Source organism: Gallinula chloropus (assembly GCF_964237585.1).
Source record: "Gallinula chloropus genome assembly, chromosome: 20".
NCBI classification, from domain to species: domain Eukaryota; kingdom Metazoa; phylum Chordata; class Aves; order Gruiformes; family Rallidae; genus Gallinula; species Gallinula chloropus.
Window position 1 is genome coordinate 7,646,908 of NC_140105.1, and position 135,409 is coordinate 7,782,316.

A 135,409-nucleotide genomic window follows, 5' to 3' on the forward strand; every position below is an offset into this window, starting at 1 on the left:
GGACTTGGAGCCCCCCGGCTGGCAGCACATGGGGTGAGTTCCCCTCCTGCCTTCCCAGCAGCGTTCCTCCTCTCTCTGCCAGCTGCAAAGCACCCAGCAGTGCAGGCAGGACTGCAGCCAGGGTCACTGGCAGGGGGAGATGTGATGGTCCCCAAGGTGCATCCTCCAGCCTGGGTACCACCTTGTGCCCTTGCAGCCCCCGGAGTTTATTTCCTGGGTCAGAGAGGAGGTGGTACCTCTCATAGAGTATTCAGAGGGGTCCCCTCTGCCTGACATCTTCCCCAACCCCAGGGGCTCGTGGGGGTTTTGCCACTAGGCTCATGTGGAATCCCTCCCTGGTCTCTGCTTGCTGGTTTGGAGGGGAAGGCTCTGGCTGTTGCTCTGGGCTCTGTCTCGGCTTGTAATTAAAAATGAAGTATCTGGGCTAAGTGCTCGAATTAAGAACACATTTTTGTTAGCTAACAATACAGAGAAAAGCCCTGGAGACCCTGATAGAGCAATTAGTGCTTCTCCACTTGCATCGGAGATGAGTCTTGTGAGAGAAAGGGAGCCTGTTCACTCCAGAGGAATTTTTTTGGTACAAAAAGTACAATTATTGGGTATAAAAGGAAGTGTTTAGAGACATGTAAAGTGGGAATGAGGTCTGAAGGCTCCTTTGCTGCAGGACGAGGTAGAAGGGGGAGGTGCCCCAGGTATGACACCTTCCCTGTCCCACCTGCTGGGCCCTGGAGGAAACTCCCATGAAACTCCATGGTTCCATTCTCCTCCTCCCTCTACCTAATGGCTTTAAGCTCAAAAAGGAGAGATTTAGGTTGGATATTAGGAAAAAGTTCTTCAATATGGGGGAGATGGATCACTGGCCCAGGTTGCCCAGAGATGTAGTGGAGGCTCCAACCCTGGAGACATTCAGGTCAGGCTTGATGGGGCTCTGAGTGACCTGCTCTAGATGGCCCTGTTCACTGCAGGATGGGACTGTATGACCTCTTGTCCCTTCCAACCTTACACATTCTATGATTCTACCTCTACAAGATGAAACCACCTTCATGGCCCAAGAGAAAGGCAGTGGTGTGCCAGGGTTTGGGCTGTGTCCTTCAGCAGCTTCACTCTTCCCCTACACCTCTCTCCCTCTAAGCATCCCTGGAGCTGGTGGGTGTGTTCAGAGCGAAGCCTTGGGTGGCTGTGACAGGTTCCTGTGCTTGGTCCTGACCCCAGACCATCGTCTCCCAGGAGGGACAATATGGATAGTGACCAGGTCGTTGACGGATGGTGACCAAGTCATTACCCAATTACATGGGGTCCGAGAAGGCTCCAGCTGTGCTCCCTGGGTACCTGCTGATGGACACCTACCCTTGGAGCTCCTGCACCAGTATCTGCTGATGGACACCAATGCTTAGAGCCTGAAGAAGGTGTGTATCAAGCAGAGACTGTGGAGAAAGCAGGCAGGACCTCCTGTTCTCCCTGCTGCCTGTGCTTTCCCTACAGAGCGGGTGACATGGGGCTGTTTGTCTTGGATGTGCTGGGACGGACTGGAGAACAGCACTGACCTCTGAAGCAACGCTCAGGGTTTTGGCTGCCCGGCCAGTGGCTCAGCTTGTGTGGAGCTTCTGAGTTCCAATTACTATGACAGTAAAAACAAAACAACCCTCTTCAACAGCCAGGCTGGCTGTCTGGTGCCACCTCTGCTGGGGAGTGTGTGTGTGGGGGGAGCATCTGTGTCACCAAAGGTTAAACACCAGCAAATCCTGTTCCTTGTCTGCACAGGGTGCTGGGCTGTGTGTGTGCCTGTTCTTTAATCAGTATTTAGTTTGTTGAATTACTTTTATTGGTCGTTAACTGTGTGATGGCCTCAGTGGAACATCTGGTCCGTGATTCACAAGGAATATTCTTCAGCTCTTGCTGAGTGCAATTATTTTTGGATACAAGTGGAGGCTTTGGAGCCATTAAGAAGATAAAATGCAGATTGTTTGCAGAGGGTTTTTTTTTTTATTTTAATGGCTTTCAAAGAGAGGAACTTTTCTGGTTTTTCTCTCTCCTCTATTGTCAGCAGACAGTGCAGTGGAAACCAAGCAGAAGGGCTGGGAAGAGACACAGATGTTCCCTTTGCTGCTGGCTGGGCTGGGCACCCAAACGCAGGGCAGAGGGTTTGAATCTCCCTCCCAAGCTGCTGTAATGTTTCCCAAACCTTGCAATACCTCATCCACCCACCAGTTTCCAGTGAAACCACCAAGGGTTGGTGTGGGACTCCCTGTATAACGATTCAGAAGCGTGTCAGCAGATGGGAAGAGGATTGTTTGCAAACCAGAGAAAATGATGGGCTTTGTGCTTTCTTCCATTGATGGGAAAATCACAGATGGATCCCAAACCTCCAGCTCCCAGCCCAGTACCAGCCCAGCCAGACCACACAAGAAAATAGCCAATCTCCATGTTTTTGGCATGGTAGCTCGGGTAGCAACTGGGACACCTTTATCCTCAGGAGTAGATCTCCTCACAAAAAAGAAGAAAAAAAGGAAAAAAAGTCATATTAATTTATCAGCAGACAACGAGTTATCTCAGGAGTTAAATGAGGTTGGTGCATTGTGCCCCTCCATGGGGCTGACTGACTCCTCTTTGCATGAACAGTACTTTAAATTATTTAGAGGACACTATCCAGTCTTGGCTGCTGCTTGCATCTCATCCCAGGGAAAAGCCCAGGCAGACAGGCAGGAAAATCATGGCTGGTTTTAAATGGGAAGATCAAGCAAAACTGTTAAACCAGGTAAGGATGGATGCTTCTGGTTTATCCTGGGGATGTATGGTTATGGGCAGGATGGTAGCGTTGGGAGGGGCCATCAGAAGTGCCAAGGGATCAGTTGTGGGATGAAGGAGGGACCTTGGCTCTGTGGATTTTCAGGTGAAAAATGACACTGCAGAGGGAGGTGGAGGAAGATGATGGGGGAAATGGTGGCTCCCCAACCCTTCCCTATGGGGATGGTCAAAAGCAAACTGCAGAGCAGTGATCTGCTGCATCACACTAGGACAGGGTGCTGTAGGTGTGTGTCTAAGTGCAGTGTCAGCTGGTGGGGAAGATCCTTCCTCTTCCCAGGCACCTTTGTGGCACTGTGTCCCTGCTCAGCTTTTTCCTGAGGGTTTTTTTTTTTCCTTTATTTTTTTAGTTGGTGTTTCTATTTGTTTTCCCCCCTCCTGACTGTATCCATCTCTGCCACTCACCAGGGTCATCTTAACCTTGGCTGGGTGGCTGGCTGCTGGAGAGCTGATGGGAACGGGCTGTTTGGCAATAACTCTTCTGGGGGAGCTCTCTTTGTGGGCATACAATGGTGATAAAAGCAACCATTTTTGGAACAGAGGGCCCATGTAGGGAGCTGGTCCACAAAAATGTATTAAATAGATTATTCTGCAATAAACACAGCATAAACTTCAAAAAATAACAAATCAGAACATCTGGAGGAGCTGGGAAGGATCTCAAGAGGACAACTGCTCTGTTCCTAAGGATGCAGGCATAGGTGTGTTTGCTGGATCTGGGTGATGGACACCCAGATTGATTGCCTGCTGGCTCCTCCAGCTTTCTGGCCATCAAAACAGCCTGAACTATTTGGTCCTTAACTGCTTGTCAGCTTTGCTTCCTGTCCTCTCCCTGTGTTGGAAGTCAGCAGTCATGTTGAGGTGTGTTTTGGGTTTGTTTTTTTTGTTTTGTTTAACCAGTAGGATGTAAAATAAGGAGAATCAGTGGATCTGGGGCACTATAAGGAAATGAACACCCTGCAAACAACCCGCTGAGCCCGCCTGTGCTCTCTGGCAGGAGCCCCTGTCTGTCTTCAGCACAGTTGTGTGTTCAGATCAAATTAAGATGCAATTAGTGGCACTGAGACTTCTTGTAGGTTCATATGTCTCTGTATGAAATGCCTCTAGCATTTTAAACATGGGTCCTTGAGCCAGAACAATGATCTTTGACTTAATCTGCCCTCTGGTACTGCCTCAGGGGTCAGTTACAGTTGGTTCATCCCCGCACTGGGGGGAGGGATGATGAAAACTTACTTGTCTTGCAATAAGATATGTTCTGAAGCAAGAAAATAATCAGGGTAGTTCTAATGAGGTTCAGGAGGAGGAGTCTCTTATCAGCAGAAAGTTCAGCTGTTTTTCATCTCCTTCGTTGACTTCCTTATTAACCCTTAGTCACCACTGAGGGGTGGGTTTTGGGCTGGGGGTGTTATGTAGAGAAGGAGGGGAGTGGTTGTCTGAAGGGAAGATGGTTGGCCTGGAGAATAGGGTGAGTACAGAAGTGCCTGTGCTGCTGTTTCAGGTGCACTGTCAGGTTAGCAGGTTTTCTTGATAGGCCCTGAGAAGAGCACTTGGACAAAGCTGTTGGCTGAAGCAAGTTGAAGTGCTCAGGAAGGGGCTGGGATGGGTATTGGGGGCAGCTTCTGGTGAGGGGGCATGGGGGCAGGTTGTTAGCCTCAGCTAGTTGAGCAGGAGGTACCTGCCACCTCTGGGTCTGCTTTTGGCTGTTGATCTTTGACTCTTGTGTAGCATATTTTGTTGGGCTATTTGGTGCAGAACTTTCAACTCTGCCTGTTTCTGCTTCTGTTTCTGCACCATGTCCTCACAGGGTGATGTTCTGAGTGCTGCAGTGACAGTCTGGATAACTAGAGTGCAGCTAGGGGCTCTGGGCCGGGTATGAGAAGGTCACTTTTCTCCTCTCCTTGGACCTTCAAGAGTGGAAAACATCTCTGACCTTGCTTCTTTCCCTATTTTCAAACCTCTGTGGTCCATGGGAAAGGGAATGGGTAAGCTTCTCCTCCCAAGCACAGTGTGCTTGATGGAGAAAGCCTCAGAAAGAGGTGATGCCAGCTTTAATCCAAGTTCCTGAAACAGAAATAGATCTTCCTGAGACCTTAGCAAATTATATCTCAGGTTAAACTATTTATTAAAGTGCCCCAGGGGAGTTCCAGGCTGGCTATGTATATCATCACCTGAGAGAGGCTGAGAATTACAGTGATTTGGAAGGAACATGGATTTGGAACTTAGGGGCCTGTGGTGAAAGTCAGTGCACAGGGAATTATTCCACATAACCATTCAGGGACAGGCTCAGCTGGAACCAGAGTGTTTCTGTAGCATGCTTCTCTAATGAGCTATCAGGTGTTAATGCAAGAGCTCGTGGTGGGAAACTGTTCTTGTTCTTGGGGTTTTCATTTCTGCCTCTGTTTGCAGATTTGCCATATGGATGCCAGTGGATGCTATAGACATGGTGAGTGGTGGCTCCTGGGCTGGTGTCATCCTCAGCATCCCCTGTGCCTGGGGTTGGTGTCCACCTGATCTCTGTGTACTGGCTGGCTGTAGGCATCTGAAAGAGCTGAGCTTGGCTGCAGAGCTAGCCTGGTTTGTTTTGCCAGAAATAAGTTATAGAGGGAACAGGCTGATGTGCAGAGATGTGATAAATAGCTGGAAGCAATAACCTTTCCTAGCAGAGCTGTGAGGAGCCAGAGGTCTTCATTCTCCTCCTCCACCCTGGCACTGCATTGCATAGGTTGGCTGGGGCCTCTCATGGTTTCCAAATCAGAATATGCAGTAATTCTCACTGCACAAAACGTGAGCACTTCATCCACACACCCAAAGTGAGATCAAAATAGCAGCTTTTCCCCTTGGCCGTGGTGTGGGTGCCCCATTGGCTCCAGCTCCTGTGCTCAAAGCTGTTGAAACCATCTGTGAACCAACTGGCTCAAAGAAGAGAGAGAAAAGACTCCGTTTTAGTTGTGGTTAAAGTCTGTCTTTATTTCCTTTTCCAAATTGCCCACCTTTCTTCCCAGCCCTCAGCTCATGGTGGGGCTGAGGGGTGGTTTGTGTGTGACAGTAGCTCAGTGAGGAAGCCTGTGCACTCTCTTGCTCTATCTGCTGTGTGGGACCTCCATGGGGAGACACATTTAGGGTCTGTTAACAGAAAAAGCTTAAAAATTTCTACTTATTTACACAGCACTCAACTGCTGTCTGTCTTCCCTGGCCTTTTATTTCAACATAAGTCTGATTTCAGCTATTGCTGCATGACGTGGTTGTTCAGGACGTGCAGATTACAGGGTAGTAATTACAGCTCAGGTTGCTGTCATTTTACTGGATCCCTGAGCATCAGGATCTCATAAGTGCTGGGGTTTTTTGCTCATCTGGCAGTGTTTAGCTTTAGCTGGCTCTCCAGCTACAGTGAAGTTGGAAGGTTTCAAAATGCACCTGAACTGCCAGGGAATCACAAGTGCAAAAGCTCCTTGGAAATGAGGTGACAACTGAATCTTTCTTGGTCTGGGCTGAGCTTCTCCTGTTATATTCTGGATGTTATATTCAGAGTTGGCACAAGCTCCAGTAGCCATTGGCAATGTGAACGTGGTACTGGGTTTGGCGACATCCAAGTTGCTGGTGTTGGGGTGATGGTGGCTGGGGAATGAATTTGTTTGTGCTCACAGGGGGACCTCACATCAGCAGGTTATCTGTGCTGATTAAAGACAGAAAAGCTGCCCTGCAGAAAAGCACATAACAAAGCAACTCTGTGCTTATCTGAGGGGAGTTTGGACCTGGGCACAGTGACCTGGCCAGGGGACAGCTACTCGGGCAGCCTGGGAGGGTTAGTTGTAAAGACCTGAGGTCTGACTCCATGGTATGAGCCGTTTTCTCACTCAGCATCTTGGAGGTGATGGTGAGTCCTGGTGTGAGGCTGGCTCCTGCAGCTCGTGGGGGACCACACTGGTCATCACGTGTACCTCTAGCCACATCTGTGTGGCACCCGAGCCTGTGTGGGTGTGTGTGGGTTCTGCCTGGGGGAGCACAGCCCGAGTGGATTTCTAATTATAGCTAATTGCAGGGTTGATGCTCTCTGGATTTGGTCTGATAGAAGTCAAACGATTTCCTGTTGTTCAGCACTTTACAGACATGTACCCAGAGGCACTGAGATGGACATGTCTTCTGAAGGCATCCAGCTGGGAAAACACATGCTCTGCCTCCTCCTTCCTGTGCACTGACCTTGGGGGGGGGCAAAACACCCACCACAGCCTCGCTCTGTGGTCTCGGGTGATGCAAACGATGCGTTTTATTGAGCAGCACAGAGGACCCTAAACCATATAAAATGCTTGGGTTTGGTTAAGCTGAGGGCTTCTGGGAGGAGCAGGGTGGCTCAGTGATGTGGAGCACTGTGTGGTTGGACCTCTTAGATCCCTGAAAGCTCAGCACCTTGCTCTGCACAGCCTTGGAGCTGGTGCTGCTGACAGCGCTTTGCATCAAAGGCTCTGTCACGGATACATGTGCTGCATCAGGCTTTCTGCAGTTGTTCCTGGCAGGATGCATTTCAGTGGGGTGGGAATGTTGGGAGCCAGGGAGGATGCTCACTATGGCTGCTGGGGCCTCCAGAAGCCAGCACGTGGTCCCGGAAGGATGGTGTGTGCTGGGGCTGATGACCCTGTGTTTGCTCACCAACTTTTCTTCATGTTATTCCCTTCCTCATCACATTTTCTGTGTGTTGTCTGAGAAAGCTCTGCAAAGGAAAACCGGAGTAAAATTAATTTGTGAGGACAGGGAATGAGTTAAAGATCATCCTCCATGGGAGAGGGGCTCTGGCAGTGAGAAGGGCTGGAGCTGGGCTGGCCCTTGCCTGTGGCTGACGGCTGGTGTCCCACTCGTTGCAAATAACTCTAAATTATCAAACCTCTGACCCTGTTTAGATATTGGATGATACATTCTGGCTTGTGGTGGAGAGCAAGTTCATACGAGCCCATTTAATGGCTGCTTCTGATCCAAACTGAGAAAAACATCCTTGTAGCTACGCTGGCATTTACCGATAAAGATGTTCTGAAGTGCATCTAAACGGAGTCTGCGTTATCAGACCTTTGGAGATTTATCTTCTTTCCTCTATTAAATATAGCTCAGCTGTGCTGCCTTGCACAGCAATACAATTTGCTGGCTTTTACTCATAGGAATCATCCGTTAAGTATTCTTAAAATGCTGCTCAGGGACGTGTTTGACCCCACGTCTGCACTAGATGGGATCCCTGTTGTGCAATCCCCAGCATTCCTCCTGCACGAGGAGTAGTTTTTGGCTCCTTTATGTAGGAAGTAACCCTCACTGCTTCACCACTTTGTAGGTCTTCTAACAGGTCTGGACACGAGGTGGATTCCGTTTGCTTGAGCTGTTGTGGGGTTTTGCCCTTGGGAGGGAGGGATGTGGTCCCACCTGGTGATTTCTCTGGCTGGAGGTGCTGTCTGATGGCTGTGCAGGGCCACTTTGCACAGTCCCCTCACAAGAACTTCAGCTGGGTGATGCTGATGGGGTTGGGGATCAGCATGTGGTTCAGCAAAGGGCAGGGCTGGGGGAGCACAGCTCAGCATCCTGCTGGAGGGAGGATGCTCTGCTCATCTCCTCCTGAGGAGAACACCCGAATCACACATATCCAGTGCTAAATGGCATATGACTCAAGGAAAAGAAAATCACACCTCTTTATTACATACATTTATCTCGTCGTGCTGGGGCCTGACAACCACCACCAGATGCTCATCTTCTCAGTTGCTTTATTGGATTCTGGGATATCCTTGTAATTGCCATAAGTGGGAGATGATTCCTCAGCATCTGGCATGTGTTAATACTGATTCAGAGCGCTTATCAATCCACTTAAGGAAAGGGCAGCCGTGCTTGCTGTGCAGTCAGAGCCATTCTGAAGGATCATTGCTGGAGCCTATTTTTCTTTTTCCCTGTGAATTGCTGTGGAATGACCAAGTCCCCATCACTGGACCCTGCTGCAGCTCAAACAGTTCAAGGTGAGAGGGCATTGCCCAGCTGTCTCCTCCATTCCCGGTGGAGGGTAGGAAGGTGCTGCCCCACTTCCCTCAGCCTTGGCCCCAGGTTGTATTTCAGGAGCTGCTGAAGCACTGAGAACATGTTCTCCTCAGGTTGTGAAAAGCATATTTAGCAGCTACAGCCCAACAAAATCTTCCAATACATTAAAACTACTTCTGTTTGGGGTTCTTTTCTTGGTTTTGTTTAGGTTCAAGCTGTCACCTGCTGATATTGGTGAGTGCAGCTTGGAAACCTCTCAGCTGGGCATTTTTTAACAGAGGATGGAGCACTGCTTGGAGGTTTATGTGGAGTCTCAGGCAGGTGGGTTTACCTGCTCAGCTCAGAGTGAAGAAAAAGGAGCAATAGAACTATCCAGAGGCAGATATTTCAATAATCACTTCAAAGGTGCAGTTTTCATTCTGGATAAGAATAAAAACATGGAGTTTAGGCAGCTTTTAACATTCTTATTCCCTGTTTCATTCCTCTGAGGAGCCTGGCAGTGTTTGGTCAGGTGGGAGTTTGTGTGTGTAACATCCCACCTTCAGGCTGAGCTTTGGAGGTGTTCCAGGGGGAGAGGTGTGTGTGTGTGTGTGTGTGTTTGAAAAAGGGAATGAAATATTTCCCCACATCACTCCTGCTTGAGGAATGCTGCTGGGCTTTGAATAGTACGTGAGGGCAGGGAAAAAGCATTCTTCTGGCTTGCAGGGCTCCAGCGCTGTCTAGACTTCATAATGTGATGGTGCACACAGCCCTGCCTTGAACTGCTGCCACGGCGCTTCTCAGTGCATCCTGTAAAGGGAGCTGAGGAGCTCTTCCTCTGCCAAAGCCTCAGCCGTGCTGATGAGACCCCGGTTCCTGTCGTGTTTGGCACCTCGTCCAGCTGAACTGGTGAACTTGCAGCAGGTGGTAGCAAAAAAAAAAAACCCTCTGGAAACCAAAATCCACATGTGACTTCTGCGGTGGGGCAACCACCTCTGCTTTCCCCTGGCTAATATTGCTGCTGGGGTGTGGGTATGGATGCTCCGGCACCGGGAACCTGTGGAGGCAACGCTCTGCAGGGGTGATCTCTGGACCAGCACGTTGCTCTTGAGTCAAACTTCTGTTGAGTCATCTTAGAGAAGTGCCACTCGCTGCTGGAAGCCCAGCCCAATGAATGTAGCACTGCCTGTGAGGTTCAGCCCCCCCAAACTCTCTTTAGAAGTTTCTGGCTCTGTGAGCCCGCTGGCAGAGCTCTGCTGCACAGAGGTGCTTTGGGTCACCCCTGGCATGAGGCTGCACTTCCTTCTCCACCCTTTTTTCCCCCCTTTCTGGGATCGAGTTTCTTGCAGCTAAGCATACTCTCCTCTCTCTGTATTTCCCACTCCAGGCTGAAGCAGGACATGGTCACCTCTGTTTTCCTAAACCCAGCCCAAGTAATGAGCATATGCCAGGAGGCAGAGGTTTCCCCCAAGCCTGTGGTTTGAATAACTCATTCTTCACAGACTCTCTCCTCTCCCAGGCATATGCTGCCCATGAGGAGTGGGAAGGACATCTCTAACTGCTGGATGCTGCCTCCTCCAAGGCCCATGACCTCCAGCATCCCCCCTGGACTGAGCATCTCTGGCTGATGGGAGTGCAGTGCTGGCCTCCAATGCCAAATCAAAGCCTCTTCCTTTCACTGGAACTTTGGTCTCACCTTCCCGTGGCATGTGCAGTGGGGAAATGTCCTCCCTGCTCTTGCCCCCAGAGGAGGTGATGAAGGGATGGTGCAGAAGGAAACCGGAGTGTGGGACTGAGGCAAAAAATGAACGAGCATCTTCTAAGTGCAGCACCCTGTGCCACTACCTTCCACCCCTGGCTCTCGGGTACCAGTACAGTTTTGGGTCCCTGGGAAGATGTTCCTCAGAGATCATCTGTTTCCAGAGGTGAAGTCCCAAGAAATGCAGATTTCTGCTGCTTTGTGTGAAAACTGAGGCAGCTCAGACCCTTTGTCACTTTGGTGCTTGCTCATGGATAGTTGGTCAGTTCCTCTGTGGAACTCCTGGCTGCAGAAGTGAAACCAGTGAAATTCCACCTAAACCCCATCAGGATGCTCACCCCCAATGGGAATCTGAATTTTGGAGCAACGGGCTTTTCAGATCTGCTGAAACTTCTGCATTGTGGCTTTTTTGCCTCTTGGGCTGGCATGTCATATGTGGGTTAAGGTGTTAGGTCTGTCTGCCCCTGGAAGGATGGAGGTGCCTACACTGAGAAGAAAGAGGGTCACTTAGGGCCTTACATCTCCCATGAGCAGACACTTCTTAATTTACACGCAGGGAAAAGGGGCACAGACAGTTTCTGTGCTAAACTTTTTAACAAATGCTGAGAAAGCCTGCAAAGTCCTGTTCCCATTTCCTGCCCCAAATCCCGCACAGCAGACCCTGGTATCCAGGGCTGGCAGCCAAACATGGGCAAGTCCATGGAAAGACTCCCCTTGACTGCCATGGTCTCCACATGAGTGCCTCATTCCTGCCTTGTCACAGGCTCAGCTGAACTCTGTTCTGGAAACAGCCACAGACACAAAGCGCTGCAGCGAGCTGTAAGCCCTTCAGAGCAGCACCACGGTGGATTTTGCTGTCTTCCCAGACAGTTGGAATGGGTTTTGTTTGACAAAGAGCCTGATGTATGTTCTTCCAGCCAGCGCCGTGGCTACAGTGTGAATGAGTGTTCTAACAAATGTATTCCTGCAGACAGGGTTTGTGGTCAGCCCACTGGGTTGGGAGCCAAGCTCTTCCCAGCAGGATGGGAAATGCAGGGAGCCTGTGTCCGTGCTAGGCGAGGCTGAACCTCCACAGCTTTGATGTGCCAGCCTGTCTCAGAGCTGCGGTCTTGGATCTTGCAGCTTCTAGGGGCTGGTTCAATTCCCTGCCCACAGAGCCCTGGCAGAAAGGAGATGTTGCCCAGTTCTGTCAACCTGTTGTGAAATGGGAGGGTTTTGCCCCAGACTGTCCCACCGCTGTCCCACCTTGGCCAGGGCTGGCAACTAAAACCACCAAGAGAAGGGTGTCAGACCCCAGCTCAGTGAGGCCCTTGCTTGACCATAGAGATGTTGGGAAGATCCCATCATTGCTGTGCTGAGCATCCTCCCACCTGGACCATGCATCACATGAGTGTGTGCCTCCCGCCCACCCCACACGATGGAGGAAGATGCAGGTGCTGTCTTGGCCACCTTTGTCCCCTGCTCCACAAAACTGTTTGGCAAAATGCTTAGAGAGGTGCTTAACTTTAAGGATGTAGATATGTTTCTCCAACTCCTATGGGGATTAGACACGTGTAAGTGGTTGGCCAAGTCTTGATGCCTCTGGCTGCATTGTGTCCTTGAGGGATATGGGGGATTTCCTCCTGGAACTAGTGCTTTGGAGCACAGGATCTGCCCCTCTGGTCTGATCACACACAGGGCAATAACAGCAAACAGGTTATTTACCCTTTATGAAGCCTGCAGATGCCAGATCTGACTCTCTCAGAGGAACAGCAGCTTTCCTGGGGAACCTGAGCATCTGTGAGGGGCAGGACATGTTTTCTGATGTGGAAGGTTGTTCAGTCAGCTCTCAGGGAAGGGGAGGCTGCTGACGACTCCTGATTCTTTCTCTACACCCTAGAAACTTCCCCACTCTAGTTAATGGTTTAGGTTGTTTTACTTTGCAGCAGGTAGGTTTTGCTGTTTCTTTTTTCCAGGCCCCCAAAGGCACCTGGGTGTCTGCAACCCCCACGCCCCACCCACCCCTCACTGGTTGTATGCAGCATGAGTAGGAACGTGACCCCACCCACAGCCCAGCCTCGATGGCTTGGGCACAGCTCCGCACTCCTGGAGCCGCGTTGGGCAGGAGGACCCGAGGCCTCCCTTCAGCAGCTGTGCATTCCTGAGATGAAAAGGGCAGCTCAGGCCCAGGCTGCTTTGGAGCAGAAAATCAGACCTGGGAGATCCATGGAAAAGTCTGGCAGCTGCAAGAGCCATCTGGCTGCTGCAAGAAATTCATCACGAGCTCCACTGGGGTGTCCCCCCCACCCTGATGCCCTGACCTGGGGTGTGCTCCCCCTCTGATCTCCATGGGTTTGGACTCTTGCCCATTGGTCTCGCTGGTCCCGGTTCAGTGCTGGAGGCGTCGCAAAGAACTGGCCTGGTTCTCTTGGAAGGATCCAGTGCTTTGTAAATTTGTTGTCTGCAGCCTGGGCTAATCATTCTGCTGCAGAGGAAAAGAGGCAGCAGCCTGACACGTGGATGAAGTAATGAGTTCATCTCTCTGCAATTTAGCCAGGTGCCCATCCTCCCCCTAACCACCCCCCACCCACCCTGGAGCTTAATTAAAATGCACACGTCTTTCCTCATGTTTTTATGAAGCTTGTTGGCAAATAATGGTCACTGTCTAATTACACTGATGTAATCTTGTTTTCATGGCTGAAAAGGACAGGTCCAAGGGCAGCATCGTTCCCCTGTGTTTCCTTACTCTGGGATGGGCTGTCTCCAGCAAGCAGCCAGAAATCCAGGTTTTATCATCTGGGACAGCGTTCCCATGGGCTGGACTGTGCTACTGAGAGGGGGAGAGACTGGTCCACTGGAAAATACACATTTATCTGTGCTGGCTGGTAAATCCTTACACAAATGATGTATTTCTCACTGTGTTTTGCTGTTTTTGGCAATGACTCCATGGGTCATGTCCTCTCTGGAGTTCAGAGCTCCCATGGCTGGAGAAACAGCCCATAGCCATGGCTTGCTGATGGCTCAGAGCCTTCTACTGCCTGGATTCCTCCTGGTGTCCCCAGGGCTCACTGAGGAATAAGGAAAATTAGAAGCCATACAAATTTGATTAAATAATGAGTTAGTTTGATTAAATAATGAGTTAAGTTTCTTTACCTAGGCATAGAACGGGTCATAGCCAGAGCAAAGTCACACAGAGGCCCTCCTGGTCCTACAGAATAGTCTGTCCTACACAAGAAACCACCAGCTCCGTTGTGGGATGGATGTAAAGTTGTCCTTGGAAAGAAGCACGGTGTGATCCTACAGCCTTCCACTTCGCTGTGATTTTGGTTTCACCAGACTGTGATCAGCACAGCCAGACCAGTCCTCATCCCAGTCCAGCTGGCCACCAACATCAGTAGCTGCTGGTGAGTGTGGCTGGGTGATGTGCCTCACAGCAGGCTTCATGGGGGGGTTGATGTGGTCCCAGAAATGTTTTTGCATTGCTTTGTGAGATTGTCCATCTTGGTTGATTCCTGCAGGGCTGGTGCTTGTGGAACGTCTGGTTTTACAGGGACATTCTTAAAACTCAGCTCTTAATGTGGACTCGGTTTTTACTGGTATGAAGTCTGTAGTGTTGTTTTCTGCTTGAAATTACTGCTGCTGTAAGATGCCAAAGCTCGGGGTGACTTGTTCTGTTTTCTCTCCTAAGCCTGACCAGTCCTGTGAATTCAAAATCTAACCTGAAGTCATAGAATGGTTAGGGCTGGAAGGGACCTTAAAGATGATCAAGTTCCAAACCCCCCTGCCATGGGCAGGGACACCTCTCACTAGAAACACTCAGATGTCTCACATTGCACCACATGTATGTGAAACAGACTCTTTTCAATGTGTTGCCAGGATGGCTGCACCATGGGAGAAGGTTAAGCACTGTGGAAGAAGGTTACACACCGTGGGAGAAGGTTAAGTACCGTGGGAGAAGGTTAAGCACCACGAGAGAGCGTGCAAGTCCAACATGACTCTGCTGGTGGGTGGTTTGGGTCCCAGCCAAGGCAAGGAGGTTGCAAGGAAGCACGTGGCTTCGCTTGGGTGCTTTGTGGCTTGACCATCTGCAAGGAGAATGAATCTGCACCGTCTCTCACATCCACCCCCTCCAATTTAGCGTGTGCCTGGAAAAAGGAGGGAGGGGAGGAGGGGGTAGGTGCTGCCTGTGCAGTAAATGGCATCTGCATGACAAATGGTGCATCGGGGCTTTTACAGACTGGGAAAAGCTGTGGCTGGAGTGATGGGAACAGCGGAAGAGGTGGCTGCAAGACCAGGGGGTTCGGGGAGCTTAGCTGGGCTGCCTATTCTGGGGAGGAGTTAATCAGCTGTAACATGTGAGGGCTGCGAGGCGCGGTGATGAACGGGAGCATACGGAGGGGCAAGGCCGCGTCGCTACCAGAGCATTGCTGACAGCACCAGAGTCCTCCCAGCAATGTGATTTATTAGGCTGTGATGGTGTCTTTCACATGAAGTGGCAGATGCCTCCATCACAAGCGACATTTGATGCAGGGTGAGGGCGGTTTCGCTGCAGGAAACCGTTCCCTGCCTGCACTGGAGGCACTGGGCAGGCTGGGCCATGCTGGAAGCTCTGGGTCTCTGACTGCTGTGGCTTGCAGCACGCTTCCCATCCGAAAGGGAGCTTTTAAAATCAGCTTTTTATTAGGTGCCTAATTGACTCATCATCCCCCCTCCCCAAGCCCATACACACATAGTTGCTCTGCCCTGAAATGTGAGCTAAACAGAGCTGGAGGGAAATGTTTTCTGAGCATAGCTGGGGAGAGAGAGAGGACTGAGGAGGGCGAAGGAGCAAATTCATCCCATTTTTCAAAACAGAAGATTGTAAAAGACTAAAAAAAACAACCAAACCCCACCCATACAGAAAAAATAACAACAACAGAAAGAAGCTGTGGTTTCTTAAGCCAGTTTGCATTCCTGGAAGTTGATGACGCCCTGGATTACTGTTGGTTTTTTTTAGACATCTTTCGATTTTTATTTTTTTAAGAGAGTTTGTCTGTAGTGTGGGTATGTGTGGGCAGAGAACTGGGGAACATGCAGAAGGGGGGAAAATAAAAAAGCTAAAAATGGGCAGGAACAGGCTGACTGCATATGCTTTTTCTTTTTTTAAATGTTATTTATTGAAGTTGTTAAAGGTTTGGGGACGTGGGGGTGGAGCACGGGCATGGCAAAGGAAGTGGATCCTGAAGACCACATCTGATAGGGGATCTTTAGTGCTTTGTTAAAACTTCACGCCTCCTTGGCTACAGGAGAGCCATGTCTCTGCAAAATGAGTCCCAAGGTCTGATTTATGTCACTTGGAAGCTGCCTGGCTCTGCAGAGAGGAGAAGGGATGCAGCCAAGCCGTTCCAGCCCGATGTGCTGGGAATGTGATGGTACGGTGGTCTCGCAGGTCTTGTGTTGGTGCCACTTGGAAATTCATTTCTTTTTGCTGCCCAGTTTTGTTGTCTCATCTCATTTTGGTGTTTTTGCTTAGAAAATGGCCCTCTTCAGGGAAGTATTTCTCTTTTCTCCATGTTACTCAGGCTTATGCTAAGTAAGCTAAGCCTCCCTGGTCTCTAGGGGATGCTGCTGCTTTGTGGGCAGTCCGAGAAATGGAGAGTTAGCTCAGCCAGTCCCCATATGGGACAGAGGGAAGGTGGGGAGTCAGAGGGCTGAGGTCTCCTCCCATTTACGTGAGGGTGTAATCACCAGTGCGTGTTCTGGCTATCCTGCTGGTTCCCCGCTGGTTGCTCTGGGTTTTTATTGCTTGTACTAAAGAAAAGGTCTGGTCTAGAGCTCAAACGGCTAGAGGGAGCTTAGAGGGGGAACAAAAATAGCTGCTGCCCACTCTGCCGGGGTGTGTGATGGGGAGAGCGGCTCTGCGCTGGCTGGGTCTCTGGTGGTGGCAGTGATGAGAGGTGTGGGTGCTGCCCCTGCCTGGTGAAAAACACCCCTTAAATTTTCACTCCAAGCTTTTCTCCACCCTGAAGCGCTGTAGATGTGCCAAGATCACAGGGTTGGGGTGGTTTCTTTTTTCCCTTTTACCAAAACAGAGACTGATGTTCCCAGTGTGTCCAATGAGTCTTCTCTGTGCTCCTTTCCAGTGCAATAAGCCCTTATTGGAAAATTTCAGATTGAAGTTTCTGTTTTATTGCCACCTCAGCCAGGAACTTCCTTTTAAAACATTAATATCTGTATTATTACCCCCCCCTTCAGCCGGTTAATTAATACTTGGTTCATCACCTTGAAAGCTAAAGGATATTTATCCAGATCATGAAGGAAGTGAATGCCTTCTATAAATAACTGCAGCAACACACGCTCGCTGACAACCCAGCTTTATTTCTGCTCCTTCTTCAGGAAACGAACTCTGCTCCACTCTAGAGTTTATCCTAATCTTTTCCCAGGGTCGGTTTTTGCCCTGGCCTGGCTCTGTGTTTCCCTACTCAAGCTTTACTCTGTGAACAGGGCAGTGTTTGTGGACAGAGACCCAGACGCTGCAGTGTAATTGCTCCAGCCTTGGGCCAGGAAGGGCTGTTTGAAACGTTGGGTGTTTTCGTGGGCTGGGAGGTCCCTGGCACCCTCTGAAACATTTAGTTTTGGCAACTGAAAAAAAATATTGGAAAGCCCTCTCCAAGTTCCCATCTGCTTCAAATCAATGGTGTTTGTTGTTCCTGTCTCCAGCTCTCCAGCTATTGTCATCGGTGACCTTAATTATGAGCATATTAAAAATCAAGTCCAGTTTGTCGCTCACAGGTACAGAGTAAAAAGGTAATTACTTTTGCTGTTAACTTGTGTTTTCCTCCTGGGTGCTGCTCTGGGTCCATGAGAGCATTGGGCTGCCCACCAAGGAGGAATGTCATTGTTGTCCTTGTGGACTCCAAGGGCAGAGTGCTGGGTAGCTGAGCAAGGGAGCTGTGTGGATGCAGTGGATGCTGGAGCCCAAACAAGGATGCCCTGTTGTAGTGTGGTGCCTTGGCTTTTCCTACAGCCCTGCCCACTGTCCACAGGTCTACACCAGGTCCTACATCTCTGCTACTGGTCTAATGCTGCTCTCATGGCTCCAGAGGGGCTGGGGGCTGCCAAGAGCTCTGTGTGCTTGTCCACACAAAACCCACTGCTGACGTCATTTCCAGGCTCTTGATCTCACTGCAGTAAAACCCAGTGGACAGCTCGCCTTGGGGTCTGCAGGGTGGGATTTCTGTCACTTCAGCAATGACACTGGCTTTGAGGCAGGGTAAGGGGAACCACATGAACTCCTGTGTCTCTGGGGTTTCATCACAAGAGATGCAGTTTGTGGGGCTGCCTCCAGGAAGCACAAGCCACATGGTTGTGTGGGAATCCCAGCTTGTCTTCATTTCTCTGCCCCTCAGGAAAACACGAGCTGAAAGCTGCAAGCACACAGGAGTAGGGAGATCTTTTTTATGGTTATTGTAAAGATCTCTGCTGCTTAAGATGAACTTACGTTTTTTTTTTATCTTTTCCAGGGACGTTGGCTCATGAATTTTTAATTCTGGAGCTTGGCAGTGCTGACTGAATTAGAAACAGAACAACTGATTTTAATGAGTGTAAGATTAATGCAGATGAGCTTGTCTGAAACGGTGACCCAGCTGAGGAGAGAGGATGGTCTCCCTTCATGGACCAGCTCAGTGGGCTGTTACGCTGCAAGCATCACCATAGCAGAGCATGTTCCTATCACTGCTCAATACTGGGGGGGAAAGATGCTTGTTAAACAACCTGGTTCATACAGGACGTTTTGCACATTAACCCTTGGCAGGTGCCCTGCACCCTTACCAAATCCTGCAAGGTGGGCTGCAGAGCCAGGGAAGGAGGAGGATGCAGATGGATGTGAAACCTGCCTTGAGTCTGGGCTGGCGTCCGCAGGGTGGGAAGGAGAAGGCTTCTGGCTGTTGCACGGAGCTCCAAGCAAAGTCACGGTCTCCAGCTGTTGCCTAGCCCTTGCTGGAGAGCTGCTGGCTTATTTGATTGATGAAGTGCTTAGTGCTCTGTGTCAGATAAATAGCAGTTACTGATACGTGCCCCGGAACATCCCGGCACCAGGCAGAGCTCCGACCTGTTGGCTCAACAGCTTCTTTCCTGTATGCCTGAAACTGGATATTTGTATAGTGAGTGGTTTTATTACCTGAGCAATAAGGAAAGATGGGGGAGGCTGAGCTGAACTAATTGTATTTGTTTCTGTGGGCACCTGGCAGCTTTACATCTCTCTTTTATTTTGTTTTTATGGGTTTTAGCCAGGTAGTGCTTTCAGAGACCACGTCGCTACAGGCTTGGCCTGCTTGGGCTGTCAGGGGAATATAGCAGAAGCATTCATGAGTAGAGTGTGATGAACCATAAATAATGAGGAGCATCCCAGGAAGACATCATAAGGGAAGGTTGGCTGAGCTCACCTGGTGAATCGTGTCCAGCTTTACAGGGACCTGCTGCCTGGCCACAGGTAAGCCTCAGCATCGTTCTCTGCTTTGGTATCCCACAATGGGTGTTTAGGGCCACAGGGATGATGAAAGGAGTGGAACATCTTCCTTATGAGGAGAGGCTGAGGGAGCTGGGCTGAGCTCTTTAGCTTGGAGGAGACTGGGGGGTGACCTCATCAATGTCTATAAATATGTAAAGGGTGAGTGACAGGAGGATAGAGCCAGGCTCTGCTCAGGGATGGCAGTAACATGGGAACATAAGGAAAAAATCTTCTCAACCAGTAGCAGTCATTAGATCCCAAGGATCCTGTTGCCAGCAGCAGTGCATTTGCTGCAAGGCTAAAGGATGAGCATGTTTCCCCCTCTCCTGAGATTCCCACGTTGCCTCTTTGCTCATGAGGCAACAAAACCCCTACAAAAATGGGGCTGCCACCACATCAGGAGGCTGCCAACAACTTTCTCCAGATGCAGTTGACTTGGAACACCTTTACAAACCCACCCTGATCCCATCTATCCTCCTCTGTATTTTTCCCAATACATTTTCCTGAGCTCCTGGTACCAGTTCAGGGGGTATGGCCACCCCCTGCTACTGGCTGGGTGGCTGGTGGCATGTCCTGTGCCAGATCATCCCATCCTCACCCCACTGACGTGCTCACCCCAACAAGTTGCAGCTTGGGGGGAGCCCCCCCACCCAAAGGTGCTCGTGACAAGAGTGGGTGCCACTGAAAACTGCAGCTCTGATTTTTTTCCCCTTTTAGCACAGAAATTCCCTTTATTTTCTCCTGGGCTCAACTTAAAGTTTGGGGTTTGGTTTTTAAACATTTCTTTTATAGGGCTTTTATTGCCATGTCAGGGATGCTGGGGTGGAACATCTGATCGCTGGGATAAACACATCCCAAAATAAAGAGTTTGCACATCCTGTTTTTAAAGCTGGTCTTGCAAAATGTTCAAAAGCTTTTCTATTTAGCTAACATGTCAGTGTCTGTAAGAGACTGAGACTTTTTCCAGCTATTGTTGATGGCAGTATCTATAACTCATTGGCTGAGAGATTGCACATTCAAAATAAGGGAGAATAAATAAATACATGAAGTCAAACACAATGGCTCAGCTGTGTTCCCTGGTGCTATGCTGGGAAAAGCTACTGACTCCAAGGCCCAGGAGCTCTAGTAGTTATTTCAGGCAGAACAGGTTGCAAATATGCCAGGAAAACTTGTACTCTAGAAATTTGTCCTCCTGGGATGTATCCTGAAGCGGATGGGGAGCTGGTGTGAGAGGTGATATGGGGCAAGTTTTGTGTCTTCACAGCTTCAGTGATGTGCTCCAAACACCAGGCTCAGGACCCTGGTCCCCAGTGATCCCCACTGAAGTCACTGGAAGAAGCCCCTGTGCTGTGATGGAGCCAGCGTCCCCGTGGGTCGCCAGGTTAGGATGCTGATGGTGTCTTGCTGATGGCAGGATGGGAGCAGCTGTGACATGTCCTGCTTTGCAGTGCTGTGCCTTTGGTTAATGGAGAGTGGCTGGAGAAGGGAACTGGCCCCGTGCCATCACGCACTGGAAAATGACATCTTCTCTGGCTGGATGACCGGTTCCTTCTGCTGTCAAGAGGGATTAGCCTTCTGGCCACACAGGCCACATCAGCCACTGCCTGTGGGCTTCTGCGTGGGGACAGTGACACTTGCTGTCCAACTGGGGAGGCAAGGCATGCTCTAGCTGCACACTGAGCTGCGTTAGCGTGGTACCCATCCTGCTGCAGGCAGGAGGAAGCCCCAGGAGGTACCTGCTCATTTATGCGGCATATGGTCCCTATTAGACCCTGTACTGAGCAGTCAGGGTCACAGCGGTGGTGTGAGGTCTATGCTGAGCTTTTCTGAGAGTGAAGGAAGGGAATAGTCCAAATATACTCCCCCAAAAAATTGGGCTGGGCACTGGGTTACTGCAGTGAGTTAGGAGTGTTCCCAGGGGAGCTGCATGCTGGGTTGGTAAGGAGCAGTGCTTTGGTGGAGCGCTGAACAGGACTGCAAACTGCAGGATGGTGGCAGCAGATGGGAGTGGTGAAGAGTAGGGTGTGAAGGGACAGGACAGGGTGGCAAATTCCCTTCCTAACTGTACCAAAGAAGTTGAAGTGGGCATCGAAGGGTCTGTGCAGCAGTTTGCAGGTAGGGCCGTGCACAAGGCTGATTTAACATCAGGCAGGGGGCTATTGCAGACTGTTTTTCGGTCTCACCCAAGCACTTCTCAGTCCCAGATCCCAAATGATGATGCCGTGCTGAGGCCAAACACAACATGACAGGAGCCAAACCATGAACTCAGGGACCTGCAAAAGTGGAGAGTTAAAAGGCACTTGGGTCTTGTTTTCCAGGCTAGTTTATGGGATGTTACTTCAGCCTCACCCTCTCTGTTTACTACAGGGCACAAGCAGCCTTAAAAATTGGGCTGTTTGTTTCTTGTGGCTCCTGAGGTCAGTCTGGCAGCAGAAAAGATGGGGCATTGGCCATGTGGCTGGTTTTCTTCCAATGGATTTGGGAAGCGAGTGACTAATGTCACTGTAAACAAGTGAGGCCAGGTTTGCTGCACTGCCCAGCATCCCACTGCAGGCTGCAAGCATCATGGATGGGCTGGGGGCAGCTACCCTGTCTTGGTTTGAGAAAGGATTAAAATAGCAATGTGAGAAGCAAGCAAGGCACCGTTGGAGGGTCTTACTGTGTTGCCGTGTCTTTGTGGTGCAAAAATGATGGGATGGCAATGTGACCCCAGCTCCTCGCTTAGCACCTCCTGAGCCCCGGGCCAGCCTTGGCACCACCCCCTTCTGGGATCCCCCTCTGCAAGGAATTGTTCCCTGCAAGGTGCAGCACAGAGAAGTTAAACCATCTTGTTACAGGGGAAAAGGCATGGTTCTGCTTCAGCCTGGCTGCACGTGGAAGAGCCCTGCCAGGCTCTTGCAGAAGGGCTCCTCTCTCCTGGAGTCAGCCGTGCAACACAGCTTTCGGGAGGTTCTGCTGGAGTCCCTGCTGCTGTGCGCCTTCCTACTGCAGTAATAGTCATTACTGGCTGTAATTGTGGATTTTTCTGTTCTTAGGGACAATAGGTGCAGATGTTCTGGCCCTCTCCTCCTGCCTGGCTAGCCCAGCCCTTTGGTGGCAAAGACAGTCTAGAAAGTCTGTCCCAGATGGATTGCCACCTCTCTCATGAGAGGAAACTGGCTTCGGAGCCTGAAAGAGCCACCTTGTGACTTATGACTCCAACAGACCTCATCTGAGGAGCCCTTATGAAGGAAGAAGTAAGGAAAGGCATTGCAGCTCTGCCAGCACCTTCCAGACCCGGTACCTAAAACAGCAGCGGGGGCTGAGGCGCTGGGCAGCATCGGCAAAGGCAGCCTGGGCCAGGGCTGGGCTCATTCTTCAATAACCAGGGACTGGCAGAGATACCAAGGGGAATTTGTTTGGGTTTTTTTGGGCTTTTCCACACTCTCAGCTTGTGTCTCAGTTATCAACTGTTGTTGCCTTCATATTCCAGCAGATCATGAGAGGAGGACCCCTGCATTTAGTGCTGTGTCACCCAGGAGAGCTTAAATATTGTCATTAAAAAACATCCCTGTCTCACACAGTCTGCTCAGACGTGCAGGAAGAAACCTTTGCAATTAGATTCCCTGTGTGCCAGCAGCAGGGCAGAAGTTCCTCTTTTATTTCCCCCCTCCCTCTCCTTTTTTCCATGACTCTATTCTTCGATGAGTTTAGAGCAGCAGGAAAAGGGGGGGGGGGAAGCAAAAAAAAAAAGCCTGTTTGATTTTTTTCATGATGCTAAGCCTGGTTTTACTTTCTGATTGCCAAAGCTGATAAATGGAGCAGAGATTGCCTAGAGATTTTCAAAGATTTGCTTTCAAATGCTGTTTTTTATCCCCAGCCTCATTAAGCGGGCAGGTTTTATCTCTGCTTTAGTCTTGCAGGAGAGCAGCGTTGCTGTACATTAATAGCCATAGCTTTTCATTTGAAATTAAAAAAGCAAGGTAGGTGCTTCTCCTGCTTTGCTTTCAAACCCTGTTTTACAAAATATTGATCATGTGTGGGTGGTTTTCCTTTCCCTCTGACCCCGCTGGCTCAGTAAAGGACAGTGACTAATGCAATGTCTCATCCCGGATCTTTGTGCATTGCTGGGTGCAGTTTGGTATTTAGGGGCAGATGTGAGATGATATAATGGATGGATTAAAGAAAAATGTGGTTTCCAACAGAGATACAGGCAAGAAAAATAGGATTAGGGGGTACAGAGCAGCTTAGACACAGTAAGACAGCCCAGGAGCAGCTTTCAGGGTGTCATTGAAAGATCTTGGCCTCCAAGACCTAAGGAGAGATGTCCAAAAATGGTCTGGTGGCTGAGAGGCCAAGATCTTTCAATGACACCCTGAAAGCTGTGGGGGACGCACATAAAAGCCACCCTAGTGTACCTGATGGTGTTTCTTCTGCCAGAGCCATAAGAACTGACCCACCTTCTGGATTTTCCTCTTTCTGTGCCCAGCGGTGATCCCGTGGAGGTCTCGGGGCAGCTTGGAGATGAGACTAAAAGGTCTGCCTGTGCCACCTACCTGGTGCAGGGAGCAGCTTCCTCACTCTCATCGTGATGTGGCAGTGCAGGACCTGGCTGTGTCCTCCCAGTTCCCGGGGGAAGGTGCTGGAGATAGAAGGCCTGAGGTAAGTTTCTCTGCCGATGCTCTGCCTTGTTATCATAGGGATGGGAAATATGGGTGCACAGAGTGAGGTGAGGACAGCCACCCTTAGGGTGCACCTGCTCCAACCCCAGCCATGCTGGGAGCACTGTGACCTGGTGCAAAGGGGAGCTGGGACCAGCCCTGATCTGTCTCCAAGACCCAAGGTGCTCCTCATGACATTCTCCTCCAGACATGACCCTCAGAGCTTTGCTTGAGCTGGAAAGCAGCTCATTTGGAAGGGTTTTCTGTAGTTCCTCCAGAGCCACTCACCAAGCTCTAATAATAACTAACTGCCTTTCTATTTATAAACCAGAACAGCAGTGAGGAACCAGGCTCGCAGGGCTGGGGCTGCTGCAGCCTTGGGGCTCCCACCTCACCCCTCCCACCCCATGGCTCCCACACTCTGCCATCGAGCTGTTCATCTCCATGGTCCTGCAAGCAGCAGCAGCCCTGCCACCCTGTGTGGGAAAGGGCATTTCCCAGGGATATTTCCTTTGGACACACAGATACTACTTGGGATTTTAGTCTGTTGCTTGTTGACAAGGGAATATTTGCCCTTCAAAAAAAAAAATGGGGGTGGGGATATTTTTGCACCAGCTCCTCCCCTGCTTTGTAAAACAGACATTTCTCAAGTGCTGGCTGTTACAGATGATGTTATCAGTCCTTGAATGTCAGTCACAATATAGGAAAATGTAATTCTTAGAGGAGCCTGGGGATTCCGTGCTGCCTGTCTCCCAGCAGCCAGACACACAGAGGACTGAGGGATGCTTTTAGCGGAGCCAGATGGATGTGGCCCTCATTGGGGCTGAGTTGGAAACGCATTTGGCGCTCTCCCAGCCAGGAGGGGCGCATCACCTCTGGTCCAGCCGGGTCAGCTCCAGTTTAGGCTTAGGGCAGGGAGAAGCTGCCTTTGCTGGCTCCGGTCTGGGGATGGATGTTTTCAGCCAGTTCTGCTTCTATCCACGGAGTTGAACCCTGTAGCTGCACTTCTGGGAGAGGCTGGAGGGAGTTTTTCCTCTAATAGGTCCTCTCACTCTCCCCGCTGCGTGCAGGGTACCAGATTTGATGAAAATGCTCTTATCTGCTCTGACAAATCCACTGTCCTTCAGCAGATAATAACCAGAAAATCTTCGTGCATAAATCCTGCTTTCAGATCTGTGCCCACACTCGTTATTCCTTTCGTACCAATTAACTGCTCCTTGCCTTGAATCGGGGGCATCTTGAAACCCTCCAAGGAGAATGGGGCAGAGATTTACAGGTACTGGAGTCAGCATGGGAGTTTTATGACTGTAAAAAAATGACAGTCTGATTTAGCAGCACAAATGCCCAGGAACACAGCCCTCAGCTGAGTGGAGATTGAAGGTTGCAAAGAGCTATCATCACAAACCGTGTTGGTAAGTGCTGGCATAAGGAGGAGTGAAGAGGAGTAAGAATAATGCCTGCTTTCCTTTCCCTCTCTCTTTGGTATCAAGTTGATACATTTGATGCTGAGACCCTCTTGGCAGAGGGGAGATCTTGGACTCCATCTCCTCTCAAACTCCTCCCAGGTCTCATGCTACTGGCAAGGTCTGTGCCCAACAAACAGGACTTCCTTGGGGAGGCTGACTGCAGACATGATGGAGAAGCCAATGTCCCTGCTGTTGGTGGCTGCTGCGCTCCTGTGGACACCAGCCACGTCTGCAGCATCTGCAGTCCAGCTTTCCGACCTCTTCTTCCATCTGCAAATGGAATCTGGTGAAAGGCTCTGCTGACTGTCCAAGTTTTCCCTAAGAAAGGAGGAACTTCATCCAAGCAGCAGGTTGTTGGGTGGTACAGCAGTGCCTGATGAGTTGTCCTCAGATCCAGCCTGGTCCTTTACAGTCCTTTTCACCTCCTGTCTTTGTGCCTGGGGAGTCTGAGCACCATGAGCACTCCTGCCCTGCCACTGCTCTCAAGCTGTGGCTGTGGGGTGAAGGTAGCACCAACTCCTGGCTGGGAGGTGAAGGTGTAAGTTGGTCTTGCACCAGAGTCCTGATCTCTCCCAGGCTGGGCGTGATGCGGTCCCTCATTACCCCCATTTCTCATTAACACTGTCTCTCTTACACAGCAATAACTGATGGGGGCTGGGCAAGTGATGGAGTGGAAAAGCCATTCTGGCTGAGACAGGCTGGGATGCTCTGTCTGCCCAGTGCCCAGAGGGACCTGTGCTGGTCACTGGAACCCTCTTGGAAGTTATTTGCCTTTACAGAGCCCTTTCTCAGGCTCGTGTCCCTTCAGCCCCAGCAGCTATTTTGCTCTCACAAGGAATTTGACTTCTGCTCCAGGACTTCAGCTCACACCCAGACCCCACATCCCCCCTCTCCCAAGCAGCACGGGGTGGGGAGAGGGCTCCATCCCAATGAAACCCTCCTGTCCTACCTACCTCAGCCTGCAAAGTGTCAGCGAAGTGTGATCTCCATGCCAGAGCTGGACTCACCATGCCACAGGCCCAGAGGCTGAGGGATGCCACAGGACACCGTGCATCCTGGCAGAGAGGGACCAGGGGCACAGCTGGCCTCGGTCCCCCCCCTTTGTCTGGTCCAGCACCTTTGGAGCTGGAAGCAGGATAACTGAGTGGCGAAACGGATTCTGCTGCCTGGCTGCTGGGGAGGGCGGGGATGTCCCGGCGGTGTTTCGGCTGCGGGGGTGTCGTGTCCCGGCCCTGCACCGCTGCGCTGTCACCAGGAGGTGGCACAGCACGAATAGAGATACTGCGGGGAGCGACCCCGGGCCGGCCGGGCTCTGGGAACCGCGGAGCCCCCACGCACCCCCCTTCCCTCCCCCCGCAAAGGGGAGCGAAGTGATTCATTGGGCAGTTCCAGGAACGAGAAGACTCGCATCTTCATTCTCGGAAACCCAGTGTGCAGAATCCTTTCACATTGGGAAAAACAAAAAAGGAAAGGAAAAAAAGCACAACCCCCCCACAGTCTGTTTGGAGAGAAGGGAAAAAATGAGCACATCCCCCCCCTTCCCCTTTGAAACCAAGCAGCTGTCAGAACATCCACTGTCTTGTGTCCCCATGGCCTTTCCACACGAGCAGAACCTCTGCTGACTCCTGATCCTCTGTCTGGTGCCCACATCCACTGCTCCCATATCCCATCTGCCAGTACATTCCTTAAGGAAACTTCAGTTATGGCTCATATCGTACTCACAGTCAGCAGCTTGTGGAGGCTTTCCCAGCAGTGCAGGGGCTGGAGGTGGCGGTGGCAGAGGGAGGACACAGCTTGCAGCCCGGAGCCCACAGGTCTCCAGCCGCTGCGTCCCAGGTGGGCTCAAAATGCATTTTCCCCACAGGGCATGTTTCTGAGACCCCCTCCTGGGGAGGTGATGCAGCTGGAAAAGGGAAATGAGTGTTTTTTTCCTGAACGTTGGCACTTTCGCCATTCTAGCACAGGCAGAAAAGTGGAGGCAGAAGGAAGAGCTCAGCCTTTACAGACCAGAGGAAAGGTTTGCTTTCATGGAAATACTGACCTACAGCTCTTCTGCCAGGAGCATCCCATTTCAAGAAAATTATCACCTGTATTTCACTTGAATGGATGATTTTGAAATGCACTGATAGTGTTGGTGAAACCTACCCCATCCCACCTGGCCCATGTACAGGTTGCAATCAAAACCAAGGTGATTTCTTCCCAGAGAAGAGTTCTTTCTGTCTCCATTTCCCCTTCTTGGGGTGACATGTCAAAAGTTAACTGAAACAGTTAACAACATGTTAATGAGGTCCTGAGGGAGCAGGGAGTAAGCATCTCCTTTGGCCACATACAGCCAATCCTCCAGGAAGGACCTAAAATGGTAGAAAGGCCTTCTGCAAACACAGGGAACGAGATGCTGCTGATGCTGTGCCACCGTTTACTCACCAGAGCCCATTTCTTGCTTTTCTTGCATTGTGAGAGGCAATTACAAATCCCATGTGAAATGCAGTACAGCCCAGCCCAGCTACTTGGTGTTGACAGGAGCCTTTGGTCCTGTTCTGAGGGGGAAAAAAATCTTTCCCCAGTGGTTTCAGGGCCAGTGATTCCTGAAATTAAAGAAAAAAAAATCCCAAACAAACCAAACCCACACAAAAAAGTCCTGCTTCTTTTTGTGTCCTTTCTGAATTCCTCCTTAGCATCCTGAAAACCCTTGGGAGGATTTGCATTGAGAACATGAAATGAACTTCTCTGGGTGAGGCCAAAGAATGCCCAGGTGGGTGGGTGGAGGATGCTGGGGCCTGTGCCAGCAGCCAGTGAGTAGAGATCCTCAGCAGCCTCAAGTGATGCTGAGCACTGCCTCAAATCCTCCTCGCATCCTATGGTACTTAATTGAAAGCCAGAAAATAAATGTTTGCTGGGACTGGGAATATAGGGGATATTTCCAGTGCAGGCCAGTGCAAACCTTGCCTCTTAGTCCATCTGTGGACACAGTACTTACTTAAACAGTTGATGAAACTTAAAAAAGACCGTTTACAACCAACCCTGACCTTACTACTTCCCTTCACAGCAGGGAATCGCTGCCATCAGTTACCTCCTTGGAGACCTGCTGGGCCTGATGGGAGGTTGTTGGAAACTTGGATCCCACCAGGGTCTGGTGCAGGTGATGATGGGCAAAACCACCTTCCCTACTATTTCTGATGGCAGTGAAAAATTTTATAGACAAAGCATGGTATTTTGCTGCCACAGTGACACAGAAGGACCTGTTCCAGCATGGCCCAAATCCATGGGAAGGATTTGCCTTTGGCATCTGTGTTCCCACTGACATCTGTCAACCATCTCTGACCCAACTGAAAACTTCTCCAAGGACACTACTCACTGAACTAGATGACTTCTAATATTTTCAAATAACCAAAATTCATTCAGAAAAGACCCTGTGGGAGGGATGTATTCCATCCCCATGGTGGTGGCATTCACCATGACCACAGAGATTTGTGTTTCCAGCTCAGGTGCTGCACAGCCCACGCCCTTCCTTACCGGTCCATAAAGCACCATCTGATGTCTGTGCCAGGATGAAGATGCTTGGGGACAAACCAGATGCCTCCATTTTGCCTAGAACATAAGTTCATGAACTTCTGTTACCATTCATGCATGATCTAATTGAAACATCATGACTTTTACACAATCATCTCCCTCTCTGTCCCTTTCTTCCACTCTTCTAAAAACCGTTTCCTGCTTTTTCCAGCTGGACAAGCTATCCTTCTGCCTGCTTTGAAGTAAATATTTTGTTGGGTTTGGCTGCTGTCAGAGCCACACATAGTCTTCTGCCTGATATTTTATCCATCTGCTGCTAAAGGACTAGAGAATATTTTGAGCTGCGAGTCTCAAAAGGGTTGTGAGGTGCTGAGCAGAATTAAGGAGCACCAATGCAAGGGAAAAGCCTTCTCAGCTTTCATAATTGAGGCTGAAACACCTTAAAAAATGAAATACTCTACGAGATGCTTGTTACAACACCCTGGTACTCACGTGCTGCAAATGAGAGCGGACGCTGGGTTGTGTTGGCTGAGGACCTGATACACCCCGTTCACCCCCTCCACAGTTCACATGCCGAGATGTGATCCAGCACTGATTTCCTCTTGTCTCCAGTGAATGGAAAAAGAGAATTGGACTCCCATGCTGTTGAGGTTGCCAACATCTGTCTTGTCTCATTTCATCTCATCTGCTTGAAGAACATCTGGCTCTGCTCTGGGACAGCCATGTGTGGCCAGTTGTGCTGCACAGGAATGGGCTGTGCTTGCTGTGCCGGAGATGCTTGCTGCCCTCACCCATGGGAGACAGCACATTCATGGTGCCTCTTTCCTTCCTGAGCAGGCATGATGCTTTCTGTTTGATGCTGGTCCTGTCTCCTGTTTCTTTTCCCTCAGCTTCCTCTGGATTTTTCTTTTTGTTCAGTTGAGCTATGAGATGTGGAGGTGTCTGCCCAGGAGAAAGCACGTGTGGCACTGCGACTGTGAAGGGGGAGGTCCTGGAGGGGCTGCGAGGAGCTGCACGGGGCTGGGGTATGTTGCTTTTACCTTGCAGGGTGGCTGCAGGTAGGACACCAGCTTGGAAGCCACCACAGAGAGTCCTGCTATGGGCTTCTTGCAGAACACCAGTCCTTTGCTTACCACCACCCAACTTTACACACCTCCTGCCCTGCAGAAGTTTGTCTCACAGCTAGTCTGAACTGGCTTTTGTAAAGGTCCTCAAAATTCTCAGAAGTACCACCTCTTCTTGTTGCAGCTGACTTAAGGGGAGTTGCTTAACTAGCACTTGAAAAAGGCAGTGGTCATATCTCTAGCGCATCTGTGGCAGGATGAGGGGACCTGCAAAGCCCCGTTGTTCCTGTCCAGACATTTTTCAAATACCTCTTTGCCCCCTCCATATACCTCTTTGCCCCTTCCATATACCTCTTTGCTCCCCCAAAAGCCACTTTGCTAAACCTTGCAGGGTAAAACACCATCCCTGGGCTCCCAAACCATCGGCACCTTGGTCCCCAGCATTCAAAACCTACTGGCTGGCACTGTTCCTCTCACCTGCCCGAAAAGCATGGGCTGCTCTTTGCTGTCACTCGGGGATGCCCGACTGGTGCTTGGGGACAGGCGCTGGAGGCAGCTGGTGGTGAATGGCCCTTTGTGCTCTTTGTTGTTCCGCAGCATAAAGGCAGCATTATTAACCCTCATAAATAAGACTCTCCCTGTTAATAAGACCAAGTTATTGCAAGAGTTACTGCAGGGAACGTGCAGCATTCGCAGCAGGGAGCTGCCTCACCCACGTGGTGCTGGGACGATGGACCCATCCTGCAGCATGGCCAACAGCACGCTCAGCGTTGGGTTTATCAGCGGAGACGCTGTGTGCATGGAGAGCTTGGGCTGTGCTGGAAAACAAGGAGATTTAGAACAACATTAGGCTGTTTTTGGAGGTGGTTTGCATGCTGGAGCAGGGTGCTTCCCACCAGGATGCTGTCTGCCCCGGCACTCCAGGAGAGGGGAGAGGGATTGCAGGTGCTGGGGGATGGTTTGTCCCTGCAGCCCTTCAGCTCAGGGTGGGGGAAAAGAGAGAGGCAAAGGCACCCTCTGAAGGGAATATTTAAGAAGCCGGTTCATTTTCAGGAAATCTTTTGTTCTTTTATTATCCCCTCCCCACCCCCAGTGGAAAAGCCAAGTCCTCGTGAACTTTTTGAGAACTTTTGTTCACTCCCTCTTGCCAGCTCTGCTCTGCTTTGTGCTAGTGACAGAACCCCTTTCTCTAAGCGCTGGCCATGGGCCAGGACCTGGAAATCTCAACCATGCTGGCAATGCCACAAGCCCTGTACCCCTCTCTTCAGGCCGATAAAAGTCCACAGCTCCAACCAGCCTCTGGACACTCTGTGAGTCTTTTTCCTTCTCCTCCCTGTGCAGGAGATGAGGGTGCCTGCTCTGCTTACTTTGTCTTCCCCTGCTATGGAAATATCCCAAAATATCATGAAGAATAACCTGTCAGAACCATGGCAGCGGAGGGTGAAGTGGGTTGGCTGTAATTACTGAGAAGAAAAAACTGCACAAGCAGTGGTGGAAGGAACCACCGAGGCAGGAGATGCTCTTCAGCCCAGAGACAAAAAAAACAATTGCCACAAGACAATTTCCCCCCTTAGTCCTGCTTGCTTGTCTTCCCTGTATCCCAGTGCACTTCTTTTTCCCTTCTCCAGCTCCCAGAGATGATTCTCTCTGTGGGACAGGACGTGTTTGCTGGGGCTTTTATTACTGTTTGCATCTTTACATCATTCAAAGACATCCAAAGAGACCTGATCCCCTCCTGCTGTGTGGTAGAGAGCATTTCCCAGCTAAATCAGCGAGGGTCTATTTGTAGGAGCGGGGGAGAACCCAACCAGTGTGTTTTACATCCCACCCACAGCAGCACCATGGAGGCAGAGGGACTACTCTCACCAGCAGCATCTCCAGAGGCACAAACCATGGAACGCTGAGGAATGGATGGTATAAACCATCCTTGTACCAGAGGCTCACGACACCGCTGCTGCTACCCCAGGGCACGAGATAAAACTCTTCCCTTTCACTGAGTTTCCCAGAGCTGAGAGTGTGGACAGGTGACCAAAATGTTTGGGGATTTCACTCCCCCCTTTCCCAGGGGTGGGGAGGGAAATGGAGCCATTGTGCAATGGAGAGGGAAATAACCATGAACTCTCTAACTGTGTTGTCCTCCAGCTGCCAAAATATGTTTTGAAGCTGATCGGGGAGCGTCCGCAAGCAGCGATTGCAACAGAGTCACCGCTGTAGATTACATGAGGAGAGTTGGACTTAGTGTTATCTGTGAGGGTTTTGACCTTTGCAAATGAGCTGAGGCACAGGGATAATGGGCCCGAGTTTTCAGGGGGAAAAAAATAAAATCACAGAATATTTGGGGTTGGAAGAGGCCGTTAAAGGCCCTTATCTACTCCAACCTCCCTGCAGTGAGCAGGGACATCTTCAGCAGGCTTCTCAGAGCCCCATCCAACCTTACCTTGAATGTTTCCAGGGAAGTGACATCCACCACCTCTCCAGGCAACCTGTTCCAGCATTTCAGCCCTTTCCTCATAAAAAAATTTCTTCCTTATATTGAGTCTAAATCTACCCATCTTTTCACTTAAAACCATTACCCCTTGTCCTATTGGAACAGACCCCAGTAAAAAGTTTGTGTCCATCTTTCTGATGGACTCCCTTTAAATCCTGGAATGGGTTACAAGGCTTTCCTGGAGCCTCCTCTTCTGCAGGATGAACAACCCAGTCTGCTTTCCAGCTGGAGGAGTGACAACCACTGGCGCCAGCGAGAAGGGAGGTCAGGGGTGAGCACGCTCTTCAAGCCAAGGCGCTGGAGATAGCAAACATGAGGGACTACAACCTCTTGGCCAGCAGCCCTGGGCCCTCTGGAGCCACCTCCATGCCCAGGGGAAGGAGTTTGAGCTGCTTAGCTCTTCCTGATGCTCCACAGTAAGGATGACATATGAGGGTGTAACCGTGGTTTCTATTAGAGACATTTATTGGGAGGGTATAAAAATAGAGTGCAAATTTCAATAAGATGTAGTTAAACATGTCGTAGGGAAAGAGTTCCACACATCAGTGGGAGAGGAGCCCGGAAGGTTGGCAGCGTGTCCACATTCCGTGATGCACCCAGATCCACTGAGCAAAGCAGAACCTTGATCCCCAGAGATGGGTTATGGCCCTTCTGTCTGAAAACCTTTCTGTCCCTCTGCTGCACGCTGCTCTGCTTGACCAAAGCTCTCACAATTCCATCAACCAGCCATCGGAAACGCAACTCGGGATAGGGCTCAGTGTGGCACCCGCAGGGTCCAGGTGAAATGTCTTCTGCATGGGAGAGGAGCCCTCAGGTGATGCTCACTAGGAAGGCAGAGCCTGTTCCTCCCCTTCCCTGAGCACTGATTATGGCAGTAGATAAGTACAGTATCACATCAGTGAGGTTAATACTGAGCAATGCATAAAAGAGCATCTTACGTCTTTATCAGTCCTCTGGCTGAAGCTGTTTCCACTCAAAAGTCCCATCCAAAGTCAGATCAAAGTTATCCTTCTCCTGCTCTCGGGACAGCTCCAAAAACACCTGAAACAGACAGGATAAAGCTGCAGTTATTTCTCTGACATTGTGACACTCCTTTACAGGAGTCAGAGCTCTGCAACCCCTCTGAGGGGTATGTGAAGCAGCTTTGTGTGGGGCACATATACGCAGTAACCAAGACTCCCAAACTGGTATAACCTGCTGAGAGGCGCCAGCTGCCCATAGGCATATCCATAGGGTAGGTCTTACCCACCAACGGATCAACATAAATGTTCATCATCTTTGCCATCAGTCTTGTACAAGCAGCAATAACCTGCTGCTTCAGCAGCAACCACAGAGGCTGGGGGTGGGCATCTATCGAGATCATCCATCCTTTGGATGGGCTGTGTGCTTGTCATGGGTGAGTTGAGTCAGGTGGCAATGCTTTGCCAGGGCTTGTTCCCACCAGCAGTGAAAAAAACAAACCAAACCAAACCAAACCAAACCAAACCAAACCAAACCAAACCAAACCAAACCAAACCATTTTTCACCAGTTTCCCAGTGGAGGAACCCTTGCCCACCACCCCCAGTTAGTTTTTTGTTGGAGCAATCTTCTGCTCAGGTCTCGCTGCAGCTTTTGTTCCTGATCATGCTTTTATAACATGTTTAGCCTTGAAATCACCTGCCTGAGCCAAAGTATTCAGAGAGAAGCTGTACTCCTCGAGGTTGAAGTTTTGCTTGGCTGTGGAGAAAAGGAGAGAGAGTGAAAAATTAGCGATTGGTGTCCCACCGCTTTCAAAACGTCATCTCATTTGTTCTTACCTTCCTCTAGCTTGGAGAAAGTCTGAGACAGGGGCAGTGCATCTTCCATTGGGACCTTGTAGACTAGCAAAGAGGGGAACCTTGGAAAAAAGGAAGAAAAGGTGATCCTTGCTCTGTTCTGGGATCAGAACTTTATCCCATGCTATGAATGCACTGGATGACTGGACGTTTTGCTGCAGGGATCACAGCAGGCTTGGATGTGGTGACATTATCAAATCAGATCACCATACAGGGACTCTGAGCTGTTCATTGCTCTCCAGCTGAGATCCTGTGTCTGGCCATCGCACTGGGTAACGTTTTTTAGGGATGAGGTAGTGTTAAATCACTATTCATCCTAAATGTTGTAGTTACCTCTCCTGACGGGCTGCACTTGGGAAAATCCTCAACATCTCAGCGTGAAGCAGCTCAGTGTGCTCTGGCTCCTTGACTTTAATTTCCAGAAGGTAGCCTTTGCCAAACTTGTTCTTCAGATACTGAATGGAGCCAATGCATCTGTGAGGGAGGGAGGGAGAAAAAGAGGTGTCAGTGTGAAACCATTGGTGCCCCACCATCTGCTCCTACCCAAATCGTACAGCTGGGGAAATCACAGGGGGCACTTCATGAGTGATGGGCTTGGGGAGGCCTGAGGAGAAACTCCTGTAGCTGCAGGGAGCCCTGGCTGTGCTGCTGCTCACCGTAGCTTCCCAGACACCATGATGGCCACACGGTCACACACTGCCTCCGCCTCCTCCATGTAGTGTGTCGTTAGAATGGCTCCTGACTCCTTGGTTTTCAGGGAGGCACGAATCATCTTCCTGAGGACCAGAGTGGGGAAAAAAGCTACCTTTGCTGAGAAATATCAGACACTTTTTCTTGTACCTCTGTTCCTCCTAAAGCCTCTCCTCTAAAACACGTGTAAAAAGTGACATACAGCAGCTACAGAATGATGTGCACAGGAAAATGGAGTTTTCAATAAAACCATTGGTAGGTGATGAGCAGCACTAGTCACAGATGGGGCAAAACACTCTTTACCTAACAGGCATCTACTCTTGGCTTCCACACCTTTACCAGCGTGGTGGCACAGCACCTGAGGTCCTACTCACCAAACGGAGTGATGCCCATTGGGGTCCATGCCGGTGGATGGCTCATCCAGGAGCAGGACCGTGGGGTTGCCCAGCATGCACATTGCAAAGCACAGCTGCAATGGGTAGAGAGGTTTGGGTCAAACCTTTTGCAGCCCCATGGATTTGGAAAAGGCCGATTTCTATCACCCCCTCCATAAGAGACAAAACGATGCTCCCCCACATAGCTCAGAGCACAGGTGGGTCTCTCCGTTCATGAAGGGGATTTTTTCATTTGCATTAATGAGAACTGCAGGGCCCATTATAGGTAAAAAACTCACACCTTTCTGCTTATTCCTGCAGGTAATTTTCTGGGTTTTTTATTTAAATAGTCTTGAAGCTGCAGAGCATCCACTATTCTGTGGAGAAAGGGAATAAACAAACAAAAACCATTGTTATTATTCCTAACTCAATGCCCTCAGCAAGGATTCACAAAATTACAAGGAAAAGGACCCTTTTTTCCCCTTTGTTCTTGACTCCTGCTTGTTTTCATTAAACATTTATTGTGTTATTAAAATGTAAGTGAATATTTGAAGCAAAGTGTACTGAATAAGCCACAAGCTCTTTTCTAAACCCATCATTAGTGTCAACAGCACTATGAATCCATTCCACCTCACCAGCGTCAGCTGAGCAGGCAGCACTTAAGCACCTTTCTTGTAGTGCCAAACTATAACATCAGAGATTTTAGAAATGCTTCCTAAAGATAACATACTTGAAAGGACATTAGTGGTGTATTTATCCCTGCTAAATGCACTTAGGGAAACTGGAGATTAACCCACTCCCTTAATCGTGGCATTCAGCACAAAATCCCTTTTGCAGTTCTGTTTCCTGAGTTTCTTTCAAGGTTGCTTCTGGCTCAGAGTGAATTTTGACCTTCTGTTCCCCCTCCCATGCCCTAGGACTAAGGGATGAAATCCTGGCCAACACCTGGAAACACCCTCCATCCCTACCGGTTGACTGCAGCAGCCATGTCCTCCTTGCACACCCCTTTCACGGCTGCGTAGACCCTCAGGTGCTCGAGGACGGTGAGGTCTGGCCAGAGCGGGTCCTCCTGTGGGCAGTACCCCAGGAAGGCAGGCATGGGGTCCTGGAGGTGGGAGGTTGCTCCATCTCCTCTGTTCATCAGCACCTGTACAACCAGGCCGATCGTTCTCTTCTCTCATAGCCTTGCCCAGATACAAGGGGATGGTTTAGAGGAAGACTATGAGCTTTGCTGGAATTTAGGTGAGGAAACCCAAAGAGCAAGGGAGTGATTTTTGAAACCCTCCTTTACATGGCTCCTAAATATAAATGTGGCAAATTTGAGTAGATGCAACTGTTTGTCCAAGTTAGAAGTAGCTCACAATATTTCTTATTAATACGTTATTTAACTTAATAGCACAATAAATTCAGTTAAAATCTTGATCCCTAATCATGCTTTGAAAAGAATTATAGCTTATCCTTGGTGCAAGGTTTGCTCTTTCCCTTTTATAATGGATTTATCCCTTTTCTCCAGGTGCCTCCTACCTGCCCAGCAGTCAGAGAAGTCTCTCCAGTAATCATTTTGATAGCTGTGCTTTTACCAGCTCCATTGGGTCCCAGAAGTCCTAATACCTCTCCTGAAATCAATAGATAGAATTTCTCAGTAGCCCTCCCCATTCAACAAACATATCAGGCACAGTCCCACAAAAGATAAAACATAACAGGGGGCAGTCTAATATCAAAGGTCATTTAAGAGTAAACAGCATAAATATCCATGCTCTGAGAGCCCACAGTGTTTCAACTCGAACTGATGCTGCAAGTCTGAGTGCTGCCCCCAGGCCCCTCAGAAGCCACTGCTGCAGTGGGTCCTGTAGAGAGGGGGATGCGTTATTCCAGATAACAGAGAGTCAAAGGTAACTACAGGATGCATCCACATCACGTTGTTCATTAACACATCAACCACAGACCGAACATGCCTTAACCTCAGAGCAAACAGGTTTGACCTTTACGTCCTTGCTCAGGGAATCTGCAGAGAATGAGCCCTCTGGGTATGGTGGGGGGTCCAAAACAGGTCTAGGAGAACAGTTCCAGCTCTCACCTTTTTTAACACAGAAGGAAATATTTTTTGTGGCCATTTTCTTCTTCTTCTTAAAAACAGAACCAGCTTGCTTTATTTTATATTCCTTGCACAGACTGCTGACAATTATGACTGATTTCTGAAAGCCAGGAGGAGGAAGAAAGATTAGTCTGTTATATTAGACAGTGACGATCCCTCAGTAACACTGTTCCATTTAAAAAGTCAGAAAACCTTCTAAAGACCTTTGAATTTGTTTTGTAGTTTCTTCAGAATATGAGGTGCAACAGGACACTTTGTTGTCCATGTTGTTCTTAACAGATTTTTTCTGTCCTTATGGGACCCACACCCATCTGTCTGGGATTTTTATTTCCCCAGTGAGAACAATAAAGCAGAGCACTGACCTGCACTGACAGATACTGGTGGTTTGTTCCTTACCAGCAGGCTTCTTGCTTGCATAAAGTAAAAGATGACAACACTTGGTCTCACCTCTTCCTGACTCGGAGCTGCTATGGCAGTTCTCACTGCTGCTCTTTCAGCCTTAACATCTTCATCTTCCTCTTCAGGCTCCTCGGGGTGCTGGTGGCTGCTTTCTCTTCTTGGGGAAATCCTGTAAACCCACAGATTTGTCTCAGCATTTTGTCCTTTGCCCTTGTTGTCTACCAAAGCATTTTGGATAGACCAAGGCCGAATATCCCTCTGGTTTGCTGTTTCCTGGGGTTTATATATTTATACTCTTTGTTGTATCAAAACCTCTGAGCTGGTACTTCCACACAGCACACGCAACACCAGGTATATATAGAAACCTAGTATATATATATATTTATATATAAAACTGCATATATAATATAAATAAAAGATACATAGTTTTATATATATATATATATATAAAAACCAGTATATATAATATAAACTAGCACTCAAGCTGGTTTATATTATAATAGCACTGTAGCATTTAAGGGACTATTTTAGTTATTAAAAAATCACCAGTATTTAAAAGAAATAATTAAAAACAGGGTCACAAAGGCAATGGTACATGATCAAAAGGTTATCTTCAAGGAAAAGCAGTGTGGTAGGAGTTTACAGCTTGCACGTGTGTTTATACAAACCTAAATATCGGGTCCTTTCTCAGAACTGCTCTTCCATATTTTATCTCCAAATATCGAAGAAGAAAAATGAAACCCACAGAATGGATATAAGGCTGAAAAAAAGAGGTTGCCACGTTAACAGCCTTGCCTTGCATTCTAGTGTGGCTGAAACTGAGAAGATGCTGGTGGTGTTATAAAACAGTGTGTGAAAATAAAGTTCATTCTAAACTTGGGTAATCTTGAAGGCTGAGAACTCTACTGTCACTTACCAATACCACAGAAAATGTCAGTGGGAGAAGAAAACCACCATTCATTAAATAAACAAGGCAGCATTAAGTGATCTGGGCTTATTTAATTTTCCCTTCCCCATTTCAGAGGAGCAAGGTTATTTTAGCACTGGGGGTAATGTGTCATCCAGACCCACCAAGATCCTCCTCCTGCATGAAATGAGAGTTCTTGCCTGCTTCCTCATAACTGAGGATGGGGTTAGAAGACAAGCATTGCTAGGAAAAAAGTAATCTGAAACATTTTCTTACTGCAAAGACAGCTATTAGTACATCATTCGTCGGAGTCCCACCAAATAAATCATCTTCTTCCATAAAAATCTGTAAGAATAAAAAGATTCCAACAACCAACCAGAATGAAGACCTGCAATTCTTTAGTATTATGCTGGCTAATTTTGGAAGGGTTAAAAGCAAACAACAAATAGTTTGAAAATGTAAGTCCTTAAGGACATGATCTAGAGGTGAACTAGTCAGGGTCAGGCGATGGTTGGACTCCATCTAAAGGGTCTCTTCTAACCCAGGTGATTCTGTGATTCTAAGAGTCACCATGCAGATTTACAAATTCAGAGCTTTGACTCCGGGCATCCCAGTCCTACATTAGAAAATGTTGTGGCCCTCAGCATGTGTATCAGACTGTCCTTCTGGGGGAATGGTCTATTACAGGGTAATAATTGGTCTCCTATCCTTTGGGGTCATGGCAAATAATAGGTGGAGGTGAGTGGGACAGGATACAGGACTCCACTCTTCTATTTGGGACTTCATTCCTAAGTCATTTATGGCTCATAAGCAGTCTTGCACATAGCTGAAGGGTTTTGTTAAGCTCTTAGTTGACTTTCTATGACCAGTCTCAGCTGACAGGGAGTAATGTTCCTTGTGAGTATGCTTCATCCTCACTCATAGTCAGATGCCTAAGTTCCAATTTCCTTGTAGGGCTGTTCAAGCCAAGTTTCTCAGCTCTGCAGGGAAAGAATTAAGAGAGCTTCCCTAACTTAGAGCCAGAGCTTGACTGGGTGGGAAGCAGCCCATAGGCATAACCAACAGCTGGAAGAATTAGATCTAATCAGGAATTACCGTCTAACGATGCACTCTGGTTGTTTGGGAAATCCCACCCATATGAAGCAAATACAGAGCCTTCCCAGCGTGTGGTTACCACCACCAGGCTTTCACAGAATCACAAGGCTGGAAAACACCTTTAAGATCATCAAGTCCAACCATTCCCATCCTAAACTAAACCATATTCCTAAGTACGTCATCTACCCTTTTTTTAAACACATCCAGGGCTGGTGACTCAGCCCCTCCCTGGGCAGCCTGTTCCAGGCCCTGACAACTCTTTCAGTAAACATTTTTTTTCTAATACCTAATCTGACCCTGTCCTGGTACAGCTTGAGGCCATTTCTGCTTGTTGCATCTCCTGTTACTCAGCTGAAGAGACCATCGCCCACCTCTCTACAACCTCCCTTCAGGTAGTTGTAGGTGCTGATTAAGGTCTCCCCCTCAGCCTCCTCTTCTCCAGGCTGAACACCCCCAGCTCCCTGAGCTGCTCCTCAGAGGATTTGCCCTCCAGCCCCTTTCCCAGCCTGGTTGCCCTTCTCTGGACTTGCTCAAGGACCTCAATGTCCTTCTTGTGATGAGGAGCCCAGAACTGGACACAGCACTCGAGGTGCAGCCTCACCAATGCCGAGCACAGGGGCACAATCACTTCCCTAGACCTACTAGCCACACTATTTTTGATACAAGCCTGGATGCCATTGGCTTTCCTGGCTGCCTTTGCTCAGGACAACACACACAATTGTGTTTTAAGGTGGGGTGCTGCTCCTTGCCCAGTGCCACCACTTACCTGCTGGCAGTTGATCGTTACACCCAGCAGCGGGTACACGGGAATCAAGAGGGACAGGACGGACAGGGAGATTATAGTGTCGGTTGAGAGATCCAGGACTCGGCTGATGATGTGAGAAACAAAACACACCTAAAAAAATAAACCAAGAAGGTAAGTTAGCTGATGGGAAGGGTTATGCTTGTTGCTGGTCTCCATTTCAGAAATGGGTTTCTAAAATTGGGCAAGAAATATAAAGATGAGAGACAGTGAGGGATCAGGAGGTCCTCAGCCATTTCTGCTTGATGGTATGCTGTTGGTTTGGGTCAGCTGGGGAAACTTCTTCCCAGATACAAGGTTGCTTTGGGCAAAAAAAACTAAGTACAGAGTCCCACCCTGTTCTTTCCCATCCCAGTCCATGCCAAATAACCCATCTCCTTCCCGATCAGGCTTGGGCTATCTGCATCTAAGCTGATAGCTCTTATCTCAACACCTTACATCCCTTTGATATGAGGTGCTGAACAAAGCAATAAATAACTTTCTTGCCTCTATTCTTGCACCAGCTCATTGTGGATCCAAGCATCTCACTGTGCCACAGCAGGGCTGTGGGAACAGAACACAGCAACACAAATTTAACACAGAATTGTCTGTTATAAAAGACATGCTCCTACGTTTATACTTGGTCTTTTCAACTCCAGCTCATCCTTTAGATCTCGGGACACTTGAATACATTCGGCAAGCCCTACAGAACATTACCTAGCAATATGCTTACCACTATCAGGATAAAAGACCAAAAATCACAGTTCCAGCCTTTGCGAAAGACGAAGGAGATCACGTAGATGAAGAGAACAATAGAAATTCCATAGCCAAAAGTACCCACGATCTGCAGAAAAAAAGGCTTTCAGTGGAGAAAATGGAGTGATCTAAACAACTAGAAACCTATATAAAACAATGTGGTTTGGTTTAAATACCACACATTAAGATTGAGGCATTCAGTACTGCCTCCAAATTATAGGGGGCAGAATAAGAAGGTCAGTAAGCATCTGGGGACCCAGACATGTGCCAGCACTGTCTGCACCCACGATGTTGCAGCTACCCCTAAGATATGCTCTAAATATTACCCAAAATATGAGTTATATATTACTCAAGATATAATACATATATTACTCAGCATATAATCCCTCCCTAGTGAACCAGAAGTCACCACAATGGGATGTACCAGCAAGAAGAGTCTGTCGATGTGCCCAGAAACCTTGCTGCTTATTGCAAACTGAAGCCCGAACATGGAGAAGAGAAGGAGCCAGCACAGTGGGATGTCTACCAGTGCCTGGCCGCACCAGTACGCCGAGGGAAGGAGCCCTGAGATCCGCAGCTGGGCACGAGCTCCCACCTGGGAAGGCACAATGCAAAGGACAGTTTATTGTGGGTGCCTGGGTGGCCAATTACACCCATGGGAATGGCTCCAGGAAATAAAATGTTAACAAAAAGCTGATACCATTGCAATGCTGGGGTGAAATTCCACCTATTTTTGTTTTGGAGCATTTTGTGCTGGATGCAAAGCTGCTGGTGGCAATACAGAGCAAAATGCCTCAAGCTGCCCATCATACCCAAACGTCCCTGTGGCAATGCAGTTGTAATCCCTTCTGCCCACCGCTAATCTGCTCCAATTCCAAGGAATTTACCTTGTAATCCTGCATGTAGCCCATTGCAAAGTGAGGAGGAAAACCAGGGAATAACATCAGCATATAAATGAGGTAAACAGAAACAAAATAATCCCAGAATCGTGGATTATCTATCTGAAACAAGAACAACAAAGAATTTGTAGACAACATCTGCACTGTAATGGCTAGATGCCACAATCCATCTCACTACATTTCTCATGAAGTACAGGGCAGTATCCCACAGTAGAATCATAGACTGGTCTGGGTTGGAAGGGACCCCAAGGATCATAGACTTCCAACCCCCCTGACACAGGCAGGGACACCAACCTCCAGGCCTGGATCTACACAAGGGTGCCCAGGGCCCCATCCAACCTGGCCTTGAACATCTCCAGGGACGGGGCATCCACCACCTCTCTGGGCAGCCCATTCCAGCGCCTCACCACTCTCTTTGTAAAAAACTTCCCCCAATATCTAATCTAAACCTTCCTTCCCTTTAGTTTTATAATCCATTCCCCCTTGTCCTGCCATTGTCTACCCTTTTAAAAAGTTGATTCCCCTCCTGTTTCTCTGCTCCCTTCAGGTACTGGAAGGCTGCAAAGAGGTCCCTCCGCAGCCTTCTCTTCTCCAGGCTGAAGAAACCCAGCTCCTTCAGCCTTTCTTTGTAAGGGAGGTGCTCTAGCCATCTAATCATCTTCGTGGCCTCCTCTGAATAAGGAACCTCCTGAAGAACTCCTCCTAGCTGTCCTCTCCATTCAGCAGCCCTCAAGACCCACAGGGGAAAAATTAGCTTCACTTCTCCTGCAGTCAAACGTGTCGTATCCAGAGCCACCACCGAGGAAGGCGGGTTTACAGGTACAAACAGCCCCACAGCTCTTCCCACTGAAATCCAATGACTTACTGAGACCTTAAGCAGATTTAAGAACTATTTTCTGGCACCTTCTGGCTGCCAGGCTCCAACACTTACGGAGAAGAATGGATGACTCCAGATCCGGATGTGCACAGTGGAATTGAGGGTCCTCAGCAGCGCGTTGCTAATGATGTTCACAAGCACTGGGAAGCAGTTGATGGCCTCCACATGGCATAGCACAGTAAACCTGTAGCTCTTCAAAGAGCAAGGAAACAGGATGAAAACTCTTGGCTTTCCACATCTGCAGGGAAGCAGATGAAAAAAGAGTGGCCAGGACAATCCAGGCATTAAATAATTCATTTTGCCTATGCTTTGTACAGCTGTGCTACAAAAATGGAAAGTTTGAGGTGGAGAAAGAGAGAGATAAGGTATCCTCTAGTAATTGACCAGTTAAAACACTTCCAAATCTTTGTGCCTGCAGGCCTTACTCAATAGGACCATCCCACAGGTAGAGCTAGTGGAGGTATTTTGTTTAATTATTCAATTTTTGGGAAGAGATAAGAGGAAGAGAACAAAAATCGCCACCTGGCCTTTGTGAGACACTTTTATGGCTCCGTTGTGTTTCAGCTCCTCTGTGATATTTTCCTCACTTGTTATTTCCACTGTGAGATCCTGGCTCTCAAGTGTGTGGATAAAGTCTTCAATGCTGGCTCCTGGTGTGAAAGCCAAAAGCAGAGGAATCACAATGCTGAAAAAACCAGGAGAGTCTTCCATGGTTTTTTTTTGAAAATCCATGACCACCAAACAAAACCAGATGAAGTCTAATGAGCGTGGACGTCAGACAGCACATACGAGGTGGATCATTGTGCATTCATTTCTGTGATGTTAATGGATTTCAGTCTCAATGACTGAATCTTCCCTTCTCATTTTTCTCCCCCTGCCTTTCTGCACTGCTACAAAATGAATTGTTCTTTGCTCATGGTCTGATGAAGCCAGCAGTATTATACTCTGGCAAAATAAGATGAAATAGCATCCACTCGTAGGAATGCTGAAGGTAAGTCCCTGGAAGTAGACCTTTCGTTTGACTCTGTGTTAATGAGCTTTCACTGGAGTATGGACCCTGGTGTGGGACCTGAAAACACATGGATTGTTCGGATAGAGAACCGGATTTGGGGCAAGGAAAGAATTGTGCCCCTTCTAATCCATTCTGCTATGACACCCTTTTCACATCCTTGCATCAGGATCTTACCAGCTGCTGAAGCCAGAGTGGGCTTCGTTCACAACCCCTTAAAAATTCCAATGTCCATGTTCTTCTGTCACTTTCACCATCCCTTGGACCCCGTCCATCCTACAACTATCTGATCTGTCCACTTATTTTGCTTTACAACAGCAAGAAGCCCAGGACTAAGAAAGGATGTGGAAGGGCTTATTCCCCTCACCTGTGTTGTTGTGGACCAGGAGGCTGGTTGTCTCTGAGTGAACCTTCTTCCCCAGGGGCAAGAAGTACCGTGCAGATGAGAGCTCCCAGGCACTCACGCTCTGCCAAGCAGCAACCAGGGACAGTTGCAACACCAGAGGAAGCAGAAAAACCACGTAGAGCAGCAAACTATTGAGAAAGAAATGAATAAACGCTCTGAAAACAGATACTGAGCAGAATGCATTTGCATATTGGGATTGGTATAGTATATTCAAGTAACCCAATCCTCTTTTATTTTCAAAATTTAGGGCAATTTTCTTTTCAGGAGTCTCACAGCTTGATCATTCACAGTGGCCCTCAAAATTTAGCAATGAGAGGACTTCAGAACTGGAGTGCTCAACTTTTTAGCACCATGAAATGCTTTTCAGACTTCCTTAAGAGGCAAGTTTTCCATCAATCAGCATCTCACTTCTCTTTCTTGCATCCCACCAGCTTGAAGACCAATGGGACCAAATGAATTCAGACACTGGCAACATGAGAGAAGTTTAAAAGAAGTTGAAGGAGAAGTCTGAAAGTAGTATTTTTTTTCCTCTCTGCAGACACAAGTTTATTTTAAAAATTCCTCCTCCATCTGAAATAAAAGTGTTCCTAAAGGATTCTTTTCTTCAGACAGAAAATGGATTTCCCTTGCATAAATCCCTCAGTACAGCAATGAAAACACAGATGGGAGATTTTATATTACTGGCACTGGAAAGGAGGAATTTTTTCTCTCCTCTGAGTGCAGATTACCAAGATGATTCACAGCCAAGATCTGATATTAATTAATCCAAACGCTCATCAAAACAGGGGGGGTGAAATTGTCCCCCCTGCTGTGACTGCCTCCAGATCCAGATCTGCAGGAGGGAATCGCTTTGGTACTTACATCGAGCGCAGGTTTTTCACCGAACTCTTCAGCTTTAAGAAGCGCATCCATGCCATGGCACAGACCTGCTGCCTCCAGAGAGCCAAGCCTTCGACTGACGCCTTCCCGCTCTCTGAGATCAGCAGGGACACTGGCTCCGTCTCGTCGGGGCACCGCGGTCCTGCTTCTGCCCATTCCTCCCCAAGGACACGCTCATCTGCAAGGAGTTTTCCACAGGTATATTTATGCCTGAGACCAGCTTCTATGTTGTAACGTGTGAAAAATTAAGAGCCACCTCCTAGCAGTTGTTGGAGGGGTGCTCAGGGGTGATTGAAAACTCTCTTCAGCTATGGACTGTGTATTTGCAGCCACAACTGTACCTTCTCGATTCACTGTGGCTTCTTCCTCCAGTCTGAGGAAGACATCTTCCAGGGTTGTCATGCTAACGCCATAATTGATGATTCCCTGGCCGGAGCAGCTGTCCAGGCCACGAAACAGATCTGCAGGACAGAGATAATATAACACAAGCATAAACCTCCAAAGACCAGGCTTTGGCTCAGCTGAGTCAATCTGACTGGAGCATCCCCAGTCACAGGGAAAATGCTGATGCAGCGAGCTGCCAGGGTCTGGAGGAACGCAAACCTGCCCGATCCATAGCTCATGGGAGATGCTTTTTCTGTACAGCATTTCAGACCATGCACCACCTGAGGCAGTAGTGCCATGGGACTCTCAGACTGAGTGTGATGGGCATGATGAGTGAGGGTGTGCCTGGTGCCACGGCAGGTACGGAGTGGTACCAGTTGTGTGGAGCTTGTCACTATCTTCTCTTTTGATAGGAAGAAAAATAAACTCTGAGTAGCACATATAGTCCAGTTTAGCCTGCTAGGTTCTTTCATTATGAATAGCAGAAAAGCACCCACTGTACACGTTCATCTTAAACACATCAAGGCTAAAATAAAACAGTTCTAAATTCCTTATGTGACCTCACAGAAAGTCTCCCCCTACATTTCCCTTTCCTCATATTTGTGGTTATTTTTTCTCCATGGACAATTCTCAAGTATTATATATATCAATTATGTATATATTCTTAATTATTGTATATATTACCTGGGAATTTATTCACGTTTTCTAATGGCAGTTTGTATTGCAGCTCATACTGACTGTGTCCTGAGAATATGACGTTGGGGATGTACTGTTTAACCAGAGATGTCATGTTCTCTAAGTCACAAGACTCGTTGACATGTATCCTGTTCAGTGGAAACACACAGATGGTTAGCTGTGAAAAATAAACCAACCCCCCCAAAAAACCAAACCCAAACAAAACCCCTTAACCAAAACCAAAACTAAACCACAAACTTCCCCATTGTATTTGCTGTGCTACATAAAACCCAAAGTCCAGCATGCTCCAGTCATTCCTTACTCCACTGTGAACTGCTGCTTCAGTTAATTTCACAGGAGCACAGAATCACAAGGTTGGAAAAGACCTTTAAGATCACCAAGTCCAACCATTCCCATCCTAAGATAAACCATATCCCTAAGTACCTCATCTACTCTTGTTTTAAACACATCCTGGGAAGGTGACTCAGCACCTCCCTGGGCAGCCTGTCCCAGGCCCAGAAGTTCCAGGTCAAATTTAACTGAATACTAACTCATTTTGCTTTTTTGGACATCTGCTCTACGCTTTTCCCCTTACAGTCATTCTTGGTGGCTCCTTGTACATGGATGATCCCAGATACCAGTTGCTGGGGCTGAAGGAGATACCTTAAATGATAGCCAATCCCCCATTTTTTCTTCAAGAACAGTGAAGAGCCGACACACTTCAGCCTCCCGTGAGAGATAAAGGCCTTGCGTTCTGAAGAAAGGAAAAGCCAAAGGCATTTATATTGTAGGGCCATGGTTCAACCCCCTTTTTATTTTTGCAACTGACCCTGACATGGACTTTCTTCTCCAGGGTTATTCTGTGGAGATGCTACAGGTTGATCCTGTGCTTACCTGCGAGGATATCGGCCTCATCCATGAACTGGGTGCTGAACAGGATCACCCGTCCAGCTCTGTGCTCCTTGAGGAGGCTCCACACTTGGTGTCTGGAAACAGGATCCAGCCCAGCTGTTGGCTCATCGAGGAACAAGACCTGCAGAAAGGATGAAGCCAGACATTATTTGTCACCAGAGCAATTCCACCTCTTTTGGGTTTGGTATTCCCCTGAAGGACTCAGATCCCAAAGGCAGGAGACCCAGGCCACAGTTCATGCCAGGACAATTATTGTGGAAGCTTTGCAGAGGTCTATCTATCTGCTTTAAGACTAGACTAGCAAGATGGGTTATGAATTTAGCAAAATGAAATTACTAAATTTGTTAATTTTAAGAATTATGAGCTCTTCCAAGAGGTCTGAAATCCCACGTTAACTTGTAGTCAAGTACATGCATAAGGCTTTAGTTATGTTGGACCTGAACATTCCCAATGTTGCAGAGCCGTGCTTACTGCTTTACCTGGGGGTTTCCAAGCATGGCAATTCCAATGGATAACTTCCGTTTCTGCCCACCACTCAGTTTCTCAGCTTGAGTGTCTTGAGCATTACCAATATCCAGCAGCTCCATGATGTTTCGCACCTAGAACAGCACACAGATGTCCATTCCCAGCACCATGTGCCATTCCACCCTTTATTAGCCACAAAGGAGAACTGGCTGGGACTGAAGGTATGGTTTTCAGAGGGTGTGATGAGGTCTAGCTCTTACCCACACTGATCCACCACTGGCTGGAGCAGTCACTGCAGAGTCTGCTACATTCCCTCATCTCCTTGAGTGGAGCAGAGGAATCACTGTGGTGGTACCAAGCCCACAAACTTGCCTACTAACCTGGTCAAAGCTGGACACCAGCTTGAATTTTCAGAAGACACAGCCAGGGGGGACCTTTTGAGCACCACAGTGCAAGAAGCAGCTTCCAGTAAAACATGGGGTGTGCCTACAGCCTCAAACACACAGCGATAGGTTTCAGGGGAACACACCCTTACCTCTCGCTCTACATCTTTGGACTTGATGCCCTTGATTTCTGCAAAAGTTTTCAAGTTTTCTTTCACTGTCAGGACTTCAAACTGCAAGTTGAACTGTGGGCAAATGCCAATCATCTCTCTAATCTCTTCCCTATCTCCCAATTCAGAGAGCTTGCAGTTGTATATGCTCGCAGAGCCTGTTTGTGGGAGGAAATGCAACGAGGTGGAACAATTTGGTTTTGGATCAAGCCCACCCCACCCCACCTCACCGTTCACCATCCTACCTTCAGAAGGCAAAGTCAGTCCACTGAGCACGTTTAACAGCGTCGTCTTTCCAGCCCCGCTGTGGCCGAGCAAGGCAGTGATCTGACCCTCATAAATGCTTAAAGACAAACCTGGAATGAAAAAACCAACAAGTTTGGGAAGAAATGAGGTTTGTCTTGGCTTCACCCATTCTTGAAGGCGAGACAAGTAAAGAAGCATAAGCCTTAAATAGTAATAATTGGTCAGAAATGCATTAAGCAAATTGGGGTAAAGTTCTGCCAACCCTGAGCTAAAGACATAAGAAGCTGCTCTGGGGTTGGACCTGATGATCTCTTGAGGTCCCTTCCAACCCCTACAATTCTGTGATTCTGTATTTAGCAGGAAAGAAAGCAATAAAACAATAGAAAAAAATATTCTTTATTCTCTTTACTCTCATGAAAAACAGAAAATCAGTAAAACTCGAACTAAATATTGATCCTTTGCATCAATAAATATTCTTACATTTTTAAGTAACATGAGTTTTCATTTCTTTGGCCAAAATGTTTGCACAACCATTTTTGTCATCTTTAACAGGAACCAATATCACAGCTTTCATACCTCTTAAAGCTTCTGTCTTCTTGTCTTCCTTTTTATATGCTTTTTTGACATTGATGAGTCTAAAAGGAAGGGCAAGGAGGGTATTATTTCAGGATTCCTGTAGATACATTTCCCTGGTGCCATTTTTTTGTTCTTATGGATCTGAATTTAAAATGGCAGAATGGAAAGTACAAGGTATTAGGAAGCAGTCCTGAGATTCAGTAGGGTTTGGCACGCTCTGTATACAGGTATGAACATCACTACCTGGCACACAATACCAGAGCACCAAGTCCTGCAGAAGTCAAGGTGAAGCCCATTGCAACTGATGACTGTTTAACAACAGGCTGCCCTCTGTTTTCCCCTTGTTGTCCCTAATGGACATGTAACAAAGACCACAGCAAACCACCCTGCTTTTTAAAAATCTGGATTTATCCAGATTTCATTGCTGGTGGCAGGCTGGTATTATTATTTATCTCATCAGCATCTTATCTCTAGTTTTTCTCTGTGAAACAAATTGTTTTGCAAGGGCCACATGAACATGAAAAGTGCCTGGATAAGTCAAAACAAAGCTGACAGCAGAAGAGGTGATCTATGTGAGCATTCAACTCAGAAAATGTGAATAGCAATTCCTTCTCTCTTAACCTGATGGCCTCCTTCCCCATGAACTCGGGGGGCACTGGCTCTATGTCATCGTTGAAGAGCTCCTCAGGGCTCATTGCAGTTCTGGGCATCTCCCTGGCGGTGCCTCTCCTGTTCCTCAGCCAGTATGAGGGCTTCAGGCAGAAGAAGGGGGGATCTGGTATGCCATATTTGCCTGAGAGGAAAGCAAAGAAGTTGAGCTCTCATTAACCAAAGCCTCAACCAAGACAACGACCTGGACTAAATATTTAGGAGGTTCTAATAAGTATTTGGTCTGCCTCAGAACTGGTACTTTGTCCAGATAAAAAGAGGTTTGGAGCTGGAGTGGATTAGACAGGAAGGTTGGCTTCAGATCTATATCTAATCATAGAATCATAGACTGGTCTGGGTTGGAAGGGACCCCAAGGATCATAGAGTGCCAACCCCCCTGACACAGGCAGGGCCACCAACCTCCAGGCCTGGATCTACACAAGGGTGCCCAGGGCCCCATCCAACCTGGCCTTGAACATCTCCAGGGATGGGGCACCCACCACCTCTCTGGGCAGCCCGTTCCAGCCCTTCACTACTCTCTCTGTAAAAAACTTCCCCCTAATCTCTAATTTAAACCTTCCTTTAGCTTTATTGAAGCTCATCATTTCCTTCCCTGCACTCAGTCCATATATATCAAAAGTATAAAAGACAAAAGTATGATTGTAAGCATGTGTGATACCTACCTGGCAGAACTTTGTCGAAATACATGGCTAACAGCATGTACAGGATTGAGTCAAAGACCAGCATAATGTAAGTTGAAAATAAAAAGTACGATTCATCCAGGAGGTTGGAAAAAGAGAAACCCATTCCGTATTTTTCTAAGTGGAAAACCTGAAATAAAGGACAAAGAAGAATAATTTTGGAAAACTAAGCACGTGCTATCAAACCATGGATGCAGTAGACTTTGTTAACCCAGAAATCATCTCCAGTAACAAACAATTCTTCTTCCTTTCTTTCAAGTGAGCAAGGGAAAAATATTGACTCCACACAGAGATCTTATGTTTTCATTTGGAATTTTCTGGAACTATCCAGAAGCAGAAGAAAAGCTCAGAGTTTCATAGAAAATCGTTCAAGAATCAAGATACAGGCACCCCTGATGTGACAGAGTCACGACAAAGTATAATTTCACATAGTGTTTGACTTAACCACATGGTAAATCAGCATTAAACTTGGTTTCTTTTTCTGATAGTGCAGAAAGCTCCCCCAGGCAGATCCTTACCTATCTGGAAATCAAATGCTAAATAACTGGAGCTAGAAAGCATCACCCTGAGCTTGATATGATTGATGGAAAAAGGGGGAAACTGCACAGAGTTATCCAAAGCAGGGATGGAGGGAGGATGGCTGCAGCAGAAGACATGAGTTGTATTTGCAGTCTGTTGCCAGGAAAAGTTACTGCAGCAGGAGTGGAATGACTGGGTAGTGGAGAGCTGATGTCCCCAAGTCAACTCTCATCTGCCTGGGGTCCGGCCCCCGTGGATAATGGTGCTGTTGTGTGCAGCCATGGGCTCGCTGGGGCTTCCCCGAGTTCAGGCGGATGCTACAGAAGTGCTACAGAAGTGCACAATCGCAGATTATTCCTGAGAGGGCTGTGGTTTGCTTCACATTCATTAGCTCTCTAAAAGAGGAAAGGGGATGAGGGCATCGGAGCTCCCCTTTGCTGCCCAACAGCAGCTTGGTGTGCGTGGAGCTTTCAAAAGAGGATGTGGATATGAATGAAAAGTACCTGAAGGTTTTACAGAAGCAGAAAAGCCAGCCTTTGGAAATGAAGACTCTGGTTTCCTATGCCCTTCTCTATCAGTACAGCAGGGCTTTTTATTATCACAATCTGTGACCAAATATACTCCTCCCTCCCCCCCCCCCCCCCCCCCCCCCACCCGAGAGGACCCAGGACAGCAAGATACTGGTAAGGTTCCTCTGCAGACACAATGCCCCATACCTTTGCAATGCCAGCATTAAATGCAAAAGGACAGAAGAGACTGAGAAACCACTTCAATGGTTCTGGAAGATTTTCTATCAGCACTGCAAGGCTCAGGCATCCGAAGAGAAAGGTGATGAGGAACCCCATAGAGCCGGCAAGTTTGGAGGTCCTTAGGAGGGAGCAGAGCATGAAAACCAGGTTTATCTGTAAGAACAGAAGTTTTCTTCAATCACTAAAGGAGATAAATGTCCTTAACAGCAGCATTTCCATTTGCCAAGCAAACGGAAACCTGGGGAGCTGGGTCTGTGCACTAAAATACACTAAAGTCCTCTTTAGAGGGTTGATCCGAGTTTCAAACCAGGTCTTTTGTAGCCAGTCTACTGCCTGACAGACCTTCAGGCTGTGATTCAAATGGTGGAAGAACTTTTTCACAGTGAGGGTGAGGGAGTCCTGGGACAGGCTGCCCAGGGGGCTGTGGAGTCTCCTTCTCTGGAGATATTCAAGACCTGTCTGGATGCTGACCTGTGTGACCTGTCCTATGTACCCTGCTTTGGCAGGGGGTTGGACTTGATGAGCTCTGGACGTCCCTTCCAACCCCCAAAATTCTGTGGTTCTGTGGCTGCTGCTGAGTTAGAGAATCCTCTTTGGCTATTTCAATTAGTGCAGCCATACAGAGGATACAGTCCCACACACTGTGAAAAGGCTCTGGAGTAACATTTAGGCTCATCAACTTCATAATACAATAGGTGGTGAGAAAATTTGGCTTTAAAACCCAACTTACACATGCTAGGCCATACAGGACAAACAGCAGGAAGACCGCTGGGAAGCTGCTGAGGTAGAAAGCATCCTGCACCACGAGAGCAGTCAGCAGGCAGGAGAGGATGATCACGTAAACAGTGTACAGCAGACTCCAGGAGAGCCTGAAGATGGAAAGGTGCCATTACACTTCGATTTAGTGAAGAACTGCTGTTACAACTTCATCTGGATGGCAGAACCACTTTGAATTATAATATGAAGTATTCCCCAGGGTCATCTCATTCACACTCTGTGAAGAACAGAGAGCATGACCCACCTTAGGAGGAAATATCCAAGGAAGAAGGGTATGCTGCTGCCATGCTCAACCCTTCTGGTTTGTCCTTAGAGTACCGGAGAAAACTTATTAACTCATTTAACTTATTAACTCATTGTGCAAATACCCAAGGGTGTACTGATTTTTGGCAAACAGATGCTTCAGCAGAAAAAGGAACTCACCAAAATGCAACGTCCTGCAGCCCCATTGTCTTCATCAATACTTTGAGCTTCTTCTTTTCTTTTACAACATTCAATGTTAAGAAATACATGAAAGGAGAGAAACACATCACTATAGTAATCATGAAGTAACTGTACTCCAGTGTAATGGAGAAGATGACACTCCGGGACTTCATACGGACACCAGCAATTGATTTCATTTCTTCCCACACAGAATGATTTGTCACCACCTAAAGGGATTCAAGGTCAACATCTCAGGATTTAGTTTATTCTCTACAGTGAAATGCACTTCTAAAGGAAATTTTCTGAGTCATCAGCCCTAGATTTCCTTTTTAATGCCACTTATAGAAAACATCCCTATGGGGAAGGACACATCTGACCCATTTGTATGTCCACACCTCAGCTACACTCCCCTCCCTTGTCTATGCAGAGAGATAAATCCAGAGCTCCTACGGTCCCGTTCCTCTCCCCAGGTATGAAAGGACACCTACCCTGTTACACCCTTGAGGAACAATTTGGAAAGGAAGCATGAGAAGAGATGGGCATGCCTCCTCTGAATCCAAGCCTCCCTGCAGATACACATCCCACCCCAGTCTCCTGCAAAAATGGTCTTTTCCTTGGAATCTGAGAAATCCCCAAAATCAAACATTGGCATTTCACTTGGATCCCAGCCTTTACAAGAAATTGCCATTTTTAAGAGGAAAAAAAAAAATAAATGGAAAGGGTCATTTTCTGTGGGATCTGCTGGTTTCACTCAAGGTCTCACCACTGCTGCAAACAGTCCTGGGACAGGTGAGTATTTTATGGTATTTGGTTTGGGGCAGAATTTTCTGCCAAGCCCATCTCTTGTTATTGTCACAGAGCAATTTGCCTTTCCTGCACCAAGTTTAAAAGTTTTTTAGACTAAAAGGACACCTACATCAGATCAATTACCTCTATGATAGCAGCATCAATGCTGGACTGGAGGGACAGGAAGCCTTTGTACCAATACTTTGGGCTGTAACAGTACCGTGACGTGAAATTGTAACAGCTGTCTGCAAGGATGGAAGCAGAAGGGTCATCACAGGTAAGAGCACTGAAACATAATTGGTTTTCATCACAAAAGTTGATGATAAGCATGCATATGAGCTACAGGAAACTCTTTGATTGGATGGTGGCCCACTGACAAAACCCAATTAACAAATTATTAAATTATTTAATATAGATTATTCCAACAAAGTGATGCCAGGCAATCCCCCACCCATAAATTCTCATTTCATATTACCTATGTATCCAAAATTGTCATTTGGAATAACCACATCCCCAGTAGGAAACCTGAGGTGGTAGGAGAAGTTGTCCTTAAATACAACCCCTATAATTTCATTGTTGGAAATCCAGGCTTCCTCCAGGGCTCTCTCATCATCCAGTGCCTCTAGTTTTATACCTGTAAGTTTGTAAGAAAACATTGCAGTGATCACATGTAGGTTTGGGAATGTATGCATGGGTGCTGGGCATAACCCCACTTTTTCAATGGCACAACTCCTCCTTCCCAGTTCTCCTCCCTGGCCAGGGTAACACATTTACATATTTCATACTTCACCAGCTGGGAAGAAGTGAACCTCAAAAGAATGTGCCAATGTCTCTTAATGGCATCACTCTACAATGGCAGAGCTTTACACCTGGGAAACCTCACTAGGAATGCAAATGCTAGAAAAGTAATATTTGCAAGAGTGGAGAGATACCAGAGAACCACAAACCCACGACGTACAATAGGTTCAGTAATGGCAAAGCTAAATATTTAAAAGGCAAAACATACCAGTCATGACAGAGCTCAAGGCCACTTTGTTCATTATTTGCCTTGTGGTCACGGTGATGGGTGTAAAAGCGATGGTGACCCCGGAGGCATCGTAGGCAGGATCATCCAGCTGCCCCAGGTAGCTGAAGGGCACTTCAGGGTAGCGGATGTTCATCATGAACGTGCACACTATGAACATCAGCGGCAGAAAGAGCAGAGACAGCATCCACTCCTGGGTGAGGCAGGGAGCAGAGAGGAGAGTTTAATGACATAACAGTACCCGAGTGTGTTTTTTGGGGGATTGAAATACAAGCAAGAGGCACCCAGTCACACCTCATAGATGCTGACTAACAAGGTCTTTGCATTGAGCACATCACCTCAGTAAATCACTCTGCTCAAGGAGCCCGCCTGTGCTCTCACACATCACAGAAGAGACAGGAATAGCAGCAGCTAAAACATTAAAGTCTTGGAAAGAGTTAATTCCTGGTCAGGGCTTTTCAAAGGTACTTTAACACTCAACTTTACAAAATGGAATTGAGGGACAGGGCCAGGCAGGGCTTCAATAGTTAACTTCCCACTTCCCTTTTATTTATCTTTTTCAGCTTACCTGAAAACTCTGCATTTTCATCCTCCACTTGATAAGTACATTTTTCCACAAAAGAATCTTAGTTTGCTGGAACACACTTATATTTCTCTGAGGCGTCTTCATTTTTAAACCTACAAACAATGTTTTTAAAAATCAACTTTCAAGCACAGCCCAAGGTGGAGCTTTCACCCACAGGGCCTTGCATGTGTGCACAGTGACACTTTCCATCCCTTTATACTGCAAGAAAGACCTGAAGCTACCCCAACCTCCCACGCTGAGCACGAGCCAGCCCCACAGCACAGCTCCAGACAGTGAGGGACCCAGAGACTTCATCTTCCTCAACGTATCCCCAACTCTTGCAGCTCAGCAGCACAGGTTATTTATGGCATAAAAAAGGGGAAGATGAGGCTACCTGAGCTAATTGGCTCGGGGGTGGGGGTTAATATCCAAGGATTAACTGCAGTTAAAATCCAAGAAATATATGTGCTGGTGGTTTTAATAGGCTATAGGCTTCACACCAAGGCTTGTTGAGCAACTCCTGGCTGTGGTGTGAGCTGAGCTCATATGGAAAGCGGCACTGATCGAAGGCAGCTCAGAGTTACGGGAGAACAAATTCTTGGAAGTGTGTTTGGAGAGCTGTCCTCGTTGGGGATGTTAATGGGAAGCAAAGAGAGAAGCAGCCGTGAGCGTGTGTTGGTGTGCTCCTCCGAAAGACGTGGCAGCATCCCGAGGAAGATGTGGTGGAAGTAAAACAGGGATTTGCTGCCTGGATTAATGCTGGTGGTGGAAATTTAAAGAAACAGGCATAAAGCAAATGGTCAGAGTGACTTTTGCAGATGAGAGATGCCTGTGTTAACATTAATGCAATAGTTTAGCTACTCCAACGAGCAAAAAGGACTAAGTAACCCAATGCAAAAGGGTTACATTCAGATGGCCAAACTGCTCTGCTGTCACATATGCAGCTAAAATATGCTATCAGACAAGATCACGATCTTCAGTCTCAGAAAAATCAAAGCATTTACAGACCTAATCCTTTCAAACCTTCCTGCCATACAGCAGGAGGATTTCTGTTCTCTTGTTCCCTTTGGGGAAGTAAGTCTCACGGTGCTGACAGACAAAACAGTGCTTATCTTTTTCCAAATATTTATATTCAGCCTACAAGAGAGGCATATCTCTGCTGTAACAAGGCAGCAGGCACTGAAGTGATGGAAAAGCAGCTGCAAAGAACCGTCTTCCCCAGGTACATGCTGCAAGCACCCATACTGGCATGGCACGGCACAAGGATGGGGCAGGGACACGGGCTCAGGGGCAGAAATCTGCTATTTTGACCCCACTCCCTGAACAGAGTTTTCTCTTAACAGGTTATGTTGATAGATGCAGGTGTATAAAAATCTGAATTGAGCCTGTGCTGTGATCTCCAGGCTTCCCCAAGGAGGCTCTGAAGTTAATCTTGCAGTTGCTCAGTCGCTTTTCCACCTCACAGAAGCAAGGTGTAAGGCAGCGTGTGTCACACGTATGCATTTCCACAGCTGCAGCAGGTTTCCAGTTTGTCCCTGACTCTAATGGACACAGAGTAATCTCCACAAGCTGACAGTTTCACAGCCAGGAATTCCTGGGTGGGATGGAGATCCGGCACACCAGGTACCCGTTACAGGCGTCCCACGTGTCCTTCCTCCCTGTCACCCCCTCAACACAGCCTGACCCCCAACCACGCTGCTGCAGGGTTTGCACACTCTGAACTGATCTCCTTGCTACTTCATGGGGAGGTTTTAAGAGGGTAAGGTGAACAGAAGACTTTACAAATTCAATCTTTAGCTTACACTGCGTGTATGGAAAGAAACCTGCTCCCCCAAATTACTTCAAACCCTGAGCTGACCCTGCCTCAACCTCACAGCACTGAGAAACACTGGGAGCACACCTCTGCCATAAACTGGGCTCCACTGGTGTGCTATTTCACATCAAAGGAAGGTTAAAAGAACCATCCTGCCTTCAAGCAGCCACTAAGCTTGATCTCAAGCTGAACTCAGCCTGTTAGGAAGGTTGCCCAGTGTCCCACCCACTATTCTCACCCAGTGTTATTGTATCATTAATTACTGGGTGTTTTCATACCTGTTAAATAGCAATTTTTATTTGAGGAGGAATGTTAAGCTTACCTTAATGGGAAGGGTCGATAGGAGCCCAGAGCTTGCCCGTTGCAGTGTGCCTGTACCAGCAGAGATGCTGAGCCTCCCTGGGCTGGGCTTGCCTGTTGTCCCAGCAGCTCTCAGCGCTCCTGAGTCCACACACACTTTTTTTTTTTCACTGGGGCACTCCTGCCAAGAGGCATTCCTCACGCCATCCCTTCACTTCTCCCCAGCTTCCTCCTCCCTTCCTCCTTGGCAGACCTTCGGCTTTATTTACGTTACTAGAAGCAAGCGGAGCACATTGCTGTTGAGTCGCTCGAGCAGATTCTCTGAAACTCAGGAAATTCTTGAGTCTTGGCCAAGAGAAGAAAAAAATGAGCACAACAAGAAGCCACACAAGAATCCTTTCTCTGGCGAACTCCGTTACGTTTCTCAGTGCAAGGAGAGAGGCTGAAGTCAACAGAAATATCCCAGGGGGAGCAGATGGTGCCTCTCGCTCACCTCTCAACCCCAAAGGTTGTGTTTGTGAACTGTCTCGGTGCCACTATCAACTGGCTGCCTCCTGGACCAGCTCTTTGGATTACAAAACGCACTGTAAACATTCAGATAAACTCCCCTTGGCTAACTTTGTGTTTCTAAAGGGAATTGATTTCATTCTGTCCCCAGGCTGAGAGCGTGGCGGTCCCGTCACCCACTGCAGCAAGGATGAGGAACTGATGGGGAGAAGCAACCAGCTGCAGCAGAGGCTGGGCTTGCAAACACAGAGGAGCTGGATCTGCTTCCCTTTGCTCTGCCTAGCAGGAAAAACCCACCCCTAATATTTAAATAGATTTCCAATGGTTTAGGGCTATGCAGGCTCCAGAGGTGTGATATGCCAGAATCACACAGAATGAAGTTAAGACCTGCCCCCAGGACATCTCTTAGGTGTATAAACCTTCCCCTCCCCTTTCAGCCTTCCCTTGCAAAGGAGAAAAAAAACAACCCACCAACTTAAGCAGTGGCTATGCCAGGTCACAGCCTGAAAATTTCAAGTAAAGACACCTCCATGCCCACCTCCTTCAGAGAGGCACTGATGTTTGGAGATTCATATGGAAAGCAGCTCTCTGGGCATCTGGGGTGGCTGCTTTGGGGCTTTTCCTGGCAGCAGCAGCCCATGACTGAGCCATGTCAGTCATCTGTTGGTACCTGCCTGCCTGCATCCCCACCTGCACTGCCAACACACACACCTGGGGCTCTATGATCCCCCTGGACCATCTGTGCCTGCATTGCCTGTACCATCCCTGCATCATCCATACCTGTATCACCAGCATCATCCCGACGAACCAAGGGAGCTCATGGTGTGGGTGAGGGTCTTGCTGCTGTGTCGACCGATGGGATGGTACTGCCACTGTCCTCCAGTGGGTCCCCAGACCAGCCTTTCCACAGGCTGGAAGTGCTGGGGAACACGCTGAAAGGGCACCAGGGGAAACCCCTGGCTGTGTGAATGTAGGGACTTTCTATTTTATTTATTTATTTTAAAAACATTATTATTTAAAGCTGGCCTTGGCAGGCAGATGTCCAAGAAGTGATGCTGATCTGCTCAGACAGGGTCAGGGTGCTAGGCCCCATCTCCCCACCAGTGCCCCCATCCCTCCCAAGGACCCACAGAGGATGGATGCTATCCAGGAGCCCACCCATCTTCATAACCACCAAGTGAAGCCAGCCATGCATGCTGCTGTCCTGCTCCAGCTTTACTTTGGGTCAAAACACATCTTATTTTGACTCCAGGTTACTATTTTGTGAAAGATATAAGAGCCGCCAGTTTTCCTTTAACTTTTCCAGGGACTGCCAAGTCCTTTCCTCTCTTTGCATCCCCAGTGGTAGGGACCAGAGGTAGGCCAAGGTGGGTGAGCTGGAATACAGAACAGCTGCAGATTTTTGGGTCCAAGCACCCCACCTGCACCCCTTCACCAGAAAGCACAATGCTTGTGGCACCAGCTGGAAGAATGCTTCTTGGGACTGAGCAAGCCAAAGCTCTGGTGTCCTCCTGCCATGGATGAATGAGGGCTTCAGAGCCTCCTCTGAGTCTGCATGTGGTCCTCTCCAACAACTGACCCACCCACCCCACCCCCCGCCCAGCACTGCTGTGCTGCCTGCCTTGCTGCTGGGAGCAGTAATTCATCCCAGCAGGGTTATTCCTTAGCACAGCGAATCGTGGCGAGTCGGTCTGAGAAGGGATATGGATGGATGGCAGGTGGAGAAAGGCTCTCTTTATTAAAATAATAATTATCTTTCTCTTTGCGAGGCAGAAAACCTACAAGGCTGGATATGATGCGACACGGGTAGCTAAGTCCTAGGGCTGCATCCAGTCACACGGCAGTGGTGCTGATGGAATACACTGACTATTTTCCTTTGTGACTCCGTGGCTCAGGGGTGAAGTGGTCTCTGCTCCACAGCCTTATCAGACACCGCATCCAGGTCGTGCTCCTCCAGGTCCCGGGTGAGGTCTATGAACACCTGCAGTGCATCACGGTGGAAACAACTCCATCATTGCCAAGAACAACTGGTATTTCTGCTGGTGACAAGCTATTTCTTCTTCCTATAGAAACAGTTTCTAATCCATAACTTCTACATTGACATACCTGCTGCAGACTGTGCAATGACAAGCTGTAGTCCTCTAGCTTGAAATTCTGTTTAGCTGCAGCGAGATGGAGAAAGCATCCTTAAAATCCAAAGCCACATGAACAATTTGAAAGTGATCTCTCTTAATTGATTGCTTCCTTTTACCTGCTTCTAGCTTGGAGAAAGACTGGGAGAGAGGTAGTGCATCTTCCATCGGTATCTTGTAGACGAGCAAAGAAGCAGTCCTGAAAAAGTAATTAAACCCCCCCCAAATTTCATAATTTCAGGACTCAGCACAAGGGTTTAGGGGAACTTGTGGGGTTACTGTACTCCCAAGGTGCATCAGAGCATCCCAGCACAAGTTTGGGCTGGGGGTGCAGCCCCAGGGTAGTGACCTTTCTTGCCGAGCCGCACAGGGGAAGAGGTGCAGAATTTCGGCGTGGAGAGCATCGCTTTGCCCTGGGTCTGTCACTTTGACTTCTAGGTGGTAACTTGCGCCAAACTTACTTCTCAGATCCTCAAGGGAACCAATGTACCTGCAGAGGGAGGAAAGTGGTGCTCAGATCATGGTAAGCAGTGAGTGAAGTCTGGATATGAGCAGCAGTGTACATCCTCTTACTCATCAGCTGTTGATGCTGTGCTGCTGAAACCACCCACCTCCTCCAAAAACTGTCACACAAATGGGACTATCCAAACCAACATCTTCTATTAGATTAAGAATTAAAAGACCCAAACAGACCACACAACAAAATCAATCCCACCTCCTGCCCCAGACTAAAAGTCAGCTGCGCATCCCAGGAATCACTGTGACCCTGGTACCCACCGTAGCCGACCCGACACCAGGATGGCCACCCGGTCACAGATGGCTGCTGCCTCCTCCAGGTACTGTGTGCAGAGGATGGCTGCCCGCTCCTTGCTTTTCACGGTGTTTCGAATCACTTTCCTGGGAACAGAGGGATCACAGTTACTTCTCTGGAATAGCCAAAGGAGATCTCATGGTTTGTGTCTCCCTAGAAACAGCTGCAATGATGAAATTATAAAAAAAGTGGGTGACTGTTTAGAAGACTTGGGTTATCTTCCTGGAAGACAGCACGTGGATGCCAATGCTGCATTTAGCATCCCTCTAAATTGTACCCTTTCAGCTAGAGCAAGCACTGGGGCTGAATGATGAGAAGGAAGAACTACCTGTGGTTTTTTTTCTACACGCTCTGAAGAAACAGGATTTTTTGTCTTTTGTAGAAAACACAGGGGTTCAACTGCAACCTACTCATGGCCTTTTGGTGCACTACCATTAAGATCGCATCTGGTGGTTTGCAAGAACTCACTGCCTATTGTGTAAGGAGTTTAGGGAGTGGTACCCCATCCCTTGTACATTTGGGGAAAGGGAAAGCACAGATACATTCCATAACTGATGCAGAAGCTCTTTGCCCAACATTGCCTACAATAGGGAAGGTAAGACCCATGCCACTACATCTGTTACATGCTTCCCAGTCCTGCTAAAAAAGGGCTGCTCACCACATACAGCGCTGTCCTTTCAGGTCCATGCCCGCTGATGGCTCATCCCAAAGCATTATGGTTGGATCTCCCAGGATGCTCAGTGCAAAGCAGAGCTGAAATGGGAAAGACACCAAGGTCAGGTCTGGGTTTACTTTACCTGCAAGACTGGTGAGTTCTCCTGCTACACCTTAATATTTGTTCACATTTTAATCTCTTCAAAATCAAGCTTTCCCCAAAATTCCCAAGCCTGCCAAAGATATGGAAGTGGTTTTCCATCCCATTTACAGGCAGATGCACATGGTCATGTGTGAAGAGTTGATTACCTTGTAAATCCAATTTGTGGTTAGCGCACAATGAGGGAGAGTGGGGAAAGATGAGAGGGGGCATCCTGCCAGCCTGGATCCCAAAGCTATCCATGAAAACAATCCATGCCAGGAACCTGCTGGTACTGTGCACCATGTTAAAAGAAGAAACTGAAAATTTGCTCCAGTGGCAAATACAACTCTAACACGTACCTTTCTGGCTTCTCCAGCAGACAACCTCCTAGCCAGGGTCTTTAAATGCTTCTGGAGATCCAAGGCCTTTGCTATGCTGTGGGGAATGGAAAGGAGAATTACTGAAATGCCCCTCTCTGCTAACACTGTGGTCAGGGGTACCAAGGAACTAAAGACTAACATACTGGCTTTGGCCGATGCGTATCACCTTGAGTTATGTGGTGATTTAACTCCTAGCTCATGTGATAAGGATTTATTTGTTGCAGGAACCCAAGACAGTAAGTGAAGCAAACGAGAGGTTTTCTAGATAAACTAGAGGTAAATTCTTCATTGACAAGGGACTGGAAAACAGTATAAATAACAGATCTCATCAAGAAATCCCATTTCTCCAAGGTAAAGAGACACTGAAGGTGCTGTCTCTGACTCACACAAGCCAGGTTTGTGAGCAGAAAACCCTTTCCCTGGTTTGTGAGCAGAAAACCCTTTCCCTATCCCTACCCCTCTGCAGGGAGGAAGAACCGAAAGCTCGGCTTCGTACCGGCTGATGGTAACAGCTGCATCTTCTTTCCTCATCCCTCTCACAGCAGCATACGTCTCCAGATGCTGGAGCGCCGTGAGGTCTGGCCAGAGCGGGTCCTGCTGTGGGCAGCAGCTCAGGGACCCTGGGGGGCTGCCCTGTGCTAGGGAGGGGACAGCCACATTGTGCCCCCTGAGCAGCACCTGCACAAAGACACAGGAAATTGTGGTGTGTTACTCTGGGGTGAATCAATGGACCCCCTGGAAGCACGGTAATGTTGTTGATGAGCCTCATTAGCACATGGGAAAGGAAGCCCAGCATCACTGGAGTGGTCGTCTCCATCTGCCACAACTTTTGCTCACCTGAACCCAGGGCAGCGTTTCCATGAAGCCAAACAGTGTTACTGCCACAAAACCCTGGGCAGTAGGACCAACATGAGACTATTCCTAGTAACATTTTTCTTTTTCAAACAGTCCCAAATCTGTAACAGCAATGGTATTTCCCCTCCCCAGCACATGCCATTAATCATCCTGTACATAATTAAGTGATGGATGGTTACTGGCCCAACCCTGCTCACATTTGTTTTCAATTTCCTGGTGTTGCAAGGCTGTTTATGAAGAGAGGCTTTAGTTAGTTCAGATGTCAAAATTTCTTACAAGGCTTGTGAAACTTCACAGTGGGTTTCAAATACCCACTGAAAATTTTATGTAACGTTGATTTGGATGAAAACTAGAATGTGCCTCGAGTAAGCCAACAATTTCTTCTTAATTCTGTAATTTCCAGGGTTGCATGTACATAAACTCCCTGACTCAAGGGCTGCATTGCCACCATGCCTTATCGCATCCTTCATGTACAAAGGCATCAGGATTAACCCTCAGATGCTCCTAGGGAATCACCTACCTCCCCAGCAGTCACCATTAAGTCTCCAGAAATCATGTTTATAGTTGTGCTTTTTCCAGCTCCGTTGGGTCCCAACAGACCTAGTACTTCTCCTGGAACAAATATGCAAGAACTGTTAATAACAATTGCTGTTAATAAGACCTTCTCCCCTGTGTGTTAGGCATTATCTAAACATACAGTAGGAGAAAGGGTTGCTCATTGACTTATTCCAAATACATTAAATCCATGACCACAGGAGCGCAGGTGCGTTGGCTCTGGTTGCACACAAGAAAGTTCTAACAAAGATATGGCCTCCAAATGTGACCTTCACATTAGAGTTCAGTCATTTTACGGGGCGCAGCAAAAATACTTGAACCTTTTTTAATGGTAAAAGAGAGGTTTCTGACAGCAACTTTCTTCTTTTTCTTGAAGATGGAACTGGCTTTCTTGTCTTCATATTCCTTGCGCAAACCGCTGACAATGATAACTGACTCCTGTGAAGAGACAAATTGGGAAATAAAAGCTGTGCTCTTGTCCCAGGAGACAGCTCATCTGTTCTTACTATTGAGCATGAGCCTTTGCAGAGAAAATTTCTAAATTGGAAGTCCAGGAAACAGCAACAGGAATAAAACCACAGAATGACAAAGGAAAAAACCCAACACCCACAGAATTGGAATAAAAATGTAGTGTCAGCTGAAATCCCTCTGCTGCCAGGGGGACCATGGGCTGGATGGTGAGAAGTGCACTTGGACATCAGACCAGTAAATAATATGTGTGTAAGCTAAGAAAGCAAAGACGTGCTCCAAGATGGAGAATGAAAAAGAAAACAATGCAGAAGGGTGGTTTCACCTCCTCCAGCTGCAGGGAAGCCATCGCGCTCCTCACCCTCTCCCTCTCTGCTTGGACTTCTGGGGGCTCCTCCCCGGGGGGATCCCTGTTCTGGTGACTGGCTGCTTTCCTCTGCTGTATCCTAAGAGCAGAGGAGGAGAGATGGTGTCACTGCGTTTCCCTTCCAAAAAACACTTGGTTTCAACAAGTTTGTTCCCAGGGCAGCGCCGATGCAGCACCCCACACAATTTATGTGAATTCAGGGAGCTGCTCCACAGTGTTTGCTCAAATATTGATTCAAGAGAAAAATAGGGGGGGGAATAAATCCCACTGGCATGCATGAGGAAATAAAGGCCAAATGTAGGTTTTCTTTCATCACTAAGTATTGACCAGACCCCTGCCTGGCACATGCCAATGATCTGTTCAAGGAGAATTAAAATACAGGGGGGTGAGTTTGCAAAGTTCTTTGGGCATCTCACTCCCAGCTGAGTCATGTTAGTTAACGTTTGACAACTGAGTGGGTTTTACACATCCTCTCCCACGTGGCTTGGTCAGTTGTGTGCTGTTGGCAGCAGATAAGCAGAGAACAGATAGGAGACAACCCCATCCTGGGAAAGCTTTTGGGGAAAGTCTCCAACCCTGCAGGGAACAATGCTGACACACTTGAAAAGGAGTTAAAATGTTGGATCTCAATTTGTAAATGTTAATTTAGCCAACCGTGGTGAAACAGCCTGAGCTATGAAACTTAATAAAGAAAAGTTTAAATCACATTTATTATTCTCTCTAGGACATTGTAGTCGAACTGACCTTTTATTGCAACAGACTGGGTGGGAATTTGCCTCCAGACACATTCAGGGAAACTCCAGTAAGTAAACTGGAAACCGTAATGACCCAAAAGTATATCAAAAATAAAAAAATCCCTCCAAAATCCCTCCCTTGTTCTCCGTTTCTTCCTCTCCAGATAAACTGGTTAAAACTAAAAGCATGGGCTCTATCTACACTTTGCAAAGTCTTTTTAAACTCACAGCTCCTCTCCTCCAGCCTGGCTGTGCAGCACTGGCCCACCCTGCAGAGTGGGATAACCCTGGATCGCAAGGCACCCCAGCACCCCATTGCCTGGGACACACCTGAAGACGGGATCAAGCCTTTTAACTGCTGCTCCATCTCTCATCTCCAAACAGCGCAGGAGGAAAGCGAAAACCACCGTGTGGAGGTAAGGCTGGAAGGCAATAATGGATTAGGATTGCAGAGAGACAAGTTAACACCACACTGGATGAATTTTACTTGTAAGGGGATGCAGGGACCGATCTCCAGCTATTGAGAAGGTGGTTGTACAGGCCCAAAAGGGGGAGAAGTTAAACTGATGCTTTGCATATGCTTTGGTGTCACATGCTGATCATCTGCAAAGGCCCTGGACTATTACTGCAGTTTTAGCTCAGGTCACCCACACCCCAACAGGCTCTATGAGGCATCTTTTCTTCTGAAGCAGCAGCATTAGGCTGAGTAGCTGGTTAATAATACCACTGCCTTACACATAAGCTCCACCTAATCTCCCCATGATTTTCCCACATACGATGCAGCATCCAGGTGTCGCACGAGACACGAGTCTGTGATTACTTGGATGTACCTCTCCACCAACATGAAACTTTGGCCACATAACCCATGCTTTATTTATGGGGAGAGTTGTACAACCCCAGTGCAAGCCCATCTCATGGGAACTGTATTCCTTTTCAAAACAACCACCATCGAATCGCTCCTTACTGCAAAGGCAGCTATGAGGCTGGAACTCCATGCGTCAAGATGACCGATACTGTCAATCACCCGGAGATGCTGCAAGGAAAACACCAATCCGTTGATTAGAAAAATCCCTTAGCACAGCGTGACTCTTGTTTGTAAACAGAGAAGACCTAGTGGGGGATGTGAAGGCTGGAGGAAGCCTGGGGTATAGTGATCATGAGCTGACAGAATTCTTAGTACTGGGAGAAGTAAGGAAGGGAGACAGCAGAACAACCACCTTAGACTTCTGTAGGGCTAACTTTTCTCCACAGCCTGAACTTTTTCTTCTCCTATTGTCTTTTCTCACTCTGTCCTTTTGACAGTTGGCACTTTGAGACAGGGGACTTGGAGACCATCTATTCTTTTCCAGTTTGCACCATTAGGCCCATTACTGAATTTGGTAGGACATGTTTACTTACTGGTATAGAGAACATCAACCAGCCCAGTGGCGGGAACAAGGGAATCAGAAGACAGGAGGTTAAGTAAAGTGCTTCGTGTAGAACACCCAGCGCAGAGAAAGTGAAATTCATCTGGAATAAAGCAGAAAATGAATTTCCAATATTAATGCACCGTGGCTAAAAATACAGGCTACTGTCACCAATTTGGGTTATTCTGCTGGATATTGGTGAATTTGAAATGAAACCTCAAGTGGCAAGATGTGTAACTCAAACACTTCAGAGGGAAGATTCATTCCACTTACCAGAATGAAGATGAAAGACCAAACGTAACGATTGCTTCTTCCTGAGCGAAATTTAAAGGCAATTACATAGACAAGGAGGACAAGAGATACTCCATAACCAATGATGCAAATGATCTAGAGAGAGAGTCTGGTGTCAGCAAGAAGGCAGTGGATGTGGATATATGAGAACCTCCCTAGAGCAGTCCATTTAGATTAAAATATTTAAAGCAAAATCTCACTATGAAAGGAGGGAGGGGGGGTTTAGGGCTGTTTTCTTGCATGCAAAAACCTCACCATGGGCAGCATGGTGCTGGCCTGCAAGGGGTAGGTTTGGTTGATGAGTAGCATGACCGCAAACATGAGGCACAGCAGGGTCCAGAAAAGTGGGACGTCCACCAGTGCCTGCCCACACCAGTATGCCGAGGGGAAGAGCCCTGCGAGCCGCAGCTGGGCACGAGCCTGGAGCTGCAAAAGGGAAGAGATTAAGCAGAGCCCAGAACATTATTCCTACTCTTCCTCCATTGCCCATGCTTCTTCCATCCCTGGCTGAGCCTTCCTCTCCCTTCCAAGCACTTTTCACTTTTACTGTTTAAAACCACATCATTCCTAAAAGGAAGAAAAAAAAAACAAACAAAAAACCAACCCCAAACATCCTGACCCCCAAATCTTTATTTACACCCAAATTGTTCCGAGCCTGAGCTGATTCCCTGAGATGCAGAATAACAGACTTTGGTACCCATGTGGCTATATTTCTTCCAGCACTCTACCTAGAAACACCCTCCAGCTCATCAACACACAAACTGCTATCCAGAGATGTGGTATTTACATGTGCTTCTTGTGTGAGACCACTCTGAGCGCACGCTCCTTACCTTGTAATCCTCCATGCTGCTCACTGCAAAGTGAGGAGGGAAACCAGCAGCCAGGAGCAGCATGTAGCCGAGGCAGAGGTAAAAAGTATTGCCCTTCGCTTCTGAGTTTTGTGTCTGCAGAAGAGAAGTTCAGAAGTTATTGATAATCACCAGCTGCCCAGGGAAAAGCCAGCTGGCTCGACACCCATGGGGAAGTGAGCAATAACACTTATGGTAAGTAATTTGTGGTTAAGAACACATACCAAGGCAATTAACAAAAGCATTTAGCATCCTGAAGTTTGCGAAAAGCATCAGAATTACTGTAAGCTGTTCAGAATAGAGACCATCTGCTGCTGATCCTCGCCAGATGCATGTCAAAGCAAGGTGGGACTCACAAGTAGTGCTGCTGTATTCCTACCTTACTGCCACATAGCACAAGCTTAAATGCCTGGTGGCACTGAGACCCTACAGAGCTCTTAAACACTGCAGAAGAAATTCCCATTAAACATCCCTGGTATTGACCGGTGGGAAATCCCCCAGCATCAGCCCAGCAGTAGCACGAGTGACCCCCAACCCTTGCAGGTTGCTCATCCAACCAAATTTCCGAGTCATCTAGCCCTTACTGCTTCAGCATGGCTATTTCAATTAATTTTCACCAAGAAAGGGAGGACACTCACATTATAAAAGGGCTCGTTCCAGATGCGGATATGTTCAGTGGAGTTGAAGAGCCTTAGGAGGGTGTTGCTGAGGATGTTCACGAGCACAGGAAAACAGTTGATGGGTTCTGCACTGCACATGACTGTGAATCGGTAGCTCTGGAGATGTTAAGAACAAAAGATGTTACCTTCATCCTCATGAGAGGCATGAGGAGGAGCTGACCACATTGAGGGGTTTAGAAAAAAGCAATGACAAGGCCAATCAGGCCGTCATCAATAATCAACAGGCTGCCCAGAGAGGTGGTGGAGTCACCATCGCTGGAGGTGTTCAGAAAACATGTAGATGTGGCACTCCAGGACATGGTTTAGTTAACTTGATGGTACTGGACAGGCTGTTGGACTTGATGGTCTTAGTGGTCTTTTCCAACCTTAAAGGTTTAATGATTCTATGGTTTTATTGGTGGGACTGTGGAGCCCTGGAAGTGTGCCGACAGCTACCGTGATCAAAATGATTGATAAAGACAACAATTGCTGGAGCAAAACTCAAAAGTCTTGCATTAAAGCTTTTTAAACACACTTTAAAGTTTAAAGTAATTTAAACACACTTTGGAAAATCCTCCTGACACACGGGAGGAATGAAGAGACAACACCACTCACCTTGTCTTCCAGAGACACTTTTATGGCTCCGTTGTGTAGCGGAATGCTTGTGATGTTTTCCTCAAGAGTCAGTTCTGGCATTATGTTTTGAGTCTTCAAAGCAGCAATGAAATCCTCTATTTCTGATCCTGATATCAAGTTGAGAACAGAAATGAGAATAATTACGTGTTTTTTTCTTTCGATATTAAGGGTTTCTTACAGACAAATTCCCAGTTGCAAAACAAAGGTATTTTAAAAAACAAACACATTCAGTATCTAAGCAAACTTATATTGTCTTTTTTTTATTATTTTAGATAAACTGGTTAAACACAAAGTTTCCACAACTTGTTTATTGCTTTTTTTTTTTCCTTTTAAATGTCCCTGGTTCATTATTTTTTAAAATATCAGCTATTCAGTTATCTCCACTTAAACTGGATTTACTCTGGCCAAAAGAAAACACTTCCCAAACCCACAAATATATAAAGGAAAGTACAGAAAGAGTAAGGCAAGGTTAGTCTATCAACTCTAAGAGGACTCTAGAGTGGTGCACAAAGCGAATCAACATCACATGTTCTTCTTCACCTGTATCATTGAAGATGAGAAGATTTGTCAACTTATTTTGAATTTTCTCTTCAGTGGAAAGAAAATAGGAGCTGGCTGTGATTTCCCAGCTGCAGGAGCTTTCCGACAGATGAAATCCAATGAAAAGCACAAGAATTGGAATGATAAATACTCCAAGAAACAGCAATCTAGATGGAAAAACAGGCCATAAGTTGGTCCAGGGGAACACCACTTTTAACTAATTGTGTGATTTTTGTTGACAAAGGCAAGAGGAAGTTGGAAACCTAAGCAATTCCAAGCCCTGCCAGTAAATTCTAACTGTCCTTACTACTGTGGCTTTTAAACATTTCTCACTTAATTCTTAGCTTCCAAGCATTGCCATCAGGACTTAAGCCCTCCCTCAGTCACCCAAGGGAATGATCAAATCCTTTGGAAAGCACCAGGGCAGCACGAGGGCTGCAGACTAGGCGAGAGCTCCCATACTTACATGGACCTGAGACTCTTTCCGTCATGCTTTAGTTTTAAGAGGCGAATTCTCATCACAGCACACACTTGCTGCCTCCAGAGTGCCATCCCACTCACTGCTGCGCTCCCCTGTTCGGAGAACACCAGGAGGCTTTGGTCCCTCTCCTCGAGGCCTCCGTCTTCTGCGTGTTCACCATGAGAAACATCAATATCCACAAAGAGCACTTAAAGGATACATTTTAAGTACAATCAACAAAGATCTTCAGTTCTGAATAGAGGAACACTTCTTTTTTTAGCCAGGAAAAAAACAAGGACAGAGAAAAGGGGCCATAATTTATCCAGAACACTGTTTATGTTAGTGAATTCAGATTAGCTGATCCTGGTCTTTTATGGCAACACATCCAATATCTCCTCTGGCCCTGTGAAATGTCTTCTGGCTAATTTATCTCTTCCTGCCTCCTGGTTTGGCCAAGATACCTTTCAAAGGCAAATACTCTTCCAACATTAGTCTTCAAAGTCTGTTGGAAGTCAAGACTGAATCATCTAGACTTCCTCAATAAGATATCCTTCACTATAGGAATTCTGAATACAACTGCAATTCTTGACCTAGCAAAATTCACATTTCAGAGGAACTCATTAGATATTAAATTAAAACATACGCATACATGGAATCTCAACTGTGCCACCCTTGCAAATGGGAATTGATGTTTTACCTTCTTGACCCGTGGCTTCCTCACCCTCCAGCTTCAGGAAAACATCTTCCAAGGTTGTCCTGCTAACCTCAAAATTAACAAGTCCCTGCAGAAGACTTCTCTCCAGATGGCTGAACAGATCTGCATGACAGAAACAGATTCAGCCCAGCAACCATGAGTACTGTTGTGTAAAAACTCAGACTGGTGTGACTAACATTGGACTTTCTAACATGCCCTTCATTAATTTCCACAATCTAAAAGCCACCACAAAATTGTGCTGTTTAGAGGCAGAAAACTCAGATTTCTTGATTACCAAGGCCTCTGGCAGGAGAAATCTCATCCTGAAACTAGAGGAGACTTGGTGAATTTTAGTTTGCAAATTAGTTGGTGGATTTTCTTTCATTCATCTGCATTATTAACATTGGCATGTTTATTTGGGGCTTTCTTTAAGGCTGATGTTTATGAAGCTCTCAGCTTCCTATTCCCACCTGGTATGGACTGGGTAGTACACTCCCTCCCCTCCACAGCAACGCTGGTTTCTGCTTTTCCCATCAGTTGGTTTCCCCTTTAGGACTCTGCCACAACAACAGGCTTTTCTTACCTGGAAAACTGTCAGTGTTTTCCAGAGGCAACATATAACACAGCTCTCCCCTCTTCTGGTCTTTGAGCACAGCATCGGGGATGTACTGTCTGACCAGGGATGATGCAAGCTCAGGGTCACACAAGTCATTTACATACATCCTGTTCATATTAAAAAGCAGTTGCTATAATATTAAATGAGAAAACACAGAAATAAATGCATGCATCACCCATTTAAAATACAAAGCCAGGGGTCATTCCTGAAGCCATGAGGAAACCTCTGGAACTGGGCAGCATTTCAGTGGGGATTTTTACAGGCGCCTGCAGTGCCCCTGGTTTTGCCATGCACAGGAGAAATAGTTGAGGTTATGAATAAAATACCACTAAACCAAGAACACAGGAATTAAAATCCAAAGGAAAACAGCCTTGCTTTAAAGCTGTTGTACATCAGCCTGGCACGCAGAGGATGTGGGAACTGCAGCTCATCTTACTCCGGTCCCCTTTTGGCTGTGAAGGAGGTTGTAAATTCATGTTAGCTACATGCTCAGAGCATTCAGAACTGGGTTAAAAAAAACAACCCAGCAGTTTGCTATCCAAAGCAAGCTGGGTTTGGCAGTCTCAGTAACTTTCTAAGATGAATGTCAAGATTTCTATGGCTTTATATAGAAACACTGTAGAGACACAGGCTGTACAAGGAACATCAACTAGAAGCTTTCCATAAAAAGGGCAATGACCAGCAAGAAGAGGGTTTACCTTAAGTGATAGCCAATTCCCCACTTTCTCTTCAAGTACAGGGATGAGCCAATGCACTGTAATCTCCCATTTGAGAGCAAAGCTTTCCGATCTAAGGAGGTATGAATACACAAGATTATGGGAGGATTTGCAGTCGTGCAGCAGGCTGACCTCACACCGCTCCTTCTGAACTCAACAGACATTTTCATAATGAAGAGAAGTAAAACCAGGCCAGTGCTGAAGGGTTTTTTTTGTTTTCTTTCTGACCTGCTGCCTTTCTCCTAAGCACTGAGGTTAATCTTTCAATTATGTATTCTCACAGGCTCATGAAAAATTTCCTACACAGCCCAGGAGCAATAGGGAAGTAGGCAAGATGTTAATTCAAGTGATATCACTTATTTGTGTTGGTGCTGCTAGTGACACATCCAGATAATATGCAATTGCTTTATCCTGAAGTAGAGCATGAGGAAGGTCTTGGAAGGGCACATCAGACCAGTTTTAGCCTTTGCTCAGCCCAAGTTGGTTGTTGCTATCAGACAAAACACGTCCAGCAAGCACAGACTGTACCATGCCAGGACCCATGGGCTCTGCAGTGGGAAACCCTTGTTACCAAACCATCCTCAATCACAGTGTGAAGATCTGGGCTCACCAGCATAAGCATCGGCCTCCTCCATGGACTGGGTCGTGAAGAGCGTCACGCGTCCCGCCTGGCGCTCCTTCAGAAGGGTCCACACTTGGTGCCTGGAGCAGGGATCCAACCCAGTCATTGGCTCGTCTAAAAGCAACACCTGCAAAAAGGTGAGCAAGATCAGACCTCCACGTATCCAAGGCAGCATTCCCATGTTTACATCATTTCATTTCATGCTTTTGATCACCTCACTCTAATAAAATGCATCCTCAAATACCAGACATTTTAATTGCTCTTTCTCCTATTATAATATTACTGCTCCTTTCATTCAAAATACAGTTCTTATTGACCCAGATTCCTCAATCCTCCCAGCAGCCAAGTGAATTAATAGGTCAGCAGACCTGGAGCGCGAAGGAAAACGTATGTATGTCTGTGTGCCAAGCCAAAACACAAAGCTACATGCTAGCATAGTACACAACGTGCCTGTGTGTCAATGTGACCAATCCCTACCTGGGGATTCCCTAAAATTGCAATTCCAAGAGACAATTTTCTTTTTTGCCCCCCAGTCAGAGTATCAGCAAGGACATCCTGGAGGTCAGTCAGGTTCAACATCACAAGAATCTTCTGCACCTGGACAAAATACAAAACCAAGAGCAGATTTCCAGAGCACTGGCCATGGTTTAACTCGTAGGTGGCCACACACAGTAAAGGGGAGCAGAGCTTCAGGATTTTAAAATTATCTGCTTGAAATGTATTTGCTTAGAGATAAGTACCACAAATCTGAATTCTAACTCTTGTGACATGAGGATAAGAAAGAATTGGAAAAAATCCCAACCTATTTCTCCCCTAAATAAGGGGTTTTCTCATTTCCACAGAACAAGATGCTGGAGATAATAGCTCAAATGGTCCAAGATGCCATAAAAGAGAGCTCAGTGACTGACAAGCACATGCCAACCTCTTGCTCTACTTCCTTCTGCCGGATCCCCTTGATGTGAGCAAAAGTTCTCAGGTTTTCCTTCACTGTTAAGGCTTCAAAATGCAAATTGAACTGGGGGCAAATCCCAACCATTTCCCGAATTCCTTCCATATCCTGTACTTCAGACACTCTGTAGTCGTATATTGTTGCTGAACCTGCACACAGGAATGAAGGACACAAATTTCATCCTGTAGAGTATTTTCCAGTTACAAGGGGAAGGCAGATAGCTTTGCACTCAACCCTATGACATCAGTTCCTGCATCGTGGAGGTTCCTCAAATGTTTCTTACAAAAAAGGAAAAATAACTTTGTGTTGTCCAAAGCTTTAATACCACTCAAAAAAAATATTTCAGAGCACCAAATCTCTCCCTTAAGAGGGAAAACTTATTTCCTACAGGTATGCAGCTCATGGAAAACATCAGGCCATCCAGATGGAGAAATAAGCATCTGTGTAAGCTTGCACACATGAGTGTATCCACGAGGGATGCGTTAGCCCTGAAGCTCATGTTGAAGGAGCAATCTGCACTGACAATGAGCCAGACCAAATGACTGAGTTTTTTCTGATTGTTACTTGCTTACAGTTCTAAAAACAAACAGCTGCTCCTCTTCAGTATTCAGGTCCATGATCTTACCTGCTGAGGGCTTGGAAAATCCACCAAGGACATTTAACAGCGCAGTTTTTCCAGATCCACTATGACCAAGCAATGCAGTGATCTGGCCTTCATAAATACTGAAGGACAAACCTAGAAACAGGATAATATTAGGCTGGAAGTTGTCGACACAAGTAGGTTTCTACCTGCAGCTTGCTGCCACTTCTGACAGAGGAGTGACACTGTTTTTGAAGATGAGAGGGAAACAAAAAGCTGAAAACATGGGCTGCATCTTCAGAAGTTAGGATTAAATTTAGTAAGGAATGTGCAGTTGTGTCTCGATTGAACTGAAGGAAGGAGTGTGCCACCTTGTATCAACAGTTAAAGAACTTTGACATCTGTATTTTAGGAGGTTCATAACCTTTTATTTTAGTGTGTGGGCCACAGAAAGAGAAGAGCCCATAGCCTCTGCAATGTTTGGCATTTCAAGAGTTATTTCAAAGCAGCCACCTTTTTTTTTTTCAAGAAATGGGGTAGGAAAAACAACCCACCCCAAGACTTATTTTTTAACTTTTATTTTTATTTTTTTGAGTTCTTTGCTTGTTTGTTTTTTTTTCCTAACCTTTGAGACCACATTGGTATTTTCACTGTCACTTGGAGCTCTCCTTAAACAAGGCATTCAACAAACACCTCACAGCTACGCTGTGACTATGCCAGCTACTTGCATCCCCACGTTTGGCAGATGTGCAAGGTCTTGGCGAGCACTGCTCAGCCAGTGAGAGCAGACTGGGCTACAGCCAGGGGCCGAAAAGCCAAGTTCTCTTTGCCCAAAATATTTGACATCTTGGAGGGGAGGTTTGAAAGGGCATTTTTGGAGTGGCTCATAGCTGCAAAGCCCATGCCTTTTAAGGACATTTCTGCTTTTGCTAAAAAAAAATAAGTGGTAATTTCCCTGGAGTGAAGGGAAGATAATCTGGTAGAAATCTGCTAGTAATTTACCCCAGCAGAAATAGCCATTTCATAATGTATTTTAACAGTGCTGGAGGTAGGATTAAGTACACATCCAGTACATTTCAAACCAGTTTTAGTTCATACCTAGTGAAAAATGAAGCTAAAAGAATTACAGAACCTTTCTTACCCCTTAAAGCTTCAGTTCTCTTGTCCTTCTTCTTGTATATTTTTTTAATATTGTTTAGTCTAAAGGAAAGGTAAACAAGCCATTACTATTTCATCTCACAATTCTGACATGTTTCTTCTGCCTTGAAGTGATCTTTGAAAACTATTGGAAGCATATTTCCAACCTCCTCCTCAAACCAGTCCCAGTCCCCCTCGTTACCACCAAAGATTATGGTAATTCCATCTGAAGGAATTGCTTTGTATAATTCATTTCTTGTACAATTAAAAGCTGACTTAACTGATGTACTCTTCTAAAAGATGTTCAAAAGGTTTCAAACTCAATGGACACTTACTGAATGAAACGGAAGGGCCCTTGGGAATGAGATGATAGGTATAATTAAAAGCCATGACCCAGCTATTCTTTTAGCAGATTTATATTTGCTTTCTAGCAATAAGCAATGGGCAGCAACAGCAACGAGCCAAAGCAGCCCAGTAAGGATGCAAATAACAGTATCTTATGCAGCACACCCCAGCAGTGCTGCTCTTAAAGATGACGGTGAAGGGGAGCAGACTCACTCTGCAAAGAGAAGACCACAGAGCAGCAGGTCGGTCCCTGGCACAGAGGAATCCCATAAATGTTCACATCCAGCTCTGGAGCAGAATGGAACACTGAGCTACCCTTTCCTTCCACATGTTTGCCAATTGCCTCACCTGTATATGTTTGGTGGCCCAGTCTAACATTCACCAGAGCAATACAGCTGTGCTCTCTAGAGCCAAATATCACATGCAGCGTTCTATTTTTCATGCCTACAGGAGTCTTTACCTGATGGCTTCCTTTCCATCAAAGCCTGGAGGCATCGGCTCAGTGTTACTGCTGAGGGCAGGATCACAACTGCTCTCGCCGCATGCTCGCACCCCCACGTACACGCTCCTGGGCTTGAACCAGTATGACGGTCTCAGGAAGAAGGCAAGTGGGTATGGTACTCCGTATCTGCCTAATTGAGATGAAAGGAAGGTGAAATATTAACCAAAACCTGCTCTGTGGCAATATGACTCCAATAAATGCCTTGTCCAGCTGTTTCCTCCTCTCCAGCTGTGGAGCGCAGCCTTTCCACAGTGTGTAAAGATCTGCAAGCTCACGCAAAGCTGTCCACTCATCCACAGCCGTAAACATGGACAGGCAGCAATCACAGCAGAGGCCTTGTTGTCCACCTCTTTGGCCCAGAAGATATAGGAAAATCAGATTAAGTCCTAAAATACCCTTTTAAATCCAGCAGTTACGAGCTGTTGGAGTAGATGAAAGGCAACTCAGTGTCTTGCTGCAAGATTTAACATTCCTTTTGGACCCTGTTTTTGAGGCAGGACCAAACTAGGTAGATACATACACACAGCTTCTGGGGAAAATAGGATTCTTCCCAGCTACTTTTTTTCCTGAGAAATATAGCAAAGCCAGTTTTCATCCCCTCATGTAACATGGGAAGGCTCACTACTGTTAAGATGCTGTTCCACAACCTGACCAGCTCGCTACCAGTTGACCTTTTTTACTGCTCCACACAGATTACAGCTTCCTCAGCTCTGTCCCACCGCTCCTCTGGCCCCTCCCTACAAGGGAAGAGGATTATAGAAGAAAAATTCTACTCACCAGGCAAAACTTTGTCAAAGTAGATGGCCAACAGTAAATACAAAACACTGTCAAGTATCAGTATGATGTATGTGTTAAAGAAAGGGTGCAGTTCTCGTGTAAAGGCACGTCCATATTTTTCTAATTTGAACATCTGTGGGGGAAAAAAAAGGCACAAATCAGCTGCAACACTTCCTTTGGCTAGAGATGCTGTGTGTAAGCCACTCGTGTTGACACACATGGTATTTGCCAGGGCATCGCTTCAAGACCTCACAGCTCTTGCAGCCCTTGGTACCCACCAGATGCATCCCATTGCTGCAATAATTTTCCAGAGATGGGAATTTATTGTATATAGAGAGAGCTGGGAAAATTTATTATACAACTGAGAGGCTGAGTGTATTTGTTATGAATTAGCATGAAGGTTCTCAAGTCAAGGTTGCTTTTCACAAAGTGGGCGGGGGGGCACCGTTGGGTTATTATGGATCTGGCAACAGTCTGCAGCCTGTTTGCTGTGGGCTGAACTTCACTGGAGTGTTGGTTTTACTTCGAACATACCTTTGAGACGCAAGCTGTAAAGGCAAAGGGACTGAAGAGATTAAAAATCCATTCCAAAGGTGGGGCCAGTTTTTCAAACAGCATCAAAAAGCCCAGTGATTCAAAGATGATGTGAAGGACGAATCCCACAAAGCTCACAAGGTATGGCTGCTTTAGCAATGAGCTGAGCATTAAACAGAAGTGAATCTGCAGTGGAGAAAAGCAATGAGCATTTCTGTAGGCCATTAAAAACACCCACAACACCAAAGTTCAAGGAGCAAAACTGAAGGCCCCGTTGAGTTTCAGCTGTCCCCTGCAGATGCACCTGGCCCATCACAAGGCTCATGTCATTGAGCAGATAGCTCTTTTGTTTAGGGCAGGTCTATGGGGCAGACAGATCAGACCTCTCTGCTTCCCGAGGAGGCTGGATGTGAGGAAGAAGCCCTGACCTCAGGGGCATACAGCATCATCAAGTCCAACCGTACCTGTCCTCTATTAACCCGTATCTCTAAGTACTTCATCTACCTGTCTGTTAAACACACCCAGTGTCAGTGACTCAGCCCCTCCCTGGGCAGCCTGTTCCACAGCCCCACAACTCTTCCAGGGAAGAACTTTTCCCTCACATCTGATCTGCCCCTGCCCTGGGGCAGCTTGAGGCCATTTCCCCTTGTCCCATCTCCTGTTACTTGGCTGAAGAGACCATCGCCCACCTCTCTACACCCTCCTGTCAGGTCATTGAAGGTGGTGATAAGGTCTCCCCTCAGCCTCCTCTTCTCCAGGCTGAACACCCCCAGTTCCCTCAGCCACTCCTCATAAGATCTGCCACTTCCCCAGCCTGCTTGCCCTTCTCAATGCCAATACTGGCATCTCTGTCTGATTCCAAGTCTGAAACTCCAAAGCTGTAAGAGGAGGGATATATTAGCCTACAAATTATAACAATAAATCCCAGTAGTGGAGGAGTTTTTGTTACTTTCTCACTTAATGCCCAGGCCTAGAGCTTTGAGCTTCAGATGATTTGGTTAGGAAATGGAAAACACTGTGCAGCATTGAAGAAAAAGAAGCAGACTTACGGATGCTACGCCATAAAAGAGATATAAAAAGAATATTTCAAAGAAGTAGCAATAGATGGTGACTCCATTAATCGTGATCAGTGCCAGCAACCCGGCGGTTACTGCAACGTAAACCATGTACTGCAAGCTCCAGGATAACCTACAAACGAAGGCACAGGGATTTTTGTCTCCATACAGGACAGTGTATGCATTAGCCTGACAGCACAAGACACACTCTTCTCAATTCCAATACTTTGTAGCTCCCCAATACACTTCCAGTTCAAGTTTCTAGATGGGAAAGGCGCAAATATCACTGTGCTGCCCCTGCCCAAATCTCTGCAGATGCAATGACGCCAGTAGGGAGCCACAGCACATCGAAGCACAGGCTCTGCACCCAGGACTGCTCATTCTTGTGCTTTTCCTAGCGATGCGAACTACTCGTGCCCCGAAAGCCTGTTTAGATAGACCCTGTGCTTCATCCTGCATCCACATCCATCCTGCAAGGCAACATAGAATCACAGAATGGCATGGGTTGGAAGGGACCCCAGGGATCATAGAGTTCCAACCCCCCTGCCACAGGCAGGGACACCAACCTCCAGGCCTGGAGCTACACAAGGGTGCCCAGGGTCCCATAAACCTGGCCTTGAACACCTCCAGGGTTGGGGCATCCACCACCTCTCTGGGCAGCCTGTTCCAGCCTCTCACCACTCTCTGTAAAAAACTTGCCCAATATCTAATTTAAACCTTCCTTCCTTTTACTTTAATCCATTCCCCCTTGTCCTGCCATTATCTACCCTTTAAAAAAGCCGATTCCCCTCCCGTTTCTCTGCTCCCTTCAGGTACTGGAAGGCTGCAATGAGCCCCCCCTCCTGCAGCCTTCTTTTGTCCAGGCTGAACAAGCCCAGCTCCCTCAGCCTCTCTCTGTAGGGGAGCTGCTCCAGCCCTCTGATCATCTTCGTGGCTCCTCTGACCCCTCTCCAACAGTCCCACATCTTTATTGTACCGCAGGCCCCAGCTCTGAACACAGGACTCCAGCTGGTACCTCATCGGATACTCAGACTACAACTCCTGTAATTGGAGTTTATTTCTGTGCCACTTACCAGAAGGCAGTATCTTGCAAGCCCATTGCTCTCATTAACACCTTAAGCCGCTTCTCTCTTGTGACTTTCACTGCTAAAAAGTACATGTATGGGGAGAAGCACAGTATAATGAAAACAAAGAAAAGGTAATCCAGCTTATCCACAGGTTTGATCAGGGGGGATTGCAGACGGATGCCACTGATTGACTTCAGCTCTTCCCACACAGAATGGTTTGTTTTTGTCTAAAGAAAAGAAATGAGCCATTCATTGGATTTTTCTTCAACAAACAGCTTTTCATGAGCATTACAATGATTAGTTTGACATTTACAGTGTTACATGTAAAGGTGGGCAATAACCTCAATATTTACTATCCTTTTGTATTGCCTTGCAATGAACATGAACGCTGCCTTGAGCCATGAGAACGACCATAGAGGTGGTTTGGGTGGGAAGGGACCTCAGAGCCCCCCCCAGTGCCACCCCCACCAGCCCAGGGTGCCCAAAGCCCCATCCAACCCGGCCTTGAACCCTGCCAGGGATCCCAAGGCAACCCCTGCTTCTCTGGGCACCCTGTGCCAGGGCCTCCCCCCTCCCCAGGAAGGATTTCTGCCTCCCAGCCCCTCTCCAGCTCTCCAGGAGCCCCTTGAGGGGCTGGAAGAGGCTCGGAGCTCTCCCCACAGCCTTCTCTTCTCCAGGCTGAAATAATTCTTCTAACTTGAGAATCAGACTATGTATTTAGAAAGTTAATGATCACAGAAAATTAACTGCTTTGTTTGGTTTAGGGTTGGGGGTTTTTTTGGTGTTGGTTATTTTTTTTGAAGGTTACAGATAACTCTGGAAAGAGCAGAAAACACCTTTGCCATCACAATCATCCTTACCTCTATGACTGCTGCATCAATGGTGGACTGCACTAATAGGAAACCTCCATACCAGTACAAGGGGGATGCACAGTAACGTGATGAAAAATTGTAACAGGTATCTGTGGGGAAAATATTGATATTGCTTATTAAATAAATTATTTAAATTAATATTATCATATATGCGTGCATATACTTGCTCATGTATGCAGAAGGGGTTACATAAGAGAGGAAATAAAGACTTTGGTTTACTGAGCCTTTTCCTTGGAGTGGGTGTTTTCTCCAGGAATAACGTAGCCTTGGGAGTGAGAGGCTTTGGGTCCATGGGCCAAGTGGCCTCACAGAATCACAGAACATCAGGAGTTGGAAGGGACCTCGAAAGATCATCCAGTCCCACCCCCCTGCCAGAACAGGATCACCCAGACTAAATCCTACAGGAATATGTCCAGGCAGGTTTGAATGTCCCCAGAGAAGGAGAATCCTTAACCTCTCTGGGCAGCCTCTCCCTGGGCTCTCTCACCCTCACATGGAAGAAGTTTTTCCTTATGTTCCCATGGAACTTCCTCTGCTCCAGCTGCACCCGCTGCCCCTTGTCCTGTCGCTGCCATCCCTGGGCAGAGCCTGGCTCTGTCCTACTGACTCTGGCCCTTTACATATTTATAGACATTAATGAGGTCATCCCTCAGTCTCCTCTTCTCCAAGCTAAAGAGGCCCAGCTCCCTCAGCCTCTCCTTATCAGGAAGGTGTCCCACTCCCTTCATCATCTTAGTGAATAATTAGAGTCTCCATCATTTCCACTTTCCAAGAGTTTTTGCCCATCATCTGATGAGCTCCCCTGATTTTTGATCTGATAATAGATCAAAACTTGTTGTTTCAGTTCGGTTACTTTTTTAGTCAGTAATTAGGGGTGAATTTGTTCCAATAAGCACTAATGTGGAAAGGTGGGTGTGCAGATTTGCACACACAAATCAATGAGACTGGGGATAACAGGGATGTGTTCTTAACATTTTTTTTTCTCTGACATTTGTTTCCTTCTAAAGGAACAAACTCTCAGATTCTCATTAATATCATCCTTGAAGCATTCAACACACACAGCTGTGCTCCCTTCTGGGTGGCATGGCAGCACAGAGCATTTTATGAATGTAAAATCAAGTTCTCTGGTTTCATTTATTTTCTTACCAATGTGTTCCAAGTCATCATTTGGAAACACAACAGCATAGCTTTGAAGTCGGAGGTGGTAGGAGAAGTCATCCTTAAAAACCACACCAAGCATATCTTCCTCCAAAATTCCTCTTATTTCCAGTTCTTTCTCATTTTCCACTTCTTCTATTCTTACACCTGTCATTAAAGGAAAAAAAAAAATAGGGAAAAATAATAAACCCATGAAGGTCAGCCAAGCAGCAACATGAAAATGTGCACCAGCCCCAACCTGCACCCTCAAAAATTGGATTGTCCAAATCCTTTTGAGTGTGGCCCCCCACCCCACCACAATGAAAACCAAGGTGCCCACCCACAGCATCCAGGTGGGTTCAGGCACTGCAGCTACAAGGATTTAAGAGCAGCGTTACCTGTCATTGAAAAATCTGAAGCCACTTTGCTCATGATTTGCCTGGTGGTGTTTGTCACAGGTGTGTACATGATCTTAACTCCCGTAGTGTTAAAGGCAAGATCGTCTAATTGTCCAAGGAAGTTGTAAGGGATTTCTTGCTGTGGGTAGTGGAATATCATATTCGTTGACATTTGCATTATCAAGAGGAAAGCCACCCATGTAATCCACTCCTAGAAGGAAGGAAGGAAACGTAAAGGTGAGTGGCAGCACAGGGATTTGGAGGTTGGGTTGTATGGAGTGTGTCTGCAAGGACCCATCTCACCCAGCGCAGACCAGCACGGCCCAGCTGCCCCGGCCAGGAATGCCTCTTTCTGTCCACAAGGCAGAGCTATTCCACAGGTGAAACAGCTTTAGAATACAAGGAATGTTCCAAGTGAAAAACGTGTTTCCTCAGCACTGGAGCCAATGAGATCTGTTGATGATTTTACACTCGTAACCGTGCATTGCACGTGGTGTTCTGGACGATGCAGAAATGGGATTGGCAACCAAAAGCAACAAGCCAGCTTTGTAACAAGCCCTTCATTGTGTCCTGGCATCATAGTGGTGTGGGAAGAAGTGTAACTGCTGATGTTTTCCAGAGAACCACCTTACCAGCCGAGCCTTCTCATGTGGTATAAGGGTGGTGGGACACTGGCCCAGGTTGCCCAGAGAGGTGGTGGAGGCTTCATCCCTGGAGACATTCAAGGTCAGGCTTGATGGGGCTCTGAGTGACCTGCTCTAGTGAAGATGTCTCTGCTCACTGCAGGGGTGGGACTAGATGACCTCTGAAGGTCCCTTCCAACCCAACGCATTCTATGTATCATAAAAACAAGGCAATCCAGCAAGCCTTCAGAGGGGAACCCCCGACTCTCCCCTGCAGGAACTCACCCGAAAATTTTCCATTTTCATCCTCCACACCAGAAGAATATTTTTCCACAGGAGAGCACGGGTTTGCCAAAATACTTTGGAGACTTTCTTGAATATCCCCTGCATTTTCCCAGCTAGGATGAGAAGGAGAACAGTACCATTTAGAATAAAAGAAGCCACTGAAAGCGAATACATTTATCTGCACAAACACCACTCCAGGGGAAGCCAAAAACATGCCAGTTGTTAAGAGCTTTTCTCCATTGCACAGTTCAGACAAACCAAGGAGAAGTTTGAAGGAAACAGCCCGAGATCACACAAAGGAAAGGAGAGATGAGCTGTACTCAGCTGCCTCTTCCAGGCACACAGATTCACCCTTCTTCATCCCAAAGAGGCTTTGCAGAAAGAGACACTCAACTGGCTACAGTTTGGTTGCTCGTCTACACAAAACCAACAACAGGTCGACCTGCACTAAAAAATACAAGAGGATTGAAAGGTGTTGAACAAGGAAGAAGATACAAATTTCCATTCTCTCTTCTTATCAGCTATTTTAAACACGTAAAGCATACATGGCCTGCTGCAGCACTGCCCAGCCCCGGTCCTGAGGGCAGGATCTCTGCATACAGCTGAACCTCAGGTCCTGCATTTCTTACTGTGAATTTTATGTCCTGCTTTAGACTTGCTGTCCCTTGGCAGACCGCTGCTCACCTGCTCCAGAAATCATAACCAGACCCTAATCCAGCCCCATTACGAACATCTCTTCCTCCCCACATCCTCTAAAGGGAAAAGGCAGCTGCCACGTTAGAACACACGGGTTAGATGCCAAGAGGAGCCTAAAATGGACATTGCCTCCCTTAGGCAGGCTGGTAAGAAACCAATTCGTTATGTTTTCACCCAAATGTTAATATAATGAACTATAATGCTAGCACTGCTAGGGCAGTGTTAGAAGACCAATGTGTTGTTTCTCTCTATCCTCCTAAATACTGAGCAGGGAATATTTATTGGGGGATATTCTTAAGGGAAATATTTATTTCAGCTCCTACTTTGATCATGTGGCCAAGCAGCAAATATCCTGCACGAGAACAGCAGCGTTTTTAGAGCGACTGGTTTCATGACCTTGCCAGAAGGAGAGCAGGGGAGGGAGCCTCAGAGCATGTTTTTATATTTTAATCCTTTAAAATGGCTGAAACAAAAAATCAAAGCGACCTCAGGCGCAGGGTGCTCTTTTCCATCGGACATCAGCTCTGATTTCATGGATCCAGCAGCTGGAGTTAATAAAAGGTTCTACTACTCTGTTCCCTTCCCTGTTTGTTTTTGGAAGAACTAAATATTTGCGTACTCCAGGGGTGATGGATCCAGAATCCCTGAATACCCTCTGAGCGTTAGCACAAGGGTTATCTCCCCGATGCTCTGCTTGCCCTGCTTGGAGCTGTGCCCCATGCTTCTTCAGTGCCTCCTGCCACGAAGGTTAAAGGCAGTTAGGAAGGGATTTCTAGGAAGCATTACTTTTTTTCTTTGCCCAGGTCTGGATTTCAGTCCCTATGAACTGAAAGCAGGAGCTCAGCCTGGGATGTTGGGGGAGTAAATAACATGTTCGTGCTGGAGTACTGGGATAACATGGAAAACATGATGGTCTTGTAAAAACTGTGCTGCATCTCTACAGATAAAACAAACACTTCATTTACAAAAAAAAAAAAAAAAATAAAATCTAAAAATTGAGGAAATCTGAGACTTTTGAAAACATTCCAATTAAATTCCTATTGGTTTCAATCTTCCTTTTGCCTTTGGAGTGAGAAGCAAATGCCCCTGGAAGCTGAAACGTGAGGTCAGAAAGTCAAACAAATGACTCTGCCTACAAACATTGCACAAACTTCATCAGGGAAAAACATAACATTAAACTGGATGTTGTAAGACACAAAACATAAGTGGGAGAGATGCTTCTACAAGACCTGAGATTCCAGCCTGCAGCTTCAGAAGACAAAACCAATCATGAGAAATGTACTTGGAGGCAATGGAGTTCGGGAAGCCTTAAAGAAGTAAGAGCACCACTTTTAAAGCTGAGCATCTATGGAAGCATTTCCTTTCTGAGGGAAATGCATCCAACCCCCTTGCTCACCAGAAACACACACTTCAGGCATGGCCACAACTTCTACTGGGATGCTCTGTCTAGCTTTGCCACACCAAAGCTCCCAGGAAGGCACGTCCCATTCCACCACTTCATTTATTTGCTGTCAGGGATTTCCTATTTGGCACCTCCTCAGACTTTTCCCCCCCCTCTAATAAAAACTTAATAGGGCAAAGTGTGACTAACTCTTAACTCAAGTTGCTTTTTAGGAGCACTGGCAGGAGCATCTCAATGCTGGCCCTGAAGAAAGCAGCAGGCAATGCATCTCCTGCTTCCCTGAGGAGCTGTCGGCTTTTGAGACCCAGGATTAACCCCTGCATGTGGGGAGTGTGGAGATGAAGGTGCTCTCTCCATGCCCTCCTGTACCCCAGCTATCATGAGTGAGAAAACCCTGGTGCATCCCATCTCCTCCCCCTGATAAACACAGGACAGATCTGTTCTGACTCAACACTCCCACATGCAACTTTTGAAACAGGATTTGGTTTCCTCCCCCCTATTCTCAACTCAAAAAACTTTCCAAGCCTGCCCCTGCGCCAGAGTTCAATGCTTTAATCCATATGGAGAAGGGAAATCTGGGGCTCTGTGTTTCCAGAAGCCTTTATTGGCGATAGCAAGGCTGGAGGAGGGGAAAAGAAGGGAGGGACCATTAGCTGGGAGGACCCAGCACTCAGCCTGTGGCTCTCTGCCTGCAGCCACAGCACATCAGCGCTGAGGATCGAGATCCACAAGCACCCAGAAAAGTAGAGTGGGGCTTTTTTTCTTCCTTTGCCTCTTAAACCTTTTGATGTAAAGCTCAATGTCGGAGAACAGAGCTGGAAAGTGCAGCTCTCAGGGGTTCAGAACATCACTGGATTGAAGTAAGGAGAGGGAGGGGGGGGAAAATCGATCAGTGAGCCCAGCCACTGCATCAGAACGCCCCAGGTATAATTTTTCACTTAGCAAAAGAGAAATATGAAACTCCTTACCCGACGATGTGCTTTCCATTCGGAACACGTCTCCTGCAGCCTGGAGATATCCGGCCTCTTCGTCCCTCTGCAGTCCTGGGGAGGGTTCAGAGTCGAAGCACAGCCCGACAGCCGTGTCCCCGCTCCAGCCTGACACCAGAGTCCCGTACCAGAGGTGTAAAACCTCTCCACACTTCTGGAGCAATGATCCCAAACCGGGGAGCGATGCAAATATCAACGCTACGTTTGGCGGCGATTTAATACGACACGTGCGCTGCGTGCAACGTAACAGCCTGTTTATACCAGGCAGGCAAGTCCCTGGGGATCACTGCAGTGGGAGAGCTGCGTGCTCCGAGCCAGGGAGCTCCCAATCAATGGCAAAGCAGCCTTGACCCTTCCCGAGCTTATCCAGAGGGAAAACTTCACCGCCTCCTCCCCAGCTTGTTCAGAGCCTGAGCCAGCAAGCACTCCTTCCTCCGCAGATGCGAACCCCGTGTCCAAGGGCCAACTGGATTTTTAGGTCTTCTCTTTTTCCCCCCTTTCATTTTTGTTTTGTTTTTCGCTCCTTTTAATTGCTTTTCCAGCAGCTGCCACACAGCTGGGGTCAGGGATTTTTGTTCTTTTGAAAAGAAACAAGCCCACAGCTTTCCAATGGATCTGCATTAAAAATAGGGAGGTGAGGAAATCAGATGAGCCAGGAAATCCAAATGAGTTGGAAGGGCACGCAGCCACACCACTGTTCAAGGGTTCAAGGAATTTGCCTGTCCTGAAACTTCAGCAACTTGAAGGCTTCACATCTGATTTGTGGGGCTGACCACAACCACAAAAGCCGCCTGGTTGTTGCTCAACAAAAGGCTGTAGCTCTTTTGCAGCTGCTGATTTGCTCATTTTCGAGGAATGAGCTCATTTGGAGAGCTCTTCCCTACATCCATTCCCATGGGGCAGCAAATGAGGAGTGGGACAGGCTGCTTGGAACTGCACACAGCCTGTCCAAGGTGAACAGGGCTAAAAACAGTACATTTCTGGCACATAGCTGTGCCATAGGGTGCTGGCAGTACCTGCACATTATCTCCAGAAAATGTGTTTTAACATAAAACCCATACCTGCTGGAGTGCTCCCAGACGGGGTACCGGTGATGCTCCTGGCTCTGCTGCTCAAGTGGGACCCTAGTCCAAGATGATGTGTTTGGGCTTCACTGAAAAGCAGCTAGAGAGCACATAGCACCTCAAAATATCATTAGTTATACCTCCCAGCAGTTGCTCCACAGGATTTCTGAGACGGGAACTCAGGACCAGCACTGGATCAGCCCTTAGATCTCCAGGAGGAAGAGGAGAGGGGCTGGAGCAGCATCATCCAAGGAGGACTCTCCAAGCAATATGTTTCAAGGAAAAAGGAGAACCGAAAGCTCCAGCAAACCCTTACCAGGGAGAAAATCAGCATGCTAAATTAGGGACTTTTTACTCTTAAAGTAAACATTACCAGCCATTTGCTGCCCATACCATGCCAGTGTGAAAGCCTGGCAACATTCACCAAGTTCAGATTAAATTTGCCTCCCCGCTGAGGGCTCCAGAGCACTTTTGTTTGGCCAGGTCCTTATCCGACTTGCAGGGCTGGAGGTGGACCTCCTCTCCTCCTGGGTCACACTGGGTGCTGGCAGTCCCAGGCAGCAGCCAAGGATGCAGGCAGCGCGCTTCATCCTCATAGAGCCCATCTTTGTGTGCCAGCCTCCCTCTGCCCGAGCGAGCGCCCCTCCAGCCACCCAGTGAGCTCGTCTCAGGCCCTGATCCAGCAATTATTTCTTTCAGTGGGGTTTGTTTTCAAGCAGGTGAGGCCGATTCATCCCCGCAGACACTCGCTGGGACACACCAAGGCAGCTGCCGGGGGGTCGCTTCAAGCCCCGACCCCAAGTTGGGCTGAATCAGTCTGCGAAGCTGTAACTTGACTGTGGGCAGCTGAATTCCAAGTGTTGCAACACTGCAATGCCCTGAATTACATGAAAAACACACAGGTACTGCAACCCAACACCCCCAGCCATGCCAAGAGTTGGGGACTGGGGGTCCCTGTGCTCTGCCCAAGCTCCCAAGTTCCTTTCCAAAAGGATTTTCAAAACAATCCCCCATTTCCAGCACAGCAAAACACTTGCAAGAGAGAAACACAAGCGATTAACAATCCAATCCATCTTTATTTTTGGTAGTACTTTCTGCTGGGAAAGGAAAAACCTCGTCTCTACAAGTACAGCAAGGTGGTAAAGGACAGATGGGTGCATAAAATAAACCACAGATGATCCAAAGCGTCAGGGGGAGAGTTACAAACACACGTTAGACCCAACACTTTCTGTTCCATACCCAGGGTACTGGGTATGGGCTACGTAAAAGACGTCACTTGCTACACAGGGACATTTTTAAATAAGGGCTTTTCTTGGTAATGTAAACAGAACCAGACATGTTAAATCCCTCCATATAAAAATACAGCCTTGTCACACCACCACAAAGTAAATGCACCTTCCCATCTGGGGATGTACTCGCTAACTATTCCTCACAACCACCCTGCAAGGTAACTGTGACCCATCCTACCTGGGAGCAGCAGCATGGGGTGAACCGATCTGCCCCATGCCCAGCCCAAATCCAGCTGCCTCCACTCCATTTTATCTCCTAGAGCACAAACCACGTGCCCTGTATGGCTGGGATTTGGCATGTCACCGATAACAGCTCAGAGGGACTTCAAACTGCAGGAATAAAGCTCTTGCTTTTCCAGAAGGATCCTGTGCTTCAATTTTGTACATGTTTTCCATATCCTGGTAATAACAGACATCCTATGACACTCTGGAGGACAACACACGGTGACTCTGGTGATGTATCAGGGTGGCATCATTGACACATGATGTCACCATGCCAAAACAGATCCCACCCCAACATGCAGCTTATGTCACAAGCCAAATTCTTTGCACGTGTGTGTTGCTGCACAAATACAGTGCCACCATCAGCTGGGTTACTCCAGGGTAACCAGGAGTAGTACCAAACCAAGAAAAAACTAGCTGTGAAGGGAAGTTATCACTTCTGAAAAGTTAGAGAATATAAAACTATTTTAAGTGGGGTGATGTCACCTGGACAGCGCAGAACTACTTTACAGGCTACCAACTCTGACTCTAAAGAATAACAGTAAGAGAACACGTGAAGGTTAACAGGTCACAACCATACGTTGCTAAGTTCACATCAAACGAGCGTGCTGTACACTGCTGGGCAGATGGGCCAGTGACACTCAGGTGAAACTCCATTTACAGAGAGAGATGGGAGCAAGACATGTGGGATTTGGAGAAGACACGCTTACTGTGTACATACAGACACAGCAAAGCATCACCAGGCAAAATGCTGGGTCCCACCTTCCCTCCAAATAAAGGAAGATGCTCAGAGATACCAGCCAGCAGCAGGGATGTGGCTGGGAGCAATGGGCTGGGGTGGAATAAAAGCCTGTGTGAACAAAAGAGCTGAATTTGGGTCATTTTCCCTTTCTCAGAGGCAAGCGTCAGCCCTGGAAGTATTGCTACTGGAGCTGTGTTTTAAGGGCTGGTGCTGCAATGACCATTCTTTACCACAATTTGTTTCCAGCATATGCAAGTACCATGCTCAGGGCTGCTAAGAGCAGGCAGAACTCTGGTCTGAACTGCCAGAGGGATGGAACCTTCCCCTGGGGAAGCAAAAGCCATTGCTGCAGTTCTTGGGCTCAATTTTTTGTAGTTACAGAACAAACCCTGTGTGTTTACAGGCAACCTATGGGTACAGGAGAGGGAGCAACAGTTGTACGTGAAGAGTTCACAACTCACAGTAGTAGGAAACTCTCAAGAACAGAATTTGGCTCAACTTGACAACAAACCATTGTCCAACACGTAACATAAGTTGTTCCCGATCATTCCAGGCAGGGGACAGACAGCCCCACCTTAGCTCACAGCTTGTTGAGCTTTCGAGAGACAAAGCCTTTCCTAACTTTAGGATAGAGAATTGACAGGACTTATGAGCCACTGTGTCAGCACAAACACATCTCTGCATTTGCTCACTGCAGAACACAGCGAGCTGGCAGCAACCTTTAATTTCACCTTATAAAACTAGAAGAGTGATGATAGCTTTGTGCAGAAAAAACCCCAAAAGAATATATTCAACATACACCTGTCATACCTCAGGACAAAAGATCGCATGTTCTGCTCTTCTCAGTGCTTCTAAGCAAGCTGAAGGCACCATTTAGGGTGTGAATGCGGATCTTTTTATTTCAGGATTACGAAGGCGAATGAAGAACTGCCAGGCCAGGACACAGTGATGTTCTGTGCTGAGCACACTACACATCACTTACTGCTATCACATAGTAACAGCAAGGGATTAGGAAATACTATTGTAACTCACGAATTCACTTCCAAGAAAAGCAAGAACATCTGGAAAGGGCTTTCCGTGAAACCAGCTGGCAGGATACACGTCGCTACACCCAGCAGAAGGGTTAGGACTGGTTTTAATGAGGATGAGAAAGACTGACATCTCCACACATCCCAGAACTATACAGTTATGTCTTTGTACTTTTACCAAGCAGGGGAAAGCAAGCATCCCCTTCTGTACACGCCTTTTACCCCCCCCCGTGCATGCACTACAAACACCGGTGCCGCCCCGAGTGGCAGCACGAGTTAGCCACAGCCACCACCTCGCAGGGGAAAGGAATTCAAGTGCCAAGTTGCTGTGTTGCATTTGCAGGTGAACATTTTCCCACCGGCCCCCACACCAAGCTCACGGTGTAACTCAGGACCCCCTCTGCAGGGAACACCGTGACTTCCGAGCGGTGTTCCCCATCTCTTCTTGAGCAGGTGCATCTCCTTCATAAGCAGGGATGTGTCAGCTGAGGGGTGGGGGGAGCAGGACCTTGCAGGGACCTGTGTCTCCATGGCACCTCGTCAGGCAGGCAGCAACACCCAGCCAAGGGCAGGAGGCATGGCGAGACAACCAAACCAGCGAGCAGGTCCCACTGGGATGGGATGCTCCAACCACAACTGGGTTTGCTCAAATGCACCGTTTTCCAATTGTGCCACCCCAACCTCTGGCTGCCAGCCCTGAGGCCGGCACAGCACAGCTGAGGGAGGAAGGTGGGTGCTCCTGCACCAGTGACCAACACCAGGAGATGACCGACTGCTGCCGTAGCGTCTTCTCACTCAACCCAAACCAGGAAACAGCAAGGGGAGAAGGAATTTCTTATCAGCCAGAGTAATGGCGGGGATGCTCACCGCTGCTGCCACGGTGCTCCTAAGGCCAGGATGGTGGAACGACGCTCAAGTGCTTCCAAACGTGGTTTTCCTCATCCACCCCAGCTCCGATGGCTTCCACACACGCACACCCCGGCGCGTGCGCAGAGGGAGGGTCACTGCTGGCACAAAACACGAGCTGCCGAGCAGATGGAGCTCAGAAAACGACTCGGTCTTCCTGCGTCCTCTCCCACCACAGCGTGCTGTTCAGGGTGCCGAAGCTGCTGTCCTCCTCCTCCTGCTCCTTAGCGAGCTCAACGAAAACCTGGGATGGACAGAAAGGACCCGCATACGCCGTGCCCCTTGTAGGAACTTTCTTCATCATGCTAAAAACCTCACGAGTACTGAGTGTACTGCTACCCCTCTGAGGAGGAAGGTCGTAGCATCGGGGGTTTTCTCCCTTTGCTCCCACCCTCCCACCTCACTCCTTCAAGAGCAGAGTGAAGAGAAATCAAACCAAACGCCCGCCACTGGACATTTATTGCCACTAATAACTAATCCAGAACAAGCAATGACAGGCCTCAGCTCTACCCCCTTCCGTAATGAACAGCAGCACCCGTAAATTGGATCAGCATTTCCACTAATGCTACAAACTTATCCAGACATTGCAGCTGGCATCTTGTTTTTAGAGAAGAAAACAGGAATAAAAGAGGTGCAGGGGAACTGGCAATCCCAACTGACTTTGGAAAAGGGGACTTCAGGTCCCTAAAAATCCTTAGCTGTCAACAGTGGCCCCAGCTACCCGAAATTCAGGCATGCTGCCTGCATGGGGCTCATCACACCCTCCATCCAATATGACCTGACCAGGCTGGATGCACAACTCCTACACAGCAGGGGCAAAGTGCATCCATCCCAGACGTCAGCAAAAACCCTGCCAAAATACCTTTGCCTGGAGTCTAAACATATATATATGTATATATATTTATATACACATGTTAAAAATATATGCATATATAACACATGTATTAATATATATTTAATATAAAGATAAGTAAATTCAAATACACAAATAAATCCATTTTACCAAATTATTATATAAATATATGTATGATATATATGATTTATATGACATATAAAAGTCTATCTATAAACCCACATATAATATATGAAAATCTCTATATAATATATATAGCCATGAAATATAATTTGCTTTAACATACCTGTTCCAGCGTTGCCTGAGAAAAGCTGTACTCCTCGATGTTAAAGGCGTGTTTTACTGTTAAAAGAATTAATGAGTGTGTATTTAGGAATATTTCACTACCTAATACCTGGATATAAAGCATTTTAAGCCAGTGCAAGAGCTGGGACACCAATAATAATAAAAAAGATAAATTAAATGGGTTTGGAGCAGAAATGCAGAAGTGCTGGTGCATGGCACTAGAGAAGAGAAGGCTGCAGCCTTCCAGTACCTGAAGGGAGCAGAGGATCAGGAGGGGAATCAGCTGTTTAAAAGGGTAGATAGTGGCAGGACAAGGGGGATGGATTAAAGCTAAAGGAAGGAAGGTTTAAATTAGATATTAGGGGGAAATTTTTTACAGAGAGAGTGGTGAGGGGCTGGAACAGGCTGCCCAGAGAGGGGATGGGTGCCCCATCTCTGGGGGTGTTCAAGGCCAGGTTGGATGCGGCCCTGGGCAGCCTTGTGTAGCTCCAGGCCTGGAGGTTGGTGGCAGTGCCTGTGGCAGGGGGGTTGGAACTCTGTGATCCTTGGGGTCCCTTCCAACCCAGACCAGTCTATGATTCTATGATTCTATGACAAACATGCCGGTTACGGGAGACAAAATGATTTCGGTATGTGATACACAAGTGGTGCTTAATTACCTTCTTCCAGCTTGGAAAAACAATGTGAAAGTGACTGTACATCTTCTTTAGGAATTTTATATGCCAAAATGGAAGCAAAGCTGGAACAAAGAAACAAACCAAGTTTAGCTTCAGGTCAAATTACTCAAAGCAGGAACATTAATATCCAAGTGAGTGGCTTTAAACTCATTTCTCTGTAGGTTACACCTGGCAGTTGGACTGGTCACTATCATACAAGACCTCAGAAATGAGTCTAGCTGGTCTATAACCCACCTCATTCCAGCATTCCCTACTTGATGCCAAGGAGCTGCTAGGGAATCAGGGGATTGCATTAACAGCAACGTTTTGGGCTTATTCATTAAACTTCACCTTTCCTGACGATTCGCGTTTGGGAAGATGTGTAAAATCTGGCTCTGCAGATACTCCTCTTGCTGCACGTCTGTCATGTCTTTTAACTTCATCTCCAAGAAGTATCCTCTGCCAAACTTACTCTTCAGGTGTTGGACAGTACCGATGCACCTACCCATCGCCAGGAGGAAACAGGGGTGATACATGTTATGCTGAGCTCAAAAAGCAGCCTGACTTCTAACAGACCCTTTCTGTAGTTTAAGCTTAATTTCACTCTGTGTTTAAGATGCAAAACAAAATTAATCTTGTATTTTCAAAGAAATACATCCTATTTGACAGCTGTCTTACCCTCCCAGTCTCAACATCGCTCCCCAAGGGGAGGACTCCAGCAGTACCTGAGCTGCCCGGACACCAGGATGGCCACACGGTCACAGACAGCATCCGCCTCTTCCATGTAGTGAGTGGTCAGGATAGCTGCTCTCTCCTTATTCTTAAATGCTGCTCGAATTGCTCGCCTACAAAACACCACCCCAAAAAAGAAAGAATCCCTGGATGAAACACTGGGCATATAAATCCGGGGGGAGCAGGAAAGGAGGTCAACCCAAACCTGGACTTCACGGACTGATAGCACTCCCAAAGCTACAGGTGACACCAGAACTCTTCACAGGGATGACTCAAATCTCATGCTCCTTATGTTATTCTAAGGGTGTTTTAGAATATTCTACAGGTTTTTTGTCCTGGGAGAGGACAGAGGTGAGGTGCATCCAGCACAATGGGGAGGTCTATTCCCTGTCTAGGGCTCTCCCTAGTGTCCATGGGGATAACACACACACAGAACCAGGGCAGTACCCGAAAAGCAACACACTGGTGGCCAGCACAGCCCCAGTCCCACTCACCACATGTGCTGCTTGGCTTTTGGATCCATCCCGGTTGACGGTTCATCCAAGAGCGTGACCCGTGGGTTGCCCAACATGCTCAGGGCAAAGCAGAGCTTTGGGAAGAAGGGGGAGAGAGAGGGTAAGGACACGGTGGCTGCTGAGATACCCACTGCAGTGGCTCCAGAAGCTCCCCCCTACCTTGCGTTTCAGCCCTACGCCCAGCTTCTTCGTTGTCTTCTGCAGGTGGTCTTTCAAATCCAGGGCACTCGTGATGCTGCAGAAGGGGAGGACGGTGTGTGAAGAGCTGAGCAGGTGATGGCTCATGGCACAGCATGCCCACAGGCTCAGCCAAAGGACCCACTGACAAATACTCATATAGATTGGTATGTGAAGCATAACAAAGAGGCAAAGACACCAGCAGAACCAGAGCTGCGTGCTTCCATACAAAAACCTTCCTGCCCCATGTCCTAGAGGAGGTGACAACCAAGGAATGGCTCTGAGCCCAGGACTTCCCAACCTTGCAGCCCCTCCTAAGGTCATTGTTGGTACTTCATAACTTCAAGGAAAAAAAAAAACCAAGCCAAAAAAAGCACACACAAACAAAACCACACCACCAAAAAACCCCAAACCACCAAAAAACCCTCCCTCAAATACCAGTTGTGTTTTGTGTGGCTCAATCTGTATGTCCTCACCTACGAATCTGAATTTGCTGAAAACATCCAAACTTGAACAAACAAAAATATTCCCTTGGGAGTTGTGGGTAAAAACGAATGCCCTAAGGAAAACAGAGCTTAAGCTTAATGGTTAAGCCTTAACCATCTCTGCAGTGAGCTACTTACCGTTTTATGACCTCCTTAACATCAGCCTGACTCATTCCTTTGATAGCACCATAAATTTCGAAGTGCTCCTGCACGGTAATGTCTGGCCACAGTGGGTTCGTTTGAGGACAGTACCCCACAAATTTCACAGAGTCATCTTCACTGTTTGGGCCAAAAGAAGAATCTCCCATCAGGACCTGCAAAGGAACAGCACAGGATTTACTCAGTAACGACCTTCAGAAGGGTTTGTGTAAAGTTTTAGTAAATCACACCCAGGAAAGCTTGCAATAATGGTAAAACAAGTCCAATATTTCTATTTATATAGAATATATATTTCATAAATAGAATATTTCATTTTCTATTTAGTTGGTAACATACCTGCCCACTGGTTGGCTCAATCTCTCCAACGAGCATGTTAATTAGCGTGCTTTTCCCAGCGCCGTTGGGTCCCAACAGCCCCAGTATTTCTCCTAAAGGATGGATGACACACAAAATGTTACCCAGGAGGTCAAACAAATGGATTCAAGAGTCATTTCTGTAAATAAAACAGCTCAACAGCAAATCCCAACCTTTTTTTACGCAGAGACACACGTGCTTCGTTGCAACTTTCTTTATTTTTCTCCCCAGAAGAAAATCCTTTCTTTCATCAAACTCTTTGTGCAAGCTGCTGACCAGGATTGCTGGCATCTAACAGAGAAGAGAGAAGCAGCTGCAGATTCCCACAGCCCTGGGAAACCTCCGAATCCAGGGTGGGAGGAGGGAATTGGGTAGCACAGCATTACCTCCTCGCTTTTGGGGCTGCTCAGCAGCTCTTGGACTCGCAGCCTCTCCGCCTTGACGTCTTCGTCTTCGTTCTCATCATGAGGGACGTCGGGGAACTTCCAGGTTTTGGGTTTTGTAGAACATTTTCTAAAGGGAAGGAAACAACACAATGCCTCTGCTCAGCATGTGAGGGGAACAAAACACAGCTGCAAGGTGGCTGCCCTTCTCTTCCCCTTTCGTTTCCCCTTCCCCCCATTGGTTACGCACTGTTGTACCAAGCATTAAACCCTGCAATTACCCTGCTTTCCTACATTTTATTATCCCTATAAACCCCGTGATATTGCACTGATACAGCTTAAAAGGAAGTAAAATAAAATAAAATTAAAAATGCACTTTATTGGCTGAAGTTTCAACAATAAAGTGAGGAGAACAAAGTCTTTAGATGCTCAGAGTGGAATAGAACCACGAGTACTTTGTTTTCTGCAATATCCCCCACAGATCCATGCTGCACACCCTGGGTTTATCACCAGCATAGTTGTTAAAAACTGCTTCTTTGGGTGGTTCCTTTTTCTGAGTCTGTTCAACAGAGACACACACCTGAAAAACGGATCCTCTCGCACCGTCCTCCCTCCATTCTTCAGCTCGAAACAGCGCAGGAGGAAGAGCCACAGGGCACACTGCAGATAGGGCTAAAGCAGACAAAGGCAGAGCTGGTTACCCAGAGTGCTGCCAGTCCTGCGAGGCTGGTAACACCACAGGTGACCCCACCAGTGCCTTAAGTGATAAGAAGCTCCAGCTTGTCACCGCCACACCAGAGCTGATGCCTCCAAGATTAAATATATCATTGGATGCTGCTCAGCGGGCCAACACCAAGGATGCACAACCAGAGTCTGCTTAGATTTCATGGGAATAACCCAGGGATTTTGGAGAGAGAAGGGACTGTCCCCTGCTCCAGAGCTGTAGCTCCATCAGCATGGACTCCCCTAATAATCAGGATTAATATTGGCACCGATAACAAGACCATCAAAACAACAGGTGCTGGCACAGCAGCTTTTACCACTACTGCTGCAGGCTGCAAAACTGCTGGCCCCAGGGACCCTCAGCATCACATCACATCTTTCCTAGTGAAGATGCCTGAGCAGAACAGAAGGGGCCTCCTGGCAGGAGCCAGCAATTCTCCACAGCAAATACAGCAACCAATCCCCCAGTCACACTCACAGCTATGACTGCTACCAGGAGCCGGTCCCACGGGTCGTAGTACCCTCCGTTCTTCCGCTTGCCTTTCCATGAGACCTGGGAAAGCAGAGCAACCCCTTCAGGGAAACAATCCCACCTCATGTTTTAACCTCAAATCAGCTGTGAAAGCTACACTGCCCCCCAAGCACTTTCTGAGCTCTGCAGAGACCCTGCTTGCATGAGCCTGACACCAGTAAGCTTCCATTAAAGTCCCAGTTTAAAGCCACAAACACTCAGCTCATCCATCTGTTCGCCCAGCTCCACAGGCTGAGAAACACCTGGTTCTCCTTTAGGTATTTCACACAGCATTGTTTCTCTCCTCATTTTAAAATGGCAACACTCTTCTTACCAGAAAAAAAAAAAAAAAAAAGAAGAAAAAAGTGACTTTTAAGTGCCTTTGCCCCAGCAGTTGTTCCTCTTCACATATAAAATGGCTTCAGGTAACATCACGCCACCAGGCAGGTAATTACTGTCTTGTTATCCTTAAAGATGCCCACCCAACCCCAGCCATCCCCAGCGCTCTGGAGAGGATTTCTCATGCCCCCTTACCTTTATGAAACAAATCAGGCAGCCAATGAGGGGATAAATAGGAATGAAGATGGAGAAGACATAATGCAGGATAGTGGTTACCAGGTAATAGTCCAGAAAAAAGGCCACTTCGGTGACAACTGTACAGAGCAAGGCTGTCTGGACAAGACAAAAGGGGGGAAAAAAGTCCATTTTCATTCTGTTCAGGCTCTCTGGGCATAATTTATCTAATTCAAGGCATGTTTTTAAAGCTTTGATCATTTAGGGCATGGTGGTAACAGAGACACCGAGCAATGTTACACGCTCCGCACGCATTAAGGACACGCCGTTAAATAAACGGCCTGGGAAGCTCCCTGGGGCTCTGGAGCTACCCCATCTCCCCAGCCAACCGAAACCAGGGCAGAGTCACTCACCACTGAAAATATAAATGACCAAAACTCTTTCGTATTCTGGACTTTTTTAAAGGTGAAGGAGACCACGTAAGTGAAGAGCACGACCGACGGGACATAGCCAATGAGGCAAAAAATCTGCAAAGACAGGAAAGGTTTCTCAGGCAGCATTCAGCAAGACCCCAGAGGTGAATTTTTTTTTGTAGAAGCATCAACTGGAATCACTCCAGTGTGCCACAGCCCTGGATTGATCCTCATCACCTAATTTGATGTATTTTGCTTGGTGCAAACGGCATATTGTGTTGAAGACACAGATAAAAATACCTCGAGAGGCAGGAACCTCACTCAGTTTCCTTTAAACTATTTCCCTTTCATTTTTTTTTTTGACTGGCAGACACTGGGAATTCCACCCTTCAGCCTTTTCTTCAGGCACAGAAATTAAAAGCGAGGATAGATGCACTGGTAGAAAAATAGCCCCACAGCATAACAGTCACATCCCCAACCTGATTAGCTCAGAGCTTCTGGGAAAGCAGCTAGGAAAATCTGATTCTTCTCAATTACAGCCAATATCTCGGGGAAGTCTGCACTGAATGTAAGAGACATGAAGACTTGTAGTCTCTTCAATTTAATCACATGCTACAATTCATTCCAGGGCTGGTCTGTGTTCAGAGTGAACTGCAGCCTTGTTATTAGCAGCACGCCGATGGAATCGGAGGGATTCTCAATTGGCAGCAAGGAGCACAAAGGAGACTGAGCGAGCAGGGTGAGAAAGGATGGAGCATTTCCTTGGGAGATCCTGCTATTTTAAAGCTCCATTTTATTCCAGTTCTGAGTGAAATTCCCAAATTTCCCCCTCAAACAACCCCAAGCAGTAATATTTTGCCTTTGGGGCAGCCAGCCCCTGTGCCAACAGCCTTCAATAGGCATTTTCCTTGTCTACCGCTGGGGAAAAAGCCTGACAAACAGGAAAGGAATCAGCTGTTTAAAAGGGTAGACAATGGCAGGACAAGGGGGAAGGGATTAAAGCTAAAGGAAGGAAGGTTTAAATTAGACATTAGAGGGAAGTTTTTTACAGAGAGAGTGGTGAGGGGTTGGAACAGGCTGCCCAGAGAGGCAGTGGGTGCCCCGTTCCTGGAGGTGTTCAAGGCCAGGTTGGCTGGGGCCCTGGGCAACCTTGTGTAGCTCCAGGCCCGGAGGTTGATGGCCCTGCCTGTGGAACTCTCTGATCCTTGGGGTCCCTTCCAACCCATACTGTTCTATGAAATGCTTGTGGAAAATACCAGAACCATCCTCATGTGTGCTCTGGTCCCCACCGTACTCACCACAGCAAGGAACTTGCCCACGTAGAAGTAAACGCCGTAGTGAAAGGCGAAGAGGCTGCCTATCATCAGGACAAGGATGGAGAAAAACAGCGGGAGGTCAACGATGACTTGCCCGGTCCAGTAAGCGGAGGGATAGAGCCCCGCAATCTTCAGCTGTGTATAGGCTTTGATCTGCCACGGGGAAAAGGAAACATGGTGTTAATGAGATGTTGATTAAGATTAACACGACGTTAATCTGCTTTGCTGTGTGAGCAGGATCTTGTCTTTCCTTCTAAAATGCCACTTTCATGCTGATTACAGAATCGTAGGGGTTGGAAGGGACCTCAAGAGCTCATCGGGTCCAACCCTCCTGCCAAAGCAGCTCCCCAGCTCATATTGCACAGTTCGGCATCCAGACAGGTCTGGAATCTCTCCAGAGATGGAGACTCCACACCCCCTGGGCAGCCTGTCCCAGGGATCCCTCACCCTCACTGTGAAAAAGTTCTTCTGCATGTTGGTGTGGAACTTCCTGTGCTCCAACTTGAGGCCACCGCCCCTTGTCCTGTCCCCACAGACCACTGAAAAGTGGCTGCCCATTTCCCCCTGCATCCCATGCTTGGGATATTTATAAACATTAGTAAGGTCCCCCCTTAGTCCTCTTTTCTCCAGGCTGAACAGTCCCAGCTCACTCAGCCTTTCCTCACAGGGGAGATGCTCCAGGCCCTTAATCATCTCTGTAGCCTCCTCTGGACTCTCTCCAGGAGATCCCTGGCTTTTTTATCCCAGGGAGCCCAGAAGTGGACACAACACTCCAGGTGGGGCCTGATCAGGGCAGAGCAGAGTGGGAGGATCACCTCCTGTGACCTGCTGGCCACACTCCTCTTGATGCACCCGAGGATCCCATTGGCTCTCTTAGCCACCAGGGCACACTGCTGGCTCATGGCCACCCTGTCATCCACCAGGACCCCCAGGTCCTTCTCCACAGAGCTCCTCTCCAGCAGGTCATCCCCCAGCCTGTAGTGATTCAAGCGCTTATTCCTTCCCAGGTGCAAAACTCTACACTTGATGTGGCATCAGCATCAGTTCTTGCTGATTTCGCTTGGTAATGAAGCCAAAAGCATTCCCATGGGAAGCAAAAGGGCTCTAAGATTCGCCCCACCCCCTCAAAATTCCATGGTTTTTAAGTTCTTGTCCATTCTTTGACTCCACATCCAGCATGTGGATTCATGTTACCTTATGGTTCTCTGCATTGTCCATGGCAAAATAGGGAGGCATTCCAGTGATAATGATTCCCAGTAACACAGCTTCAAAATAGATCTCCAGTCTGAAAATTGTGTCTGGAAGGTTCTGTAATATAAAGCAGAGTTTTTCAATACCAGCACATGGGACACCAAAAAACCCCACCAACAAAACCCCACCAACAAACAGCACTTGGAGTTGGAAGATGATCATAAAAGCTTAAGAATATGTTCTGTGTATCTCACGTTCATCTGAGCTGCATGAAGAAGGATATCAAGGGAAGTGTCTGGAGTATATATGAGTGTCTAATAAACTCTTTGAGTATTTATGTCCTGCAGCAGGCCATCTCCTCTCCTAAAGGCCAGCCCAGCTCCAGGCAGGAAGCAGCAGCCCTTCAGCATCCCTGCGTTCAGCCTCCAGGAGCTGCTGCTAACCTGTACCACACCCATGACAAATTCCCACCATGACATCTTCTTCCCAAGCCCCTTTTATCCCCCCCTCCACTTCCCCAAGCTGCAGAACAAAATCCCAGCACCTTTCAAGTCCTTTTCAATTGGGAAAAAGGTCTGTACCATCAAGGACTTACACCATGGGCTTTGGTTACTGGGGCCCAATCCTTCCCAACTGCACTGTGCTGAGCGCAGCCCTGGTGCTGCACAGTCCCGACCAGCTCCTCCCTTTGTGGCTTTGCACTCCCCCTCTCACCCCAGGGATGCTTTGCCACCCGCCACATGTTAAGGGCACAATTTTTGCCCCCAGCCCACATTTAAGCAGGAGTTTCTCACCACACAGCCCCCCCCACTCACCTGAACGAAGGGGTTGCTCCAGATCTGGATGCTCTCAGTCACGTTTAAACTGCGCAGAAGCAGGTTGCTGACGATGTTCATCAACACTGGCAGGGAATGCACCATGGTACTGTTGAATATGACTGTGAAAACGTAGTTCTGGAAAGGAAAGGATGCGCTGTATTAATTCTTCTGCACAGAGGTAATGCCTTGGGAGGGCTCTCCTGTGGGCTTAATTAAACCCAAACACCAAGAAAAGCAATCTCTGCGTAATGAGAGCATGCTTTGCAGGATGCTCTGGGCTGCTCAGGGCCCTTAGAACATGTAACCTAATGGAGGAAAAGGGTCATGGCTCCTAGAGAGCAGGTTATCTGGGATAAATTCCCAGGCTGTTTGATGCAACTGGGACACACGATGCTCCAGCCTGAGCAATGAAACCCGTGAGGACCGGCACTTGTATGTTCTCACTAATGGGTTTACAAATCGGGCAGGGCACAACTAACATGAGCTGCACCACCACACTGACATTAACAGCTTGCAATGGATAAAAATGGGAACAGGAGACAGAGCTGTCTTATTGCAGAGCAGCTCCTGCGCTGGAGGTTGAACATGACATCAGTGTTCAAACCTTCCTGACGCTCCTTCCGTGGCCATGCTGACACCAATACTTACAGCCCCAGAAACTCATTTTTCCTTACACATGAGGGCATGGTGGGATTATGCTGGGTAATAATTCAGCCAGTAGAAAAAAGAAATCAAATTCCTATGCCAGATCTCTTGTGAAGTAAAATATTTCTCTTGGCTTTTCATATTCTTGTGGGGAAGAAAGGGGGACAGAAGGTTTAATAGCAGCTGTAATTATCATTATGGAAGAACATTTATTTTGATACTATTTCCATTCTGTTCATACAAGCCCCTTTCCAGGCCTCTTGTACAAGCAGTTATTAAATGACATTATTCAATTACATGAGTCGATTGGTGCCTTTCAGGCAAGAGCACCAGAAACCCGTATGCTGACAGCTGCTTCTCTGCTCCCTGAGGTACGGCTGTGCTGGTCTGTCCATCTTACCTGTCTGGATTCGAGGTCAAACACGTTCAAAGCTGCGCTGTGAGGTGCAGCTGAGACGTAATCGCTGTCGTTGAACATCTCCAAGAGGACGTTCATGCTCCCGAGAGAACGGACAATGTCATCGATGTCTGATTCTGGTGGAAGACAGAGGAGACATGATCGCTCACCCCCAGCTCGGAGCGTTTGACATGAAGTCACTGCCCTGTTTTCTCACCGAGGCAGCTCTATGGTGAAAGATCACTGTTTCCTGACACGTGCTCCTCAAGAAGAGCCCTGTGCTACCTTGAACAATGTGGATATTTTCATATTCTCTTCCCAGCTCAACAGCCTCCAAAGACCTCAAGACAGCTTTGGTTAGAACTCAGTTTGGTTATACCCACTGATTAACTTGTGGCAGCGCAGCGGCCAGCGAGTGTATTGGGATACTCAAAATTTCGAGTTGAACAGAGAATTAGTTAAGAGAGAGCAGGAAACCAGCAGCACTTGGGCCCAGTGTCTGGAGAAATTAAGTTGTGTTAAGCACCAATCCCCAATAACTCCAAGAGATGCTCACTCCTACTGCCTGGATCGTTGCTGTGTGCTTTAAAAGCATCCTCAGTGGAAGTAAAAAGGAGTTTTCCAAAATGCTTTGTAGTGGGATTTTAATGTTGATGTATCTAAATGTCTCCCTACCCAATTCCTCATGTTGGTCATCTTGATCTCAAGACACAGACATGGGGTCAGGAGGAAGAACTCTGAAGCAAACCCCATGGCACAAAGGATGCTCCCTCTCTACTCTCTCTGGCTACTTGGACACTCACCATTTGGCTTAATTTAAAGGAGTTTGTCCTTAACCCAAAAGGAGCACACACCATCTTTCCCCACCACATGAAACACTACATTGGGAAGAGGCGGAGACAGGAGCCGGTGCTGGGGAGCATTACTGGCTGCTCTCCTACCTGTGGAGCTGATCACTGCTCTCCTACCTGTGGAGCTGATCACTGCTCTCCTACCTGTGGAGTTCTGCAGCAGGAGCCGACTCCTGTACTTGTGACTGTCCTCACCGGGCTTCAGCAAGTACAGATCTGGGGAGAGTCTGATGGCAGCCACAGAATTTTTGATGATGTGGTGTATGAAAAACAGCAAAATCTGAACCACAAGAAAAATCAGGAAAAGCAACAACCTGGAAGAAACAAAAGGTTTGGTTTTACTAAAATCCAGAGAAATCCAACCCAGTTTATATGCACACACAGAAACCAACACCTCCCTCATCCCAGAAGGCACGCAGTGGACAGTAATGCACAGCTTCATACTTGGTATTATTTAAATCTAACTATGGGATTGTTTGTGTCCTGTCCTTTCTCTGGTGTCATTCAAACAGCCTTAGAGAACTTTGTAACTGAAGAAGAAACCCCAGAACTCACATCACTCTCACGCATTTGTTTTCCCGCTTGAGACTGAGGAAGTGAACTTTGGCGATGGTGGAAACCTGCTTCTTCCAGAGGGCTGTATTGCTCATCGCCAGCGCCTTCGTCTCCGAGAGCATCAGGAGGCTCTGCTCCATGTCGTCCAGGGATTTTGTATCCATTTCATCCTGCACTTGCTGAGAACTGAATACACTATAATCTGGAAAAAAAAACAAATTAAAATAAAGAGTAAAACTCGACAGATCTGATGCTCTGACAGAGCTCTCACCATCAACTCCTTCCCCTTGCTGTGGCCACCTCATCCCAGTCTCCAATTTCCAAGTCCAACTCAACCCCCAGGTCAATGACACCGATGTACCCCAAAGCTCTGAACCACAGGCACAGCAGACCCATAAAGCAGAGGATGCAAATCTCTACCACTCAGAAGGCACAGACTTGCCCCAGTTTCACACCATTACCACCCTAAACCCTCTTACACCCATGCAGAAGCGTTGCTGGGCAGGATAGTTTAGTGGTCTTTAAAGCTCTAGAAAGATTAGAATTGCTTAAACCATTCAAAGTTGACAGCAAAAGAAGTAGTGAGTAATTCTGGAGTAACGTGAAGCAGTCTCAACCTTTCATTTGAATTGAAATTTAATTTAAAGAAGGGAAGAAGGACACGTTGGGCTATTTCAGCCCGAATCACAGGCTGCTAACATTACTGCTCAGGCAGAAATTTGGTAATAAATTGTATACTGGGCTTTACAATTTGGTGACAGAAAGCTCCATTAGGAGCCAGCCAGAAAATGTGCAACAGTAAAGAAACTGGCTGTAAGTACACTGGATGAAAAATTAATTACTGCAGAGACAGCCAGTTACACAGCTTTTCCCCTGGATCTTCCCAGAATCGCTCCTCACCCAACTCACTGCTGCTGTGTGGTTTTTCCTGATCAATATTTCACAAGCCTGGCGTGCCATGAGGCTGAAGGCTGATGGGTGTCTCAGTCCATCAAAGGACTTCTTTTATTCTCACCTCCACAGCAAAACTCCCTCGGGCAGGGATGCAACATGGGCACTGTGTGAAGGTGAAGGACTAAACCAAAGAGGATGGAGAGCAGGAAAACAGCCGTGGTCCTCCCCACCTGCTTGGTCGATCTCAGCCTCCACTTCCAGCTTCAGATAGACATCCTCCAGCGTCGTCATGGAAACGCCATAGGTGATAACGCCCAAATGGGAATGCATGTCCAGGTCAGAAAACAAGCCTGAAGACAGAGGTGAAACACATTGGCTCCTCTGAAATCAGGTCATATCTCCTGAGGGATCTTCGTAGGCACCCCTACAGCCTTTGGCATGGCAGGACCAGAAGCAGGTAGCGGGTAAATGTGGGCCCTTAATTACAGAGACACCGGGCATGGCTTGGATAAGCTCCTGCTAGAACAAAACTTCAACCTCTGTGGGCAGGTCTGGGAGACACTGCGTATTTTTCCAGAGCCGGAGTGTCTATGAGAACTACTTCAGCATCTGAAAGCCCCTGGGCTGCCTCCAGGCTGGCTGCGAGAGCCCCCCTCCTGGAAACATCACCCACAGGGATGCAGGATGGCTCACCCTACCCCCAATCCCTGCCCAGACACAGAGAGAACTGACAATTAAAGTCACTGAGCAATTTCATCTATCTTTATATGTATAAAAATAAATACCCAGGTCTGTAAAATCAGCTTAACTGGGCAGGGAATCCTGGAGAGCATGTGGGACTTGGGAGACCAAAATGATGCTGTGAGAGCCCTTATTAGCACCTCAGATAAAAAAATGGGATAAGAACCCCCCACAACTGGGTTCTTGCCAGTCCTATGATGCAAAGGACTTGAAAAATCAAGGAGCTTCAAAGCCAAGGTCACCCCGAAGGGAAACAGGAACATGTGAAATGGGAAGAGCAGTGGGATACCCAGCAACGCTCACCAGGTCTCTGCAATTCCTCCTGCCCCACGGCTGAGGCAGCCTCCTATCCTCAGCCTCTCCTTAAAACCAGCTCAGGGGCATTGATTCCATCGTGTATAAATACACCATAGCGTAGTGACTGCTACGGGTAAAGCTAACAGATGGTGAAATGCTTAAACACAATGGGGAAAGACCCATTTATGAGGCAGGAGCTGCACATCCACACCAGTACGGATGATCCCCCCGGCTCTCCACATAGCTCAGAGGACACGTTGTTTCTTCCACCTTCTCCCGGGAGGCGAGCGAGGAGCCCGGGGTAGGATGGATCAGATAATTGCTGCCATCTAGTGAAACCATCACATCCGTAGCCTCCCACCAGCGAATCTTCAGCACACACAACACTCTGCAGCTTGCAAGGAGAGGGACTGCTCATTAGGACCCAGGGCTTCCCACTGGAGGCCAGCACTGCTTGTTAAGGGCTGCGCAGTAAGGTGATGCTCCCTCGGGATGAGGGGATTCCCTGACAAAAGGGTCTCTTCACCCCTCTGCTAAAGGCACCCCCACCAGCACTCGCTGTCGGGTACCCGCATCCCTCTCAACATACCACAGCCCCCTTTGAGGGGGCAATGAGCTCCTCACCTGCCCAAGAAAGACCTCACCAACCCAGCATCAGCCAAATTGAACCCAAACAATGAATGTATCAAAAAGCACCTAAATGCAGAAGTGACAATCTAACGAGAGCTGCAGACTACAGCCACGCTGGGAGGGTTTCTCTTCTTCAGCCACCCAACCCTGTGCCACAAGAAGGACATCAATACCTGCAAACTTGTCCATGTCCTTGAGTGGCAAGGTGTACACGAGCTGCTCGTCGTTCTCCTGGATCAGGCTGGCTGCAGGGATGTGCTGCCTTATCAGCGAGGTCGTGGCTTCTGTGTTGCAATAGGCATCGATGTGCATACTACAAAAAGGCACAGGAAACAGGGTTTTAAAGCTCACTTTTTTGCTTACACCCACGTCAAAACCAGTAGAGCACCAAACAGCATGAAGATGGTAAAAGCATCTTTTTTTGGGGGGGGTGGAGGAGGGGTGGGGAGTGCTCTCTTACAGGTTTCAAGAGCAAAAGAAAAGAGATGTGATGTCATGGAGCAGAGACCACAGAAAGTACCTCAAGCGGTAGCCAATCCCCCACTTGCTTTTGAGAAAGAGAGAAGATCCAAGGCATTTTAACATCCCTTGAGAGATCACAGCTTTACGATCTAGAAACAAGCAAACAAACAAACAATCAGAGGATTATTATTTACTCCAAAACCCAACAATGTGTTTCAAATAAAGGCAAGTACCATGGGTAGAGAAGCATCCCCTTTAGCTCTATAATGTGATGGTCACTTACAGATCAGGCACCCTGAGCAGTTCCCAGGAGGTCGTGCAGGACTCACCAGCCAGGATATCTGCCTCATCCATGAAGTGGGTACTGAAGACGGTGACGCGATTCGCTTTCCTGTTCTTCAGGAGGTTCCAGACGATGTGCCGGGAACACGGATCCATTCCCGCTGTTGGCTCATCCAGCAGTAAAACCTGGGTGCAAAACCAGGACCCTGCTTGCAAAGCCACATCCACACGCAAGGTACTGACCGTGGGAAGTCCTTCCCGAGGTACAGACACTGGGCTTGTGGTTTGAAGCCTGCTAGTTAGTCTATGACATAAAGGAAACATCCTGCAGCCAGCAAGGCTGCTCTCTTCACTGTGCTTTGAATAAACCCATCTCCTGCTGTGACAAGTGGTGAAATCTATGGGAATTGAATCATAGATTCACCAGGTTGGAAAAGACCTTTAAGATCAAGTCCAGCTGTTCCTGTCCTATACTAACCCATATCTCTGAGCACCTCATCTTCCCGTCTGTTAAACACACCCAGGGGTGGGGACTCAGCCCCCTCCCTGGGCAGCCTGTGCCACAGCCCCACAACTCTTTCAGGGAGTCTATGTCTATGGGTTACATACACACACATGCTTTTAAAGCCCCAGCGAACCGTCACACACATCACCTTCAGGTACAGATTTAAGAGCAGTTCCCCATTCTTACAGGCCAGAAATAACAGCTGTGTAACACAAGAGAGCTCTCCAGCTCCATCCCTGCTCCACATGCCCACGAGGCTTTGCCGGGGAAGTCTTCCACAGTTTCACTGTTGTGGACTAAATGTTACTTGCTGGGGACAACGTGAAACTCGTCACGCTATTTACTTCCCAAGGAGACCAGACCCAGAGCTACTGCCAGTACCTGAGTCATTAACAGATAAAGCCTGAGCTATTGATCTTAATTGTTTAAGCCCCACACAGAGCCACAGAGGCTGGCAACAGTGATTTCTGCATCTTACATATTATTACATGTATTAGTTGGGTTTGGCAGGAGCCAAAGCTCAGGTGTATTAACATCATCTCCCTTGTGCTCACCTTCGGGCTCCCAAGAACAGCGACTCCCACCGACAGCCGCCTTTTCTGCCCCCCACTTAGTTTCTTAGCCTGATTGTCTCTGATCGGCTGCATATCCAAATCCAGCAACACTTTCTGCACCTTTAAAACACAAGAAACACAGTTATTGCTTAAAAAACCCTGCAGCTATACGTTTGGGTTTTTTTAAAACAGATTAACAATTTAACCAGAGTAACAATTAACATGCAAATTAACTCCCTGATTTACAGCGTGTTCCATATCCGAGCTGTGCATCCTGTGAATGAACCTGCATGTCGGGAGCAGGGGCTTAAGCTCCAGCAAACCTGGAGAAGTGAAAAGGTGTCTATGCTTAAACACAAATGCTGGGATCTGAAAAGCATCATGAGGCATTTTAATTTCCTCTGAGATCCTGTTAATCCTGTACCTCCCTGCCTATCGTACAGGAAAATAACATCCCCTGGCCGCTTGTCTTCAGGAAATACCTGAGTGCAGGGTAAGGGGGTTTTGCCCTATGTGTTAAAAATGAAGATATATAAGATGTTATTTGTGGCCAGCTCACTGACCTCCTGGATCAGATCGTTCTGAGGGATTCCTTTGATTGCAGCGAATATGGAGAGGTTCTCCTCCACGGTCAGGATGTCGAAGTGTATGTCAGACTGGGGGCACACCCCCGCGATCTGTCGCACTTCCAGCATTTCATCGATTTCAGAGACTTTGTGCCCATAGACAGAGACAAACCCTGAAAAAAAGGAAAAAAAGAGGAAAAAAAACCCAAAGCCAAGAGCAATCAATGGTGAGGTTTTTCCCAATGGGCAGAGAGCAGGCTAGCGAGGACAGGCGTGTGAAGTAGGCTCTCCCAGACACAATCCAGAGAAAAATCTGGTGTGTGCTGGTTTTTTACACAGTGAGGGTGAGGGAGCCCTGGGACAGGCTGCCCAGGGGGATTGTGGAGTTTCCATCTCTGGAGATATTCAACACCCGTCTGGACTCCGACCTGTGCAATATGAGCTGGGGAGCTGCTCTAGCAGGTGGGTTGGACCCGATGAGCTCTCGAGGTCCCTTCCAACCCCTATGATTCTATGAAATATCCATAAAGGGTAATGACTCTGGTTTTCACAAGCAGGGGACCCAAAATCTAACACCTGAGAAGCTCACCATCCGTTGGTGGACACAGCCCGCAGAGGATGTTCATCAGTGTTGTCTTGCCGGTCCCGCTGTGCCCGAGCAGCGCTGTGATCTGACCCTCATAGATGTCAAAGGATAAATCTGGTCCCCGAGGTGGGGGGAAGAGAAAGAGGAGACATTAGTGATGTGCTTGTGGCACCCAGAGCCGGCTCCTACTGCAGAGGAAAATTCAAATACTGACATATGGGGTATGCATCTAGGCTCTGCTCAAAGGGACACCTTACCCCCGGGACCTCGGGGACACGCCGACTGCCTTTAAAAGCCACACGTGGGAAGGAGATGAAAAGATGAGGAAGATGGGGCAGGGAAGATCATAGCACTAAGGACATGGGGAGGAATAATGGGGGCGATGCCAGCAGGCTTGCTTTAGTGATGGAAGGGCTCCTCTTTTTGGGGGTGGGGGGGAAGTGTTTTAGACAAGACGACTGCCAAAGTGGTGAGAGGAGATGCACATAGCACACCCACATTCATGCTCCCAGGTCCCCACCCTGCTAAAAGAAACCAAAAAGCCCCAACTGAAACACAAAAAAACCCCCACTCAACAATTCAGCTATTGCTCCTCTGCGCCTGGTAAGTGGCTAAAAAGCTGAAGTGTTCTTACTTCTGAGAGCCTCCACAGTTTCCCCCTTTTTCCTGTATGTTTTCTGAACACAGCTGATTCTGAAAGAAGATACATCATTTTATAAGCTGTTTTAGGACCTTTATGCATCATTTTGAATGATCAACACTCAACAACAGTCGCAACAAGACGACCATACTAAAAGTGGCACTAGACCCATAGAGGCAAGTCAAAAGACAAGGCATCTCCTGCAGAACCTAGAGCATCCCCAGTCTGACACCAGGAAGCTTCTTCTGGTCACCTTCTTAGGTATTTCCTACAAAGACACACTGAATTATTTAAAATCTGTCTTTCATATGGTAGACCAATGCATTGGAAGTTTCCCAAGCTAGAAAATGTCACAGCTACTCCCCAATAATTTCATGATACAACAGAAGACTCAATAGACAGGGCATAGGAAAGAGGTGTTAGTAGAACAGACTCCAAAGATGCGATTGCTGGCTGTGCTTGAGCAAAATTAGGCAAAGGAAAGCAGGTATCGTCCTCTCAAAGATGGGTAAAAACTTCCAGCCCTGTTGGTTTTTAACATTAAAAATAACCCAACCAGTTTATCTGAAGGCACTGGGTGAAGGTTTTAGAAGCATGGCCATGCTGAACATGAGGACAGGTTACAGGTGTCAGTGGTGAGGAGGAGTGGGCATGGAAGAAAAAACCTGGACAGTTAAGATGACAAGATAGTGTGAAAATGATGGAGAGATGGTGGAGGGATCCTGTAGACGGAGTCCAGGGTGGATGAATAATGTCAAAACAACCACAATGTTCTTGTGTGAACATCAGGATAAGAAGTGGAGTCAAAGCTATGGCAAATGACCCAAGAGATATGGACAGCATGGACAACACGACTCGTTCCCATCACTAAGCTCAAATATTTATTTGAGACTACTGGAACCAACCAGGAGGAGCTGAGTTCCTCCACTCACACCAGCCTATGCCACTGGAAAACAATGGACATGATGGTTAGAAGAAAGATACTGACAATAGTGTGTGAGGTGCATTAAAAATACACAGCAGTCCAGATGCGAATCAAGTAGTGACACAGAGCACGATGCAGAAGATGAGAGGGTGGCCATCTGCTTTTCAGTTTTGTGCTGCCCTCTCAGAGACCACAGCTGGGTAAAACCACTGTGAAGTTCTCCTCTGGTTCACAGAGGACACACAACCGCCTTCACATAAACCCAGAATTCAGCTTTTTCCTCCTCAAACGCATGTTACCAGAAACTAAACCCTCCCAGAAGAGCTGGTGTTTCAACATCTGCAACCGCTTACGCCTCCTGTGGCCCCAGTGAAAGTGAGGGAATGGAAAACCAGCCGGTTTTGAGAGGGCTCCAGCTGAAGGAATACAATCCACAAACAAACCCTTTCTTTAAGCCCAGCGATTTACCCTTGGAGAGCATCCATGTCGCTGATGGTGGGGCTTCCCTGAAAACAGAACCTAGCAGTGTGGAGGACCCTTGGCAATGCATACCATATGCTATTTGAATCCAGCGACTGGAGAAACAAGAGTGATGTTCAAGTGACACGTTAAATGTCAGAGACCTGGGTGATGGGCTCATCTGCAGGCGGGACAGGGCAGGAATCCTACCTGATAGCCTCTTTCCCCTGGAATTCGGAAGGCACAGGCTCAACGATCTCACTGAAGCTTAAGCTGCCATTGACGCTGCTCTCGTACAGCTCCTGGTAGTTTTTCCTGCGCTTTGACCAAAAGGAGGGCTTCAGGAAGAAAAACGGGGTGCGGCGGAGCCCGAACTCCCCTGGGTGACACAGGGAAAAGAAGATGGTTTTGTTGTTTGCTCGACCCACAGCATCATGACATGTCACTACAAACCACTGGTACGAAAGGGACTGCAGGTATTCCCCAGCTTGGAGGATTTAGCTAGAGGAGCCACAAGCTCTCCTGTTGAGGGTTTGGGAGCCAACCCACACCCTGATTCTGGAGGGATTTCATCAGCCAAGTTTATATTATTTGCATTTCAGCCATGGTTCCCAGCCACGCTGCGAGAAGACTCCAGTTTTGCTGTGTAAATACACTTGCAAACCTCTTTGCACATGAGAGCAACCCCCAGTGCTGCAAGGATAGGGACTGGAACACAACACCGCCAGGCCAGGGGTGAAGGGAGCTGGAGAGCTTAGCAAGGCGCTAGTCAGGAGATTAACAACTTCAGTCCATGTTAAAGTGCAAGGAAAGGTCTGGCTCGGGCAGAGTCATCTTTAATTTTAAACCCTGTGAGAGCAAACGACGAAGGCTGAGTTACCCCAGCCAGGATGCTTTTGCTCTAGGAAGAGGGAAACAAGTTTAGCCCGCATGCCTGAAGGCTGCCAGTTCCAAACTCCTCGCCCCTCACAGCTTTAATAGAATATAAATTACTTCAGCTAGAAGTTTTCTGAGCCACAGCATGAAAATCTATTTGTAAAGAGCAGGATCTCCTACCCCCACAGTCAAAATTAAGTCAGAAATAGTACCCAGCTCCACCAGCCGTGTTAACCTGGGGGACTCAGGGCTTCAGAGACGGTTCAGTTCTTCTCACGAACATACCTGGGATAACCTGGTCAAGGTAGACAGCTACAAGCAGGTAAAATATGCTATCCAGCACCAATAAAATGAGCGAGATAAACAGCGGGTAAGGACCACGATTCAGATTTGAAAACGTTGCACCATCTTCATAATCCTCCAGATGCATGACCTGCCACACACACAGACATGTGGAGATGTTAGGTACCAGCCTGGAGAGACAGGACAGCACAGTGCAAAACTTGAGTGACAGGAGAAAAATTAAAGAGAGAATGAGCTCCCAGCAACAAACACAAAGAATAACCAGTGTTTGATGTATTTTGCTTCACATTAAGTAGACATGAGAAGCTGTTAGAATAGGCACACACCCCCAATCATCAGTTTATTTTTTTAAAAAAATAAAAATATAAGAAGATCTACATCAAGACCTATTTAATGAGAGACAAACGAGAGCAACAAGGCCACAATGGGAGAATGAAAGGGTATCTACCTGTGCAACACCAACCAAGAAGCTGCACTGACATAAAGGGCTGAGAATCCACACGAAAGACTTGGGGAAATCTTCCAGCAGGACGATGTTAAGGCCCACAAAACCAAAAGCCAGCGTTGCCAGGAACTCCACTATACCCACGTGCTTTGACTTTTTAAACAGAGGCGTCAGCATAAGTGCAAAGAAAACCTAAGGACAGATTTAAAGAAGAGAAAGGAGATACTGTGTTATCAAAAGAAATATAGGTACACTCAGGTAAAAACACCAGCTTCACTTCTGCTTCTGATAATCGCATTGTTTTCCTGGTATAGTCACAAGAGCATCCCACAGATCCCCTGCAGACAGACCATAGGGACAGACCCTCCCCAAAGACAGCAAGTGAGGGAGCACAGAATAAAATCATAAGAGGAAAATCAGGCGCCATATGACTGCTCAGGCTCCACACCCTGGTCAGGAAACCTCCTGGAAATAAGGACAGTAAAGTGAGGACTGTTTCTGCACTGGTGGCTTAGGAACTGACACAAGAAAACTGCTGCATGAACTAATTCTCTGAGCTTTAATTAGGGCTTTAACATTACACTATAGGGTGAGGCAAATGTTCGGAAGGCAGCGTGGTTCTGGACTTCAAAACTGTGCTGCACAGGCCAGGTTTTCCATCTGAAGATGGTTGATTATAAACTCTTGACACTTTGCTAAGGAAAGATCTTTCTCATAGTGATGGTTAAGACCTGTACAACATCCCAAACCCAAGTGGACGCAGGGAAGGGGATGGGGAAAGACACCCCCACCGTCTGCTCCTGCAGCAGCTACGTTTGGTCCAAATGAACGAGATTGGACGGGATGGGGAGAAAGAAACCACCCCAAACCCACATGGATGGGGCAGCCGAATTGCACAAGACTGGGAATACTTACTGAAGAGATTCCATACAGGAAAAAAAGGAGGAATATCACAAAGGCACTGCTCTGGGGGAAGAGGGAAGAGGCCGTCGCAATCACCGCCATGAGAATGGACATGACAAAAATTAGGCTCATGTAGAGCAGCACCCAAGAAAGCCTAGGAGCAAAAGGGGAGAAAAAAAAATTAAAACAAACAATAAACAGAACAGAAACTGGTGAATGAATTCCCAGCCTGAATTATTCACACACAGAAAAATAGCAAAAAACTACCGGTCTTTAATATTCCAAACAGCTGCACCAAAGGAAAGGCTTGCAGGGAAAACAAGAGCCCCCGAATAAAGAGAGCTCTTGTAAACATCCCTGTAATTGTTCTGAGCATTAGAGCACAGGCATCACTACCCACGGCATCAGAAAGAGTAAAAAAAAAAAAAATCCTGAATCATCTAATTGTGTATTTGTTTTTTTAAACTTGCATAATTAATTCCCTGGTTTAACTAAAAGAGGGTAACTGAGTAGTAGGTTTCAATAATTAAAGAAAATCTATTTAAAATTTAATACTAGTGTATTAAATTTTACACTATTACCCACTAGCTGGGCAGGGTAATAGAATCCTTTTCTTTTACACACAGAGCTGCAGGTCTGTGAGCAATTCTGCCCTGGGGAAACAAGGGTGGTTCGAGCCCAGGTAGTAAAGAGAGATGTGTTTTCCTCAGAACCAAGTCTTGAAGTTGTATTCAGTGGCCAATCAAGGAAGCTGCATTACCAGCATCCCTTTGCAGATCGCTCCTGTTCCACACTGGGGAAAGTAAAATGATTTCCCTAGGAGGAAAGGCTGAGTGAGCTGGGACTGTTCAGCCTAGAGAAAAGAAGACTAAGGGGGGAACCTTATTAATGTTTATAAATATCTTAAGTATGGGATGCAGGGGGAATCAGCCAGCCCTTTTTCAGTGACTGTGGAGACAGGACAAGGGGCAATGGCTGCAAGTTGGAGCACAGGAAGTTCCACACCAACATGAGGAAGAACTTTTACCCAGTGAGCGTGAGGGAGCCCTGGGACAGGCTGCCCAGGGGGTGTGGAGTCTCCTTCTCTGGAGAGATTCAAGACCCGTCTGGACGCCGACCTGTGCAATATGAGCTGGGGAGCTGCTTTGGCAGGGGGGTTGGACCCGATGAGCTCTTGAGGTCCCTTCCAACCCCTATGATTCTATGATTTTATGATTTTCTCTGGACTGGAGATGCTCAGCACTGATGTGCACAGGGGGAGTGGGGACAGCAGAGCAACGCTGCAGGTGAAGGGCTCGGCTAAATAAGCTTCAACTTTCTGCAGCCTTTGGTCTCTCTCTCAGCACCCAGCTACGCAGAACTGCGACAATCACTAAGGATGTACTGTGAACAGACAGAACTGCCTCTCAAAGGAGCTTGGGTGCAGAAATAAAACAAAAGCAACCAGGGAAAAAAAATAATAATTAAAAAGGACAATCCCAGCTGAGATTTAGCAGAGAAAGATGTTAAAATGCCATCGGCTGACGCGACAAAGGGCAAAGCTGAACCTGCTTTTCTCTCTGCTGCTGTCGATGGTTGCAAATTAGCACATCCTGAGATTTGGGGAAAGGGGAAAAAAAAAGCTCTTACATTGCATAGGGCAATTTCCATCACAGTGAGGAAACAAATTAAACCCCACTGCTTCATGTTAAAATTAGGGAATTACGATGCGTTTAATTACATGTTGGGGAAACTGCTGATGAGCTCTGAAGAGAGACTGCAGGTTACCTGTTGAGTCCCTAGAAATAGGAGATGTTGAGGCAAAAATACTCAAAAACAATAAAGCCAAACTATTTCAGGATATCAAGTATTTAATCCCTCGAAGTCTGGCGTAAATTCACATCCATAAATAAAGAGCATTACTTTGGTATTTACTTCTTAAAATGATACTGCAAGTATCTCAGTGTTAGGTTTTACAGAGCATCTCACTTTTCAGCTGCTGTCCATCAGACCAAAACCAATATTTTAAATAAAAGGAGGATGGGATAAAGGACTTTTCCTAGAACATTGGGGGATTTTTTTTTGTATTTGTCTATTTTATATTTCTTTCACAAAGGACAGGTTACACCAAACACATACCAAAAGGCAGTATCGTGCAGTCCCAGTATCTTCAAGAATTCCTTCAACTTCCTCTCCTTTTCTGCCACGATATGAATGGCCAAATAATACCCGAATGGGGAGAAAGCGATCACGAGGTAAATTAGGATGATCGCACGAGGGAAGTGATCGATCTCCACCATCGCAGCCTCTCCCATGACCATCGCTCGTGTCAGTTCAAGCTGCTCCCAAACCGACTGATTCGTCTTCAGCTGAAAGGGGGAGAAAGGAAGAGCTATTCCTGCGTTGCTCCAGGTTGTACAGCCCCCTCCCACCTGCCCCTCAGCTCCAAGCCCCTGCCCTCAGCTCCAGCCCACCCGCACTCAGCTTCATCCCTGCTGACATGGAGAGATCTGGAGGGGACCCCCAAACCTTACTGTCCACGAAGGCACAGGACCTGGGGGATATCCAAAGTTTGAGATCACAGAATCATAGAATTGTAGGGGTTGGAATGGACCTCGAGAGATCATCGGGTCCAACCCCCATCAAATTAACAATCTGGTGATTCCTAACACTTAAAAAGCGGCACGATGGGATGGAAATAGGGGAAAAGTAGAGTGCTGACAGACACTGACACCACCACAGGAGTAAGGCGAATTCTGTGGCCCCTTTGGGCACAGTGTCTTAAGCCACATTTTGGGGGGAGCTCTGTCAAGTCTACATGTGATGCCCAGGTGATTTGGGCTCACTTGGCTGCAAACAAACATCCACTTTATTCTATGGGACAAGAGCACCCCTGGAATATCCTTCAAACTTATTTCTGAACCGGCATCTCACACAACTAACTGGCAACATCAAAACCACCCAGAGCCCAGGTAGTCCCCAAATTGGAGTCTCCTGGGTCTTATTATGTTGTTTGTTACCTGGATAATTGCAGCGTCGATGCAGGCTTGCAGAGCCGTAAACCCCGAGCTCCAGTACGTGACCGACTCACACCCTTTGCGCAGGTTGGAGCAACTGGCTGCGAAAGAAGCAGAGCATCATACAACACAAAAAGTCATAAGCAGTGGAAAACAGCTTCCAAAAACCCAATCCAGGCAACACCAGGATAAGAAAGGAGGAGGGATTTTTTATTCCAGCTTACTCCCTCGCACGTGTTTACCTCTGGATTCCATGTAAACAGATGACATAGCGACTGAATCAGGAAACCTCAGCTGGTAGGACATGGCATCAGTGAACACTACACCCACAAAGTTGGAGGGTTTGAAAGCACTGGCCTTCTGCAGCTCCTCTTCACTTAAGTACTCCTCGGTGATGATGCCTGCGAGGTGGAAGAGGTGATCACACTCCGTTAGGTACCAACACGGCAGGAAGCAACGCTGGGCAACAGTGCTCAAGGAGCATCGTGTCAGGCATTAATCTTTTATTTGGGTTTGGGTATATCTATATATAGTTAAATAAGTTTTATTATTTTTTATTTATATATATTTATATATAATACATATATATTATATACAATATATAAATATATAGAGTATATAATTTTTATATATTTCTATATCAATATATTATATACAAATATATTTTTAAATTACATATATAGCTATGTTATATATAATACCAAAACATATCATATGTGGTGTTATATACAATATATATGACATTCTGTATTATATAAGATATATAGTACAGCTATATATGTTATATATATAATATATAACATATCTATATTATATATAACTATATGTTATATATTATATATAATTATATAAATAGTTTCTTATATATAATTAGTTATATATATCTTTTTTGCATATATAAAACTCTATCTACATAGAATTACAGAACGCACTGAGTTGGAAGGGACCCATAAGGATCATCGAGTCCAACTCCAACATAGTTTTCTATATTTTATATACATATTAACACCTTTTTACATATTTTTATATATTAAAAACGTCATATGCATTTTATATATATTAAAATTATATGTATATAGTTTTACAGAGAGGGGTTTTATATGTATACATTTTGTTAATGAATGTCACTAGACTTTGGGTTACTCGTATTTGTACTAAATTCTGTTTAACATAGTTACACAAATTTTCTACATACACACGCACACTGTGAGGAAGAGAACCAAAGGTACCAAACTAAAAACACATCGGGGGGTGGGGAAAGAGAAGTCCCCACGGATGTGAGAGCTGTGCATGCAAAGCACTTGGGGAGATAAAAAAAAGAGGAAGAAAAAAGAAGAAAAATCTCTTTCAAAAGGAGAGGGGACCCAGCATTAGTGGGAATCAGCAGTTTAAAAACATTTTAAGTGTTGTTTTGATAGTAACAACAGGACAGAAAACACAACCCAAGATATCTGTGGGACAGCATCTTCTGAATTTACCCCAGGATGCCCCAGGACCAGTATTAATTAGCCCTGGAGCTGTTCGGGGTGGGGTTGTACTTTGCATTTGGGTCTTAGCAAAACTCTTCCCTGCAGCCACGTAACACTTGTTGGCTGCACAGGGAGAATGGGAACCACTTTGAGACAGCAGTGCCAAGGAAGCAAGAAAAAAAAAGAAAAGCTTTCATAGTCTATTCTCTCTTTGCAATGGAAAAGAAATGGGGGTTTCACACCACACACACCCCCCATCACCCGCAGCGACAGCGAGCCCCCCCCCTCAAACCCAAGGCACCGCGTGAGACACGCTCGGAAGAACAAAAGGCTCAGGGTTCTGAGTACCATCTTCAAAGTTATCAAAAGCCACTTTCTTCATGATTTCCCGGGCCATTCGGGTCGGTGGCGTGTACCCGATGACGAAGTTCACCAGCATGGAGGTATCCAGGGTGCCCAGGTTGGTGTTGGCCACCTCGTCGTACTTCCTGTGCGGGTGCATCATGCTCATCAGAATGAGCCAGAACAAGAAGAAGAGTGGGAAAAGCACCTCCTGGGCAAAGAAGGAAAGAAACATCAACGCTTCAAAGACCAGAAACAAGCAAACTGATGTAGAAACAACCATTTCCAGAGGTTTACCCTAGCTAGGCAGAGCTGAAAGGCCTGTCCTTGAGCCTAAGTACTGGGCTGTAAAGTGCCCTGAACGTTTTCAATGCAACAGCAATTTTAATGCCAAATCCCTCCCTGGGATGAAGGGGGTTTTTAATTACAGGCATAAGGAGCCACTTTAAGGTACAAAGGGATCACTTTACCCTTGTAACTGTCCGCGAACTTGTGCTATTTGTAAAGTAGAAGAACACAATCCATGAGCCATTAAACAAGCCCATTAAACAAGCCCAGCCAAGCCCTGTACTGTCCCTTCACCTCACTATTCACCTTTAGGCATCACAAACATCACCTACACGCAGGACTGAACTGTCTGAGTTTATTAAATTCTCTTGGAGAGGGTTAATCCCACTGTACCCCAGATGTTCTAAAGCACGCTGAGACTGTGCTATTAATTCAAGGATATTTTCTGGGCCTTACCATTAGGAAGGGTCTTCAACCCAACGCTCACAAAATACCTCCTGAAAAAGCCCATTTCAACCCAAAATTCAGCGCAGACCTTGAAGCTTTCAGAAACACTGTAATAAAGCTGAGTGTTGCCTACAGCTGAGAGCCCCTTTGATGCTGAGGAGCTGCTGAGAAGCACTCGCTCACCTGCACGCTGCTTTTCTTGGTCCTACACTTGATCAGACAGTTCTTGAAGAGGAGAGCTCTGGTCTGTCGCCACACTCCTGCATCTCGTGGAGGAGCCGGTGCCATTTTTCAAGACTGGTGTGTTTGAGGGGGAAAAAAAACCCAAACAAAACCACAAAATAAACAACACAAAAAACAATCAAAACCACAAGAGACAATAAAATTCCCTATGAAATGATGGCCCAGCAAGAGCCAGGCAGTCACAGTACCTCATGTTTTAATGGTTAATTTCAATTTTTTAAAAAAAAACCACAAGTATTTTGATTTCTTTCCTGTTTAAAGTGCCCTCCAGTATCACTGCTGGATGCTCGTCCCACACAGAAAGTGACAGTAGTTGCTTTGCAACACCAAAGCTGGGCAACCTGGCAGGGAGGGGGCCTCAGGATAGCATCAAGCAACCCTGCACCCCAAGGCAGGGTCAGCTCTGTGCGAGCTCACAAGTCTTGAGCTAATTTTCATTTTGCTACACAGAAATTACAACCCAGAGCATTTATCTGGGAGCACAGCTCCAGAGCCCATCACGTCAGCACAGGGCAGCCAGCCAACCCCACGCATCCCAAACCAAGAGCCACCTCACCCCAGGCGAGCTGTTCAATTTACCATGAGGAACCTCCTTCCCTTCTGGAGCAGATCCAATGCTACTTATCGTTCTTTTCATTATTATTTTTACCTTCTCACCAGGCCAGCTGCAGAGCACAGCAGCACTGAATACAATATTGGAGACATGGGAAACACTCTTCTAGGAGATCCCATCCCAGCAGGACGTACCTGGTGAGGGACACCAGGATGGGGACCAAGAGGGCTGCCAGTGGCACAGAGGGACCGCTCGATCTACATCTCTCTCTCTTCCCTCACCTGTGAAGGTGAAACACAACTCAGCAGAGGCAGCACCAGAACTCACACAGATCTTTGTAGGATCCCTTCCCTGCAGCTCCAGGCACGAGTCCCACCACAGCAACACATTCCTGGCCACAGGCAAACCACCGAGCCATTTCCCAACGTTTCCACCAAAACACAGTGGGGATTTTTAAGAATTTATCTGTGCCCCCCTCCCCCCCCCCCCAGTTCTACAGCTCCCAGTGCCTCTCCAAAAGGCAGAACACTGTTTTTGGTGGCTGCCCGCTAAGAACAGCTCTGCAGCAGGACTTGGTTGCTCCGTTATCTGCTCGACAATACATGGCTCAAGCTTCCTTCCCCAGCTGTATTTTAATATGGAAATCTATTTTTGGAGCACTGACTCCATCGAACTGAAGCAGCACATGAGGTTGCTGAGATCTTCAAACACACAAACTGCTTATAGACAGAGAGCATTATCCAGCCTGCCTTTCCCTGAGCGTAGGAGGGAGAAGAGGAGGAGAAAGGAGGAGAAAGGACTCTGTGCGTAACCCAACTCATGGCTTACTGGGTCCTCTGTGGGGCAGTGACCCCCGCAGCATGAGAATGACCTGGGGGGTCGCAGCTGCACATCCCTGAAGAGATCCCACCTGGAGCACATCCAACTCCTCCAGATGCTTTCAAGCAAGAATCGCTTTACACTGATGGCAGTTTAAGAGCACCAGCCCTTGTTTATGGGTCGTTAGACCCACCCTGCCCACGGATTGCCCCAGTAAGCACCTGACTTCCACCTCTTGCTTTCAGGAGCAGATTTCAAGAGATGAGAAGCTCCACCGAGGTCCCTGCTGAACGCCACATGCCTGCGTTAAAGCAGCAACCCCTTCACTCAGCCACACTCCCCTATTTCATTGAAATCGTGAACATTTGCAAAGCTGATTTAATTAGATTTGATCACTAATGCTTCTTTAATTATTTTCTACCTAGTTACTAAAAAAACCAAACCCAAACAACCCCAACTAGCAGCAATACTTCCACTCCTTCCCTGGAACGCTTCCATGCCTCAACTCACCTCCCCTGGGTTGGAGGACTGGGCAGTATAAGGCTATTAATTAATTTCTTGACGTTACAACTGCCATCCCCATGTGAGCTGATGAAGCCACGTAACATGCAGTTACTAACACTGGGACGAAATATCGCTTGAATTATGAAAAAAAATACAATAAATTAGCCCAAGCCCTCCTAGAAACTCCCAACCAGGAAAGAGAACACAGAGGCCAAACAGAAAAAGAAGCTGCTGAGATATTTCATACTTTCATTCCACATTGGACATGCCAGGGATGGGGGGATGAGGGGAGGATGAGGGGGGGAATAACAATCAGATGATGCTCAGGAAGACTTCCCTCGCTTCCCCGGGCATCAATTTTATGTGTGTGTCATTCAGTGATGCAGTAAGTGGGTTTTTAAGCTAAAAACAAACACACCAACCAAATAAAGGGAAGGAAGGGGGGGGGGGGGGGGGGGGGGGGGGGGGGGGGGGGTGCGGGGCTCGGCTAAACGAGCTGTGTGGCTCGAGGGAATAACCCCAACTTACCGCGTCCAACACCTGCAGAACGAGAAGAAAAACACGATTATCGATCCTGCTGCAAGACGACAGCAGCCCAAGCGATGCCGAAGGAGAACTCTGACGGGCTCTGCGCCGCCCTTGAATTATTCAAGCCGAACGCTCTATCGAGACGCCAAACGCCTTTCCGAAAGCGGGCGGAATTCTCCCCCTTATCTGAGCCCCTGGGAAACAGCCGCGCCTGGGGCTGGCGAGCACCGGGGTCTGTAGGACGTGTGTGTGTGTGTGTGTGTCCCTCCGCTCCTGACCGCTCCTTAACCGCGGGGCAGAAGCCAGGCCAGGCCGCAACCCCTCCCCACCCCCCACCCCCCCCCCGCCCCGACAGGTCCCCACTCCCCTTCGCTCACCCCCGGCAGCTCCCCGACCACTCCTCACCCCCGCAGCTCCCCGCTCTCCCCCCCAGCCCAGCGTCCCCGGGGGCTCCGCGGGCGGTCACTGCGGCTGCGGGGGTGGGGGACGGGGAAAGGACACCCCTCCGGCTCTGCACTCCTCCCCCCACCCCAAACCCTGCCGACACCCGGTCCCCGCTATTCCCCACGCCACCTTACACACACCCAGGAGCGTTCACTCCGGAGTAATGACGCGCACCGCCAGGTACAGCAAAACTCCTCCTCTTCCTCTCCCTTCTTTTCTTCCCCTTCCCGTTTTACACACCTCGCGAGGGGAACGAACACACACATCTTCCCCCCCACCACCCCTCGGCACAGCAGCCGCCCCCCCACACTGCCGCTCCCCGCCTCCATCTGCAGCCGGGTACGTCCGTACCTCCCTCGCAACCCCATACTCACCGGTTCTCCCTCCGCTGCGGCGGGAGACGCCGCTCTCCCCGCCGGGCGCAGGGCGAGGGGCCGGGCTCCACCGCCCCGGGGCGGAGCGAGGCGGAGCGACGCTGCCCACCGCCCCCCAGGGCCGCTCAGCCCCCGCGGTCCCCGGGCGGCACCTTCTGCCTCTCCCCGGTTTGGTGCCCTCCCGGCCGGGGTGGAAATGGGGCCCGGGGGATCGGATATTTACGGTTGGGTGGGGGCTGCCCCGACAATCGCAGCGCGGCCGGCTCCTGCCTGCATCCGGAAGGTCACCGGTATTTTATGGCACTATCCAAAATATAATCAAAGCGTTGAAAATCCTGCCTTGAATACCCAAGATGTATTGCTGGTGTTGACGTGTGTGGGTTCCCCACCTCAATGGCTCGACAGCGTGTGATGTTTCCCACCGAGTCATCCCCCCCCTCTCCGGCTCACGTCACCCTCCAGACGGGTCCTTCACTTTAGCCCGTGACTGGCGTTTTGCTGACAAGTGGGACGTGACCGAATCCACTGAGATGTTAATTACCCTCAGCACAAGTGCTCAGGGTTTTTTTTTTTATCTCTAAATGCCTTCTCCAAGTTGCTGGGAAAGGCTGAGCTGAGAAGGAAACACAGAGGCATCTCCGAGCATCTGGAGCCCTGCAGCAGAGATGCTGTGTGCGTGCTCAGCAAGAAGCCGTGCGGGTCCTTGTACTCAGCCAAGGACTGGCAGCATGGCTTCCTCCAGAGGCACGCAGCAGTTGGATGGAGCAGTACTCTGAAGTCCCCATCTGAGCTGGTTGGAGCTGCACAAGCATCGTGCACAGCCGTGCTGAAGCACAGGTCTGTAACGTTAACGTGGGCTCAACATTTCTACTTGGAAAGCTAGGATCAGGAGACTTTGTCCACATCCAGGGGGAGGAAAAGGGTCTCAAAGCACAGTATTGAGTGGAAAGGTATCATGGCACGTGGTATTTAGGGCCACCAAGATGATGGAGTGGGACACCTTCCTGATGAGGAGAGGCTGAGGGAACTGGGCCTCTTTAGCTTGAAGAAGAGGAGACTGAGGGATGACCTCATCAATGTCTATAAATATGTAAAGGGCCAGGCTCTGCTCAGGGATGGCAGCGACAGGACAAGGGGCAGCGGGTGCAAGCTGGAGCAGAGGAAGTTCCATGTAGAGGAACTTTTCCCCTGTGAGGGTGACAGAGCCCTGGGACAGGCTGCCCAGAGAGGTTGGGGATTCTCCTTCTCTGGAGACATTCCGACCCACCTGGACACATTCCTGTAGGATTTAGTCTGGGTGATCCTGCTCTGGCAGCAGGTTGAACTGGATGAGCTTTGAAGGTCCCTTCCATCTCCTGATGTTCTGTGATGGTCATGCAGAAGCTTTTGTATTCCGACCTTCACCTGCAGCGATGATGGGCAATTCCCAGGGTTCAAGCCCCTGCCCTGGTCCCAGGGTCCTGCTCTGGCACAGGCACCTTTGCTGCAGCAGAAATCCCATGGGCCGGCAAGGGGAGGCGTTTTTCGAGGAAGGGTCTGGGGAGGAGGTTTTGTGGAGGAATTTGGGGGGGGGGGGGGTGGATTGGGGAGGAGGCTCCTTCCACCAGGTGTCCCCCGAGAGCGGTGTGACCCTGCAGCGTTGTGTCCAGGCTTCTTCAGACCTCTCACATAGATGAAATTCCACCTGATCTTCATGCTAGCACTGCCTTTAGGAAAAAAGAACCAAACCAAAAAACCATCAGAAAGGATTGCTATAACTGGAAACTTTCTTTTTTACGTTAGTTTCCACCTTAACAAAAAGCATCAGATAAGAGTACTCTAATTAAATAATGCCCTTTAGTTTTGTCTAATGAATACGCAGTAAATACAATGGGATAACTTGAACCTCAATTTAAAAACCCCCAAACTTCTTATCTTCATCCATCTAGCATTAAACACAATAGAAGCCCGTCTGGGGCTGGATTCTTCTGGTCGCTTTGATGGTTTTTGTGGTCTCTGTTTACACTCAAAAGAGTTGGAGCTACTTGTACCTACAAAGCTTTGAACTCCTTGGAGTTTGGGGGTATTTTAGCACAAGAACCCCTCCAGAACAGGTTCACACCTCAAGCCTTGTCCTTCCCTAGTACGGTTCGTAGCAAAGGAAGGCGAAGGGTCTGCAGGAAGGATGGGAGCAGTTTCACACATGGGTGGTCCAAAGCGTTGGGCTGTGTCCTACAGGAAGGTACCATCGCCTCAAGCACATCTTACCTTCAGCCAGGGGAGGCACCCGCGGCACTGGGTGCTGCTGGGCACCGGGTGCTACACGGAGCACACACAGCAGCATCAGTACTGGCGTCAAAACCAGCCCACAGGTGGGGTGAGAACCTCCAGAGGGCAATTATCACCTAACTACTGCAATGTTTTTTCATCTTCAAAGCACATTAAAGCCATTACCTAATTAATTTTTACAACAGCCCCATCTGCTCAGGTGCCTTAAACATAATCCCCATTACAGGTACAAAAAACGTGATGGAATTTGTTCAAGGCCAAAAGGATTCTGTGTCTGAGGTGGGGATGGGTGTTGCTTATTGCGAGCAGCAGGTACCAGAAACCTCTCCAAATTACCCTCCTGAGCAAACAACTTGAAAGACAAAGAGAGGAATCACATTTCTTTGGCTGGAATAAAGATCTAAGCAACTACACCCAGGTAGTGGCACCATAGTGCAGCAAAGCTGCGTGAGTGCAGCACAAAGGTTTGGTGGTAGGTACAGGGGATGTGATTTTCTTTGTGGAAACCAGTTTCTGCTTATAATGGTGAGGTTTCCATGACTGCTGTGGGGTCTCTCCATCAGCATCATAGCCAGTAACAACCAGAGCTGGTACCTGGCAAAGCAGCTTGGCACAGGGCGTGGGCTGTAACACTCCCAGGTTTATTTGGAAGTTTTCAGTTGAAAGAGTTGCTGCTTAAACTAAATTCTGTGAGATTGATGCCAAAAGGTGAAATAACAGAGTGTTCAGGAAAAGTGAGGCTAAGGGCAGGGCAGTCCTGGCTCCTCAGATCACCCTTTGCCTGCCGTCTCAGCCCTGAACACACAGTGAACTCAAGACTCTAAAGACATCTTGAACACCTGAACTCTGTGTTTTGCTGGTTCTTAGGTCAGAAAGTCTCTAGTTTTTGGGTTTTTTGCACTCAGATGGCCAGCAGCTCATGCCAAAGCAGCAGGAATTTTTTTCCAGCTCTCATCACGTTGGGCTGATAGACGCTGCATCCCATCGGGAGCTGGGAAGCCACAGCAGCACATGCAGAAGGGCACCTCTTCCCTGCCAGACTGTGCACAGCCATTTCTTCCACTATCTTTTAGAAGGAGCTCCTTACAGGAGTGTTGCTGGAAGGAAAGGAAGTGTTGCAGTGGCGCTTGCCGAAGGAATTCAGTGAACAGGATATTATGGAAACACAGCTCAATGCAGCAATCCATTGCATTTCAGAAAGGAAACGTGATTAATGGGATTTCCTCTAAGTATGTAGTGACTCAGCCTTTCCAAATAAAAAGGGGGGAGAATAGCAAGCAATAGGATGGTAAAGGCCCATTTCCAAATTCCTCAGTGCCATCCCTGCTCATCCCACTGGTGAAAGGACTGTGCAAAACCTTCTGTGCCTGGACATGGAACAGAGTAAAAGGGAGATACCTACACCAGAGCAGGCTCTGTTCCCTGCAACTGACTGTGGCAGGCTTTGCCTGTCGCTCCTCGTGGTGTGTCTGGAGGGGAGAACAAGGTCAATTCCCAAACTGTTTGGTTCTTCTGTCGCAGGGGAGACTGAGCGACCTCGACCGAAGGGTTACTTACCCTGGGAGTCCTTGCCTGGCTCTGCCTTCTGCATCTGTGAGTGCCTTTGCTTCCAGAAAGCAGAAACAAAAAAGGAAAGGGAATTTATACTGTGAATCATAGATGTTCTTGGTGTGCATTCAGAGGGCACAGATGTTCTCACGGGGCTCCTCCTGCATCCAGCAGTCAGAGGGCACAGATGTTCTCATGGGGCTCCTCCTGCATCTAAACCAAGTCATCTGAGGTTGCGGTTCTAATGAAGCCGAGCACCAGCACCAGGGTCTCTCCCTGTTCCAGCCTTCCCGTGGCTGAGGGGCTACATTGAGGAGCTGCTCTTTTCTTTCTCCAAGGGATCCTTATGAGACTCTGCTAGGCAGGACCAAATACCAGGAGAAAGAAAAAAATGGGTTCCCTGTTGTGTCCGGCTTTTATCTGGTGACAGCACTTCCCAAGCGCCCGGCACTTCAACAGAGCACAGGTGGGGAGGACAAAACCATGGCAATGTGCTTGTGCTGTTCTTCATTAGGGTGAGTTTTGCTGGGCTGCTCAGCAGCACACGGCACCCTGCATCACTTGGAGCATCAGGGTGCCCGGTATAGCATGGACAGAGCAGGATCCCCTGTGGCTTCCCAGCTCCCTTCACCTGCTGTGGTTTCATCCAGACTGAAACAAACTAAAGCTTTTTTAAAAAAAACCCACCAGGTTGTCTGGAATTATTATAGTTAATCAGACACGTTGCCATCAACAGTTAAACTTGTTCCCAGAAATTGGGCAGCTTTGCCTGTGAGCAGCCATTCCATCCTCTGGAACAGAGATGCTGGCTTGTAAGACAGAATAGGCTTTAAAGAGGAGATATACTTCATATTTACTGGAAATGATGCATTTGCATCAATAAACCTGTATACAGTTACAAGGATGATGCATCTGCATCATCTAACGCTAGATCCTCTGCCAGGGAAGCCCTTCAGCAGTAATTCAGAGCACCTAATTTACAGTCCTGCTTCTTTCTGTGAGCTGGAAGGAGACTAAAATAAACCATGCAAAACCCAACTTCCTTCGGCAGTAACTGCTCGGAGCCTGCAGCTGTGCCCTGTGGTGAAGGGAGCGCTGCCCCTGCCAGAGCCACGAGCTCTCTGCCACCAAACCCCTGCCCGATACTCTGAAGCAGGGCACAGTTATCAAGTACAGGCCAAAGGAACAGCTGCTCGTACCTCAGCCAAGAGGAAAAGGGGTTCAAACGGCTGTCGACTTACGCAGAGTGCGAGTTCTTGTGGGGACCTCTTTGCAGCCTTCTCGTCCCTGAAGGGAGCTACAAACAGGAGGGGAATCAGCATTGTAAAAGGGTAAATAATGGCAGGACCAGGGGGAATGGACTAAAGCTCAAGGAGGGAAGGTTTAGATTAGATATTAGGGGGAAGCTCTTTACAGAAAAAGTGGTGAGGGGCTGCCCAGAGAGGGGGTGGGTGCCCCATCCCTGAGGGTGTTCAAGGCCAGGTTGGATGGGGCCCTGGGCAACCTTGTGTAGGTCCAGGCTGGAGGTTGGTGGCCCTGCCTGTGGCAGGGGGGTTGGAACTCTGTGATTCTTGGGATCCCTTTCAACCCAGACCATTCTATGATTCTTTCAGAGGCAGATTGGCTGATGGCATGCGGGGGACAAACTCTTTTCTGTGCCCCTTCCCACTTTCTGTAACCACAACCAAACTGGCTCAACCCAAAATTTCATAGAAGAAATATCAAGCTTTGCCAAAGAGCTGGCACAGAGCGTTTCAGCCCAGAACAGACTTCTATGGGAAGTCAGAAGCCCTGAAAACAACAAGTTTTCAAGCTGAAGCATCAACAGACTCTTCAATGGCAGTGATGCCAGGGCTACAAGGGTAATTGCCCACAATGCACGTACACTACTATAATTACAGCCACATCGGTACAAATGTATAGTCATCCCAGTCATGAATGATACCTCATGCTCATAGGGAAAAAACCAACCCCCAAATGGCTATTTTAAAGCAGCAGAGTTCAGAGGGGCTGAATGCGCCCCATCACTGATGGGGAGATGGCAGAAAACACGTACTTCTCCCCCAGCACGGCTGTGGCGCGTGGCAGCACATCCCCCACTTGCCCACCGCCAGCCACATGCCCATCCCAGCGAATTTGGGCTGGAAGGATTATGAAATAGCATTTTAAAAATGAAGCATGGCACCAGCTGGCTGCGTGTCGCAGCAAACTCCGGAGAGACAGGTCATTTAAAGAATCTCACACTTGGAGCTGCTCAACCTCATCCAACCACATTCAAGAACATTTTTGCAGGGGATTCCTCCTCCTCCTTCCTCTCCCTGGCTGCTGGTAAGATGGCAGATTCTAGCACCGAAGATTTGGGCTTCTCCTTGCCTTTATTTGGGCTTCCTTGCACCTTCTGGTCTCCTACCATACCGCAGGCTGGCTGGGACATGGAGCAGCACTGCACCCATCCCCAAAAAAGCATCAGGCACCCACATCCAAGGCAGGGCTTTGCTGACAGAGCCGCTGTGCAGAGGGGAAGCCCCCCACACAGCACCATGGGGCTCTCCTTTGCCTCCAGCGCCTGGACAAGCCTCCCCAGCGCTGATGTTTACACCGAGCCATCCAAATGTGTATCATGTCAAACAGGAGCGCAAGAGACAACCACAGGCTTCTGACAAACTCTTTGGGTGTAGTCACAAAGAAAAGCAGCTCCAGTAATTAACTCCAGATCCTATTACTTTAGTATTTACATAAATAAAACAAAGGTTTAATAAACTGCCTCGGCAAAAACACTCTGTTGTTCATGCTGAGTGACAAAGACCATCCCCAGCTTGGAGAGCTTACAAGCAGCGAGAAGCCTGCCTGCAGGACCCCCACATGATGCTCAGCCTGAGCGTGGGATGTGGAACCCCGGTACAGCCGTGATCCTGTGCAGGAGCATCTCTAGACACGGGTCTGCAAACAAGGTGGGGGGTCCAGAGCACTGAGCAGTTTATGAGCGACACTTTAATTGTGCTGTTGCATGATTTGGAGACTCAATTTGCTGCAAAAAAGAAAAATAATTTAAAAAAAATTAATTAAAAAATAATAAATAAACTGGTGGAATGAAAGAGTCAGGGAAAATGAGTGAGAAACAAAGTCCAAAGTACACAGCAGTGACACAAGGCAAAAAGAAACCACCCCAACAACCATATGTAAGCCAGAGAGCGAGGGACACGGGGCAGGTGACTCGCAGGGACTGTCCTCATCGGACCAAAGGTTGTGCCTACAACTACACCCAGGCAACAGCCACCCTGCCGCTGTCACCCACTGGGTGCCACCGGGCTGGTGGCTCCTGCTCCTGCCCGGGAAGGATGGAGAATCCCTCCCCAAATGGAGGGGAGCTGGCTGGCATCTATTTAACGCAGCATGAAGGCACCCAGACTTTAAAGGAGCCTTGAAGGAGTCACCTAAAGTGCTCTTGGCAGAGCGTGTGGTGCTTTCGCTCAGCCTTATCAAGGGGTTTGGATGTTGGTGGCTGGGCAGAACTTGTAAAAGCCTGAACTTATGTTATTGCTCCAGTCCCTGGGGTGAAGCCACTGGGTATTCAAATGACACCCGGTGAACAGCCAGCAAATCTCACCAGCGTGGAGCCTACAGGTGGTGGACATGACCCCAAAAGGTATTTAACAATCCAGTGAAGCTGAGCAGCCACAGGGTGACGAACACGGCATCAGGCTGGGGATGCACAGGGAAGGGGGGGAAGGACCCAGAGCCAGCACTGCAAATCCAGCCAAGAACAAAAGGTCTGGGCCTGAAGTCTGAACTAAGTGCTCACCACATGCCTGCAGGATGCATTTTGGTCCATTACTTCACCAAAGCAAACAGAGAACCTATTATATACACAGAGATATGCACGGAGCACGGATAGGAGGAAATCCAAACAGTAAAAACCTGAGCAGCATTTGCAGCATCCAACCCTGCTCCTGCGGGCAAAGGGAAGAGCAGCGGCAGCGCTCAGCTCCACTCCCACCGTGCCAGCAGCTGGACCCCCCGACATCAGCTGCCTGAGTGCAAAGCTTGTGCCAAGCGTGCCCATCCCTGTACGGCACCACAGCCGCCAAGTCACCATGCAAAACAGATCTGGGGTTAGGGCACTAAGCCCTTACTATCACTCTTAAGGTTACTAAGTTGTACAGAGGCTTTGTGTGTTGGCCTCTGCCACCTTTATGAGCTTTCCAGGCTGTGTCATCCTCAGTGAATCCCCAGCACAGAGATTTCATCAACTATCACCACCTGCATGTGCCTGCGCAGCATGTTTAACTTCTAACTGCAACCTTCTCCCAGGCTTTTCATCCACCTACTCAAGACTGTGCTACGAACTAATGGCTGTGAGAGAAAACTCTTGAGGAGAAGGGGACAGGGGAAATTCAGACTATGGGTAAGATGTGGCTGGACTGTCAGGGACTGAGTTTGGCTTTAAACACCTACAATTCCCCTTAAACCGGGGAACAAAGGAATACAGGATGTTGCTCAGCATCGTTGGGGCCAGTGAAGAGCAGATGGTCTCTGGTTCCGCAAGCGGCTTGTGCTCAGGAAAGCTTGTTGTTTCTCACCTCTTCTCTCCTCAAGCCATATTCTCCTCCCCAGCATCTGCATCCACAGTTTGCTTGGGCTTTTCTTTAAGCTCCTTCCCCAGGCATCCCCCTGGGAGCATCCGTTTTTCCAGCTGACCCTCTTGTCTTGGAGAACTTCCTCTTCAGCCGCAAAGAGCCCTGCCTTGCCTGCCTGCCCTGTAGCAGGCAAAGCCTTTCACGTGCTTATTTCTACTGTTTTCTCTTTCAGTTCAGTAGTGTGAGACCACTGGACATCTGGGAGATTGGGGAAAGGGCTGGGATTCTCCTGTCTGTGTGCAATCACCAGCTAAAAACCGATGGGAAATTTCACAGGATATGGCCCCGGGGATAGGATAACACATGAAAGCATCATTGTCTTGCCTGTTGTCTCTAAAAGCCATCCATACAGCCTCTCACAGGGCAGACCAAGCCAAATCCTCGCTGCACTTACCCCCACAACATCCTTCCTCCTCTCACCCCCATGAAGAGAGGCAATGGCTGGAAGCAGTAGAATCCAACAAAACCATGAGCCATAACCAAAGGAAACGGAAACAACTGCTGGGTCCTTCTGAGAGGTCCTAGTGGAGCCCGTCCCATCCCCTGCTCCATGGTAGCTGGCTCACCAGGCTCCTCTGCTCCGCTTGGTTTCATTTGCAAAGTGTATTGGTTTTGGAAGATCCCTCTTCCCAGGCACCGTGACTTCCCTCTGCCCTGCACAGGGTTGTCATCCAAAACACACAACAGCTCCAGAGCAACAGCTACAGCCCCTTCACACACGTGACACGCTGGGAAAACCGTGGCTTTTGAGCCCACAAACCTGGGTACACGAGGAGGCACCTGAGGTGTTCTGGTGTTTTGCTTCTGTTCCACACCATCCCTGCCTCTAAGAGCTACAAACCACACGTGGCCAGCATCTGCATCTCCAAACAATTCCTGGTGAACTGTTTTCCAAACAATTCTTGTGTTTCCCCTGACACATACTGGGGCACAATGCAGCCCTTCCCACTGAGATGCAAGGAGCTGAAATAGATGGAAACCCTGGCAATGCTCCTGCGAGAGTGAAGTGGGACAGCTTCGGGAAGAGAGCTGCTGGGATTAATTTCTGGCCCATTTGATTATCCACAAGCGATCGCTCGTGCAAATGCTGAAACCAAAGCCTCTAATTGTATTTTTACAGGACAAATCCACCCCATGACCCAGCTCCCCTCCCAAGCACCCTGATCAAAGCCAGTGCTGGAAACGAAGTCATGCCTAAACCAAATACATATTTCAGAGCAAATCTCCTGTTTACAAATGTGTAGATGAGATTTTAGTGCCCTGAAACCACAGCATGTTGGCCCAATTTCTCTGTGGCAAGTTCATCTCTTAGGGATTGAAAGAGCAACCTGGGAGGAGGAATACACACACCGTAACGTGCAGAATTCAAATGGAGAATAAGTGCTAGTGAGAGTAAGCACTAGAGAAAAACTTATGGTCAGAGCCAGATGTAGAAATCAGATCTCTTCATTCAGCCCTTTAGGTACAGAATGACCACGCAAGGGGAAATGTTTCTGTTCTGCTTCAGCATCTGCTCTCATGAACTAACCGCTGCACAGCACATCGAAGTGTTTCACTGCAAACAAAACCAGCAACTCAAGCCACGTTGTAAAAATAACTTAAGCCCTCAGAAGATAAAGGACCTTTTCTGCAGCTTGGAAGCACTGCTGACTGGAGGAGAAGATGATCCGGACACAAAGATGGGAAACTGAGCCCCTTACTGGGCAGAAGGAGGGGTGATCCCTGCCTAGAGAGGAGATCCACTCACACTGCCTGAAGAGTTTAGGCTTTAAAAGTAAAAAGGTCTGCCAAGGGAAAACTAAATACTGAGGTTAAAGGCTGGGCACTGTGCTGCAGCAATTGTGACCAACAGAGATCATAAAAGTCTTCTGGTACCTCTTGACTGAAGGCTGATGGTAACTGGCTCACAGGAATGTGACTTACCCTCTGTGGAAGCCCATCAGTCACCCACCGACATCCCCGCTCGGCTCTGGGTCAGGGCATCCCCTTTCTCACCCGATGGATGTTCTTCCGATGGTCATTCAAACAAAGGACCACCTTCCCCGTGTTGCATCTCAGTTGCCCCAAGAGAAGTTCTTCATTAAAAAGGCTTCAAGCAAACAAAAAGCCATTCCCTTGCAGCACATCCCCATCAAGACAAGGCCATCTCACTGCAGCATCCTTGGAGGCTGTCCACACACGTGGCTGATGTAGCTTCTAGCTACTGGATTGTGATGCTGCTGTTTGTAATGCATTAGTTAAGGGTTTGTCAGCATTTCCATTGTAAACCTTTAATTTGGGGGATTTATTGCTTGGCTGTAAGGATTTGCTCTGGTGGCTGTAAGAATTTGCTCTGGCTGCATGTTTGGCAGGAAGGACCATGCAGAGCAGAGCACTTCCCTCACCCCAAACCATCGCTCCTAACATTAGAAAGTTACAGAAATGGATCCCTAACTGAGTGCTGATTTCTCACAGAGTCACAAGGTTGGAAAAGACCTTTAAGATCATTGAGTCCAACCGTTCCTGTCCTATGCTAAACCATATCCCTGAGCACCTCATCTCCCCATCTGTTAAACACACCCAGGGGCGGGGACTCAGCCCCCTCCCTGGGTAACCTGGTCCACAGCCCCACAACTCTTTCAGGGAAGAACTTTTCCCTCACATCTGAGCTGACCCTGCCCTGGCATAGCTTGAGGCCAATTCCCCTTGTCCCATCTCCTGTCCCCTGGCTGAAGAGACCATCACCCACCTCTCTGCACCCTCCTGTCAGGTCAGTGGAGGTGGTGATAAGGTCTCCCCTCAGCCTCCTCTTCTCCAGGCTGAACACCCCCAGCTCCCTCAGCTGCTCCTCAGAGGATTTGCCCTCCTGCCCCTTCCCCAGCCTGGTTGCCCTTCTCTGGACACGATCTCCGGGACCTCGATGTCCTTCCTGAAGTGAGGAGCCCAGAACTGGACCCAGCACTTGAGGTGCGGCCACACCAGTGCCCAGTACAGGGGCACAATCCCCTCCCCAGACCTACTGGCCACACTATTCCCGATATAAAAGGCTGCAGGACATCCAACCTACGTAGGGAAGGGGGTACCCATCTACCACACCCCAATGTACAGCTGCACTTCTGATCCAGACAGCATTCTCATCTCAGGGGGACACCCGTGCATCCCCCACCAGCTCTTCATATGGGAAACCTCCATGGGCGCGCAGGAGCTGAGCACCTTGGAGAACTCTCCATTTCAGACTTGGGATAAATTCACTTCATCTGCTCTGTCTGGGAGGGGGAAAGAAAATAAAACAGATTAAGAAATTGCTAGTGGTATGTCAGATTGTTAACACAGGGCACTGCCATGCTAAACGTGTAACACTCCCAGCGTCCCCCCTCACCCGCTAACGGGAGGAGGACATCCAGCCACCACCACATCTGCCTTCCTCACCATGCCAGGAGCACCGAGTAGCTGTGCAGTGTGCAGGCAGGCAGGTGGGGATGCATGCAGGGATGTGGGCAGGGGCGCAGGGATGCAGGCAGGGATGCAGGCAAGGATTTAGATAGGGGCACAGGCAGGGGCTCAGGCATGGATTCAGGCTGGGATGCATGCAGGCTGGGATTCAGGCTGGGATGCATGCATGCAGGGATTCAGGCTGGGATGCACGCAGGCTGGGATGCATGCATGCAGGGATTCAGGCTGGGCTGCATTCATGCAGGGATTCAGGCTGGGATGCACGCAGGCTGGGATGCATGCATGCAGGGATTCAGGCTGGGATGCATGCAGGCTGGGATGCATACATGCAGGGATTCAGGCTTGGGTGCATGCAGGCTGGGATGCATGCATGCAGGGATTCAGGCTGGGATGCATACATGCAGGGATTCAGGCTTGGGTGCACGCAGGCTGGGCTGCATGCATGCAGGGATTCAGGCTGGGATTCAGGCTGGGATGCATGCATGCAGGGATTCCGGCTGGGATTCAGGCTGGATGCATGCATGCAGGGAGTCAGGCTGGGATGCATGCATGCAGGGATTCAGGCTGGGATGCATGTATGCAGGGATTCAGGCTGGGATTCAGGCTGGGATGCATGCATGCAGGGATTCAGGCTGGGATTCGGGCTGGATGCATGCATGCAGGGATTCAGGCTGGGATGCATGCATGCAGGGATTCAGGCTGGGATGCATGCAGACTGGGATGCATACATGCAGGGATTCCGGCTTGGGTGCACGCAGGCTGGGATGCATGCATGCAGGGATTCAGGCTGGGTTGCATGCATGCAGGGATTCAGGCTGGGATGAATGCAGAACGGGATGCATGCATGCAGGGATTCAGGCTGGGATTCATGCAGAACGGGATGCATGCATGCAGGGATTCATGCAGAACGGGATGCATGCATGCAGGGATTCATGCAGAACGGGATGCATGCATG

At 47.9% G+C, this 135,409-nt stretch overlaps 3 protein-coding genes across 3 annotated transcripts; all 3 read right to left on the reverse strand.

Annotated features, from left to right (window-relative positions):
- Positions 1–32,625: 32,625 nt before the first annotated feature.
- LOC311199440 (ATP-binding cassette sub-family A member 10-like) lies at positions 32,626–55,262 on the reverse strand (the record flags this gene model as incomplete). The annotated part of the gene is made up of 39 exons (XM_084273535.1): positions 32,626–32,963; positions 33,111–33,213; positions 33,834–33,889; positions 33,970–34,049; positions 34,321–34,461; positions 34,644–34,763; positions 35,052–35,146; positions 35,353–35,428; positions 36,020–36,198; positions 36,576–36,667; positions 37,129–37,246; positions 37,594–37,714; positions 38,214–38,305; positions 38,729–38,797; positions 40,314–40,442; positions 41,062–41,172; positions 41,509–41,679; positions 41,972–42,085; positions 42,915–43,052; positions 43,383–43,510; positions 44,237–44,403; positions 45,137–45,332; positions 45,496–45,615; positions 46,223–46,362; positions 46,877–46,967; positions 47,108–47,246; positions 47,605–47,724; positions 48,126–48,301; positions 48,389–48,499; positions 48,966–49,024; positions 49,587–49,758; positions 50,297–50,444; positions 51,550–51,735; positions 52,313–52,451; positions 52,783–53,009; positions 53,713–53,813; positions 54,044–54,202; positions 54,575–54,785; positions 55,161–55,262. The coding sequence occupies 38 exons, from the start codon at positions 55,260–55,262 to the stop codon at positions 33,118–33,120; spliced, it is 4,890 nt and encodes a 1,629-aa protein (XP_084129661.1). The 3' UTR covers positions 32,626–32,963; positions 33,111–33,117.
- Positions 55,263–59,485: 4,223 nt separating this feature from the next.
- Positions 59,486–81,876, reverse strand: LOC311199621 (ATP-binding cassette sub-family A member 9-like; the record flags this gene model as incomplete). The annotated part of the gene is made up of 37 exons (XM_084273742.1): positions 59,486–59,758; positions 59,884–59,939; positions 60,029–60,108; positions 60,259–60,399; positions 60,687–60,806; positions 61,379–61,473; positions 61,876–61,951; positions 62,393–62,574; positions 63,272–63,363; positions 63,627–63,741; positions 64,100–64,220; positions 65,206–65,297; positions 65,840–65,908; positions 66,274–66,384; positions 66,555–66,668; positions 66,828–66,998; positions 67,403–67,516; positions 68,059–68,196; positions 68,695–68,822; positions 69,256–69,422; positions 69,722–69,881; positions 70,413–70,532; positions 70,993–71,132; positions 71,724–71,814; positions 72,352–72,490; positions 72,841–72,960; positions 73,286–73,461; positions 73,938–74,048; positions 75,034–75,092; positions 75,835–76,002; positions 76,650–76,786; positions 77,188–77,373; positions 78,237–78,375; positions 79,316–79,536; positions 80,170–80,270; positions 81,328–81,486; positions 81,717–81,876. 37 exons carry the CDS (start codon positions 81,874–81,876, stop codon positions 59,669–59,671), a joined length of 4,659 nt encoding a protein of 1,552 aa, XP_084129868.1. The 3' UTR covers positions 59,486–59,668.
- Positions 81,877–88,908: 7,032 nt separating this feature from the next.
- On the reverse strand, positions 88,909–119,392 carry ABCA5 (ATP binding cassette subfamily A member 5; the record flags this gene model as incomplete). The annotated part of the gene is made up of 38 exons (XM_084273374.1): positions 88,909–91,206; positions 92,102–92,157; positions 92,760–92,839; positions 93,108–93,257; positions 93,482–93,601; positions 93,983–94,077; positions 94,163–94,238; positions 94,804–94,979; positions 95,161–95,252; positions 95,352–95,469; positions 95,565–95,691; positions 96,142–96,233; positions 96,763–96,837; positions 97,330–97,467; positions 97,722–97,835; positions 99,020–99,190; positions 100,232–100,345; positions 101,044–101,181; positions 102,092–102,225; positions 103,084–103,253; positions 103,495–103,696; positions 104,619–104,738; positions 106,230–106,369; positions 106,577–106,667; positions 106,848–106,986; positions 107,860–107,979; positions 108,423–108,598; positions 109,015–109,125; positions 109,646–109,704; positions 111,246–111,414; positions 112,197–112,344; positions 112,663–112,851; positions 113,575–113,716; positions 115,681–115,910; positions 116,562–116,659; positions 116,801–116,959; positions 118,376–118,580; positions 119,288–119,392. The coding sequence occupies 38 exons, from the start codon at positions 119,390–119,392 to the stop codon at positions 91,099–91,101; spliced, it is 4,947 nt and encodes a 1,648-aa protein (XP_084129500.1). The 3' UTR covers positions 88,909–91,098.
- Positions 119,393–135,409: the final 16,017 nt, after the last annotated feature.